The sequence below is a fragment of the Maniola hyperantus genome, chromosome 6, assembly GCF_902806685.2.
Source record: "Maniola hyperantus chromosome 6, iAphHyp1.2, whole genome shotgun sequence".
Classification (NCBI taxonomy): Eukaryota; Metazoa; Arthropoda; class Insecta; order Lepidoptera; family Nymphalidae; genus Maniola; species Maniola hyperantus.
This window is the reverse complement of record NC_048541.1, coordinates 15,728,187-15,872,122: the sequence shown is the minus strand read 5'-3', so window position 1 is coordinate 15,872,122 and position 143,936 is coordinate 15,728,187. Positions and strand designations below refer to the sequence as shown.

The 143,936-nt window shown below is 37.9% G+C and overlaps 1 protein-coding gene and 1 long non-coding RNA gene across 2 annotated transcripts; both read right to left on the bottom strand.

The window, feature by feature from the left end:
• Nucleotides 1-79,073: 79,073 nt before the first annotated feature.
• LOC138402522 (uncharacterized) lies at nucleotides 79,074-79,760 on the bottom strand. Its single transcript, XR_011236899.1, has 2 exons — nucleotides 79,655-79,760; nucleotides 79,074-79,250 (listed from the first exon to the last, which is right to left on the bottom strand). It is a non-coding gene; the product is annotated as an uncharacterized lncRNA (long non-coding RNA).
• Nucleotides 79,761-116,111: 36,351 nt separating this feature from the next.
• Nucleotides 116,112-119,377, bottom strand: LOC138402473 (uncharacterized). The gene is made up of 3 exons (XM_069499166.1): nucleotides 119,182-119,377; nucleotides 116,852-117,591; nucleotides 116,112-116,441 (listed from the first exon to the last, which is right to left on the bottom strand). Exons 1-3 carry the CDS (start codon nucleotides 119,375-119,377, stop codon nucleotides 116,112-116,114), a joined length of 1,266 nt encoding a protein of 421 aa, XP_069355267.1.
• Nucleotides 119,378-143,936: the final 24,559 nt, after the last annotated feature.

Below are 143,936 nucleotides of genomic sequence, written 5' to 3'. Positions count from 1 at the left end.
AACGTTAAATTGTGGTCGTGAACTAATAATTAGTATTTTCAACTTTCGAAGTGAGTGACTATATCAAGTGGGGTATCATATGAAAGGTCTTCACCTGTACATTCTAAAACAGATTTTTATTTATTTTTATGCATCATAGTTTTTGAATTATCGTGCAAAATGTCGAAAAAATACGACTGTAGTACGGAACCCTCATTGCGCGAGCCTGACTCGCATTTGGCCGGTTTTTTTTGATGATATAGGTAGACTAGCGCTGGGCTGCAATCAGACCAAGTGGGCTGGTGGCAAGTGATGATGCAACCTAAGATGGAACGTGCTTGCCGAGAAGATGAATGTAGAAGATGCCTATTCACTCTCGACTTAACTCGGTATATAGGTACCTACCTATTTGAAAAAGTAAGGGTTGTTGAACGTATTACTTGCTAGCTTTTCCTGTATGCTTAGTAGTGGAGGGTGGGCGGTGGATCATACAGATTCATCTGATTTTAGCAAAATAAGCTTGTTGTTCCTTATGTGTTCCTTATTTCGCATTGCATATCGTAGGTCGCATTACCGAACTGCCCTAAAATCTAAATGCATTATATTGTGTGGAGGGGATGCCTACCAGTGGCGTGCTGGTCATAGAGGCATAAATGCACTGCTTACCCCAGTTATAATAGCTCAATACATATTTTTCATTATGACCTGCCAGTAAACAGGTTCTCACCTAACTAATGCCTACCCTGGCTTCAAACCCTGTGCACGCCACTGATGCCTACCAGGTGGGGGCAGCAATTATCCCCTATACGCTTAGTATAAGATTTTACGTCTCACGAACGTTGCTAGAATTCGAAAATCGAAACACAATAACCTAAAATGGACCTAAAGGGCCTTGAATTGAAGTCAAAAATGCAATGCCACTGATTTTAATTTTGAAACGTTTCGGCGTGGAGCACTGACTGTAGATGTATAGACAAATTTGAGCTTTAAAACAAGGTTTTGAAGATCTAGTTTACTATAACGCGAAAGTGTTTCGAGACTCGAATACTATCAACGTTAGGTAAGACATAAAATCTCGTATAGTTCTTGCGTTTCACGAGGGCGAGTGGCTCATGCTTGCGTTTAAGTCGTGTCGGGATATGTAAGGTAAAGTAAATGTGTGCGTTTGCGAGCGCTTTCTCGCGACTGATTCGTCCGACGTTTACGCACCCTTACGCAATGTCCGTATATACATACGACGTAACAACAAATAAAGTTGCCTTCGTGAATTGCAAGAACTGTACTAAGCATACTGATCGTGTCCTAACCAGCCCTGCGGAAGGGTGAACGAATGGAATCGAACCCTTTTGTTTGCCCACACTTGGGTAATTAGTTATCAATTTAATATCTAACTGGAAATTGATTTGTCGTGTTGAGAATCGAGATTTAATTAATTGCTGGTGAATTTTGGTATGTGATGCTTGCTGATTGATTATTGGACATATTAGTGTAAAGTGTTTCGAGACTCTAAGGGCCGGTTGTTTCAAACCATTGGTCTTCGTAAGATACGTTCGTTAAAATTTAACAGACGTAGACGAAACATCTGTTAATTTAAGTGCGTTGCTTCATTGTACAAAAAACTGTTCGTCATTATTATTTTGGTTCCGAAACTAACCCTAAAAATTAACTTACTTCTTCGTATCCTTTTTTTATTTCATTTTAGGTATATTAAATTATATACATAGTTATTAATATTGCTACTTCGCATTTTAAACACTTTTTCTTTCATACAAATTCGCTTTCATCTTCAAAAAGACTACCATTAAAAGCATTGAATTAAATTGATTCCATTATAATTTGTAAATAAAATATTCCGTTTGTAAGAAGTATGAAGTTACGAACTGATTTGACGATCACCAATGGTGCCAGCACCGGTTAACGTAAACGTAACTTTTTAACGAACGTTAGCGCTAATAGATGCTGAATCAACGCTTTTTCTTTACTTACGTTCGTTAGCGCCATATTTAAAGGTTACGTGTCCGTCAAAATTTGTTGAATCAACCGGCCCTAATACTATCAACGTCGGTGAGACATAAAATCTCGTACTAAGCGTATTGAAGACTATAAACTAACTCACTTCAGACTTTATAGTTTGTCTATAAAAGTCCTTCAAAGTGTATAGGTTGTGAGGTGCGCTATAGAATACCTGGTTGCATACAACCTTGAACTTGTTCGTGCCAACCTCGCAGACACTGTCTCAAGTGTCGGGGGATAGAAAATGCAGGTATGAACATAGAAATATGGTGGCAATTGGCTATAATAGACCTTATAACGACAAGTTTTAGAATGGGGTTTAAAAATTTAAACATTTTCTCTTGAAATCACATAATTACCTCTAATAAAAATCTAGATTTTATTAATTAGCTATGTAGAGTGGTAATCACAAGGCATCTTACATTATCGGTTAGTTGGGTAGGTAAGGAACCGTAGCGTAGTGGTTAGAGCGTCGCGTCGGGCGCGATCCCGGGAGACGCGGGTTCAAATCTTTGCCGGTCTGCATTTTTTATATCATCATCATCATGATCATCCCATCGCCGGCTCACTACAGAGCACAGGTCTCCTCTCAGAGTGAGCATTTTTTATATCATCATCATGATCAACCCATCGCCGGCTCACTACAGAGCACAGGTCTCCTCTCAGAGTGAGCATTTTTTATATCATCATCATCATGATCATCCCATCGCCGGCTCACTACAGAGCACAGATCTCCTCTCAAAGTGAGAAGGGTTTTGGCCATAGTCTACCACGCTGGCCATGTGCGGATTGGTAGACTTCACACACCTTTGAGAACATTATGGAGAACCCTCAGGCATGCAGGTTTCCTCACGATGTTTTCCTTCCCCGTTATTTTTTATATGTATTTAAAATAATTTAGTTCTGTCGATTAAGGCATATTTGGGTATCAAACGGACGACCCTGGCAATTGTAAAAAAAAAATTGACAAAATCCACAAGTTTGTAAAATCAAGCTTTTCCGAGCTAGACAGTGCCTAGTAACTACAAGTATAATACCAGTCTCTATGTTGCGTGTTTTCAAATTATTTTCATATGAAACTGAATCCTTTTAGATGTACACATAGCTAGCTAGGTAGATACTTGTACAGTTAGAAAAGCGTCTGGCTCGACTCGCGCTGTGGGGCGTCGAGTGCTGCTCGTGGAGCGTTTACACCGAGTTACATACTCGACTGCTTAGCGCGGGTCTTCTCCGTTTGGCCGGAACGGCCAAGCGGGGGTACGGGCCTCGAGGCATGGCCTCCTTACCCGGGTGGGGCGCAGGGCAACTTTGTGCCCTGGTGACTATTTTTAAGTCGGAATTACACCGACTTGGGCCTGCCAATCTTGGCTTATGGCCCTAGGGGACTCGTTCTGTTTGTTTGTTCTCCGCGCGCGGGCGGCGGCGTTCGCACTGTCGCGCGCGGAGATGTTTTCGGTCCAGGGTCGTCAATCCGAGGTCGGTCTCCGCGCGACGGCGTTAAGTTCGCCGTCGAGCGCGGAGACGAGGTCAAGTCCGGTGGATCTCGCGTCGTCGTAATCGTCGTCGCTTGGATCATTTGCGTTCTGCGACAATGATGGCGATCGCAGGAGCTCGACTGCTTGGCTTGTGACTCTGGAGATCTCCACGTACAGACACTAGATGACGCTATTTGTGCTTGTACGAAAAGGTTCAAACAGCGATCACGCAGTGCAAGCCTGAGACCGCAGTAACTTACACTCAATATGAAACCTGAATCACGCTAACCTTGTTAATCTATACTTACTTCCATACCATTATTTTAAATTAGAAAGTGTGTCTGTCTGCCAGCCTTTCACGGCACATCCGTTCAACCAATTTTAATAAAATATGGTACAGAGATAGCTTGCATACCGGGGAAGGACATAAGCTACTTTTTATCCCGGAAAACCATAGAGTTCCCGCGGGATTTTAAAAACCTAAATCCACGCGGAGGAAGTCGTGGGCTTCATCTAGTACTATATAAATAAAGACAAGTTCTATGATTCAACATTTGGACCAAACGATCACCGAGCCTGACATACCTCGCAGACAAATTTTTCTATTTTTACGGTCGAGTCCACATCATATAGCACCCGAACCTAGAAACTGTGACAGGTTATTTAACTTGAACAAACACGCAGTAGTGATTTTTAGGATTTTTGCTAGACCAAAGTGAGTGCGAGGAGATTCTTATCCTACGGGAGCACGCTACTGGCTGGTCAGCGAATTATTTCCCGCGATGCGCGATTTTCTCCCACACTTTTTGTTCAAGTTGTTTGCCGGTCATTGAAGCTAGAAATGACATCTCATACACGTCTGTATGTATTTAGTGCCTGGTTCCACTGCACTGGCACTTCGGAACAGTCCCCGGCAACGCGTCTCGTCACTCAGCGGCACTCAATAATGCACGCGGCGTGCGGCCTACGACCCGCTTCCGTGCGACAAAAATGCAACACCCAACAACAAGGATTTCAGCTGGTTTTTTCGCGTACCGATGCGAAAATCATTTTCCACAACCATTTCAATGCATTTATTTATGGATGTTAGCGCAAAAAAAATCGAATTCGATTCTAACAGGCCGCTTTTTTTTAATGCGTATAAAAGTGATTTTTGTTGGTCGATATTTCTGTACACCTAATTCAATGAAGTAAGGTAAGTTATGGCAGAATATTGTGAAGTAAGGTAAGTTATGGCAGAATATTGTGAACTAGCTTATGCTCGCGACTTCGTCCACGTGGACTACACATATTTCAAACCCTTATTTCACGCCCTTAGGGGTTGAATTTTCAAAAATCTTTTCTTAGCGGATGCCTACGTCGTAATAGCTATCTACATGCCAAATTTCAGCCCGATCCGTCCAGTAGTTTGAGCTTTGCGTTGATAGATCAGTCAGTCAGTCAGTCAGTCAGTCAGTCAGTCAGTCAGTCAGTCGGTCAGTCAGTCAGTCACCTTTTCCTTTTATATATTTAGAAGTAAGGTAAGTTATGGCAGAATATTGTAAAGGTTCAAGTATTGTTCCGTAATCTTATCAGTTTCATTTTCGATGCCGTATTGACGAAGCGCCATAATTACTAGCCTATTCCCGCGACTTCATCCGCGTGGACTAAACAAATTTTTAATCCCTATTTTACCACCTTATAGGAGTTGAATTTTCAATAATCCTTTCGTAGCAGATGTCTAGGGTCATAATAGCCATTATAGCATGCAGATGCATGCAATAATTCCGGGTTGAGGGTTCCTTTATTCATTTTATAGAATAGAATAGAATAATGTTTATTCGAGGTATATAGGTGGTACATGGTGTAGGCAATATCGTCCTGTACAGCAGTGCAACACCTCGAACAGGTAGGCCACTCAGCTGGTGTTGAGACGTCGGGCCCCTCAGACACAAACCTCTATAGCAAATATCTGAGGTACCAGATGCCCCAACGCTGATTTTCAGTGACCGCCTTTTAAATATTACCTAAACGTCAGTGGCATAGAATATACAAAGTTGGCGAGTAAATGGATAAATAAAATGAAATAAAGTATTTAAAGTTTTTAAATTTAAAGTGATATAGGACATAAAAGAAGAAATAAGAAATAATACATTGAAATAGATGTTGTAAATTGTAAGAATAGGAAAATTGTACGATAGTTTTTTTTTTGTATAATAAAGAAAAAATAAAATAAAATAAAATAGCTAATTTTAAGGTACGGAACCCTAAAAACAAGGTATACGATGACTAACGATATTCATTTTGAGTAAAACATGTTGTTTTGAGCCATTGTCCATAAAACAATGGGTATTTATGCCGTTCCCGACATCAATGCATCCTTAATCTTTGACACGGACGCTCACAGCGCGCGACATGAATGCCTAAGTAATTTTACCAGTACATCAATACATGGTACTATAAGCTATTATATACGTGTTGCACGCGATCTCGTCCGCGTGGATTTAGTTTTTAAAAATCCCGTGGGAACTCTTTGATTTTCCTAATTAAATTAGCGAGCAAACGAGCAGGCGCCGCCTTATGTTAAGTGATGACCGCCGCCCATGAACATTTGCAGGATCAGAGGAACCATCAATGCGTTGCCGGCCTTTCAGGAGTTCACGACGGTTAAGGAACTTCTAACAAAATGTCAAATGTTACTTACCTACCTATATTTTGACGCTAATAGTACGGTATAATAACATTGTAAATTGAAAAATTAAAAAGAGCAACCGCCGAGTTTCTTGCTGGTTCTTCTCGGTAGGAACGGCATTCCGAACCAGTGGTAAATTAAAACTACCTGACTATTCATAAGCACTTGTAAAAAGTTTACATGATGAAAAAAACATTCTATTCTATTCTATTCTATTCTGCTAGGTAGTCAATGAAACGACTAGGTCTCTTTGATTTCACATACTTCCCAACGGTAAGGGAATACGCGAAACCAAAGAGACGTAGTCTGTCAAATATTAGACAGGATGTCGCATAGAGATGTCGATTTCAGCTGCGCGATTGCGTGAGGATGACAGCTACAATGTCACGAAAGCAATCACCTCTGATTGGTTGACGCTCGTTCACTATTAGCTACAATGCATTGTTGCAACAAGAATCGCACAAATTTAGCCAATCAGAACAATTGAGATTGTAATAATGATTGATGCAGGTTTTAGACAATCGCCCTACAGGATCAAACCGAGAGTCACTCCAGTACCCGTAGTACAAGATTTTACGTCTCACCAAACGAAACCAAATTCGAGAGTCGAAATACTTCCGCGTTACAGTAAAATGGACCTAAACAGCCTTGAATTGAAGTCAAATATTCAATGCCACTGATTTTAATTTCGCAATGTTTCCGCTTGGAGCGCTGGCTGTAGAAGTGTAGACAAACTTGACCTTTAAAACAAGGCGTTTAAGATCCAGTTTACTGTAACGCAGAAGTATTTCGACTCTCGAATTTGGTTTCGTTTGGTGAGACGTAAAATCTTGTACTACGGGTACAGTTCACTCCGTCCACACGTGTGTACAGTTGTACCTATGGTAAGCCTACAATGGGTCATATTAGTTGGGAGCCAAGTCGGCGCTGGCAAGGCGCCTATCAGATGAGCTGAGCCGCCCCATTGTGCGGAGATAACCCAATTCCGCTGAAAACGCGCCCTGTACATGACATCTGCCGAGATTGTACTGTGTACTATTTACGCGGAATCAAGATCTGCCCCACATCTCGTTTTGTTGGAAAACATTTGCTAAATATCCCCTCGGAAATTAGAATGGTTGTGACAAAATTATAACATTACTGCCCGCAACTTCATAAATATAAGATAGGAAATAAATCTATATAAATAAAATTCAAAGTCCTGACTGACTGACTGACATAGATATCAACGCACAGCCTAAACCGCTGGTCCTAAAGACATGAAATTTGGAGGGTCTATTTTTTGTACAGAGTAGGTATCTCCTAAGAAAGAATTTTTCGAAATTCCACCTTTAAGTGGGTCAAATGCGAGATGGAAGTTTGTATGAAAGTCAGTCATTTTTCAAGTTATTTGCATGAAAATTGGGTTTTCGGTTACAAATGAAGAAATACGTGTTTCGGGATTTTTGGAAAATTTGCCCATAAGGTTGGTAAAATAGGGGATGAAAGATTGTATGGGAAAGTTTTAATTATTGATATTATTAACTTGAAATTTGGAAAATAGGTTTTTTCTTGAGGTTAGGTGTCAGCTAAGAAACGACTATGAGAAAATCCCCCCCTAAAGGAGTGAAATGGGGGTTGGAAGGTCATATGTGTTATTCGGTGCTGTTCAGGGTGCGCGTCCTGATGTTATAATGTTTGTTTCTGAAAAAAAATGCCATTTGTTTCCTGTAGGCCACGCGGGCGAAGCCGCGGGCAGAAGCTAGTCTAAATATATAAAAGGCAAAAGTGACTGACAGTGATCTAACAACGCACAGCGCAAACTACTGGACGGATCGGGCTGTTTGGCAAGCAGATAGCTATTATGACGTAGAAATCCGCTAAGAAAGGATTTTTGAAAATTAAACCCCTAAGCGAGTAAACTATGGTGTTGAATTTTGCGTAGTCCACGCGGATGAAGTCGCGAGCATAAGCTAGTCCTTAATAAACAGCCCGGGCGACAAAGAGGCCGTGTCTGGCCTGTGTGTCAACTTTGCCGACTGGCGGTCACGGCGCGGCAGACCGTGATAAAGCTGTTAAGGAACACGCTGTATATTCTAGAGGGTGATTTATGTAACTGTCTGATATACGAGTACCTATAGTGTTTTGAGAGAGAGTAGTGTGTTTTGCTTTAGTCGAAATATTATGTGGGGAAGTTGTAACAAAGAACGCTCTGGCTTGGAGTTAATATTGTGTACATGCTCTAAAAATCTGCGCAGTCTCTGTGATAGACCCAAAGTCAAAGTCAAATGATTTGTTCAAAATAGGTAATAAATTACTCTTTTTGATAGTCAGATGTTGGATTTGTAAGATATAGTGGTGATAATCCTTACGCAAACTTAAAACTAAAGCTTTGAGGGTTCCAAACGCGCCCAGGTCTGAAAAGAGCCCACAACAAACTCAGCCGGGTATTCTTTTTACTATCACCACTTTACAAAATTATTTAAACTTATTAGAACTATCACATAGCCGTTAAGCAACTCATTCCCAAGCTTGCTTATTATTTAATATATACCCTTAGATGATTTTGACCGTGGTTGTCAATTGCTCAAGAGCCTCAATAGCTCAACCGGTATAGGAGTGGACTGAAAACCGAAAGGTCGACGGTTCAAACCCCGCCCGTTGCACTATTGTCGTACCTACTCCTAGCACAAGCATGACGCTTAATTGGAGAGGAAAGGGGAATATTAGTCATTTAACATGGCTAATATTCTTTAAAAAAAAATCCAAAGTTCCGGGGCCACAAAGAGGCCGTGTCTGGCCTGTGTATCAACTTTGCCGACTGGCGGCCACGGCGCGGCAGACCGTGATAAAGCTGTTAAGGAACACGCTGTATATTCTACAGAGTGATTTATGTAACTGTTTGATTTTATGTAGGTGCCTACAGTGTGTTTTGTTAATTAAAGTAAATTAGTAGCGTTTTCAAGCAAAAATTTTATTTTATGAGGGTGTTAAAATTAACATGACAAATTCAGTTCAAGTTGTAAGCAAAAATGAATTAGAATTGTTCGTTGTGTTGAAAACATTTAATACATTACTGTCAAACATAATTCTATTACTATGGAAGTTAATAGTTTTATTAGAGTCACCAGACAAAATGACAACAACATTTTCTATTAAACATTTATGAAAACTATCAACCAAGCAACAATAAGCTTTAAGTTGATCGCATAAATTCTATATTTACTTTTTTGTGTTGAATATAGCTAGCTAATCAGATAATAATCCGGACATCTTCGCGTTAATCTGACATAACATTAGACGTAGTGGCTACTGGTGAAGTGCGTACATATAACGTGACATGTAGTGATATGTAAATTTTGTACACGTCGAATTAGACCGATTTGAATAATTGAAATTAAGCTTACTTGTGTAATACACCTAAGCATTTTTTTTTATTTTTTATTCCGATACAAGTTAGCCCTTGACTGCAATCTCACCTGGTGGTAAGTGATGATGCAGTCTAAGATGATAGCGGGCTAACCTGGAAGGGGTATCGCAGTTTTTATTAAACCCATACCCCTTTGGTTTCTACACGGCATCGTACCGGAACGCTAAATCGCTTGGCGGCACGGCTTTGCCGGTAGGGTGGTAACTAGCGACGGCCGAAGCCTCCCACCAGACCAGACCAGAAATTTAGAAATTATAAAATTCCAAACCCCTGCCAGGAATCGAACCCGGGACCTCCCACTTATAAGACCACAGCGCTCACCACTGCGCCAGGGAGGTCGTCAAAGTTTCGTTTATTATTATTTATTTATTATTATTATTTATTATTATTATTATTACATATCAAACAATATACACTAACAGTCTTAACCAAAGCGTGTACATGCAAAGTTATTACAGCTAATTAGTAATTACATTCTAAAAAAATCACTTAACACACAAAAGTACTTAACTATATTATAATCTATTTAAATAGAAAAAAAATTGCTTTTATGAAAGCTGCATCTTTTTGATAAAACACGTTGGCATCTGGGAGTTGATCCAGCATCTCGTTTATCTGTGCCACTACCTTGTGGGTGGGTGCGGCCGACCCGCGCCGCGACCGACGCCGCGGACCAGACGCACCATCAATCAATCAATCAGCCTGTTTGCGTCCACTGCTGGACATAGGCCTTCCCAAGAGCACGCCACCACACACGATTCTCCGCCTTCCTCATCCACCCACTTCCCGGTATCTTCTTCAGTCAGTTGGAGGTCGTCCCACACTGCGCTTGCCGTTACACGGTCTCCACTTCAGAACACGTCTGCACCATCGGGCATCGGTTCTGCGGCAGACGTGGCCTGCCCAATGCCACTTCAGCTGACTAATTTTTTTTTTTTTTTTTTTTCGTTCGTTGGGCTATGTCGGTCACTCTTGTTCTCTTACGGATTTCCTCGTTTCGGATTTTGTCCCACAGAGAGATACCCAACATAGCCCGCTGAGCGACTTTGAACTTGTGGACAAGGCCAACTGTCAGTGTTCACGTTTTAGCGCCATTCGTCATCACAGGTAGGACACACTCATTAAAGACTTTCGTCTTTAAGCTTTGGGGTATCGACGAATCGAATACGTTATTGAATACGTTAATTTACGGTATTACATCAAGCGAGAAAAATCTGAAAATGTATAAACAAGATAGTATTAGCAATAAGCCATCGAAAAATGTTAATTTCAGTTTGTAAAATTACCTAATGAATTTTATAATTCATTTTAAAGATTTCACTTTTATTTAAAATCGTTGCAAATTTATAACCTAACTAGCTTAAGCTCGCGACTTCGTCCTCGTGGACTACACAATTTTCAAATCCCTATTTCACCCCCTTAGGGATTGAATTTTCAAAAATCCTTTCTTAGCAGATGCCTACGTCATAATAGCTATCTGCATGCCAAATTTCAGCCCGATCCGTCCAGTAGTTTGAACTGTGCGTTGATAGATCAGTCAGTCAGTCAGTCAGTCTGTCTGTCACCTTTTCCTTTTATATATTTAGATGTTCATTTTTATGTCGATGGATAAAAATGAGATAAAATTGCAAAAGAGGGTAGATTAGACCGACACGTGAGCTAAGCCGTCAGACGTTTATATTTATAACAGTTTAAAGGTGTTTTACAGTCAGCTTGTAAAACGTGTCATTAAATCATTTAACTGGCCCCGTTAAGTAAACACTCAGTACAGTAATGGAACATTGTTACACTCACGCTGCACTCAATTGTGTCGAGCACGCGATTCGGATAATGACTATAATGACGCGTAATGTCATCATTCGTGTCATCAATTACTGGGAAATAATATGCATTAATTCACTATTTTTATGAAAAGTAGCTAAATATGCTTTTCAGTTATTATAATGTCATTTGATGATACCTACTTCATGATACGTGTTGATAGCTTAGTGGTAAGATGTATATTTGGGATTGAATCCCAAACACGCTATAGTGAATTTATAAGCAGTTGGTCTAACGGTGAAGGGAAATATCGTATGGAAGCTTGTATTGCCTGTAAGTTCACCATAATATTATGTTTTCGCAATTTACGCAGGCGACATAAATGGCGTTACTAGTAGGCGGTTTCTCTTAATTCGATTTTTTGTAGAAATATTTAACGTAACTAAAATAAAATTAACAATTAACCCTGATACAGTAAAGTAGTTTGCTCTCGTTTGAATACTAACCAATCAAACTCAATGAATTTTTTCATTTTTTTCCGATAGATGCTGCAATCCCACTTGGTGGTAAGTGATGATAGAAGCGGGCTAACCGGAAAGTGGTACGGCAGTTTTAGGGTTCCGTACCCAAAGGATAAAAACGGAGGCCTGTTAATGTCACTTTGCTGTCTGTCTGTCTGTGCGCGTGTCTCATTTCTCTAGCTCATAGATAAAATGAGTTAGAAACCAGAAATTATAGTATTTGGTGTAGAACGGTGATCCAAAACCGAATATTGAAATATAAATTATTTTTCAGAGGCTCCCATAATTTTTTTTCTTACTAGTGTAAGAAAAGAAGCATCAGAGATATCACTGTTTAGAGCTCATTGGGTACAGTACATATTTTTTTCTGTTTTTTTTTTGAGAAATAAAGAAATGGGGGGCCCTCAAAGTTGTCAGTTTTAGGCACTTTCTCAAATCTCAAAAACTAAACTAGTTAGAAATTTGTTAGGAATATGTAACTTTGGTATATTACGTACCAACTACCACATTATCCTGATTTTAAACAACATAATATGCTAGTCAAGAATTTGTAGTATAAGTCCCGCAAATTGCTATTGCGCTGGAACCATGTCGCATTATCATCGAAATGACGTCATTTTGACGTTAGCCGAAATAAAAATATACCATCAGCTCGAAACTTCAGTCTTGTGCTGACGTCACTAAAATGGCCGCCACGCGTATTATCAATTTACGGGACTTATAAAATACATAGTAACACAAAATTAGGTCTCTCACATTATACGTCAACAATAAATAAGACGAAGAGCAATAAAACTTTCCGTATAATTCTCTCGTATCGCAAAACAAATTTTTCTCTCAACTAAATACATAATTCATACAAGATTCCTTCGATAATCGGACGCGGGAGCTACTAGCTACCGCTGGCTCTCTTTATAAACGCCTGGAGCCATGCAGATACTCTCTGCAGGATAGAGACGGGCTAGTTCACAGGTAGTATGTGAAAAATCACGTTAAAAGCCTTTCCATAATATAATGCAACACTTTCAACACACACTTGCGCCGATTCTCTGGTCTTTCTCTAAACTTAATTTAGACTATCTGCATCTATTTCATTTTAATATTGCCAAAAAGGGATGGAACATGAATTTTACATTTAAAGACTCTAAATTTTAGTGCACGCTACAATTTTTAACCGACTTCAAAAAAAGGAGGAGGTTCTCAATTCGTCGGAATCTTTTTTTTTTTTTTTTTTATGTATGATTACTCAAAAACGCCTGGACCGATTTTGAAAATTCTTTTTTTGTTTGAAAGGGTATACTTCAAAGTTGGTCCCATTTAAATTTGGTGAAGATCTGATGAACATCTTCGAAGATAGATACTGGAACTCCTCAACGGATAAGAGTAAATTGCTCGCGATCAGTGTAATAGCTTAGTAAACAGTAGATTTTAACCAGTCATAGCATAATTCCATGGGGCCACTAAAAATTGTGAAATAAAAAAATTTTACAAAAAAAATAAAAACCGACTTCGTTACATAAACACTAAAAATTGAAAAATAATTTAATTTATTACCGAATATATTATGTATACAAGAGTTAATATAGTTCCATAATAATATTTTTTGGGGTCGGTGCCATTGTGGAGTCCCATAAAAATATGAAGTCTAGACGATTCGCGCAGCTAAAGCTAATTGGCACCGGCACCAAAAAGTATTATTATGGAACTATAATAACTCTTGTATACATAATATATTCGGTAATAAATTAAATTATTTTTCAATTTTTAGTGTTTATGTAACGAAGTCGGTTTTTATTTTTTTTGTAAAAAATTTTAAACAATACGCTCACGACTGGCAGCTAAAGTCACGAGGTTTGAAAGCTCTAAATTAAATTTAAAACTGTCAAAATGTGTTTGTCCTTTTCATATTGCATCAGTAAGAAGAGGAGAGTAATGGAAAGTGATTACCTACGTGAATTAATTTCGCTTTATTTTTTAAACTAGCTTATGCTCGCGACTTCGTCCGCGTGGACTATACAAATTTCAAACCCCTATTTCACCCCCTTAGAGGTTGAATTTTCAAAAATCCTTTCTTAGCGGATGCCTAGGTACGTCATAATAGCTATCTGCATGCTGAATTTCAGCCCGATCCGACCAGTAGTTTGAGCTGTACGTTGATAGATCAGTCAGTCAGTCACCTTTTCCTTTTATATATTTAGATTTCGCGTGCGTGTGGTCAGCGACCCGATCTAAGACGATAAAGATTAAGCAAGCAAGAAAATTTAGATGGCAAAGTGTTAAAATGAAAAAAAAAGTTAAATTAATGTAGCAAACTATTGTAGCGAAAATTCACTTTTCATGAAAAACCACCGGTGAAATCACTGTAAAATTAATGAAAATGAAAGTAGCAACAATGCCCACCTCTAACTGCAGAAATAATAGTACAAGTTTTATCAGCAAAGACAAGGAAATCGAACGGTTTTATCTAGAAAGTACTCCCTCGAACGGCAGTGGCGCGCGCGTTTTTATCAGCACGCCCGAGGCCCGAGTCCGCTCATAATAATCAATGCTCAGCTACTGTAAAATGTTCTGGCCGTAGAATTACATTACTAAATTTCACTGCTAAAGCATCTATTATTTTCTTTTTTATCTATACTGGCATGGTATGGGCATGTAATGCGGAGGGAAGAAAGCCATTTTACTACAAGAATGTTAATGCATACGCATGGCATGTGGAAGGAAAAAAGTGGAGAGGACGACCAAAGAAAAGGTGGATAGATTGCGTGAAAGAGGATATGCATGAAAAAGGTGTGGATAATACGCTGACGGATGACAGAAGTGAGTGGAAGAAGAAGACAATATGCTGTGCGACCCCACGTAGCGTGGGATAAGGTAAGGAAAAAGAAGATCTATATTCTATACCAATATTATGAAGATAAGTTTGTTTGTAGAGGGTATAATCTCTGGAACTAATGAACCGATTTTGAAAATTCTTTCGCTAGTAGAAAGCTACAGTACATTATTGCTGTGTGACATACTGTATTTTATCTAAAAAATCCGGCCAAGTGCATGTCAGGCTCGCGCAATGAGGGTTCCGTACTACAGTCGTATTTTTTCGACATTTTGCACGATAATTCAAAAACTATGATGCATAAAAATAAATAAAAATCTGTTTCAGAATGTACAGGTGAAGACCTTTCATATGGATACCCCACTTGATATAGTCACTCACTTCGAAAGTTGAAAATACTAATTATTAGTTCATGACCACAATTTAATTTTTTTTGTGTGATCTAACCCTAAATTCACGGTTTTCAGATTTTTCCCCAAATGTCAGCTAAAAGATCTACCTACCTGCCAAATTTCATGATTCTAGGTCAACGGGAAGTACCCTGTAGGTTTTTTGACAGACAGACAGACAGACAACAAAGTGATCCTATAAGGGTTCCGTTTTTCCTTTTGAGGTACGGAACCCTAAAAAATAAGAGATCCATACGAGCATTGTAATAGCTTCTTTTTATTTACGTATGTTCCACCGTAGCGCCTAAACTACTGACCCGAATCTGATCAAACAAACAATAAGTATGGCGGAGAGCATCCTAAAATCCGAAAAAGTAGGAGTATCTGAATTTTATCTGGTATCCTAATGATGCTAAGGTGCTCGAATGCAAATTCGTTCCGAAGTTGCATTCGGGCACCTGGGCACCCTATACCTACTATAAGTAGAAGACAAAACTGTAAGGACAAAGACAAAATCCATAGACTATCTGGTCCGTCAATCTGCGGCCGGCCTTAGACCTCGCAATTAATAAGTTTCGAGGCACCGGACATCCGGCCACCAGCTGGACGAATCTCGAGTTAGAATTCCGTACTACTTGGACTGAAAGGTTTCGCTTTCTCGACTAGAAATAATTTGGTAAAGTAAACTTTGACGATCTTTCTGAACGGTGTAGGTATGTGTAGCTTTGTTTCTAAAAATTTTGGGTTTGATTCCCGGCTAAGTCAGATTTAAAGCTGCTGTTCTGCCAAATTATGGCTATTACATCACCTCACTGCTAATCCGCACTTGGCCTGCGTGGTAGATTACGACTTAAACCATTCTCATTCTAAGAAGAGACCCGTGATCTGTAGTGAGCTGGCGATAGGTTGATCATGATGATCATGATGATGGCTAGACTGCCTAGTTTGGAACTCATCCGGGGTTCTTTTTCACAGGGACTCAGTTCGCGCATGCGTCGCGGTTGAGACTGCAGGCAGTGCGCGAACTGAGCCCCTGTGAAAAAGGATCTCGGATGGGTTTGAAACTAATCGGGCTAGCGTCGACTAAACACGTGAGAAATGCCGGGTGTGAGATATGTATGTGTCCATTGTCATTGTCAATTTAGCTTCGCATTGAATAGTATTGTCTACTGTACGAGTTGCGGAGAAAACATTGACTACAATCCATACTAATCCCTATTATAAATCCAAAAGTGTATCTGTTTATCACTTTATCTGCTAGCTTTGTAGCCCATCTGTTCAACTAATTATTATAAACACACCAGAAGTGAATTTAAATATTAATCACGACGCGGATAGGCTTATCGAGAGTTTTACCTTTCATAATAACCTTACAGCAATATTAACTTGATTAGGGCACAATTGCTATTGAAACCACTCGATCAAAAATGGCGACCTGAACAAAAAAAGTATTTAATAGTCGGTCGAGTCCCGCGTCAGAACGAGACTGGCCTAAAATTCATCAACCACCCGTATTTATACAATCGACTCAAGATGGTTGCCTTGCCAAGCAATAGATCACGCGACTTCATTTAAAAAGGCGCCAAATACGAGTGCGATAACATAATTTTGACGAAATTTGGTAAAAAGATAGCTTGTATCCTGGAAAAGTACATAGGTTACTTTTGATCCCGGAAAATCAAAGAGTTCCGATATGATTTTTTAAAAACATAAATCTACGATGATGCAGTTGACTACCATCTACTTTCTATACTACTTTTTATTCCGAAAAATCAAATAGGTTCTACGGATTTTTTTAACGTATTAGACATCGTCTGGTGGGAGGCTTCGGCCGTGGCTAGTTACCACCCCACCGGCAAAGCCATGCCGCTAAGTAATTTAGCGTTCCGGTACGATGCCGTGTAGAAACCAAGAGGGCATGGGTTTATTAAAAACTGCCTTTCATGTTAGCTCGCTTCCATCTTAGACTGCATCGTCACTTACCACCAGGTGAGATTGCAATCAAGGGCTAACTTGTATCTGAATAAAAAAACCATCACCTAGCAATGTAATCATCATCTCATTACAAAAACGTCTCACCCAATACGAATATAGAACGTAATGTAATAACATAAATGTCTCTTTCCATGAAAAACTCGATCGCATCAAAAACCAACGTTTCATTAAGTTAACGTACAGCCTCATTAATTTAAAACACGACAGCACGAGTTAAAAATTAAACCGCCGCATATAGGTGTCGTGAAATATATCTCTTGCCGACATAAGGCTCGCTACAATCGAGCGGTTTCATAAATTAATTAATAAAAAAAGAGAATCGGAACTAACGTTGCCGTCAAGTGTCCCCTTTGTTCTTGTTTGAAAAATCCAAGCCTTTGTTATCCAACAGCGCCGGCCTGTCAATGTCATTCAAGTGCCAAGAGAGCCTTGTCGCACTGTAGTACCATCAAAATGCTGATGTCAAGACTATTTTTATTTCGCAAAAGAGAGCCATTCGGTCAATTTATAAACTAGGCTCATGCGAAAGCCTTTCGTGAAAAAAATTAAAGATTCACTCTTCCGGGCTATTTTCCGCACTTAGACGTAGCCGTCCATTGTACCTACGTTACTTCGCAGTAGGTATATTTATAACTAATGGAAACCCAACATATGCTAAACTTAAAAAACCGGCCAAGTGCGAGTGAAGCTCGCGCACCGATTGTTCCGCACTATAGTCGTATTTTTTAGACATTTTGCACGATAAATCAAACACAATGATGCATAAAAATAAATAAAAATCTATTTTAGAATCCACAGGTGAAGCCTTTTCATATGATACCCCACTTGATATTGTTATCTTGCTTTGAAAATTGAAAATACTAATTATTAGTTCATGACCACAATTTAATTTTTTTGTGTGATGTAACCGCAAATTCACGGTTGTTGGATTTATTCCTTTACTTGTGCTATAAGACCTACCTACCTACCTAATTTCATGATTATAGGTTAACGGTAAGTACTATAGATTTTTCTTGACAGACACGACAGACAGACTACAAAGTGATCCTATAAGGGTTCCTTTTTTCCTATAGCGGTACGGAAACCTAATAATAAAATAATTCAAAAATAGAATAAATTTCAATAATAAGAAAAATAACTTTATTTAACGCTTTTTACCATAGCGAGTATAACTTAATCATAGCAGGTCCTACACTTAAAGGCAGTTACACGCCACGTTTGCGGTCACCCCAAGACACTTTGATGTATTCTCCGCTCGCGGCGCGGATCAGAAATAGAGTATCCAATTATGATGGCCGCCTCCGCCAAGTGGGTAGGGTTTTAATCATCTCATAAGCGAGTTCACGACGGAGTCGAAAGTTAGACGATGAATTCGCATTTTATTCAAAGTCAAAGTCAAAGTCAAATGATTTATTCAAAATAGGTAATAAATTACTCTTATTGATTGTTTGGTATAGTGTTAGATTTGTAAGATAATATAGTGGTGATAATTATAACGCAAACTTAAAACTAAAGCTATTATCTGTCTTCTTTAATAAAAGGCTTAGTGGAGCTAAGTTGCGACTTGCGATACCTTCTCATCCATGCTAATATTATAGGTAGGTGCGGTGTCAGCCTAATAGTTTAGTCAGAGAACTCCTTTTCGGGACATTTTAGGATAAAAAGTAGCCTATGCCCGTTTCCGGTATTCAAGCTTTCTCTGTATCAAATTTTGTTGGAGTTAATTTTACGGATCGGCCGTGAAATAGAAACAGACAGACACACTTTCGCATATTTATAGTATATGTATGGATGGATATTATATAAACTGTGATAGCATAGTGGTTAGGACGTCCGCCTTCTAATCTGTGGTCAGAGGTTCGATCCCGGGCACGCACCTCTAACATTTTGGAGTTATGTGCGTTTTAAGTAATTATATATCACTTGCTTTAATGGTGAATGAAAACATCGTGAGGAAACCTGCATGCCTGAGAGTTCTCCATAATGTTCTCAAAGGTGTGTGAAGTCTACCAATCCGCACATGGCCAGCGTGGTAGACTATGGCCAAGCCCTTCTCACTCTGAGAGGAGACCCGTTCTCTGTAGTGAGCTGGCGATGGGTCGATCATGATGATGATGATGATGGATGGATTTTTCGAAAGCAAATTAAGCACATTAAATTTCACTGTAAAGTTGAGTAACCTCTTCCTTTTGTAAATATGCTTTAAAAACCACAAAACCAATATGGATAGGTACGCCAAAAGGAAATTGCAGAAATAACTTGAGCCTACTTAAGCGGCCGGTGACTTGTCGTCGAATTTAAAGGCTTTCGAGAGAAATTATAGAGAAATTTCATTGATATACAAAATACAAGATAACGTATGACCTGTTGTTATTGAAATGTTCGTACTTTTGCGCATCGTTAATTAAATTGAGTTGAAACTTTTATAGGAGGTATTGTTGTTGCGTAAGACCCATTACGCACGGTCGACTAGTCGCCCGGCGACTTAGTCGACGCTACGACTAGAATCTTTAATTTAGGTGTATGAAATTCATAGTGTGTATAGTGTGTATACGCAGACAGTCGCGGCGACAACGTGCGCATGACATGAATTGCAGATTCAAACTAGTCGACCATGCTTAATGGGTCTAAAGGTTCATAGTACCATTATTACCATCATCAGAGACCATCGCCAAAATTAAGAAGTGCGTGCCGGGATCGAACCTTGGACCCCCCGACAAGGACACGACACCGCTTTTTCTTACTTCTTCTTTCTTACAAATACCATAACAGTACGCGACAGAAAGTAATGTTTATCGGTCTTTAGAATTACATTTTGGCTTTGTAAAGCGTTGTCTCTGTCACTCATACCTATTATGACATTTTATCGGTCTCAGCGACAGAGACAATGTTGTACAAATCCGCTATCTCCTTCTAAAAGTCGATGTACATTATTTTCTGCCGCGTACCGTACAAATCATTTGGTTGGGTTTGGATGCAAAAAAACTTACCCGTTCCAAGTTAGTCCGCTACCATCTTAGACTGCACCATCACTTATCACCAGGAGAGATCGCAGTCAAGGGCCAACGTGTAGAAGAATCAAAACTAAATAAAAACCTATCTTTGGTTTACGAGATTTAATATCAATGGGGGGTGCTTAAAAAACTGCAGGCGTCATTTTCTGGGAAATGTCCTTGAATCAGGGCCCACGGCGTATTAACATTCGCTCGGCGTCGGCTTGACTCAGTGACTTTAACGTGATGTCTCCTGTATCGCGCTTTAGCACTTTGTAAAGTTTTAAAATGAGTCAACAATATAAGTATTTTGGATTTGGACGAATCAGTACCCTTATGATAAATGCGAAAGTGTGTTTGTTTGTTGGTTTGTCCTTCATTCACGTCGCAACGGAGCAACGTATCGACGTGATTTTTTGCATGATAGTTTAAGCCTTAGAGAGTGACATAGGCTACTTTTTATCCCGGAAAATCAAAGAGTTCCCACCGGATTTTTGAAAACCTAAATCCACGCGGACGAAGTCGCGGGCATTAGCTAGTAACACAATAATAATAAAACTTACTAACAAGCATCAACTTTCGAAAAGAATCGAGTGTTATTAAATTGAGTGTTCCGCCTATTAAAAACTTTTTAATCGAACATAATTAGCGAATAATTTCTAAGTACCTACGTCTTTCAAAATACATACTACTGGCAAACTTTGCTTATGAATAAATAAAGACTTTCGAGCGCGGTGCGATTTAATGGCGACAGTTGACAGACAGACGAACCGTCATTTCTGTGCAGTAGTAATTATTATTAATACTGTAGGTACAACTTGTTACCATGAATTGATAGAAAATTCATACTGTGTTATTGGATAGGAGGGATGATTAGATACTATCAAGAATTTATAATAAAATTGAATGCTTTGTTGAATTGAATATTATAAAATGATTTTTCATGTAATTGTTAGTTCATCATCATCATCATCATGATCAACCCATCGCCGGCTCATTACAGAACACTGGTCTCCTCTCAGAGTGAGAAGGTGAGTCTACCAAGCTGGCCATGTGCGGATTGGTAGACTTCACACACCTTTAAGAACATTATGGAGAACTCTCAGGCATGCTGGTTTCTTCACGATGTTTCCCTTCACCGTTGAAGCAAGTGATATTTAATTTATTAAAAACTTTAAATAATTAACAAATTACTATTCAGTCAGTAGACCATAGCCATATAAAACCCAATCGAATAAACACCAGAGTATTCAACATTCAGCTGAGTTCGGGCCTTTTCGTTGGCACGACACATTATAGACACTGTTCGTTGGATTAGCTTTTAAGGAATGATTTTTTTTTGTAAATGTTTGTGTTTCACGTGTTGGATCAACAAATAAATGTATTTCTATTATATTCTATTCTATTCTAATTCCTCGTTTTGTCACATTTCACGGAACGATTACGAATGTCCGAAATTGTTCTGTTTAGCCAACACAAACAGCGGATGTTTTTACCGGCCTACACCCGCAGGCGACACGTGTTCGTTGCTGTCCGACATAATGTTCCTGGTAGTTACGAGTAGTACAATAATATTGTAACGGATTGGCGTGATTTTTTGCATGGGTATAGATAAAGACCTGAAGAGTGACATAGGCTACTTTTTATCCCGGAAAATCATAGGGTTTCCAAGAGATTTTTAAAAAACCTAATTCCACGCGGACGAAGTTGAAGCCATCAGCTAGTAGGTAATAACTCTTTTTGATAGTCGGTTGTTGGATTTGTAAGATAATATAGTGGTGATAATTATTACTCCTGAATACTTAGCATGAAGCCAAGACAATAATTTCCCGCAGGGTTTGAGTCATTAGTTTTGAGGTCACTCGTTTATCCTTTGACTTTCAAAAATCAGATACTCAGCATTTCAGTCAAGGAGATTTTACTAAGATCATAAATAAATCTATTTCCATTCCAAGCTTCTGAGCTTTAATTTTAACCTCTAATTACTACCAATGTGGTAGCATCTTGATTTCGTATTCATTCATAATAATTTATTCCATTCGTACTCTACGTTTATGTACCCAAAGCATTTAAATGCACAATTGAGTTAAGTAACAGTAAGTAGAATACAACAATTAACTAAGAAGCGTCGTCGCGGCAACAAAACGTTGTTAGTTATTATTGTAACCGTTTCAAGAACGTCTTACACGTGCGCCCGCTTCGTTACCTCGGCTCGCGTTCCCAAATGAAGCGTGAAGATTCATTCATACGAGAGCATTGTTACACGGGATAAGGCAGGCTACAGACGCTGCGATTGTTGCATATCCTATGTAATATTATTACTACACACACGCACACACACACATAACATGGACTTGCACGCACATATTATTTTCTTTAGTTTAGTTTAGTTAGTAGTTTACTTTGTATTCACCGAGCTGGAGGCCCTATTTTCCGAGACACAGTTTTTACTAGTTCGGAGAACAGGTGCACAGTATTGTTTTAGTAAGAATATTATAATAATTAGTTTTAAGGTATGTGTCAATACTAACTAAAATATGATTTTGTATTTGGTCGAAATAAATGATTTTTTTATTTTATTTTTATTATTATTTGACGAATAGTTAAGTACGTATTTTAAGTATTGTGCTTTCGTCTTATCTAAAAAGCGGTGATAGTCTAGGTGTTTCAGTCTCCTATTTGTAGACACGTACGTTCGCTTCGTTGCCTCGGCTCGCGTTTCCAAAAGAAGCGTGAAGATTCATTCATACAAGAGCATTGTTACACGGGCTAAGGCGGGCTACATACCTTGCGATTGTTGCATATTACATTTTTTCCAATGCATGACATGATATCATTTTGATAAGGATTCGCAGTTGTATTCGCGTTGAAAGTTTCTGATTTAATTAGTTTCAGCTGCTTGTGTTACGAAAACGCTTATTTGATGTATTATCTAGCTTATTATCTACTAATCTCTAGCATTTGAAATATATCTTACACCTTATGAATTAGGTTTTCTCAAATATAAAGTAACAATGGGGCCGATTCTCTTGTACACAAATCTCTAAACTAAACTAAATTAACAGGAATAAATCTAGTGCTATCCTTTTTCGCAAGCAACACTATGAAAGGGATAGCAATAGATTTAGACGTGCAATTTTAGTTTAATTTAGAGATTGTGTACAAGAGAATTGGCCACATTGAGATACTAGATCTCTAAAGACCTATATCTTGTTGACGTGCTAAAGCAGGCTACACACGCAGCGATTGTTGCGCAAACTCCTTTAATGATACTGAAGCTATCTTATCAATACACTTAAGCGGGCTACACACGTGGCGATTGCTGCACCAACTCCCTTACCCAGCAATAGGACGCTAGTTATGTGTGGTTGTTTGTAGGAGCGCGCGATGCGAGTCACGTACTAATCTACCGCAGTTTGCTCGTTGTCGGGACCCGCTCTGAATACCCAAATATGCAGCATTCCTGCTGGCACACAACAAATGTACCACAGGGGTATGGCAAGCTGTCAAAAATAATCTTCATCATCATAATCAACCCATCGCCGGCTCACTACAGAGCACGGGTCTCCTCTCAGCGTGAGAAGGGTTTTGGCCATAGTCTACCACGCTGGCCATGATTTCACACACCTTTGAGAACATTATGGAGAACTCTCAGGCATGCAGGTTTCCTCACGATGTTTTCCTTCACCGTTAGAGCAAGTGACATTTAATTAATTAAAACGCACATAAGTCCTAAAAGTTAGAGGTGCGTGCGCCGGATCGAACCCCCGACCTCCGAATAGAAGGCGGACGTCCTAACCACTAGGCTATCACGAAAATAAGCTTAAACGTAGCCAATTGGCTGAAGACAGCCGCTGCGATGTCTTCTGTTGACCCATGAGATGATTTTTAAGGTTCCGTACCCACGGGTAAAACGGGACCATATTATTAACAATCCGCTGTCCGTCCGTCTATCCGTCTATCACCAGGCTGTATCTCATGAACTGTGATAGTTAGAAAGTTAAAATTTTCACAGATGATGTATTTCTATTGGCGCTATAACAGCAAATACAAAAAAAACAGAATAAAATAAATATTTAAGGGGGTCTCCATACAACAGACATGCTTTTTTTGCCGTTTTTATAGAGTTTCCTATCTCAAAAGAAAAATGGAACTCTTATAGGATCACTTCGTCGTCTGTCCGTCTGTCTGTCGTGTCTGTAAAACCTACTTATAAAGGGAAATTCAATCAATTTGCTCATTCGCTGATAATGATAAGTTTCAGAAACATCAATAAGGGCAAGAGGCTATTTGGAAGTAAGAAAGGAGGGTGGCAAGCTCCCATATAGTTTCAGACCCAGACTTGACCCACATTCACGAATCAAACTTGATAAAGAAAGAAAGAAAGAAAGAAAGAAAGAAAACTTTTATTTGATCACAATACTACAATAAACCTTAAAAGCTAATTAAGTCAATCTACATATACACTGATAAGTAAAAAATAATACTAATAAAGATATACTATATAATATACGAGTACGTGGGACCAAATATATACAAATACAAATTTCTTTATTGCGAATATGGGTAAACAGTTGAGATGTTACAAAAACAAAAAGGTACAGCCAAATTCTGCCTATTAGCATGCAATATGTTATGTTATACCTAGCATCGAGTTCTGTATCACACATATATAAAATATATGTGTGATACTAATTGTTCTACTCACTAGACTAACAAGAGGGTAGATCGAAAACTCCTATCAAACGTACGTGTTTTACAACGCTCGTCAAAAATAATTCTTTAAAATAGTAAATAGTTCTTTACGCCATAATTGATTCGTGAAATAGTGTTCGGCAATACATAATACTTACAATAAATAAAGTTGTGATCGTGAATAGCTAAGTTAGTTTAGTGCGTCAAAACAACTTGCTTACTTGTGCGCGCGGCAGCCTACCTACAATCGTTTGAATAAAACAAAGTCAACAATGAAGTGTCTTACTTGTTCTAAGGAATTACATAAAAGCGAACTGATAAAATGCGTGACCTGTACGGGTACGTATCATTTTCAGTGTTTGAACATGACTTCTACACACTATACTGAACATTATGTAAACATAAAGAAATCATGGCGATGTCCGTCCTGTGAAAATGTTACTTCGAGACGTAAAGGTAATGACACACCTGTGCGACAGCAATTTAGCAGCCCCAATACAATATCACAGCTCGATATGTCCTGCGATGATGTGATGGCTCACGAAGCTAGCGCTATTATCAGTGAACCTACTCTCAAAAACAGCGATTCAAATCCTTCGGGAGTTATTACCTATCAGCAGTTCGCAGCTCTTCTGGATTCGAAGCTTGAATATATGAAAGCTTGTTTATCAACGGAGATCCATAGCCAGATAAATAGTGCCCTTGAAAAACTGAAGTCGGAATTCACTACAACAACAGATTTTTTATCAGCCCAAATTTATGATCTCAGTAAAGAAGTCAAAAGCTACAAAAGTAAGTATGAGGACCTAGAAAATGAAAAACTAACTTTGCAAAAGTCCATCAACCAGCTCCAAATTGAGCTAAATATCAGGGAGCAGTCTAATCTGGCTAACGACATTCAAATCACGGGAATACCGGAATGTGAAAATGAATCCTTGGCCCATATCGTCACTACTATTGCATCCAAGATAGGAGTCAAAATTGAGGAACGAGATATTGTCAGTTCGGTCCGCGTCGGGCCTAAGCGAGCCGCCGCTGCCTCATCCAGTGCGGCGACACACTCCTTTCGCTCTCGACCAATTGTCGTGCGACTTATACGTCGCGCTACGCGTGATGAGTTTCTTAAAAACGCGCGAGTCCGTCGCGGCTCAACTACGGGAGACCTCGGCCTGCCATCGCACGAACCCCGCCGTTTCTACATCAACGAGCGGCTTACAAAAATTAACAGACAGATCTTCGTTAAAGCGCGCGACGCCGCACGTACTGCGAGATGGAGATTTGTGTGGACCAAAGAAGGCAAAGTGTATGCCAGGCGCTCTGAGTCCTCCGAAGTACACCTGCTGCAAACAGAAGCGGACGTCGATAAACTATTCCGCTGTACAAATACTTCTCACATTGATGTATAGTTGTACTAGTCCAATTTTTTTTAACTTCAATAACTATGAGTGTATAGGCTATCTTTTGAAAGAATTGTTATTCGGTCTGCGTATAATATATATTATGTCTATTTATGCATACGGATGTTACTATATTATAAGGTTAATTTTCTATGTATATTATTCATGTGAATACGATCTTTTGAAAGAATTGTTATTCGGTCTGCGTATAACATATATGTCTATTTATGCATACGAAGGTTACTATATTATAAGGTTAATTTTCTCTTTATATTATTCATGTAAATACGATAGTCCTCGTCGCCGTTTGCAAGATACCAATACAAACAGTACAATTATTGTTTATATCATTATTCTTTTCCAGTTTGGTTGGGGGTTGAAAGTATTTTTCTGTACTCAAATATTGTTGCATATTACTAAATTGTTAATATTAATTATTGATAAAATTTGTTTTGTTGGCCTACTTTGGAGTGAATATAACATTGTAACTTGTAACAACGTTGCAACTTTTTTTGTCTTCGTATATCTTATGTACACATATTGTTGTTTCGTGTTATTATGTTGCGTGCCAATGAAAAATAGTAATGCAAAACAAATAACAGTGGCATCATTTTTGTTTGTTTACATAGTAATAATTATGAGCTCTTGTTTGGATCAGAAAGCTGAAATATCTTTTATTACAATGTTTTGTAGGGTGTATTATTTGGTTATGTTTAAATTTAAAAGGCAATAAATCTAAATTTTTAAAATTAGGTTTATTCAATGCTGGATCACTCTCTACTAATCACGACGAGTTTGCAATGGCTTTAAATTCTCATTCCCCAGATATTCTGGCTATAAATGAAACTTGGCTGAAAGCTGGCGAAGATGCGCGAGCACCCGTTGTCAAAGGATTTAAACTTATTCATCTACCAAGGTCACCTACAGTTCGTTCTCGAGGGGGCGGTGTAGGCTTTTATGTTAAGCAAGGGCTTAAAGTGCGCAAGTGCTCACACCCGTCTGGGCCTGTTGAAGTTGAGCAGATGTGGATATCACTTACTATAAATTTACACAATATCCTTATTGGTACTGCTTACAGGCCGCCTTGGCTTGATGTGGATAAATTCTTTGATACTCTATCAGAATCCATTTTGTTCTTTGCTAAATTTGATGAAATTATATTGTTAGGGGACTTTAATATTAACCTTTTAAATAATACCAGCAGCAGTTTTCAAAATCTGAATAATTTTTTGCGTTTCACTAATCTTAAAAATTATGTTACAGAGCCCACGCACTTCACGGCTCACAGTGCAACACTTATAGACGTTGTCTGCGCTAACATTCCAATTATTAATCTCAACATCAATCATAACCCTGAACTGGGTGGACACGCGATGATTTTAGCTGAGGTGAAGATAAAAAAGCCTAAAATTCCTTCGAAACGCGTAACCTATCGTCCTATTAAGAACATTAATATGATAGAATTTAATAAAGATCTTGAGAGCGTAAATTGGAATGCGATCATCAATGATAGTAGCGTTGACAATATGGTGGTTTCATTTAATAAATCAATTTTGGACATTTTTGATAAACACGCGCCTTTAAAAACTTTTATAACAAAAGACCAGTTTAGTCCCTGGTTAACTAGTAACGTTCGCTACATTATGAAACTGCGTGATGAGGCACACACAAAATACAAAACGCTCAAGACAGATGCGAGTAAAAGCGAATATAAAGACTTAAAACATCTCTCTCATATCAGCGCCATTTGTGAAAAGTAAGCTTATTATGATCATCATATAAACGCACACTTAAAAAATTCAACTTACCTTTGGAAGAATCTGAAAAAGCATGTTTTACCTAATTTTAAAAGCACTGGTGATTTGCCAGAACAATTCGATAACCCTGATGTAATAAATGACCATTTTCTGAACATACCTGGGAATGATGTAATTGACGATGCTTGTTTGGTGCACTTTGGTTCGCATAAACTTTTAAAAGATAGTAGTTTTCAAATCGAGACTGTAAATGAAAATGTAGTTGCAAAAAACATACTGATGATTAAATCGAATGCACAAGGAATAGACAAAATTAACATGGATATGGTTATTCTTACATTACCTACGACTCTTTCTGTTATCACAGCTATAGTTAACAAATCAATACTATCCTCGAAATTTCCTTCCCTCTGGAAAACAGCCTTAGTTCTGCCTTTGCCAAAAAATAATAATCCTGTAGATGTAAAAGATTTGCGACCGATAAGTATTCTTCCTTATATTTCTAAGATTTTGGAAAAAATAATCTACAACCAGGTCATTAAGTATTGCGAGACCCATAATATTTTACCGTATTTTCAATCGGGATTTAGGAAAAATCATAGTACATCTTCTGCCCTATCTGACGTAATTGATAATATACTCACTTCTCAGGATTCTGGTAAGGGTAGTATTCTTGCATTGCTGGACTTTTCCCGAGCATTTGACTCGATTAATTTAAAACTTATGCTCGCTAAACTCTCATTCTATGGTTTTTCTTCAACTACAGTGCAATGGTTCTCTAGTTACTTACAGGATAGGATGCAGCAAGTGGTTATTCGAAAAAATAATGGAAAGGATTTGCTATCTTCTTTAAAACCTGTTGATAGGGGCGTCCCACAGGGCTCTATACTAGGGCCTCTTTTATTTATATTGTATTCGGCTGATATAATTAACTGTATTGAAAATTGTCAATATCATCTATACGCTGATGACCTTCAATTATATATTCCTGTCAACCATCAAGATGTCAGTAATGCAGTTGACCAGATAAACAAAGTCCTTAATAACATTTCACAGTGGTGTCAGCAAAATGGTCTCATTCTTAACCCCCTGAAGTCTAAATTCATGGTTATGGGTACAAAGAAGCAAGTTAGTACAATTCTTGCCCACCAGCCAAAATTATGCATTGACGGAGTAGATATAAAACATGTCAATGAAACTCGAAATCTTGGCCTACGCATGGATGAAAACCTACGCTTCGAAAACCACGTAGCTGACCTTGCTCGGAACTGTTTCTATGGACTAAAAGTGTTGTACAAGATTCGGCCTTACATTAATATTAACCTTAGAATTAGGCTTTGTGACACACTAATATTGTCGAAATTAAATTACTGTATAACAGTTTACGGTCCTTGCCTTTTCGGTAAAACGTGGCGATTACTTGAACGCATACAAAATGCATGCGCTCGTTTTTGTTTTCCTATTCCACCAAGATCTCACGTCACTCCATTTTTAAATCAAAACAACTTGCTAAAAATGAAGAACAGATATAATCTACTTTTAGGTACTTTATTATTTGGTATTATCAAAACTAAGCAACCTGAGTATCTGTACAAAAAGTTAGTATGGCGCGAGCCAACCTTTGGACTTAGATCGACAGTGCCTCCATTATTGACGCCACGCCACAGGTCTGCAGCATTTCGTGGCAGTTTTAAATACCTTGCCACGAAATGCTGGAATGACATCCCCCCACCCTTCCGTAACGTTGGCTCCAAATTTGCGTTCAAAAGATTATACCGTGCTCACCTACTAAATATTCAAAAGTCGGTAAGCTAGTTTGTGGCAGTCCAAACAACAACATCACCCCTAAATTAACCCCTAGATTTATCTATAATAGCAGTAACATAAAAATAAAGAACACAATTTTGACCTATTTTTATTATTTTATTTTATTTTAAGTACAAATAAATAATGATGCTACTAACCAGGACTTCCCTCGTTTGGGCTCGAACTGAAAACCAGCGTTGTGGTTACATCGTGTAACCACAACATTCAGCTGAGTTCGGGCCTTTTCGTTGGCACGACACATTTTAGATAATAGGTACCTATTAGATTTTAAGGAATGTTTTTTTTGTAAATATTTGTGTTTGTGTTTATTATGTGTCGGATCAACCAATAAATGTACTTCTATTCTATTCTATTCTATAAAAAACCGGCCAAGTGCGAATCAGAGTCGCGCACTGAGGGTTCCGTACTACAATCGCATTTTGTCAACATTTTGCACGATAAATCAAAAACTACTTACTAGATCTCGTTCAAACCAATTTTCAGTGGAAGTTTGCATGGTAATGTACATCATATATTTTTTTAGTTTTATCATTCTCTTATTAAGTACGGGAAACCCCAAAATTTATTGTGTTTTTTCTATTTTTGTGTGGACATCGTAATGCGGTTCACAGAATACATCTACTTACCAAGTTTCAACAGTACAGCTCTTATAGTTTCGTAAAAAAGTGGCTGTGACATACGGACGGACGAACAGACAGACAGACATGACGAATCCATAAGGGTTCCGTTTTTTGCCATTTGCCTACGGAACCCTAAAAATGGTTAACAAAGTCTATCAAATTAAGTTGGGAGAAAAAAGAAAATTCTCGCCGCTCTGCGATGAATCAAAGAAATTTGACCCTAAGCGATAGAAAGAGAAACTTACTAACCGGCCTAGGAGGTCATCCACATTCATCAGCACCTAATAATTATGAGCAAAATCATTGGAAAGCAATTACATACCCTCTCAGTCATTGTAGTAAAGTGTACCAAAGACCCCCTATATTGTTACCGTCTAAGCGAAGGATAACTCAATATAACCCTTCTAATCGATTCAAGATCAGCCAATGGCTTAGCTAAACTGCGCCACCCTTCAGAGGGTAGTTTTAATTAATTTCAAGGACATTCGCTAGTTTGCTAAGGTCTGACAGGTTTAGAGCTCTACCAACTTCCACAAGATTAAGCTATTCATCCGGTAAACTTTTCTTGTAATTGGGTATTTGACTACATCAAAAATAAATTATGGCTCAGTGATTATTAAATAGAGGGTCTTCCAAAATACGTAAAATCCACGTCCTTTGTCAAGTCCATTTCAAATTATTAATTAAACTAAAAAGTACGTCGTTATGATGTGACGTCACAGAATAGAATAGAATAGAATGTTTTTTTATTCATGTAAACTTTTTAAAAGTGCTTATGAATAGTCAGTTTTAATTTACCACTGGTTCGGAATGCCGTTCCTACCGAGAAGAACCAGCAAGAAACTCGGCGGTTGCTCTTTTTAATTTTTTCAATTTACAATGTTATTATACCGTACTATACAAGCCATTGCATGAGCGTGCATTGCTGGAGCGAGTCAAATCCAAGCTTTTTTATCGTTTACATAGTCTGCGACTGTATAATATGCTTTTTTTAGGAGCATACTTTTAACACATTTTTTAAACTAAAACACATTTTTTAAACTTCACATTCCAGTATTTCGTAGAATATCGCATACTAAGTGCACGTTTTGACGTTTAATAAAAAGTTACTGATTTGACTAGTTGTCATTGTCAAATACCGTATTAGAAAGCGACTGGATTTGTTGTACGCAATATTAAGTTACTAATAACACTTTGTTTATACCTACGTAACAAAAACAAATTTATTTGTTTATATTTTACTAGCTTATACCCGCGACTTCGTTCGTCTGCGTGGACTACACAAATTTAAACCCCCTTTTGACCCCCTTAGGGGTCGAAATAACAAAAATCCTTTCTTAGCGGCTGTCTAAGTCATAATAGCTATCTGAAATTTCAGCCCGATCCGCCCAGTTTTTGAGCTGTGCATTGATAGATCAGTCATAAATCCATACGGACAAAGTCGCGGGCATCATATAGTCCATACTAATATTATAAATGCGAAAGTGTGTCCGTCTGTCTGTCTGCTAGCCTTTCACGGCCCATCCGTTCAACCGATTTTGATGAAATTTAGTACAGCGATAGCTTGCATCCCGGGGAAGGACATATGCTACTTTTTATCCCGGAAAATCAAAGAGTTCCCACGGGATTTTAAAAACCTAAATCCACGCGGTTGAAGTCGCGGGCATGAGCTAGTAATAATATAATCTAGATTACTTCAGTGAGCCTCATTCCAACTGCCACGAGTGTACGACATATGGGATGCCGTACGTTCAGACATTCATACAAAAGGGAGAACTATTCGCCGGTCAAATATGTCGGTAACGTATTTACATCGTCCAATATTACGGCCGGCCTTTAGGCTTGGACCAGACGCAAGGCCGGTGGCAACCCGGCCTTGTTTAGTGCAACTGTACTAAACCAGGGCGTGCAAGCGGTCAGAGGCGCGGGGTGTCAGCTGACAACTGTCTTCACGTCGAACGGGATTGCACACGTGGAACACATTGCACACGTCAATCCTGTGTAAATTAAACTAGCTGATTCCTGCGACTTCGTCCGCGTGGATTTACGTTTTTTTAAATCCCGCGGGAACTCTTTGATTTTTCGGGATTGTTGTCGTTGCTTGGTACCTACAATATGAATTCACTATGAACACTTCCTGAATCTTGATAACCCAGGCGGGCAGTAACCCTGCAGCATCAGGATTAAGGAGTTGAATCCAGAATTTTTTATGTGACCACGACGTAAACTTTTTTTGTTGATTTAAAAAAAAAATTTGCAAATCGGTCCAGAAACCTCGAAAAAATCGATGTAGAAAAAAGAACCACCTCCTTTTTGACAGTCGGTTAAAAACCGATGACCTTGAAATATTTACGGAACAATCTTTAAAATGTCCCCTTTCTAACAAAAAAAGAATGAATGAAATCGGACTACGCGTTAATGAATTACAACTCAGTATACATTTTAACTTTCGTCCCCTCTCCTACGGGAACCATGCTGAATTTCGGGATAAAAAGTATCCTATATTCTTCCTCATAGTATGACCTCAAATCGTACCCAGTTTCATTGGAATCCATTCAGTAGTTTCAGCGTGATGCGCGGCCGTGATACAGACAGACAGACAGACAGACAGACAGACAGACAGACAGACAGACAAAAATGAAAAAAATTACAGTTTTGGGTTCAGTATCGATTATAGAGTGCCCTCGAAAAAAAATTTTCAAAATATCTTCAATGTACAGAATTTGACCTGTTACAGTTTTATTATAAGTATATTGATAAACCAGTGCCAGTAATAATTACAGTCTTTTTATAAACACATCACCTGTGGCCCTACCGCGGTTGTTTGACAGCTACAATGTCACGATCGCAATCATCTCTGATTGGTTAATGCTCGCTCACTATTAGCCACAATGCATTGTTGCAACAAGAATCGCACAAATTCAGCCAATCAGAACAATTGAGATTGTAATAAATAAATAAATAAATAAAATGTTTTTATTTCGACCAACAAGGATCATATTGGTGTTAGTAATTACACAAAACTTAAACCTAATTGTTAGTAATTATTAATATTAGTGTTAGTAATTACACGAAACTTAAACCTATTTGTTAGTAAAAAATCTATAACTATTTAAATTAGGACAGGATCGATTTGCCAGCACGTGAATCATACAACAGTGATTCAAGTACTGGCAGTCGATCCTGTCAGAAAATACCTTCAGGAGGCCATTGGGGCTGGACCGGACTCTACGCAACAGGGATGTGCACCGCTTTCGCATAGTAGTATAAAAACAGTCTACATGCGCCTCGGCGAACATCCCTGACGCGCTGCAGAATCTGGGCAGCCCCATCAGCATCCTGAATGCATTATTATATTGTACACGCAGGGCATTGTACTGCTTTTGCGTGTAATCGATCCACAGGCTGCTCGTGTAGAAGGAGGTGCAATATGCTCTGAAAAGAGTGATTTTGACGGCTACAGAACAACGAGCAAACCTGCGGACGATCATGTTCGCCCTAACAGACAACGCCCTGCGTTCTCTCTCTATATATGTAATAATGATTGATGCAGGTTTTAGACAATCGCCCTGCAGGCCTAGTTCCGCGGGGTGATTACGTATCTCGCGACAGGCTTGCGACAGGCGTAAATCTCGCGATCATTGCTGTCAAACGTCCTGCTAGAGAGAGACAGCAATAGCCACAAAGCAAAATAAGAAGAAGAAGAAGAAGAGGGACAGCAAATTAACTGTCAGATTACTATTGCTGTCGCGTTGCTGTCGCTACTGCAACGTTTTACGTAATCACCCCGCCGCGCCGGTTGTATAAATACATACTTAAAACTTTAGAGAGAGAGAGTCTGGCAATGCATGACGTGATTTCTTACACTACCCCGAAGTAAATAGAAAAAAAAATAGACTTTATACTTTGATGTAAGATTTTTTACACCTTTATTACCCGTTATCTCGCAACCACCAACATGATCCAAGCAAACATCCAAACAAACGTTCCTCCCAGTGTTGGGGACAATACGCAGAGAAACTTTTATAAAATAAGGAAGTTCTATCATGCACTGGCTCTTAGGCCATAACCACTTCACCTTATGGAAGATGAGACATGGTAAATACGATTTACTTGCCTAGAAGGTGCCGGTTTATTTTTGGTGAAAAAATATCATCTAGATACCCGCGTTAGGTCAAGAAGTCGCGTAGGAATCAGGAAACACAGCCCTAGGCCCTGTCTGTCTGTCATCTTTTTAAGGCTGAAAAATTTAATGATGTAGAAAAGTTACTATATAAACAGGTTCGTGTTTTATCTACATGAACAAAATATTACACGATATTATTGCTACATGCTCTGAATATTATAGGTAGATTATTACAATTTTCGTAGGGATCCCTATTTTTTTTAAATAATATTGCCTACGTCACTCAGGAATAACGTAGTTTTCTGCAGTTGAAAGAGTTTTCAAAATCAGTTAAGTAGTTCCAGAGATTACCCCCTACAAACAAACTTACAAACTTTACTTCTTTATAATGTGAGTAATATATTATCATCATCATCACCATCATGATCAACCCATCGCCGGCTCACTACAGAGCACGGGTCTCCTCTCAGAGTGAGAAGGGGTTTGGCCATAGTCTACCACGCTGGCCAAGTGCGGATTGGCAGACTTCACACACCTTTGAGAACATTATGGAGAACTCTCAGGCATGCCGGTTTCCTCACGATGTTTTCGTTCACCGTCAAAGCAAGTGATATTTTAATTACTTAAAAACGCACATAACTCCGAAAAGTTAGAGGTGCGTGCCCGGGATCGAACCCCCGACCTCCGATTGGAAGGCGGACGTCCTAACCACTAGGATACCACAGCTTATGTAATATATTATATTATAATAATAATATTGATATTATATAATAATATATTAGTGTAGATTATAGAACTGAACCGGAATGAAACCGGAATCCGTGCAGTCCGAGCCTTACGTTCACCCTTTATAGAGGTTACCCCTAAACTCTAAAACCGGGTATTTCTTAAATTGTTCCATGAATAAAAATGCAGCAATAACTCTTAATAGCGGTCAAAATATGACCGGATGCGTTCTAGGCGTATAAAGGTGGGCCTACATCGTACAATACCTAGCTTTTATTTTTTGCCTCTTAATCTTAATATATAAAAGGAAAAAGTGACTGACTGGCTGACTGACTGATCTATCAACGCACAGCGCAAACTGTTGGACGGATCGGGCTGAAATTTGGCATGCTAGATAGCTGACGTAGGCATCCGCTAAGAAAGGATTTTTGAAAATTCGACCCCAAAGAGAGTGAAATAGTAGTTTGAAATTTGTGTAGTCCACGCGGACGAAGTCGCGAGCATAAGCTAGTTTTCTATAAAATAGTGAATATCAAGATATTTTACGTGTTAATAAATAGTATGAAGTATATTGACATAGGCCTCCTCTCAGAGTGAGAAGGGCTATAGTCCGCCAAGAGCGGGCTTTACAGACCTTTGAGAACATTATCGAGAAATCTGAGGCATGCAGGTTTCCTCACGATGTTTTCCTTCACTGTTAAAGCAAATGATTACTTAAATGTAATTGCTTGTAACGCAATAATGTTCTCAAAGGTGTGTGAAGTCTGCCAATCTGCACTGAGCTAGCGTGGCAGACTATGACTTAACCCTTTTCATTCTGAGAGGAGACCCATGTTTAGTAAATGATAGGGCTTGTTTTACCAATAACCCTAGTACAGGACGCGGCCGAAAGTGATGAACATCGGCCTTTAGAATGACATTTCATCTTTGTAGAGCGTTGTCTCTGTCACTCATACCCATATGACGCTTTGTTGGATTCAACGACCGAGATAGTGCTCTACAAATCTGCTGTCTCCTTCTGCAGATCGATGTTCATCACTTTTGGCACTTATATATCGGCACTATTATTGAAATCCTTTGTAAACCATTGTGCCTGAGTCTTTATTTTATTCGTCCGAGCGATGATCCCTCATACAATATGTATGAGCACGCTTTTTGTACTTAACTCCATAGTATAGGAAATGCTATAAACGCGTTACTGTGATACGCTTAGCATATACTTAGTATACAAGAGAAGCCAAGAACTAAAAATAGAGAAGTTAAAATTATAACAGTGCATCATCACAGCTACTGCATTCAAAAAAAAGCTCTTATCATTTTACGGTGGGTTCATCTCCTAAGTAACTTAATTATTAATTGTTTAGTTAAGTAGTTAGTTAAGTTCTTTTTATTTGTCTAGATATTTTGCAAATGCTGTGTACACATTTTATAGATACATTTATCAGCCTGTGTTTGTCTATAAGTGTCGTAGTTTGTGTTAAATTAATGTATTGTGTGTGTTCCTAATAAATAAAATAAAATAAATAAAATAGTCAATATATTTTTGAAAATTTATTGTGTATCCATAAAAACATAAATAGATTTTTTTTAAAAGTGACTGTCATAATGTAAATACTAGAAATAAAAATAAACTTGTAATGCCCGCCTCTAGGCTAAGTAAAGTTAGCAATTCATTTGTTGCTAACGTTAATAAACGTAATTCTATACGTTTTTATAATAAGCTTCCAGAAGACATATTGGAGATGTCTCTCAATAAGTTGAAAGTTTTCATAAAACGTAAACTTATTGAAAAATCCTATTACAATGTAAAGGATTATTTAAATGATAAGCAAGCTAGGGAATTAGTTGCCTAACGGCTATGTGATAGTTTTAATAAGTTTCAATAATTTTGTAAAGTGGTGGTTATAAAAAGAATACCCGGCTGAGTTTCTTGTTGGCTCTTCTCAGAATTGGGCGCGTTTAGAATCCTCGTAGCTTTAGTTTTAACTTTGCGTAACTGACTATCAAAAATAGTACTTTATTACCTATTTTGAATAAATCATTTGACTTTTTGACTAAGCGACTTACGACAATAGTGCAACGGGTGGGGATTGAACCGTCGACCTTTCGGTTATCAGTCCGCTCCTATACCCGTTGAGCTATTGAGGCTTTTAAAAAAGATACGTAAGTAAGGACAGGAAAACCCGCAAAGTTTCTAGTGTACTCGGTACTCATTGATTATTCATTACAAACCAAAACAATGACTAAACCATGAGTGATCTGTCTTCGCGACGTGTGGTCAGACAGTCAGACAGACACCTATCCATTACATCTATGTTATATGTATATATGTGTCAATACTCAATAGTGAATCATACTTGAGTTGAGTCAATGATTTAAGACTTTTTTGATAACATCTTTGACTATGATTGATGATTTGATCCTAAAAATGACCCTAAAAAGCTTACTCTTTGAGGTTGCTAGTGACCTCCATCCAGTTACAGACAGGTGTCAAAATTGCTGTATACCAAAACAATTTTGTTATTTAAAATCCTAGTCAATTTCAACCGTTAGTTGCACGTAGAGTCAAAATACTATTAACTGCTAGTACATTTAAGTATGATGCTTATAAAATGAGTTTTTATGCACCATTTATGCACCATTTTAACTGTAGGTATGTATCAACTGTCATGTCAAAAGTAAAATTTTAGTCCTTATTTTAGAGGTGAAGCGTACTCTTAACATGACAGTTGACGCATAGAGCTAAAATGGCGCATGATAACTCATTTTGTATGGATTATAGAAGGACGGGTTTTTAAAATACCAATAAACTTTGAATAAAATCAGGCGTTATGTTGCGGAAGAATTTGCAAGGAACAATACGCTTCAAACAATCCGCCTGTTTGGGTCCACTGCTGGACAGTGGACATAGGCCTTCCCGAGAGCGTACCACCAAACACGGTGCACCGCCTTCTTCATCAACCCACTTCCCGCTATCTTCTTAAGGTCGTCACTCATCAGTCCAACGGGATGGAGGGTGTCACACGAAGTCGTCATACCACCTTCGCTTGCTGGTAAGCGTTCTCCAATCCAGAACCGTCTGCCCCCGCGGCCGTCGTAGTTTCGAAGGGTTGATTCGACCACTTACGCTACAAATGGTTAATATTCTGAATTATAAAGTAATATATATTTTTTTTTTTTATTCAGATACAAGTTAGCCCTTGACTGCAATCTCACCTGGTAGTAAGCGATGATGCAGTCTAAGATGATAGCGGGCTAACCTGGATGGGGTATGGCAGTTTTTATTAAACCCATATCCCTTTGGTTTCTACACGGCATCGTACCGGAACGCTAAATCGCTTGGCGGCACGGCTTTGCCGGTAGGGTGGTAACTAGCCACGGCCGAAGCCTCCCACTAGACCAGACCAGAAATTTAGAAATTATAAAATTCCAAACCCCTGCCAGGAATCGAACCCGGGACCTCCCACTATTAAGACCACAGCGCTCACCACTGCGCCAGGGAGGTCGTCAATATTATAATGTAAATATAGAAGAATCCGTCTATACTCAAGTGGTTTATTCCGGCGCTTCTTCTACTTGAGGTCTTTTGACTTTACTACTCAAGTATAAGAGGCGCCGGGATAACCTAACCTAATAATGGTAATGTGTGGTACAGCCTTAAAAAATAAACGTTTTTCTTTCTTTCTTTTCTTTCAAAAAAAAAAAAAAAAAGTGTTTAGTCGACGTAAGCCCGACTAGTTTCGAACTCATCCAGGGTGCTTTTTTAAAAGGACTCAGCTCGCAAACGCGTCGTGGTTGGGACTACATTTTTGAGGGTTAAAGTTACCCCGGATGGGTTCGAAACTAGTCTGGCTTACGTCAACTAAACACGTGAGTGTAGCCGGATACTTCTATATTTATAATGGAAATTACCTAATTCCACATCGCACATATATTAAATTTTTATTTTAAACTGCAATTAAAATTTGTTAGACAATAAATTTATAAACTTAAATCTAAAAAAAACAACATTAAATTAAAACTAAAATAAATTAAATTAAATCTAAAACCTCATCGAGACCACCGCAGCGAGGCATTGTACCCAAGATGCTGGCAGCATTACCCCTTTGGATGGCCAAACTAATTCTTTGACCAAGGTAGCTGCCAGCTCTCGGGTCCCCGGTTGACTCGATAACTCTTTTCGAAATTTCTTCAAAAAGAGCTCGAGCCCCCGGGCCCCACGGCCCCAAGGTCTCCACACCAAAAGGCACGAATACGAAGCTCCCATCGAGGTTTTCATATTTGCGTCTCTTGGCCTGTTCGGCGCTGATGGCCGCTGCACATATTGTAGTTTATTCAAAGTTAACTAGCATTCAAATACAGCTCCAGCACTGCAAACAACTCCCAATCGGATCGAATATTGCTACGACAGATGGTGTATACCGATATAATTAATTTCCCTCTGCATTCGGTCCTAGTGACCCATCGAAGCTATTTACATATTTGGACACCGTTTTGGCACTGACACTGTATTCCATAACCGTTTGTGTGGCACTGAGGACCGGGTATTACTGACCCGCTTCAGTTCGGTTTCGTATTCCAATATTATATGCCATTTGAAGGGTTGAATGGCCCACTTACGCTACAAATGGTTAAGATTCTGGATTATGAAGTGATATTTTATTACCTACTTTATTTTTTATAATTTTTTAGTGTTTTACCTACACTTCAAGGAAATTACTAGATAATTTTAATTTTTAAATACATATCAAAAATTGCGTAACGGGCAGGAATCGAACCTGCATCTTCTGCCCCCAGAAGATGCAGGTTCGATTCCTGCCGGTTACGCAATTTTTGATATATTTAAAAATTAAAAAATTAAAATTATTTATTACCTACTTGTTTTTGTTAACGTACACGAAGTACAGAACCTGCGTACAGTACGCAAATAATGTACATCGGCCTTTAGAATGAGATTTCGGCTTTGTAGAGCGTTGTCTTTATCACTCATACCTATATGTGACGTTTTGTTGGTCTTAACGATAGAGAACCATAAAGTCCCAGATGATGTCCGCGACTTCATCCGCGTGGATTTAGGTTTTTAAAATCCCGTGGGAACTCTTTAATTTTCCGGGATAAAAAGTAGCCTATGTCCTTTCCCGGGATGCAAGCTAGTTCTGCACCAAATTTCGTCAAAATCGGTTGAACGGATGGACCGTGAAAAGCTAGCAGAAAGACAGACACACTTTCGCATTTATAATGTCAGTATGGATTTTAAAACGAAAATATTAATAAAACTAATACATATCAAAAGTAGGTAAGTAACAAATTGTACTAAATTATAAATTTTACTATTACTGCTAGGTTTTTAAATTATTATAATAATTAATCTAAAAAAAATGTTTTGCCGACGGTATATTTTTATTTCGGCTCACGTCACGACGATGTTGATAAGACATGGTTTCAACAGCAATTTGCGGGACTTATATTACAACTAGGGAAAGCAGTGCTTTTTAATATTATGCTTCTATGACCTGCACGCCACAAAGCGTATTCTGACGTAGGTTGTTAGTTATTTTATTTCTGTTGTATGATTGTCAGACAAAATGTCACGGATTAGTAAAAGCACCCCTTTACAGAGTTTCTCATGCCGTCTCGCACTTGACTCCACAAACATGCACTTGGAAGTCGGGATTATATTTAAATAAATATTTATGCAGCCTCGACACACAGATTAAAATATCAGTGCCGCTGCAATTAAAGGGGTATAAGTCAAATTTGAAAAAAAATTAGGTACTACAGTAGATGTTGCTCACGACTTTGGCCGTGTGTATCTATAAAGGTTTTTAAAAATCCCGTGGGAACTCTTTGCTTTTACGGAATAAACAGCAGTCGATGTCCATATCCTGGATGCAAGTAATCTCTGTATACCAAATATTATGTAGACGATACCCGCAACTTCGTCTATGTGATTTTAGGTTTTTATAAATCCCAAGGGAACTTTTTAGTTTTGTATGATCAATGCGATCGTGAAAAGCTAGCAGGTAGCTTTTTGTCCAATCCATTGAGATTTTTAAGAAAACCTAAATCGACGCAGACAAAGAAGCGAGCATCATCACTAGGTACTTACCCATATCATAAAAGCGAAATTGTGCGTTGGTTTATCCTTCAATCACGTCAAAATGGGGCAACAGATTGGCGTAATTTTTGCACGGGTTTTGCAGTTAAAGACCTGGAGAGTGACATAGGCTACTTTTTATGGCGGAAAATCAAAGAGTTCTCACGGGATTTTTAAAACCTAAATCCACGCGGACGAAGCTTCAGCATCAGGCATCAGCTAGTCTAGTAATAAATAGCTAATGTACGAATATCATAAAAAGTGTTGCACGTAATCTAAAAATAAAATAAACGTGCTTAGCTCACTTTAGCCCGTGCTAAGTTACTCACTCACAGATGTCGACGGAGAGTCTAAAACAAATGATAGTGCTGTCATGGCCGCTCCACCAAATCACTTTTTGATGTTAAACACTGTTTTAACGTATTTCGGCAGCCTTTGTTATGTTTTAATGTTTCATAACTGCACTGCGCTCTTCACTGCTCGCTTATTTGTGTTTTTAATAGGCTACTTGACTCATATCTAATTTCGTCCAATAAATGATTATTTATTATAGTATTTTGCTTAAGACAACGAAATATATCAATAACAATTATTAAAAACGCAGGATGGATATATAAATCCAATTAAAAAAAATACAATTTTTATTTTTATTTGAAACGCAGAAAACGCTGTCAGCCATGATGTGACGTCATTAAATATGTAAACAAAGAAATGTCAGCCCTATGTCACGCGAGGACTAACGTAGTATCCAACTATATAAAATTTAAAGTCCGTAAAAGTTTGTCAGGACTTTAAATTATCTGCTTTTTTTACATTCTCGGATGATACAATAACGATAATTACTATATTTTTCATGTAAACTAGTATAGAAGTCATGTTTATTAAACTTTGGGAGGTTATGCTGTTGTTTACAAATGCATGACGTCAGAGCACAGATAATCTATCGGCCAAACATGGCTGACAGTGTTTTCACCTGTCTAAGAAAAATATATTTTTAAATTAAAGTTTTACGGTTTTTAGGGCGCAAAAAAATATAGTGTTAATTTTTTTGATCTAATAGGACAAATATTAACCATTTAAGACCTACTTAAAAAAAGTGTCAACTAGCCTATTGTTTCATTATTCTGATACTAGCCGATGTCCGCGACTTTGTTTGCGTTGATTTTAGGTTTTCAAAATCCTGTGAGAACTTTTTGATTTTTCGAGATGAAAAAATTGGATTCCAACTCCTCAATCCTGATGCTGCACGTAATCTGACCACCCAAACTGATGTGATTTAGAAACTGTAGGTGACAAATTGATATTAGAGGTACCTACCAAGTAAAGACTATAAAGTAGTCACTCTCCAGATCTTCAACTATATCAATGCAAAAAATCGCGTCGATCCGTTGCTTCATTGAATATACTGAGTTCTACCTACCTGCCAAATTTTATGTTTCTAGGTCAACGGGAAGTACCCTCTAGATTTGACAGACAGACAGACAACAAAGTGATTCTATAAGGTTTCTGTCTTTCCTTTTGAGGTACGGAACCCTAAAAAATCAAATATAAATAGCAGTAAAGATAGCAGCAATAACTCCTCACCAAACCGACATCACACGCATCCATTACGGGAATGTTGTTATTAACTCGACGACATTTGTCTCATATCATATCTTATCTTTATCTTTTACCCCCCTTTCACCCCCCACCTACCACGTGATGTACGTAATATAAACCCTTAATCTGTCCACATAATTCATCTTCGTTTACACTGCTGGTTTAATTAGAACGCTATAACGTTTTGTTTTATCGTAAACGCTAATGATTAAAGAGTTTTAGAGAGTCTTTTGGAGAATCTAAGAAATCCTTTCTTAGACATTTTACTCTTTGTTTCTAAAAATTAGAAAAAAAAACGTTTTTCCTACAAATCACATTGGTTGTATTATGATTTATGACCAAGAATTTGTTAGCTGTTAATCTTATACGCAATTTGTTCAAACTGTCTTCAAATTTTATTGCATCAGTAGTACTAAGTACATTTCGTCTAATACGCATTTCGTCCACCACTGGAACGACGACGACGACGACGACGACGACGACGACGACGACGACGACGACGACGACGACGACGACGACGACGACGACGACGACGACGACGACGACGACGACGACGACGACGACGACGACGACGACGACGACGACGACGACGACGACGATTAACCAAGCACCTGTGCTAATTCGGATAGAAGCAAATTCTCTACACTTAACTGCAATTGGTAATGTATTTCATCTATTTCATTACTAAACATAAAAATGTGATTGCAGTTGAGGTCATTTTAAAGTCCTGAAGTAACGTATAACCCCAAAGAAACTTGAAGCACAACCCTCGCTTATGTATTCCATAGATAAGCAATACCTCAGGCCTATATTAAGCCCCCGGAGTACTATTACAGAATTAAAAATTTATCAAACTCCTTGCAGAGGATATCCAACTACTGTAGGGCTGCCATAATTGCTGAAAGGACGACCGGGACATCCATACTGATGCTGTACATTCGAAAGTGTCAGTCTGTTTGTTTGCATTTGGAAACGGCTTTTAATCCCGAAATATTAAGGAGTTCCCACGTCAAGCTCCCGCAACGAGGGTCCCGTACACAGTCGTATTTTTTCAACATTTTGCACGATAATTAAAATTGTAAAAAACTATGATGCATAAAAATAAATTAAAATCTGTTTAAGAATCTACAGGTAAAGAACTTTCATATGAAACCCCACTTCTTCTTCTTCGCTCTGGGCTGGTTTCCGCACTTAAACGTTTCCGTCTGTTGTGCGTATGAATGAATGAAACCCCACTTGATAGATATAGTTATCTTACTTCGATGATTGAAAATACTAATTATTAGTTATGACCACAATTTAATTTTTTTGTGTGATGTAACCACAAATTCACGGTTTTCAGATTTTTCCCCAAATGTCAGCTATAAGAACTACCTACCTGCCAAATTTCATGATTCTAGGTCAACGGGAAGTACCTTGTAGGTTTCTTGACAGACAGACAGACAGACAGACAACAAAGTGATCCTATAAGGGTTCCATTTTTCCTTTTGAGGTACGGAACCCTAAAAATTAAATGCATGTGGACGAAGCTGGAGGCATAACCAATGTAAACAGACATAGGTTTTTTATCCCGGAAAATCAAAAAGTTCCTACGGGACTTCTGAAAACCTAAATCTATGCGGACAAATCTATGCAGTAAGGCAGGCATCACCCAATACAGAAGCGAGAGATTATGATATATAAACAAAATAATTGGTAAATGCAAGAACTGAATAAGAGAGAGATAAAGAATATTATACTGCCGAGTTCGGTCGCGTTGGACACACGCCATTCCGAACTCCGTCAGTCCGTGCAGTGGACAAATGCCCTAACTGCCAAACCGGGACAACTGACTGACCGGGACACAAACCTTTAGACCGGGACCTGTCCCGGTGTATGGCAGCCCTAAACTACTGCAACAACATACGATAAAGCTATTACGAAACATGCAACCTGCATACTTATTAAGGCATTTTCGACGAGACACTGTCCATTGCTTGTCGTGTATTAAACTGCACGTAATTGCACTTATAGAACCACTAATGTACAGTAAACGGATGGGGTATAAGAAAATTTATTTTACACTTTAGTTTCGGTATTAGCTAGCTGTAAAACGGGGGGGTATTTTGGGGTAGGGAAAGATTTAAAGGCTTTCAAGTGCGAACCTAATAGACGTATATTGCATTGAGGTCCAATTTATGGGGGATTTTTCTTTTTGTTTCCTACGATTTATTGTCAGGTGTACAGGATCGACCTTTTTAGTGCCTTTAAGGTGCTATTACGGGGTTTTTATGTCCAGGGGGTCCTCTCGAGATGCATTGGTTTTGCAGTGAGAACGAGATAAAAATAAAGGCTTTACTTTAAAGAGTTCCCAGACTGAAATTGCTGTAGTCTTCAAAAAAAGGAAAAAAAAACTTTATAAATTACTAAATGATGCCCGCAACTTCATTCGCGTGAGTTTCGATTTTTAAAAACCCCGTGAGAACTCTTTGATTTTCCGGCATAAAAAGTAGCCTATGTCCTGCCCCGGGATGTAAGCTATCCTGTACAAATTTCGTCAAAATTGGTTTAACGGATGGGCCGTGAAAGGCTAGCAGACAGACAGACAGACACATTGTCGCATTTATAATAATATTAGTAATTAGTATTAGTATTAGTATGGATGTAGCCTTGCGCTATAACTGCAATCACTTCAAACCTTCGACCTTTACAATGAGATTTCGGCTTTGTAGAGCGTTGTCTCTGTCACTTATACCTATGTTACGTTTTGTCGGTTTCAACGACAGAGGCAACGCTCTACGAAACCGCTATCTCTGTTTAAAGGTCGATGTACAATAATATTGCCTGTCGGGTATTGTAATGATGCAGCTTAAAGTGGAGCGTGCCTGTCTTAAAGTTGCATTCACTCTTTTAATTTGAATGTACCAGTATTTTGATGGCCATGCTCTCTTCTTATGAAGATCTTCTAGACGCCGGAAGGATATGCCATATCCTGGTATAGATTAGAAAGAATTGTTGAGAAAGCAAATCGCTTCGTATGTGTCCATGGAATGTGGGCTATAATGCAAATGGTACTGATTCTGAGCAAAACTAAATTTTAGAGCATTCGCATCCTCTTCTTACTAATTCGAAAGTACTTGTAAAAGTTTATTCGTATAAAAAAGGTTTTTATTTTATTTTTTATTTTAATATAATATGAAATGGACAGACACAGTTTGACAGTTTTAAATTAATTTTTAGAGCCGTCAAACCTCGTGACTTTACAGTCTTTAAATTTAAAATTTATGTTTTAACAATATTTAAAAGAAGAGGATGCAGATACTCTAAATTTAGTTTAGAGAAAGACAACAGAATCGGCGCCATTGCAGACCTTTACGAAGCTTGCGGTCTAATCTACCTATATAAACAAATAAAATTGAAGAGTCTGTCTGTAATTTCGAAATAACTACCTCATATTAAGCTTGTATGGTTATTTGAACTGTACTATAACTAAATCACACGTTTTTTAAATTTTTGTCTGGCTGTCTGTCTGTCTGTCTGGCTAATCTTGGTAAGTAGTAAAAAGATAAGAGAGGATCTAGGTCGAATATCTCTAAAATATATTATGTAAAATATTAACTTATTGCGCCGAAGTTCTTGACTCAATCCGAGGCTCAAATTGCTAATTTCCGATACAGACTTTGCCCAATTTTAGCAGAGCTTAGATAGATAGGTCTGTACTAAAGTTACTAAACAGTAACCCTCTAAAAGGGATTAACGTTTTTTTTTTAATTTTAACCTAAAAATAGAAATGTTAAAATTTTTACACACTATATACAGAGATCTAAGATGGATTGCAAAGAAAACTTTGAATGTTTTTTTAAGTAACATGACTTGCGACCAAATTTTATTTCTCCAGATGTCTCTAACTGTAGATGGAACAATTCTTTTGGATTCTTTATTCTTAGGAGTAAAGTACGGTATTTTACACCAAGCGAAAAAAAAACTAAAAATGTATAAACAAAATAGTATTAGCAATAAGCAATGGAAACATGTTAATTTTAGTTTATAAAATCATATAATGAATTTTATAAATTAATTTAAAGATTCTATTTTTTTATCTGTTCTACAAAATATCCAAAACACATTATACCGTAGCCAGTGGCGTGCAGCTCATAGAGGCATAAACGCACTGCTTACCCTCATTGTAATAAATTAATGCTTATTCATTTATCATTATAAAGGGCCGTAAAATAAGTTCATACCTAAATGCATACCCTGGCTTGAACTCCTGTGCACGCCACTGACCGTAGCCGCCATGTTATTGCACTTATCGATCGAATAAAATTTTTGTAAACTTTTTGCTAGTTTATTATCACTTTAGGGACTTTTCAAAAAAGGGTAAAATACCCTATTGCGTGTAAATTAAATAAAATATGGGTGAAGATATCAAGCAATAGGATCTCGGACTACAAGTAAATGAAATCTATAGCTAATTATAATCCAATGGCTTTACGCCTCCGGTATTCCAGAGTTTATTTTTAACGGCACTGTGTCCGTCACTCGCTCCATACAAACCTACTTTTGTTCTCATTCGAAATTCGAATCTCGATATAATTTTGTAGATACGTTTTAGGATCTATGTTTGTGGTTTGCAAGATTTACGTAAAAACAACTGGTTTTAAAGTAACGAGGGTTTAAACATTTGTAATGTTAATTCATAAGACCGTCTAACTTTGAAACTGAATAATTTAACGGAAATCTGGAAAACCACAGACATATTTATTTATTTATTTATCATCTACTGACTGACTGACTGACATATATATCAACGCACAGCCTAAACCGCTGGTCCTAAAGACATCAAATTTGGAGGGTATATTCTTTGTAAAGAGTTGGTATCCACTAAGAAAGGATTTTTCGAAATTCCACCCCTAAGTGGGTTAAATGGGGGATGGAAGTTTCTATGAAAGTCCGTCATTTTTCAAGTTATTTGCATGAAAATTGGTATTTGTGTTTTTGGTCACAAATGAAGAAATATGTGTTTCAGGATTTCTGAAAAATTTGTCCATAAGGATGGTAAAATAGGGAATGAAAGTTTGTATAGGACAGTTTTAATTATTGATATTATTAACTTGAAATTTGGAAAGTAGGTTTTTTCTTGAGGGTAGATGTCAGTTAAGAAACGACTATGAGAAACCCCATAAAGGGATGATATGAGGGTTTGGGGGTTGGAAGGTTTTGCTGGTGCATGGTCCTGATGTTATAATGTTTCTGTAAAAAAAAATCCATTTGTTTCCTGTAGGCCACGCGGGCGCAGCCGTGGGCAGAAGCTAGTTCAGGTATAAGTTAGCCCTTGACAGCAATCTCACATGGTAACCATGGGCTAACCTAGAAGGGGTATGGTAGTTTGTAAACTCATACTCCTTTGGTTTCTACACGATATCGTACCGGAACGCTAAAGCGCTTGGCGGCACGGTTTGCCGCTAGGGTGGTAACTAGCCACGGCCAAAGCCTCCCACCAGACCATAATATACCTAAGTGTTAGTTCCTAGAACGTACATACAAAATTTCATCGAGTTTTATAATTGGTTTGTCTTTCTAAATATATAAAATGAAAAGCTGACTAACTGACTGCGGTGCTGCGAAAGATGAAGTTCGAGCTATCAAAGGCAAAAGGGCAAGGGGAAAGAGGGTAGTTCGCTACTGCCCTTGACAGCTCGAACTTTATCTCTCGCAGCACCGCAGTCCCGTCGTGACCACGACCCGTGCAATAGGGTTGAAATATCGACAAATAAAAACAAAAATTAACCGTGGTATACGTACCCGTTATATACATTAAAATATACAGTACGTTAATCTACGTTCGTATGGAGCGCGCTACTAATTGGCTCCTCTTATAATAGGTATGCCACACTACCAAATAGTGATTTAATCAGATTGGAGGTTCTTTTGTAACGGGAACCGGGTTTTTTATACCGGGTATTATTCGAGATTAGTCGTTAATATATTAGGCGATAAATTAGTGGATTTAGTGACGTACGGTTCAGTTCTGTCAGTGGATGTTATCTATGGTTGTTTTTCTTTTCTCTCTTTGGTACAAGGAAACGGGACTGATGTGTGGTATAGTTTCGTCTTTTCATAGTTGTTTTGGTGTTTTTTTAACGGTATCATGTGTTTTTTATTTATTATTTAAAGAACACAAGAACAAATTGTCTTCCAATAAGGTATCTTAACTATAAACTTAGCTAAGTCAATTCTTAGGTATAAGTGCGTTTATAAGTTTAGGTTAACATAATATTGCTTATTAGCCTCTCTCATAGGCTAGATTGTAATGGTAGTAAAGTACTGGTGTCAGTAGGTACTTTACGACAAAAAAAATATGTGTTTTTATATTACTTTAGTTAGGACTGGTTGCACATTAGGCGGTTAAAAATATGTTAAACTTTTACATTACCTTTTTGACAAACCTCGATTGACGGTGATATATTGGTTGAAATGTCGGTCTCGAGTAACTACTCGTATGTACGTTTTAAGAAAAACGACAGATTACATAATATAGGGCTGATTTTATTAATAACTAGCTTATGCTCGCGACTTCATTCGCGTAGACTACACAAATTTCAGACCAGTTTTACCCCTTTAGCGATTGAACTTTTACTTTTTCCTTTCTTAGCTGATGTTCACGTCATGATAGCTATCTGCATGCCAAATCTCAGCCCGATCCGTCCAATAGTTTGAGCTGTGCGCTTATATAGATCAGTCAGTCAGCTTTTCCTTTTACATATTTAGAAGATTTTGGTGACCGATTCCAAGTAAGTTTATTTTATTTCATTTTTGCAATCTGTAGGTTTCATGTTAAAGCTTGTTTAAATTATCAAACGTACTGTTATAAATTTATATTTAATATCTATTTAAGTAATCTGTAAAAAAATTTAATCCTATTTGGCCTTATTTTCAGTCTGTTATTATGTAAAATTATATTGTATATATCGCTGTTGATTGCAAAAAACGAATAAAATATAAAAAATAAAATGTTTTGTAACAAAAATCGGTCCCCGATCGTCGAACGTGGGCGGAGCGCCTAAGACACAAACGATATTATTATCTTTACATAAGTACAACATTTTGAAAAGTCCCGTCAATTTGAACTCAGTAGGTATTGTTGGAATAAGACCGTCTAAATTTAGGATCTGGAAGCCGGCTATATTTCTGCGTTCAAGTTAAATTTGAACACTAGGTACTCCGGGCATTCCGATTCGGTTTTGAAAAGGCAAGTGCCTCTTCAAATTTATCGGGCTGTAGCAGTTTGAAACTACAAGGGATTGTCGTGTTTATAAACTTGACAATAGAGGTGTTATTCCTGTGGCAAGTATTACATTCTTCACCCAGGCTATTGTTACTCGTTTATAGAACTAATTTTGATGTTTGACGGCAATGAATTTAACTTTGTAATAGGAAGATTTTGAAGCCGCAATATCCTAGTGGTTAAGATTCTTCTATACCGGGGACGATCGTTGGCACGCAACTTTTAACTTTTCAGAGTTATGTGCGTTTTAAGCAATTAAATATCACATGCTTTAACGATGAAGAAATGCATCCTGAGGAAACCTGTCTGCCTGAGTGTTCTCCATAATGTTCTCTATGGTGTGTGATTTCTGGCAATCAACACGAAGCGATACGTACGAAACATTTTGCCTCCTCATTTCTAATTCGAACCACTAAGGTTTGGAACACCCTCCCAGCATCAGTTTTCCCCTCCAAATAAAATATTATAACAATCATACAGCAACTGATCGATGTAATTACTTAGCTTTTTTTTTATCTGATTGAGTAATGTTTAAATTTTTGATTTTGTCAATGTAATGAACTAGAATAATTTTAATGTTATAATATTCATTTACCATTTGCACACAAGGACCTGTGGTCCTACCGCGGTCGTTTGACAGCTACAATGTCACGATCGCAATCATCTCTGATTGGTTAATGCTCGCTCACTATTGGCCACAATGCATTGTTGCAACAAGAATAGCACAAATTCAGCCAATCAGAACAATTGAGATTGTAATAATGATTGATGCAGGTTTTAGACAATCGCCCTACGGGTAGAATGTGTAACGCAACTCAATTGATGTAAAACATATATGTACCCATATTCCAGCGAATAAACGTATTATTTATTATTATATATTATTATTATAGATGTCTACATTATATGCCGGGAAATTGAAGAATTCCCACGGGATTTTTAAAACCTAAATCGATGCAAGCGACTTCGCGAGCTTCGCGTCAGCTAGAAATCTTTATTCTTAACAATATCACGATTCACCTTAGCAAGCCCGCACGCCTGTCGCGTGTTAATTTCGCGTGATTTACCTACCTGCTTTTATATACGTTTTCATAGCCACCGTCAGTTCTTAACCTACTTTAACAAGTGCCTGGGCCTTGATTGTAATACCTACAGTAATTATATCACCGATTAATGCGATACCTACAGCTTAAAACGCACATAACTCCGAAAAGTTAAAGGCCCTTGCCCGGGATTGAACCCTAGACACCCTCTGGATGGAAGACCGAAGTCTTTCTATAGTGCACTTAAATAAGTACAATAAATTATTATTCAAGCAATATAGTCAATTTTATTCAAACTATAAAATGGTTCTGAATAAATCAAATAATGACATTTACATATTATTATTTTTTAGTTTTTTTTTAATGCGAAAGTGTGCTTGTCTGACTGTTGCATTTTCATCCTAGTGGATCCTAGGGAAATGGTTCCTATGGGATTTTCAAAGGCCACATAAGAAATTTGGTGGGTAAATACAAAGTCAAGAAATTTAAATTCAAGCATACGAAGTAGTAGGCATCATCTAGGTCCATTATAAAAGTCACTCCATTCGAAGATTTCACAATCGAAAGGAGATCGATTCAGAGCAATTCCGCGAATCAAAGGCACAATAGGCTTAAACTTTCCAAATTCAAATCCCTGAATAGAACAACACGGGCCATTTGAATAGTGATGTGAATTGAATCGATTTTTCGTTTCAACTCGATCTGATTGTACTCGACTCAGTCCGAGTCTTGTTTGCCTCATTCGAGTGCTGACTGAAGTGTTTCATCGCGAATGAGCAGTGAATGATACCGTTCTTTTATCTATTTGTACAATTGTTATGAGGCTCTTATGCCTGGAGCGATTGCGAAAAGCCTTTGTAAAGGTAAAAGCCTAGAGCGCTGGCTTTTATCTAGAACTTTGGACGTTTTATAGTCTTGAATCCATTGTCTTGTCTAAAGATTTTTGTACGTGAAATAGAGTTTTCTAGATTTTATCAGTGAGGTCCTTTACCTATTTTAGCTTTAATTAAATTAAGATTTTGACTTTTTAACCGACTTCAAAAAAAGGAGAAGGTTCTCAATTCGTCGGAATCTTTTTTTTATTTTTTTTTTATTTTTATTTTTTATGTATGTTCCCCGATTACTCGAAGACGCCTGGACCGATTTTGAAAATTCTTTTTTTGTTTGAAAGGGTATACTTCAAAGTTGGTCCCATTTAAATTTGGTGAAGATCTGATGAACATCTTCGAAGATAGATACTGGAACTCCTCAACGGATAAGAGTAAATTGCTCGCGATCAGTGTAATAGCTTAGTAAACAGTAGATTTTTAACCAGTCATAGCATAATTCCATGGGGCCACTAAAAATTGTGAAATAAAATTTTTTTACAAAAAAAATAAAAACCGACTTCGATACACAAACACTAAAAATTGAAAAATAATTTAATTTATTACCGAATATATTATGTATACAAGAGTTAATATAGTTCCATAATAATATTTTTTTGGGGTCGGTGCCAATGAGGTGCCATTGTGGAGTCTCATAAAAATATGAAGTCTAGACGATTCGCGCAGCTAAAGCTAATTGGCACCGGCACCAAAAAGTATTATTATGGAACTATATTAACTCTTGTATACATAATATTATATTCGGTAATAAATTAAATTATTTTTCAATTTTTAGTGTTTGTGTATCGAAGTCGGTTTTTATTTTTTTTGTAAAAAAAAATTTATTTAATTGAAAGTCGATGCCTGTGACTTCGTTCACGTGGATTTTAGTTTTTTACACCACTGCTCATTAAAGAGTGTATCTATAGTTTTTAGGGTTCATAAGTACCTAGATATAATATGTACAGAAAGTAACGTACATCGGCCATTAGAATGACATTTCGGCTTTGTAGAGCGTTATCTCCGTCACTCATTCCTATATGACGTTATGTCGGTCTCAACGACAGAGACAATGCTCGACAAGTCTACTATCTCCTTCTAAAGGTCGATGTACATTACTTTCTGTCGCGTATACTGTAAGTAGGTATATAAACTTCTTTATTTCACCATAACATCGAAATGCCTTGTCAATCTGGATGTATGGGGTATCGTTAGAGTCCTTACAATATCATCACAAGTGACAGCAGTGTGAATTGCAGGAATTCAAAAAGTTTTAAATTGAGTAGGTAGGTACTTATTAAAATCCCGTGGATGGATTACTATGGATTATTTTCACAACCATTATAATATTTTTCTCTATTCTTCAGCTTGTGCATTAAAAATAAAAATAAGAAAGACGTGTTTCAGAATCTTTAGAAATTTTATCCCTTCACTGATTTTCAAAAATTCAGTGAAGAGCGATGCCGGGGTGGGTCAGTTAGTACAAAACATATGAATGTGATAAGTTAGGTACCTACTTAAACAAAATTCTCTGCCTACCAAATTATTGGTATCAATCGTCAATTCAAAACGATGGAATAATGACTCGCTTAGATAGTCCCGCTCCTCTGTGTAATTAGTAACAGTAATGTCTCGTCGAACGAGACCGGCCGAACGATTGCAGATCCCATTTAGGATAATGGCCGGCCGTAGTTGACTGATGACCGTGTCCCAGGCTCTTTCATTCACTCGTTCACAGCCATTCAGCTGTTTATAGCTGCAACTAGGGAGCTGGTGGCCAAAACGGTAGCATCTGTATTATTATATTGATCATCAGGAACAGGTGACTGACTGACTGACCTATCAACACACAGCTCAAACCACTAGACGAATAATTGGGCTCGAATTTAGCATACCTACAGGTAGATATTATGCCATAGACATTCACTAAGAAAGGATTTTTTGAAAATTCAGCCTCTAAGGGGCTAAAATAGGGATTTGAAATTTGTGTAGCCGTTGCGGACGAAGTCGCGGGCATTATTTGTATTCAGTATGAGCTAAACAAAATCCTCAGCCTACTAAATTATCCGTATCAGTCGTCAATTCAAAACGATGGAATAATGACTCGCTTAGATAGTCCCGCTCCTCTGTGTAATTAGTAAGAGTAATGTCTCGTCGAACGAGACCGGCCGAACGATTGCAGATCCCATTTAGGATAATGGCCAGCCGTAGTTGACTGATGACCGTGTCCCAGGCTCTTTCATTCACTCGTTCACAACCATTCAGCTGTTTATAGCTGCAACTAGGGAGCTGGTGGCTAAATCGTTAGCTTCTGTATTAGATTGATTATATCGGTAGTCTAAATCTAATCTAAATCAGTACCCATATATTATAAATGTGAAAGTGTGTTCGTTTGTTAGTTTGTTGGTTTGTCCTTCAATGACGTCGCAACGGTGCAACGGATTGACGTGATTTTTTGCATGACCTGGAGAGTGACATAGGCTACTTTTTAACCTGGAAAATCAAAGAGTTCCTTTGAGAGAGAAATGAAAATCTACAAGATATAAAGTTATATCCATGAAAGCTGATATTTAGGCTTTTGTCACATAATGAAGAAAGATATTATATTTAAGGATTTCTGGAAATTCCTGCCTCAAGAGGGTTAGATATTGGATGAAAGTTTGTATAAAAGTCCGTAATTTTTCGAGTTATAAACTCTGCCTATATCTTCCAGTGACGAGCTAAAAATTATTCCACAGACCACCACCTATAGGCACCTAATAGCCGACACCGCCGATCGCCAAGCTTAGGCAGTTGTTTAGCATAAAAGTCGGCCCACGCCCGTTCGGTACCCTCATTCCGCACATTGTGTCGATTACGTGGCTTTTGAATCCACCAATCACAACAAAGCATTCTCCCCTGCCCCCGCCAAGATTTTACGATATTGTTTTCAGGCAAAACCTTGTATAATGCGTACCTACTCTTGAGGTTGAATTCTCTTTGTGAAATTTCCGCTAGCTCCCTGGCTACGTTCGAAATAGACGCTAGTAACTGATTCCGTTGCATGACGCGATGTGAATGCTAGCGCCCGACGCGACGTGGCGCTGGTTTCGTCGTTTTGTACTCATATGTATTACTAAGTGAGATATTTGCTTCTAATTTAGCGTGACGCATAAAGCATTCGCACTAAACTATATCATTGTAAGCTGTGATAGCCTAGTGGTTAGGACGTCCGCCTAATCGGAGGTCGGGGGTTCGATCCCGGGCACGCACCTCTAACTTTTCGGTGTTATGTGCGTTTAAATTAATTAAATATCACTTGCTTTAACGGTGAAGGAAAACATCGTGAGGAAATCTGCATGCCTGAGAGTTCTCCATAATGTTCTCAAAGGTGTGTGAAGTCTACCAATCCGCACATGGCCAGCGTGGTAGACTATGGCCCCGTCTCACTCTGAGAGGAGACCCGTGCTCTGTAGTGAGCCGGTGATGGTTTGATCATGATGTCATGATGATGTATCATTGTAAAGGTACAGACAAACGTAGCGGAATTCCGCACGTGAAAGTTCTCGCCCACAACACACAACACACAGCTCAAACTACTGGACGGATCGGGCTGAAATTTTGCATGCAGATAGCTACATATTATGACGTAGACGTCCGTTAAGAAAGGATTTTTGAAAATTCAGCCCCTGACGGGGTAAAACGGGGGTTTGAAATTTGCGTAGTCCACACGGACGAAGTCGCGAGTATAATATAGTACCTACCTACCTAAATAAAACACAACATTTTTTTTTATTCATTATAGGAATACGCTTGACCACAATCACACCTGATGGAAAGTGATGATACGGACTAAGATGGGACGCGTTTACCTAGAAGATGCCTATTCACTCTTGTTTTAAAGATACCCGGGTTGTAATTGGTAGGAAACACATATCGTGGAAGAGTATTCCAAACCTTAGCCATAATATGCGTATGAGGAATGATGACGCAAAACGTTTCGTGCGTGTAGATGGGATGTCGACGACATAAGGATGGAAACTCGCCCGACGTCTTGCGGTTCGGTGGTAAAGTGGTGAAGGGGGTAGGTACAGCATAAAAGCGTTTCTATAATCCTGTACAATGAAAAAGCATCGATAAAATCGGCGGAGTGCCTACAATAACGAGTACATACGCGGTTTAAACGGCCACTCGTCAATTTGTCCGGCTCATACATGTATGCATGAGGCACCGGGAAAAGGCACGCTAGCCCTCCATACACACGTTCCATACAACTTTGTAAACATTGGTTAGTATTTGAATTCTCATAAATGCTACAGTACGCGCAGAAAATAATGTACATCGGCCTATAGAATGACATTTCGGCTTTGTAGAGCGTTGTATGTCACTCATACCTAAGACGTTTTGTCGGTCTCAGCGACAGAGACAACGCTCTACAAATCTGATATCTCCTTCTAAAAGTTGATGTACAGTACTTTCATGCCGTGTACTGTAACATGACGCGCAGGTGTGGCCGGACCTTAAAAGAATTTTCAATTGAAACCGTTTTATTTGGAAGTGAATGGATAAGTTGACGCCAACCCTTTATTATAACAAATTAAACGGTTGTTCAGTAACAAATTGGTAACAGAACGCTTAGTACGAGATTTTATGTCTCATCAACGTTTATAGTATTCGAGTGTTGGAACAATTCCGCGTTATAGTAAACTGGATCTTAATTGCTCTGCTTCAAAGCTCAAGTTTGTCTACATATCTACAGCCAGCGCTCCAAACGGAAACGTTGCGAAATTAAAATCAGTGACATTGAATTTTTGACTTCAATTGAAGGTTCTTTAGGTCCATTTTACTTTGACGTTATTGTGTTTCGACTCTCGAATTCTAGCAACGTTTGGTGAGACGTAAAATCTTATACTAAGCGTACAGGTGAGTCGTAACGGTTGCGCAGGCGCATCATCTGTTAAAATGGCGGAAGGGACAAAGGAATAATAACAGGCATTAACGTTTCTTGCTATCAACAGGCACACAAGGCGTTACTACTTGCTCTCGAAATTTTAATGTATATAACGGGTACATACCACGATTAATTTGACAAAGCGACAAATAAAAATAAAAATATTAATCGTGGTATGTACCCGTTATATACATAGTTACCTATGTCGTTAAACCACGAAATAAGCTTAAAATAATTAGTTCTCGAAATTGCTCTATTTTTATGATTCTAATAGGGTCTTACTACGCTTGAAGGATCGTTGGTCCTGCTGGGTCTGCCATTTTTGGTACATATTATGTACTTACTAGATGATGCCCGTGACTTCGTCCGCGTGGATTTAGGTTTTCGAAAATCGCGTGGGCATTCTTTGATATTCTGGGATAAAAATCATATTACCTATGTTGTCAAAAGCAAAATGATAATATGTCCAGGTCTTCAACTATATCCAAGCAAAAAAATCAATTCCAGACAATTTAACTACTGATCATGGTTTCTCGAATCAACTTACCAACAGTTGGCCCACCAGTCGCTAGCAAACAGGCAATTTATTCTGTGAAACAGGCCTATCAGTTTGGCCAGCGATAAAATTTAAAAACAATAAAATAGTGCACATTTTTTCGAAAAAATAAAATAAAAAAATAATAATTCGAACAAATCGAATTTCAAGCGGCTAAGACTAAAATAATCTAATGTTTTCTTTCGAGTTCGAGTTCCTTTCGAGAAACAATAGTAGCGTCTGTCTTTGCTATGCACAACAATTTGTTGAATTTCAACCGGCTACCGTAAGATTAAGGTCCGAGAGACCTCTGTAATTATTGTTGGACATTCAAAGAGTATTTTGTCATCATGCACTGTTATGGTCACTGATTACAGAGGCAAAAGGACCCTTTATTATGGATTCGGAGACGTAATAGGAGGTATGTATGTCATCAGTCCTGTGTTAGGTTGCACGGTTGTTGAGTTGAAGTTAACTATAATACTCGACAGGTCGAGATGACAGTGGCGACGCCCAAATGGTAGCCCGTATGGTGTCAAGCGAGGATCAGTGGCACAGATACGGTCAGATGCTGAGGGCTTATGGCCCAGATGCGAAGGGAAGACAGAGAAAAGCAAGAAAAAACCAGCCAAGTGCGAGTCAGACTCGCGCACTGAGGGTTCCGTACTGCAGTCGTATTTTTTCGACATTTTGCAGGATAATTAAAAAACTATGATACATAAAAATAAATAAAAATCTGTCTTACAATGCACAGGTGAAGACCTTTCATATTATGATACCCCGTTTGATATAGTTATCTTACTTCGAAAATTGAAAATACTACCTAATTATTAGTTCATGACCACAATTTAATTTTTTTGTGTGATCTAACACTCAATTCACGGTTTTTTTCCCCTCATGTCTGCTATAAGATCTACCTACCTGCCAAATTTCATGATTCTAGGTCAACGGGAAGTACCCTGTAGGTTTCTTGACAACAAACTGATCCTATAAGGGTTCCGTTTTTCCTTTTGAGGTACGGAACCCTAAAAAAGGAGAGAGAGAGCAACCAGAGGGCCAGCACGAAATATAATGTAATTCGGTTCCGAGCTGATCTCGCAGAGGAGGAGGTCTTTTAGTCCGTGCGAGTCAGACACACCCTGTCGATAGACAGAAGTCCTTAGGGTTTTTTTCTCCTCCTACAAAAAAAAGGTCGAGATGACAATGCTGAGGACGCACAGCCTCCGCGCTAACCCGGTGCGGGGTAATGGGTGACGTGTGGGTGTGCGGGGCACCCCTCCGCCTCATACCCCGACTGCTATCTCGACCTGTGGCGTATTATATGTGGTTAGCGTATACACGATTCGTGATGAGCATTAGGGACAACCCCTAAGAAATACCTATTTGGGTATGTTTGACGTCCCTTGAAACATCAAAGTATTTCAATCTGACACTTGACCTTAGCTCGGAGGCTTTTAAACTTAAACAGGGGTCAGGAAGGCGGTCAAGCGTAAACCGTCCCTCATCAATATTATTGTGTTACAGTCAATAAGCAACGATTAGCCACTTTTAGATTTGGCTAGTTAATTAATCCCCAGGTCTGGCAAGTGCCCGTAGTCAAAAACCAAACCCTTAATCCCTATCTATTTTTAGTAATAAGAAAGATTAAATAGGATACTCATAGATTTTTTCATTTGATATTTTATGGGGATTTAATAAGTGACCAATATAAATTAATATCTCAGCCCATCATTACAAACTGAATTTAAATCAAACTGTTATTAAATCAAAATACTTAAACGAAATATTATATACTTCATCATGATTAACCCATCGCCGCGCCAGCTCCCTACTGAACACGTTACACGGATTTCCTCAGGGATCGGAAGGGTTTGGCCGTAATCTACCACGCTGGCGAAGTGCGGATTGGCAGACTTGGCACACCTTTAAGAATATTATGGAAAATTATTCTCAGACAAGAGAGAGGTTTCCTCAACATGTTTTCCTTCACCGTCAAAGCAATCGATAGGCACCTACTTAATTGCTTGTAACGCACATAACTCCGAAATGTTAGAAGTACGTGCCCGGGATCGAACTCCAGACCCCCCGACTAGAAGACCAACGTTTTAGCCACTAGGCTACCACGGCAAGTATAGCAATCATCGAATCGGTAACTAACAACAGCTGTAAAATTTCGACGCTAGACTCTAGAGTCACAGAGAATTAACTGGGCTAAACTATACGTGACAGAGTTTCGCATATTGACTATAACATGGACGATGTACATGTCGGTTATTATCATTAACATGATTAATGATCATTACTTTAATGATAGGCGAATATGGAATCACGCGGTAGGTATTTCCTGTAGTCGTGCGAAATGTCAATTTTTTTCGCACATTTTGATGAAACACCTAATGGATTAAGCCCGAAGTTGATCGGTAATGGATTTTTTGGTCGAACAAATATTTGCGGTGTTGACTATGTTAATAAAAACCCGTATTTATTCATCGTAGAGTCATACCAACGAAAGGCCGTCTGTTGTTACTCATCCATTTCACCGATTTCACCGATTCTGACAAGACTTGGTAAAAGTCCCGCAAATTGCTATTGCGCTGGAACCATGTCTCATTAACATGGAAATGACGTCAGTTTGACGTCATTTGAAGTAGGTATATTTATGTAAAAATATACGGTATACCATCAGCTCGAAACTTCAGTCTAGTGCTGACGGCACTAAAATGGCGGCCACGCGCATTAGCGATTTGCGGGACTTATATTTGATACAGAGATACGTATAGTCCGCGACAGGTTGAGATGGCAATCCGGGTATGAGGCGGGGGATCGCGCTGCACACTCGCACGTCACCCGCGTTCGCCGCTGTGCGGGTGTGCGGGGCGTTTCCTCCCCGATTGCCTCTCAAACTACCCGTGCGAAGCCAGGGCGGGTAGCTAGTAGTCATAAAGATAAAGGCAGGTATTAAAAAAATCAATTTTAGATAGAGAGTTATTACTTAGTGAAATACATTTTTATGAGTTTTTATACGATTGCATTGTCGGGTCTTAAATGCCATCAAAGAAATTTCATGCAACCTAATATTCCCTTACATACCTATTAATACTTACATCGCCAAGCGAAAATAGAACTTAACTCACAAATTATAAGGTTACATTTAGAATGTAACTGTAAAATGCAGGGCGGTACGAAAACGCGGTTTTAATTCAAGTCGTAATAAAAATTTGCAATAAAAGCGAAAATAAATGGCGATTTAAAAACGCGACCGCTGCACCGGGCAGTGTTACTACTGCGGGTAGGCGAAGAGCTGGCGAACGATTTCTGTGAAGTGTTTATACACATTGTATTTCATAAAAAATGCACACAAAAGATGTTGCAACCAAAACATGATCATCAGATCAGGATTAAAGTTAACTTTAATCCTGTTTAAAAAATTAAAACTTTATAGGAGTTATAACTCCTACTTAATATAATAATTATATTCCATGCATTAGAAAATAAGTACCTTTCTGACAATAAGCAAAAAGAAAAGTCGTTACTCACTCACTAACTGACTCATTAACGCGCAGCTCAAACCCTTGAACCTATAGAATATTATGAAATTTTGCACAGAAGTTTTCTTTATAATGTAAAAAAGGAATAGGGCTAGATTTTTGGAAAAAATAGATAACGAACAGACAGACGAACAGACATAGATACATAATATAAGTATTGATTTTTACCGGATCCCCAAGTAGGAGGTCAATGTCTTAACCACTAGGCTATGACCGCTTTTTACCCGACTACGGCAAAGCCAAAAGGAAAGGTTATGATTTTTGCAGTTTATATATATGTACTTATGTATAAATGTTTGTATCTGTGTGTTCCACTGTAGCAGCTAAACTACTGGGCCGATTTTGATGAATGAGGTATTAATTGATTCGTTGTTATGGTTCAGGCTACATGTCACACGAACAAAATCGATCTGACGGATGTTACATCCAAAAAAGTAGGGATGATTAAATTTTTTTTGCTATTATCGTATTAAATGGGATGTCAAATGAAAGAGAAAAAAATACTGAGTTCATAAATATAAATAAAGTATACTATTAAAATATACCAAGCGACAGAAATGCCATTTTAATATAATATTTCAGCGTTTATTAAGGCGAGTCACCGAGGCTAAGCGGAAAAAACTGGTTTGCTAGATCAAATGTTTTAGGTATTTACTATTAAATAATGACCTTGCTAAAAATGTACAATATACCTAAAGACATTGTCTAAAGAATGTGCTACTTTGATACACAATAGGAAGTACTTCACTCGATCAAATAAAATCTTGAAATAAGCTGAAATAAAAGTCTAAAACGAATTAATTAATACTAAAATTTCTGACTTGGCAAATATTTTTATATGGAAATATTTGTCATTAAGTACTACAGAGAACCTGCTCAATTTTGGTATTCAAGAGGACTTCTATAATTTATTAAATTCAAATTTAACGTTTGAAACACAGAATTTGAACGTTGCCAAGCGGTTTACTTCAAAGCGGCGCTGCCCGCCTCGGTGACTCGCCTTAAGACAATCGTAGTCAGGTTTTGTGTATAGTATGGAATATGGATGTATTGATTAATAATTGTGGACAGCCAAATCAAGACCACTAGTACAATGAACCAAAAGCTTAATTTGCTATAATCCGCTAAAACAGTTCGAATCTGTATGGTGCGACATGCAGCATGCGAAATGACCACCAGTTCTTAGTGTAGGTTGTCGAACGCTGAGCGAGTGTTTTTAGTATTCGATCTTCTGCATTTCCCGGAATATCAGAGGAACAAAGGGATTCTTCCGGGATTTTCTTAAAACACCGCGACGCAGCTTCGCCTCGGCCAATCTCCTTTGCCTGTCAGATTTGCTCGGCTTTGCGCAAAATAAATATTCTGTGTATTTCTTTACAGTTTATTCTAATTCCTAGATATATTTTCTTATAAGACACCAACTATAGTCCGCGACAGGTCGAGATGGCAACCGGGGTGAGAGGCGGGTGATGCCCAGTATGCGTTTTTTTTATTAGCCTTGTCTGCGATCTCACCCGATGGTAAGTGATCATGCAGTCTAAGATGGAAGCGTTGTTGTGTACCTATGTGTGACTTTGATATGGTACTTTTTACTCTTAATAATAATTATTATACTTAGCTATCCGTGGATTAAGTAATTTACATAACTTGTAATTTTAAAATTAAAATTTAACTCTATGGTATGGATTAAATCCACTAGTACCTATTACATACTAAATACTTTTAACACTAATAGCAGCAATATAATTAATTATAATCGATATTTATTGTACATTTATATGCATATAATCACGTTAACAATTAGTAACACTGCATTATTAGGAATACTGTACACTTAATCGCTAAACGACTCTTATATTAAATCCATTCTGTTAAAAATAGTTTTAATTATAATTTTAAGTAATCTCTTTTGGCCTTCTGTTATAACTAGATTTAAATTTAAATAATAATTATGTATTTGCGCTGTTGATTACTTTCAAATAAACAAAATAAAAAAATAAAAAAAAAATCATAGAAAGTACAATCGATCATTTTATCGTAGGTAACATACAGTGCTCTTATTCTAAACTTTTATAGCTACAGCCAAATTTCGCCTTAGGGCTTGCCATATTTTAAACTAAAGTAAGTCTAGTATGGCACGTATGGGCTTTACTAAAACGTGACCATAATATGATTATTATAATCATCATCAACAACAACCGATAGACACAGCTGGACATAGGTAGGTGGTTGTAGAGACTTTCACACGCCACGATCTTGCGCTGCCTGAATCCAGCGGCTCCTTGTGATTCGTCTGATGTCCACCTAGTCTGGTGCGAGGTCGTCGTTTTTGTTGGTGCGAGGTTTTTTGAACTATGTGCCTTGCCCATTGCAAATAATTCAGCTTCGCCACCCACTGAGCTATGTCAGTTACTCATATTATGATACCTTTTTAGCAATATTATCACGTTGGTTAGGTTAACAATATGATAATGTTCAGTGATGGTTTCCTTCCACTTAATTGTATATTATGTTATGATATTTCTTATTATGTAAGCTTAGGGCCTACTTTGTAAATACATGCCTTTACAATATCAAGTATTTTTCACTTGTATTAGATTTTTTCAACCTTTGTAAATTTAAAAATGGATTTTGTAATCAACGATGAGCGTTTAAAAACTAAGGTAAACGGTCTCTTACAGAGCCATAAAGAGTGACTCAGAACTCTGATGAATTTAGCTCTGGATATTAAAATATTTTATAACGGATGATTATGATTGATTCGCCTCGACTCACACTCGGCTCTCGCGCGGGTATTAATTAAGAAACTAATGGGAAAAAGAGAAAAAGTCAAAATGGGAGCGGACAACCGGAGACCTCGGGGAGCGTCTGCAAGGAAATTAGAAAATATTCACTAAAACTTTTTAATTATGCGCTGGCATTGACGAGGGAATTTGATTTTATTTTTCACTTTATTTTTTTTCCTCGTAATCTTCAAATAGGTTATCTGTTTTAGTGACGTGTAATTTACGGATCATCTCTCTCCACTGGCGGTTTAATTTTTGAGCTGTTTTGATGTTTTACATGTCTTTTTTTCAAGAAACTTTTCATTGTTCGTCTCACAATAACATTATATCACTATTTTAGTAGGTACCGATGGCAACCTAAAGGATGCCTTTGTAATTTACATACAAATTTTGAACCAGTGTAACTAAGTTTGAAATTACACATTTTATTTTTTTTTATTTTGTTTATTTGAAAGTAATCAACAGCGCAAATACATAATTATTATTTAAATTTAAATCTAGGTATAACAGAAGGCCAAAAGAGATTACTTAAAATTATAATTAAACTATTTTAACAGAATAGAGTTAGAATAAATGTAGGTATATACAATAATAAAATAAAATTACAACAGTGTGTGTATGATTGTATGTGTGTGTGTATGCGTGTGTGAGTGTGTGCTTATGAGTATGTGTGAGCGTGTGTGCATGTGTGTGTGTGTGTAAATGGGAGTGTATGATTGCATGCATATTTAGATGTTAGCTACTTTTTTTTTGTTTTACGATGATAGTTTCTTAATTCCTTTTTAAATTTATTGTTTGATAGGTAAAATAAGTCAAACTCAGCGAACTGATTGTTATAAGTACGTACCAAGCGTGGAATTATAGAATTTCGCGCATAATTTGAGTTAGATTTGGGAACATTTAGAAGGCGCGTGTGACGCGTTCTTAAAGGTTGAGCATTAAATGAAAAGGCTGAGAGTAAGCTAGGACAATCGATTGAGCCGGTTAAAATTGCTTGCAGTAACAACATATCACATTGTTCCCTTCTATGTTCCAGTGAGCCGATACCTATATACGAAAATTTGACAAACGCAAACATAGATATTTGTTTCTAAAACATGTCTATAAAATTTAATTGAGATTGATTGGTCAGCATTCAAATGAAAATCAAATTACGTTTTAACGCTTTTTGGAAACCTCAGTATGAAAAAGTGAGAACATTTGGAACCTCATAAAAATAAGTGACAGCATTTTACATAAATCATGTTTTACTCTCCTTCTGCTAGTGAGCCTAGCGCTAGTTACTGCATAGCATAAAGCGTCGTTCACATCGGTACGTTACACGGGCGTTATCTTATTAACTATCTGAGCACGTCAAACATATTGGCGCAGAACAACAGGATAGCAACAATGGTACTGTCAAAATAAACGGCTAAGCGATCGCTTTGATTTTTACATTTTACATAATATATAAGCTTAAATCGTTGTCCTAATACAACGCAATTACGCGATCATCGCAAGTTCGCGCGAATTTTATCCGTACGAACGCGCTATCTCGAATAGGTGCCGTAATTGGCATTCGCGTAATAATCGCGTACCTATTATTCACGTTCTATTTGACGCAAGAACGCGATGGTTGCATTGTTTAATCGCGCGACAATCGCGTAATCGCGTTGTATTAGGACAACGCCGCCTCACTGTTATAGTGCAAGTGAGCTTAACGCTTGTTTTGTGAACGGTACTGCATAGCATAAAGCGTCGTTCACATCGGTACGTTATGACACGGGCGTTATCTCAATAACTATCTGAGCACGTCAAACATATCGGCGCGGAACAACAGGATAGTAACAATGGTACTGTCAAAATGAACGGCTAAGCGATCGGTTTATTTTGTAAACTCACTGCATTTTACAGCACTAGTGAGTTACAACTTGTGTCATTTATTTTTAAACTAGCGATCCGCCCCGGCTTCGCACGGGTATTACAATTTTCGTAGGGATCTATAATTTATAATAAGGTTCGGTCTCGGCTACACACCTTGACTTTTCGGAGTTATGTCCGTCTAAGTACCTAATTGAATATCACTTGCTTTAAAGTTTAAACGGTGAAGGATAACATCGTGAGGAAACCTGGATGCCTGAGAGTTCTTCATAATGTTCTCAAAGGTGTGTGAAGTCTGATAATAATTCACACTTGGGTGGCGTGGCACATTTGGCTAAATCCTTCACATTCAGAGAGGAGACCCGCAAGACCCGTGCTCAGTAGTGAGCGAGCGATGGGGCGATAGTGATGATGATGATGAAATTCCCAAAATGCACCTGTCAGGAATTGACCCCGGGATCTACTGCTTGTAAAATCACATCGCTTACCACTGCACCAGCGAGGCTGTCATTTTAGTAAATTCACTATCAACTTCTGACTAATAACTTTGTATTAGTTAAAATTGTTATGCTATGCTTGGAGTTTCTCTACGTGAGCAAATCAGAAATAAGGAGATCCGTAAGAGAACTAGAGTAACCGACATAGCTCAACGGGTTGTGAAGCTGAAGTGGCAATGGGCAGGGCACAAAGTTCGTAAAACCGATAGACGTTGGGGTCTTAAGGTGTTGGAATGGCGGCCTCGCACCGGAAGACGCAGTGTTGGAAGACCCCCCACTAGGTAAACGGACGACATCAGATGAGTCACAGGGAGCCGCTGGATTCGCAAGACCGTGGCGTGTAGAAGTCCCTACAAGAGACCTATGTCCAGCAGTGGACGTCTATCGGTTGCTGATCATGACGATGAGTTAAAATTAGTCTACAATTTCTACAATCTGATATCTTAACAACAGTTTACCAAATAGATATTGCCGGTTAACTTATAACCGGTATCTAACTTGATCTAGGTCTCAGTATTACAATGAACGGTTGTGCCAACATAACAGATAATTTGCGGTACTTTAGCTGCATTACCGCCAACATGGCAGACGTAAACGGTTTTATGGTTTCTCTTATACGGACTGACGGATACGGCCATAATACTTAACAAGTATGCTACATAAATCTAGGATATTGTTGTGATTTTCAGTTATAAGAGGCTTTGAATAGCTATTTGTTTAGGGCTTCTAACATAATAAAAATCTTTCGGATGTATGACATAAAAAATCGGATAATATTAGGTTTTGATTTGTGAATTAAAATATTTGATATTTTTTGTTGCAGGTAAAAATAATCTTCATTTATAACTCTGACATCATTGTGGTAAGTTAATAATAAATATAAATATAATTAATAAAATGTTTATCTTGGGAAAAGATACCTAGGTACCTATTTGAGCTGAAAGTGTTATAAGGACGATTTAGAATTACGAGATATGAGGACATATTTGCATAATTAATCTCCAATGTAATGGGTTTAACATAAAAATATTTTCAGGCAGAAATTACTCTATTTTTAAGTTAAAAAATTTAAAAAAAATGTCTTTTACGGATTGTAAGGTCATTATCCACATTTCATACAGCGTGACGTTTATGTTAAAAATAAATAAAAATCATGATAGTTTTTAATTATCTTTAATAATGAATTCTAGTCACATAAACTACCGCTATACAAAAAAAATCACGTCATTTTATTACTAAAGTCCAAGACCCTATTGTCATGTTCGAACACGCTGTACTATGTACCTTCTGATGATACTATCAGCAATGGACCTCCAACAAAAGTCTAATTGAAACAGATTGAAGCATGAAATCCTCAAAATGGAGGGGAATTTTTTTAAGAAGATGATCGCCTAAAGCCCATCTATTAATGGAGACAATAAAACGGTTGTCGGAACTTCAGGGTTGTCAAAAATCATTATCCACTTTTCTTTCTTTTTCTCTTTGAAATTGTAAATGTTTCTGGTACAAATAAAAAAATAACAATAACATTATTCGATTTTCATGACATCGTAGAAACTCTGAATTTCATGTATTTTACATTTAAAAAAACTTTTATAGAAACTAATGATTATTTATTTCAATTCTTATGTTGTGATAAAAGTGTTAGGTTTATTTTAACTGTAGGTATATATACAGATATGTGGGAACTGGGCAGGGCAGATAGTTCGTAAAACTGATAGACGTTGGGGTCCCAAGGTGCTGGAATGGCGACCTAGCACCGGAAGACGCAGTGTTGGAAGACTCCCCACTAGGTGGACGGACGACATCAGACGAGTCGCAAGTGGCGTGTGGAAGTCCCTACAAGAGACCTATGTCCAGCATTGGACGTCTATCGGTTGATGATGATGATGATGATATAGGTACCATAAAATCTCCTCTGCACGTCTACACAAAGATGGTATGGATAGCCAGTCTTATAGTGTAGATAATAAAAAAAATATTACCAAGATTTTCGGTAGCTTTGATGTATTTATAAAAATCTTTAGGCCAGTTATGGATTATTACGGTATCATAAAAACCCAGCACCATCGGGGTAGCTAGCATGTCCAACACACTACGTGTGGAAATTCACCGTCACAGCGCGATTCGCACACAGCGCCACTAAGGTTTCCACTCGCTCCCGTACGTGACTTTCGTTGCCAACTACCTACAGTATGGTAGAGGGGACACCGTATAAAACCCAGAAATTAAGTTAATAAGCATAGTATTAAGGTAACATTAATTTAGCATAAGTAGTATTGTAACTTAGATAAGACAGTAAAGAATAAAATTAGTTAGCAATAGCCTTCGTTTCCCTTTATCCACCCTGGAACGATGCCGCTTACGTTATTGGCCTTTATAATAAAGGAATAATAAATCTGCAAAAAACAAACAGTAAATATTGTTTGATATCTTACATTACGACATCTTAAAATTCATAGTAAGAATTACGGTTGAAAGTAATAAGAAAGAGTAAATCGAAAAGTCGAGTCGCGAAATGCAATAAAGATTTTAACGATCATATTAGAAATTCAGCTGCGAGTTACGAGTTTACGATCATCGTGGACGAATCGAGGGGGGATTTTAACCTTGCGGTAATTTGAATAAAGTTTAATATTAACACTAGATGATGCCCGTGACCTCGTTCGATTTAGGTTTTTAAGAATCCCATGGGAACTTTTTGATTTTCCGGAATTAAAAGTCAATTCAAGCTAACTCTGTAAAAAATTTCATCAAAATCTGTTATACTATTGGGCCGCGAAAAACTAGCAGACAGACAGACAGAAGAATCGAATTGCGTAATATATTAAGCAACTTCGCCCATGACTTTTACCACTTCAAATTTTGAATCTAGTTATCTTTATTTTGGATTCTGATGCACCGATTTTTATCAAAATTAGAGGGCAAGGATCAAAGATTCAGTAGCCAAGTTTAATTCAGTTTGATAAAATTATTTTTTTATGTAGAAAGTAAATAGAGGCAACCCTACGTCAAGTAAAGTATCGACGTCTACATAAAGCGTTTTGTCTAGAGATTTCTTAAGATCTTAAGGCTCACGACATGTCCTCATCCTTTTGTACTGTCTATTAATGAACTATAAAACTCGTATTTCGTCGTCTTAAAAATCTAAAAAGAACTCCAAAGTATTTACAACCTTATCATAACTTTGTAAGTCTCAGAATCCTTTGTCTGGATTTTTTCATCTTCTTAGTAGGATAATCCGATTAAAGTTGATTACATTGAAAAATTTTGAGCACTTTTTTTGTTTTTTAATTCACAGTTTATAGCTGAATAGCACGTGGGAACAAGTCGCTTAAAACGTTAAGCTTTCTTTCCGTTAGAGCAGCTTAACTGTTTTCCTGAAAATAGCGCTTTTTTATTTTAATCAACGTTCATGTAACAAATTAATACCGGGAATTAAATCAATATGAATTCAGTCTGTGAGTGATCGCCTAGTCTGTTTTTTATTTGGGAGGTCGGGGGTTCGATCCCTGACCATACACTTCTAAATTTTCAGAGTTGAATGAAATATATAACTTGGCAAAGAAAAATATCGTAAGATACACTGCATGCTTGAGAGTTCTCTATAAAGTTCTCAAAGGTGTGTGAAATCTGCCAATCCGCACTGGGCCAGCATGGTGGACTATGGACTATGACCCGTCCTCAGTAGTGAACCAGCGGTGGATTTATCATGACGAGAAGGAGCGCCTTCAAACAGAACGGTACGTTACGGAGTTCCTTTGTAATCTAAATAGGTATATAAAACGAAAAGTTGACTGACTGACTGACTGACTGACTGACTGATCTATCAACGCACAGCTCAAACTACTGGACGGATCGGGCTGAAATTTGGCATGCAGATAGCTATTATGACGTAGGCGTCCGCTAATAAAGGATTTTTGAAAATTCAACCCCTAAGGGGGTGAAATAGGGGTTTGAAATTTGTGTAGTCCTCGCGGACGAAGTCTCAAGCAGACTTCGCATATTTTTGGGAAAATCTAAATATATAAAAGGAAAAGGTGACTGACTGACATACTGACTGATCTATCAACGCACAGCTCAAACTACTGGACGGATCGGGCTGAAATTTGGCATGCAGATAGCTATTATGACGTAGGCATCCGCTAATAAAGGATTTTTGAAAATTAAACCTTTAAATGGGTGAAACGCGAGCATAGCTAGTAATTATGTAAAAGTAAAGAGAAACTAAGGTAAAAACAACGTTAACCGTAAACAACGTAAGTAGTGGCTCAAGCGTTATTGTACATAATTACATTTTTCAAAACAAGAGCACAAAACATAAATTTGTTAAAGCGCCCGCCATAATGAAATTGTTATTCCTATAATTTCCCATCGAGTTGCCGGTATCAAAGCAAAGATGTATGCAGTTTGAGCGAGTTTATAAGGCTGTGTATTTTACGGTTCGCCGACAGCGCCGAGAAAAACCGAGCGCATTTATGATGAGTTATGACGTCACAGGTGTCTGTTATTATAACACTAACTTGATCGCACCTCTAACTTTTCGGAGCTATGTGCGTTCTAAGTAATTAAATATCACTTGCTTTAACGGTGAAGGAAATCATCGTGAGGAAACCTGCATGTCTGAGAGTTCTCTGTTCTCGATAATGTTCTCAAAGGTGTGTGAAGTCTACCAATCCGCACATGGCCAGCGTGGTAGACTATGGCCAAAACCCTTCTCACTCTGAGAGGATACCCGTGCTCTGTAGTGAGCCGGCTATCCCGATACACTGCGCATCACCCTGTATGCTCCCGTAGATATTGTTCAGCGAGCAACATATTTTTCATACTGTTTTGTTTGCACACTGTACTGTGACGTCACCGAGATAGATCACATGTTGTCGTGAACGCTCAGTAAAACGAATAAACAGTGACAAAACGGTAACAAAATTTGAGCAGTTTATGTTTATCAAAGCAAATATTTAAACTCGAGCAAGTTTATAAGGCTGTGTATTTTACGGTTCGCCGACAGCGCCGAGAAAAACCGAGCTCATTTTATGATGAGTTATGACGTCACAGGTGGCGTTTATTATAATAAACGATACGCGGATGTGTTTTGAGGTCGCGTTTTAAAGTTGCTTTGTGTTGTGCTTTCAAATATTAAGTAGGTCATAAAGGTGGACCACGAACATTTCTCGCTGATTTTTTACTGGAAAGGTTTTCCCGAACCAGTGGTAGATTTATTATTTTAGTATATACCATTGACAGATCTCTGTTATCTTTAAGATCTTTGCTTGCATCTTCTCCACTTTAAGTATATTTTTCATAGTTAATTTTCTTGTATTTCTTTTTTCTGTGTTTTTATAAATTGTATCTTTTCAGTTAGTTAGTGCGTGCATATATTGTTGTGTACACATATTAAGGGTTACCGCTTAGATCTCAATCTATTGTTTTTTATTTTTATTTGGATCATTTATAGCTGAAACCTGTTTTGTGTGCCTTTATAATAAAATAAAATAAAAAATAATATGTAGAATAGAAAAGGTTATCACTACCTCACTAGGTACCAATATTATTATGAATGCGAAAGTGTGTTTGTTTGTTGGTTTGTCCTTCAATCACGTCACAACGCAGCAACGGCTCAACGTGATTTTTTGCATGGGTTTAGTTAAAGATCTAGAGAGTGACATAGGCTATATTTTATCCCGGAAAAACTAACAGTTCCCACGGGATTTTCAAAAATTTAAATCCTTTGCGTATAACTTTAAACGTGTCTGGCCGGAGGTTGACACAACATTAAAGTGTCTGCAAATGAATTACGTGATTTTTTATACTATTGCGAAGAAAATATAAATAAATTACACTTTATACTTTTTGTACTAAATAAGTGGCTGGACGAGGAAGGCTGAGGACCGGGTGTGGTGGCGCTCTTAGGGAAGGCCTATGTCCAGCAGTGGACATCCACAGGCTGATGATGATGATGATGATGACTTCTTGTACGTCTTTGTTACCTGTTTTCTGCCAACGCCACTATGATCCAAACTTCATAGTCGCTGATTGTTCCTTTCTATGTTGGGGAAAATACGCAGAGAAACTTTTAGTTATTAACGAAGGTCTGTCACGTGCTGGCTCTCTCTCTATAAGCACAAATGACACTATAAAAGGTTAAGTTGTCAGTAAAACATTACGCCAGCTCGTCGTCTAGTAATCTCGCGACAAGCGTAGGCTCGGCAACATCTTTATTTTCAAGCGACACGCTCAAGATTCGCGCTCGCTTAAATTTACGACCGCACCGTTATCCTGTACTTCTGTACGCTTAGCATAAGATTTTACGTCTCGCCAAACGTTGCTAGAATTCAAGAGGCGAAACACAATAACGTCAAAGTAAAATTTTTATTTTTTTATTTTTATTTAACAGGAAAACTTACAGCTAATATGAAAAAATGAATAGGTAAAAACAGAAAAGATTGAAGCTAATGACAAGTTTTCACAGATAGAATAAACATAAGAAAAACAAAAAAACTCGACTGGTGGAGAGAAAATTCAGGGAAAAGTAGTAAGAAACGAGATCTGGCCACCGAATTATTTAACTAAAGTATGAGCGTTAAAGAATTCATTGGCCATCTTCATCATTCTTCTCGGTAGGAACGGCATTCCGAACCAGTGGTAAATTAAAACTACCTGACTATTCATAAGTACTTGTAAAAAGTTTACATGAATAAAAAAACATTCTATTCTTTTCTATTCATCAAATGGACCTAAAGAGCCTTGAATTGCAGTCAAAAATTCAATGTCACTGATTTTAATTTCGCAACGTTTCCGCTTGGAGTGCTGGCTGTAGATGTGTAGACAAATTTGAGCTTTAAAACAAGGCTGTTAAGATCCAGTTAAGGCTGGGACCCACTCGAATACTATCAACGTTAGTGAAACATAAAATGTCGTACTAAGCGTACTGGTACCTACTTCAACCACGAACAGTTCTGCTCGAGAACATCCATCGTGGAATACACTTACTTTGACATTATCAATGTTTCTGCTTCCAAAACATAATTTTGCATTTCAAATGCCTTTTGAGCCTCAATAGCTCAACCGGTATAGGAGTGGACTGAAACCGAAAGGTCGACGGTTCAAATCCCGCCCGTTGCACTATTGTCGTACCTACTCCTAGCACAAGCCTGACGCTTAATTGGAGAGGAAAGGGGAATATTAGTCATTTAATATGGCTAATATTCTTTAAAAAAAAAAAAATGCCTCAATAGCTCAACGGGTCAAGGAGTGGACTGAAAACCGAAAGATCGACGGTTCAAAACCCGCCCGTTGCACTATCGTACTTACTCCTAGCACAAGCTTGGCGCTTAATTGTCTTTAATTTCCTTTAATTTCTGCTTATCTTTGGTTAACATCACTGTACATATCTACTATTCAGTAAGTTTTTGTTTAACTTTGTTTTTATTAGAGCATTTAGAGCAGAATAAATTCTTTTTCCCATTGTTTTGTAGTACTTGCCAATTCGATTTTCGACTCTGAAGTTATAGTATACTAGCTGACCCGCCCCGGCTTCGCTCGGGTGGAATTTAGAATATAGAGGTGGGGGTTGAATTTCCAAAAATCCTGGAACACGTATTTCTTCATTTGTGTCCGAAAACCCAAATACCAATTTTCATGCAAATAATTTGAAAAATGACGTACTTTCGTACAAACTTTCATCTCCTATTTAACCCACTTAGGGGTAGAATTTTGAAAAATCCTTTCTTAGTGGATACCTACTCTTTACCAAGAACACGCCCTCAAAATTTCATGTCTCTAAGACCAGCGGTTTAGGCTGTACGTTGATATATAATATGTCAGTCAGTCAGTCAGGACTTTGAATTTTATATATACAGATTACTACAAATCTTAATGACATCATATTGAGAGTATCTTGTAAGTACTCGTGCTCACCTCTTGAATCCCCTATCGGTTAGACTCCAGACAATTTTCCACCTCAAGCATTAACCCCCAAGTCTATTACCCCCTAACCAATGCAAGATGCACCACCCCTTGGCCCAAGATCCCGGAGGAATCGTTCTACGTGACGCCTCTTTATTATTACTGCCCACCCTTGAACAGGAGGGTGTGGTAAGTGAGTGGTAATTGTATGGGATAACTTAGATTGGGTTTTTAATTCCGTGGATTTGTTGAAGTGGGGAACTCTAATTTCGCCTGTCAGGCGGTGCTATTTGTTTTGGGTATTTCCACCAATTTAATAGGTAATTCTTAGGGTTCCGTACCTCAAAAGGAAAAAAGAAACCCTTATAGCATCACTTCGTTGTCTGTCTGGATGTCAAGAAAGTCTTTCTCAGCAGAATTTAATTTAATTTTAATTTAATTTAAAATAACTTTATTGTTAATAGATTTACAGAGAGTAAGAATACAGGATACACTTAAAAAACAAAGGGCGACCTTATCACTAAAGTGATCTCTTCCAGGCAACCCATACTTAAGAACTTATAGAACTGTAAGACGGGGAGTCACAATGTAGCTATAAATATAATATATATATAAATATATATAGGTATATATAAACACATACACTCTAATAGGTACATACTATAAAATATAATATAATATATACAATATATATGTATATAAATACTATATAAAATCAATATAGTATAATTAAATAATTAATACATACTACATAGCTAACTGTACATATAGTTATGGCAGAAAAACTACAGTGTTTCTTGACACGGAAATTTACATGCAGTTTCTAATGCAAAGACATCGCACAACATTTTTGACGGCCGATTTATTGGAGCACAGTCCTAAGTTGGGCCCCATGATACCACGGTATCGCCGGGGCACGCACTCGGCGCCCCGGGGCAGCCTGCCTGAAATAGCACCGCATTACAAAGCCCTGATGAATCGGTTCACGCGGTGGGCATAAATTAACTTGTTGCAATAACAGCGGTGCATCGCGTTTTATGACGACTTCATGGAGCGTTCGCAAATTCCGGAATATCTAAATTTAATATTTTATATCATCAATAATTCAGGCATGTCATGAACAGTGCTTGAATGAAGAATAGCATCGTGTAAAGCATGCACCCTTACACGGGGCTTAGAATTTGGATCCCAAACTCTATTATTTTCAAAATAAACCAAACCATATATTTTTATATTTTTTTTAGTGTTTACCTACACTTCAAGGAAATTACTAAATAATTTTAAATACATATCAAAAATTGCGTTACCGGCAGGAATCGAACCTGCATCTTCTGGGTTCGCGCCCGATGCCTTGACCACTCGGCCACGGTCTCGCTTACTGCCAGTGACGAAATTGGTGATATGTATGTTAACTCAGTACTGAAGCGACTGTTTAATGCCATCTAGTAGCGACACTTTGCAGTTATCGAAACTACTTTCAAAGGCCCATATTGCAATGTAGCTCTTTGAACGAGAAATGGCATTATTTGCTTTTTACTATATTTTTTGTAATTTTTTTTTTTAGTGTTTACCTACACTTCAAGGCATCGGGCGCGAACCCAAAAGATGCAGGTTCGATTCCTGCCGGTTACGCAATTTTTGATATGTATTTAAAATTATTTAGTAAACCAAACCAGTTTTAAAGTTTTCCAAACCAGTGTTAAAGTTTTGACAAATAATATGGGCCCATTAATCCATACCAATATTATTAATGCGAAAGTGTGTCTGTCTGCTATATAGCTTTTCACGACTCATCCGTTCAACCGATTTTGACATTTATAACTCCGATTATAGAGATTGAGAGTAATTGGAGGATCTCCCGAACTCCCGAAAATATGGTCGAACGTCTTAACTACTCACTCGATCTTTCCTTATTCCTCTTAAGATATTATGTTAATAAAAGTACCAAGTAGGTAGCAGTTGACTGAGGTCTCGTTGTTTTTCTGCGAGCAGGTAATGTAGCAGAAGGAGTTGGCGGAGCGCATGAGAGAAGATGATTTCAACTCTCATGCCATCGTAGGAGGGTCGGGCGTAGGCGAGTCGCCCACGACCGCCGCCTACCCCCTTGAGAAGGACTTTTGGGAAATAGACACGGGGAGTCTATCGTCCGTAAAGAAACCAGTCCTCGAGTCGGAAGGCGCACTTTTGTGTTCCTGGTGCGCCTCAGACGGTGTGTAGGGACTTCATTGGTCCCCTGAGGTGGGTCCTCAGCAGGCGCCGCTGGCTGGGTTGCGCGAACGTGTTTGGCCCCGTAGCCCAGCCACCAGGCGATGCGTGGAACATCGTGGGGTTTTAGTCGGTAAGAGTCCGACATAACCTCCGCACCTCCCCGGGTGCGGTGGCATCCATGAGGATTTCCCCACGGAAAAAAAAGGTATCGTTGTTTTGACATCAAAATACAAATACGACAAATAACTACTATCTTCTTAAAACGAGACAGAGCTATATCTCTCACATAAATATGTCTTGTTTTAACTCACTCTTAAGTAACGATTAGCAACTCTGAGTGCGGCAGTTAGTCAAGTTGTTAATGCTGACCTTACAATGAAAGCAATCGCACTATCAGGTACCTTGCGGTATATTGACCCGCTGACCCGCGCCCCACCTCACCATATTTCCTTCACTAAAACACTGGAATCAAACGATTATGTGCGCGATTCATACAATTGCCGAATCGAATTCGTTATTTGGAACAGTGGGAACTTAATCGAAAAGTTCCGGGTTTTGATTTGAAAACTTAGGTATTGCTTAAATTGACTTAACTAGAACTAATTCAGAACTTCTTTTTTTAATGAAGATCTAAATATATAAAAGGAAAAGGTGCCTGACTGACTGATCTATCAACGCACAGCTCAAACTACTGGACGTATCGGGCTGTTTGGCATGCAGATAGCTATTATGACGTAGGCATCCGCTAAGAAAGGATTTTTGCAAATTCAATCCTCAAGGGGGTGAAATAGGGGTTTGAAATTTGTGTAGTCCACGCGGATAAAGTCGCGAGCATAAGCTAGTAAAATATATATTCAGAACTTTTTTTTTTGTTTTTTTTTCAAATGAAAATATTGCAATGAAACTTTAAGCTAGCCTTATCTAGTTATTATACAAATCATGCTCGTGAATGGTGCTAAGAATACTTCCTGCATTTCCGCGCTGGACAGCCAGGCTGATCAGTTCCGCAAAAAATGAGCCAGAACTTAGAACGTATTCAGAACATGAATTAAGTGAAAGGTGAAAAATTCAAGTACGTAAACCTGTTCCTAATAAATGGAAGTGACGAAAAAGTGGAAATGTTGAAAGGCCTGCGACTCCCACTTAGCCAATTTCCAAAGTAACAATTACTTATGCAGATGACGGCACTTAGTGCCCTTCCTCCATAACGATGTTATTAGCTTTTGTTTTCGGCGCTTGCAACCAAAGCCTTGTTAAGGTTGTAAAGCTAGCTTTCTACGAGCGCACATGCTCGACGAGCAAGTTTTGTGTAGGTACCTACAGTAATGCTTGACGTTGCGGTGCCCTCCTTCTATAACGGTGTTATTAGTTTTTGTTTTCCTAATCTGGTTTGTAGACCCAATTTGGTTTTACACAATTGTTACAATAGCGTCTCACGCATCAACCCATTTTTAGATCTTTTTGACTTTAAAATTAATTCATTAAAATAAATTAAATGGGCACTCGAATAGCCGGCTCATCGTTTTCGTTGATAGTAATTACTTTTTTTTTTAATATCGGGGTGGACGATCTTCCTTAATGCGTGTGTAGCGTGCAAGTTCGATCGTATATACAAAGCTTAAAAGGTTGGGTTGATATAAATTTTGGCCGTTGGATTTAAGTTGCTATTAAACGTTAAGTGTTACGCCCTTGTTACGGGTAATAAGGCCTTTTCTTTCTACGTCATAATGAAAGTTACCTTTTCCTCGGAACTAATAAAAATGAACGCTGAAGGCAGTCCCGGCTTTATGGAGAGGCTTTGCCGGTGCGTCGCCATTAATTTGTTGGGAACTTTCGGCTTGAATCTTCTGTCACTTACAAACACTTGCTAAATCTTTATGAGAAAATATTATAAGTAAACTCAATTTATATATTTTATTCAGATTAGTTTATTTTATGGCATTGTAACGGACAGCTAATTTGCATGGCGGCCCGGATAAGGCCCGGTTTCCATCTAAGCGGAGCGGAGAGGAGATAATAAAACCGCTAGAATATGGAACGCAATTCCGGCTTCAGTTTTCCCATTCGTTTGTAATATATGATGTTTTAAAGTGCTTTTTTTTTTATTCAGATACAAGTTAGCCCTTGACTGCAATCTCACCTGGTGGTAAGTGATGATGCAGTCTAAGATGATAGCGGGCTAACCTGGAAGGGGTATGGCAGTTTTTATTAAACCCATACCCCTTTGGTTTCTACACGGCATCGTACCGGAACGCTAAATCCCTTGGCGGCACGGCTTTGCCGGTAGGGTGGTAACTAGCCACGGCCGAAGCCTCCCCCCAGACCAGACCAGAAATTTAGAAATTATAAAATTCCAAACCCCTGCCAGGAATCGAACCCGGGACCTCCCACTATTAAGACCACAGCGCTCACCACTGCGCCAGGGAGGTCGTCAGCTTATTTTTATTAGAGTCAAGTGTCGTCGTCGTCCCCCCCCCCCCCCCCCCCCCATCAGCTAAATGGTAGTAAATAGGAACGTGAAAAAATTCACAGCAGTAGTATATATAATCAATTTTAAAGGAAAACTATCATGGCTAAGTAGGGTTCACAGGTTAAGGAGTTATATCTGTTTCTCGAGGATTGTGACTACGGAACCCTACATTGCGCGTGGCCCGCCACGCACTTGACCGGTTTTTATCGTTTACATAGTCTTCGACTGTATAAGCAAGTAGGTATATCACTAGTTCCAAAGGCTTTTCATATAACATTTTATTTTATTTTAAGTTTAATTTTAAGTACATAATAAATAATGTTGCTAATAACTAGGACTTCCCTCGTTTGGGCTCGAACTGAAAACCAGCGTTGTGGTTACATCGTGTAACCACAACATTCAGCTGAGTTCGGGCCTTTTCGTTGGCACGACACATTTTAGACACTAGGTACCTATTTATTTATTTATTTTATTTATTTTATATCTAATTAGAACGGCAGTGCCACTTACACTAACTAGATGATTAATAATAAATTTAAATACAAATAAAGGTACAAGAAAAAAGACATAAAATACAAAACGATAAAAGATCAAAGAATTTTGAATATGTACGCTGAGAACATTGAATGACATATTCATGCAATGCTCTCAGCGTACTTCAGTAACTCCCGAACCAGTATTATAGACCCATCATTAAATGGGTCCCATTGAGCATTATTGTCCAAAAGCGCGTTGAATGATGCTAATGAACGGGGTATAGGTGACATAGATCTAGCAACAGTGCGATGATGTGGGACCACGAAAAGTTTATTTTTTCGTGGACGAAGATTACTGTTGGATTCAGGGACACGTATGCCTATATTTTGCTTGAATTAGATTTTAAGGAATGTTTTTTTGTAAATATTTGTGTTTGTGTTTATAGTGTGTTGGATCAACCAATAAATTGATTTCTATTCTATTCTATTCTATAACCGAAGGTTTGAGCGATACGAAAGGCAGATTCCGATGTTCCGACGCTACGTGTACTCATGTACTCATTGTTCCTTGCAAACAATGACCGATCCGGTCACTCCACGTCGCCCATACTTCCATACATCATACTAACCAAAAGCATTCACACAAATTACATCCATACCATCCTAATAATAAGACGCAATTTCCGATGAAGGACTTATTCCAGGAATCTCATTGTGATGGATTGTACTGAGCGAGTTAAGCGATATCCGAAATATGCGACGTGGCTTTTCATTTATTTGAATTTTCAATTCAGTTCCCAAATAGGATTGAACGTTTTACGTTTGGTGGCCTGTGGTTTAGGTTATTTTCACTTGAATGGAACTTAAGTACAATAAGGTCTGTACAATTTTTAGGGTTCCTTACCTCAAAACACTTATGTATTACATAAACTATACTAGCTTATGCCCGCGACTTCGTACGCTTGGACTACATAAAACCCGTATTTTACCCCACTATTCTTTCCAAATTATGGAAAAAATAGAGATAAGTGCTTTCCTGTCCTCTTTTGCTCTCTTTTTCTATTTACTCCTACCTAAATGTTTTTAGTACAAAAAAAACCAAAACAATGTCAGTCTGCCTCGTTGACTTATACATATACTACGACTTCGTCCGCGTGGACTATAAAATTTCAAACCCCTATTTCACCCCCTTAGGAGTTTAATTTTCAAAAATCCTTTCTTAGCGGATGCCTACGTCATAATAGCTATCTGCATGCCAAATTTCAGCCCGATCCGTCCAGTAGTTTGAGCTGTGCGTTGATAGATCAGTCAGTCAGTCAGTCAGTCACCTTTTCCTTTTATATATATAGAGAAGAAGAAGAAGAAGCTTACTTCGTATGGACAGGGTTATTGAACATACAAAATGGCACCGACTCATTGGTGCTTATGCACCAATGCAACCTCAGTGACGTCTGGATTTCAAACGGGTCGTTCATTAGTATCTAAGAGGTGGCGCTGATTTATTTGGTTTCTAAACCGTGAAAAATTATGTTCGCTTGACCATATCTTGTCATTTGTATCGATGGTCTGCTTTTAATAAATCAATCGAGGATTTTAAACGTTATCGATTGGAGAATTTGCAATCCCACCGCTTTGCCGACCTCGCTCTAATCAAGCTCAAACGATAACGCAGTAAAATCTACTGCTGACATCGATCTCCCTAAAGAATTCAAAAGAATTTTTCAGCTTTCCGCTTTATCAAAGGCAAGGTCGGTAAGGGAAATTCTTAGAATAGACTTTTTACTTAGGAGTCGACATTGATTTCAATACTATCCTTTTACTTTAAATTTTATACTTTTCTTCTTCATCTTCTCACTTCTTTAAAAAATAAACAGAACTTTTTATGTTCACCATCGTCAACTATTCTACATACTCTTCTATGAGCCGGCTATTGCCAGCATTCTGAGTTAAAAATATATAAATATATAAGTATAAAAGAAAAAGGTGACTGACTGATTGACTGATCTATCAACGCACAGCTCAAACTACTGGATAGATCGGGCTGTAATTTGGCATGCCGATAGATAGTTATGACGAAGACATCCGCTAAGAAAAGGTTTTAGGAAATTCAACTAGGTGTAAGGGAGTGAAATAGGGATTTGAAATTTCTGTAGTGCACGCGGACGAAGTCGCGGGCATAAGCTAGTTTGATAACAAGCAAGGAACAGAGAATCAGCTTATTGTGAGGACACGATATGATTAGAATATTATAGGGCAAGGCAAGGGCCTTAATTCAAACAAAGTTGAGTCAAACAAACAAAACTTAATTGAGTAAAGGTGAACCGTCCTCTTAAACTAATTAAGCAAAAGAAATCCACTTCCCATTCCAAGGCCGTAAGAAAAAAAAAAACTTTCTTTTTCCACATTTTTTTTTCTTTCATTTGTCCCCTTATAAAATTCATTCATTAGAAAAAACGGCAAATAAGGTACAGGAATAAGATGTCCGTCATAAAAAGCAACGAGCCAGCTCTAATGAGGGTGAAACGTGTTTTTATAAAACAAAATCAATTTGCTAAAATGTGTAAAACGAAGGTTTTTTGTGTTTACATCGAATTGTTTTATTACGCAAACGGTAAAATGAAATAAAGCTGTCCAAATATTGTTTAAGTGGGATCAAATTTCGACGAATTTTCCGGTTTATTTTAGGTTTACTTCATGAAAATAACGTAATAAAAGGTAACTGTAAACATCAGTTAACATTTTGTGGTCAATTCATTACCGAAATTAAACGACAGAATTAAAACGAAGAAATTTCAATGACAGAAATTAAACTCTCCTGTTTCATATATTAAACTAGCTTATTCTCGCGACTTTGTGCGCGTGGACTACATAAATTTAAACCCCCTATTTTACTCCCCTAGGGGTAGAATTTTTAAAAGTCCCTTCTTAGCGGATGTCTTCGTCATAATATCTATCTGCATGCTGAATTTCAGCTCGATCTATCCAGTAGTTTGAGCTGTGCGTTGATAGATCAGTCGGTCAGTCAGTCAATCAGTCAATCACCTTTACCTTTTATACAGGGTGTAATAAGAATGCTGGCAAAAAAAGACAGGTGATAGCAGTGGCGTGCAGGTCATAGAGGCATAAAATCACTGCTTACCCTAGTAGAACTAGCTCAGTGCTTATTCTTCATTATGACCTGCCAATAAATAAGTACTAACTTAAATGCCTACCCTGGCTTTGTACCCTGTGCACGCCACTGGGTGATAGTAATGATGATTACTGATTTGATACCACAAAAAAAACTGACCAAGTGCGAGTCAGGCTCGCGCACCGGGAGTTCCGTAGTACAGTCGCATTTTTTCGACATTTTGCACGATAAATCAAAAACTATGATTTAAAAAAAAAATCTGTTTAGAATCCACAGGTAAAGTCCTTTCATATGACACCCCACTTGATATAACTATCTTACTTTGATAATTGAAAATACCTACTAGTTATTAGTTCATGACCACAATTTAATTTTTTTTGTGTGATGTAACCACAAATTCACGGTTTTCAGATTTTTCCCCTAATGTCTGTTGTGGGTTTGAAAAAAACTAAATCACTAAAACTACAAAATGAGGCAAATGGATTGTTTTTAACCGACTTCAAAAAAAGGAGGAGGTTCTCAATTAGTCGGAATCTTTTTTTTTTTTTTTTTTTTTTTATTTTTTTTTTATGTATGTTCCCCGATTACTCAAAAACGCCTGGACCGATTTTGAAAATTCTTTTTTTGTTTGAAAGGGTATACTTCAAAGTTGGTCCCATTTCAATTTGATGAAGATCTGATGAACATCTTCGAAGATAGATACTGGAACTCCTCAACGGATAAGAGTAAATTGCTCGCGATCAGTGTAATAGCTTAGTAAACAGTAGATTTTTAACCAGTTATAGCATAATTCCATGGGGCCACTAAAAATTGTGAAATAAAAATTTTTTACAAATAAAATAAAAACCGACTTCGTTACATAAACACTAAAAATTGAAAAATAATTTAATTTATTACCGAATATATTATGTATACAAGAGTTAATATAGTTCCACAATAATATTTTTTGGGGTCGCGTCGGTGCCAATGAGGTGCCATTGTGGAGTCCCATAAAAATATGAAGTCTAGACGATTCGCGCAGCTAAAGCTAATTGGCACCGGCACCAAAAAGTATTATTATGGAACTATATTAACTCTTGTATACATAATATATTCGGTAATAAATTAAATTATTTTTCAATTTTTAGTGTTTATGTAACGAAGTCGGTTTTTATTTTTGTTGTAAATTTTTTTTATTAGGTAGTATAATATAACGCTAAGTTTTTGCTAGCGTTCTGGTTACACCTGTATATTTTGATATAGATTATATTATTTTTGCTTTTTTTTTTCACTGAAAACCATGAGAATTTTCCTGTGTAATGAGAAAAGAAAAAATATGAGCTAATCCAGTCGAAATCTGCAGGAGCAAGAGTATTTTAATGCTTTATTATCTTGTTCTAAATCGGTTAGTAAACTTTGTATGTTGGTAATTTATAGAGAACTGGCTACATAGGGTCGAAGAAATACGACCTTGTTGGAAAACTACACGAGCTATTGAAATTTGATACTACTATGGTTTGAAATTTACCAACTCGCTAAAGGCGTGGGCACACCATTTTGTATTACCTACTCAATAATTCAGTTAACTATAAATGTAAATCATGCTTTTTGTCAAAATGTGCTGTATTTAATATGAATTACGACATCAAAAAGTCAGACTGTATAAATATCCATCATAGTAGCATTCGTGAAACTGCCAGTGGGAACTCTTTATATTCCAGAATAAAAATATTTACAGGATGCAAGCTATCTCTGGCCGAACATCAGGATCCCTTTGTCAATAGGGTCTTGGACTGTAGGAATAAAGTGATGTGATTTTTTGTATAGCAGTAGTTTATGGGGCTAGAATTCATTATCCACGAGAATAATTTAAAAAAATCTTCAAAAATCAGACGGACAGATAGACAGACAGACAACGAAGTGATAAGAGTTCCTTTTAATCTTTTGAGGTACGGAACCCTAAATACTACGAAAAATAAGTAATCATCATCATGATCTACCCATCGCCAGCTCACTACAGAGCACGGGTCTCCTCTCAGAGTGAGAAGGGTTTTGGCCATAGTCTACCACGCTGGCCATGTGTGGATTGGTAGACTTTACTCACCTTTGAGAACATTATAGAAAACTCTCAGGCATGCAGGTTTCCTCACGATGTTTTCCTTCACTGTTAAAGCAAGTGATATTTAATTAATTAAAACGCACCTAACTCCGAAAAGATAGGGGTGTGTGCCCGGGATCGAACCCTCGACCTCTGATTTGAAGGCAGACGTACTAACCACTAGGCTATCACAGCTTTTAAGCATTCGTCGAAAAATAAGTACCTTATATTAAGCTTATTTTTACACCTACCTACCTGTAAAAGGAAAAGTAAATCCAACATTAATAATGTAGTAGCCCCTTTAATTTAAACTCGAAGTCATAAACTGGCAACACCGAGTTAAAGTAAAAAGGAAAAACTATAAAAGCGCTGCAAGTTTGGTAGATCGTGTGATACGTCAATTAGTTTAATGACAGTCAATAAAGCAGTTACACTAATAGTGCAGTGGTTGCGGCACTCACCGGGTAATATGCAGTAAACATGAAAATGTACCGACAGCATAACAGTTCACTCTGCTAAATGAATACTACATGAAACACGAGAAAAAATAATATTATCACAAAATTCTAAAATTTGCAAATCCGTTCTGATACCTCAGAGAAATTGATGTAGGTACGTACATTCATAGAATAAATTAAAAATTTATAAAACCCCTTACACAAAAACCTCTAAAAAGTTAAAAATATTATAATATATTGTATTGACCCTTTAAGTATAATATAAATATTCAAGTTTTAATCTAAATGTTCGTTGTGTCGAGGGACCTATTCTAATATTCTATATAATAATATTCTATAACAGGAATTATTCTTTCCATTTACAAATTCAACTTAATTTTTCATGTTAACAGTACATTTTTTCGAAGATTTATTTCATATACTAAATATTAATCACATTTAAGTTTAACTTCCTTGTGCTCGTTAGTGTTTACCTCGGATTGATTCTATAATTTATATTCTTCACTGATCTCTTAATTCGTGGCATTGAGTTAAATAGACCATGGAGGAGAAAACCCTGTACAATAAGCGTCAATAAAACGCTACTGAATAATGATTACAAAGTCGTTACGTGTTTTTTTTACTCCTGGGATATTACCGTGAGATCCATAAGAAGATGCGGTTTGCCATCAGTTTTGACATGAATTGACATAACATGAACTGCTGTGACATGAATAACCTACCGTCCAAAGCGATGCCTCTAATTTGCTGTTACCTTTTATTGTAATCTGTTCCGTAACTCATTTATTACATCACCCACGATTATTGGAATTAACTGATGCCTAATGGATGTAGAGTTGCGCTATATTATGATAAAGATAGCAATATTATTGACAAACAGTAAGAGCTTAGCATCGGCAGACACTTCACTAAGTGAGCAGACAATATTAAACGAGTCGCAGGGAGCCGCTGGATCCAGGCGGGCGTAGAACCACGGCCTGTGGAAATCCTCACAAGAGACCTATGTCGAGCAGTAGACATCAGTTATCGGTTGACGATGACGAAAAGCAGGTCTGGCGCCAATTAACTGAATGACAACAATTCGACTGGTTGCCTTGTGTTCTAGTCAGGTTAAGGCTATTTTGTTAGACATTTCTGGCTCTAGTAAAATGACAACTCTCTGCTTCGTGGGTAACTTTGATGGGTTGAGTGGCTGAATACTTTTAGTGATCACTGCTTGTTTAAATTAATCCGACATTTTATGTTTACGATTATGTCTTTTACTTTATTTTTACGACTTAAAATGGTAATTCGTTCCTATTTAGTTTTGGAAGTTTTTACATTTTTGGAACTTTGAATATACATACCTAGTTGGCACTAGTCATCTTTTGCTACCGTTAGACGACATTTTTTTAAATAAACAATGAAAATTAAAACTCCTTTCTTTTAATTTTCTGAGAAAATTAGTTCTTATTCATTTTTTACGTTCATAAAAAACCAAAAAAAAAAAAAAAAACCTTTCGGTGAAAAATGAAAAAGTACCTAAGTAGCTACGTGTTTCCGGATTTTTGGAAATTCCTCGATTTTCAAAAATTCCACTCGAGTGAAGCCATGGTGGCACAGCTAGTTTTTTATATCACTAGGTAAGTACCCTTATCATAAATGTGAAACTGTGTTTTTTGTTGGTTTATTGGTTTGTCCTTTAATCACGTCGCAACGGAGCAACGGATTGACGCAATATTTTGCATGGGTATACCCATGCAAAAACACACTTTTACTTACATACTTATGCATACTTTTCAGGTCTTTAACTATAGTTAAAGACCTGAAAAGTGACAAAGGTTACTTTTTATCCTGAAAAAGCAAAGAGCTGCCACGGGATTTTTAAAAATCTAAATCCACGCGGACAAAGTCGCGGGCATCACCTAGTATATAATATTATAATGTGAATATGAACAGATACTCGTAGTAGGCATCTACTTCATTAATAAACTTTGAAAGTCTAAAAATGTTTTGCGTAGGTACCTATTCCTTTAGAAATTAGAAAAATATACTTTTTTAACAACAAAGAGGGTCAAATTATTCTCGGCAAAATATTACCGATTACCGGGTAATAACTTTTGGTTGTCGCTATAGTTATGAGTATGCATTGGTATATTGGACAAACATAATTAATACATATTTGCCCAACTTACGACGTATTGAATTACCAATTGTGTTCAATTTGTCCAATTATACGACATAATGGCGTCACATATCAGCTCCCATCGAATATTACAAGCATTATCTCTTACAATATTCAATTTCATTGAGCACAACCGATATTAAATCGTTAATAATTAAGTAATAACCGGACCAACGCTTACACGAGTTCATAGAGCCCATTGAGTTATAGGTCATATAGATGTAGCGTTCATATTTTTATCTATATCCGGCGTCTTAAATACGCTTCAACCTACTAATTATAATTATTTTTATAATACAAATATATACCATTAGAGTTTCAAAGTATGTAGGTGTAGGCACCTGCGATTTATTAATAAACTAGCTTATGCTCGCGATTTCGTCCAGGTAGACTACACAGTTTTCAAACCCTTATTTTACCCCTTTAGGGGTTGAATTTTAAAAATTCCTTTCTTAGTATTGTCTACGTCATAATAGCTATCTGCATTCTGCATGCCTCAGCCCAGTTTATCCAGTAGTTTGAACTTGCGTTGATAGATTAGTCAGTCAGTCACCTTTTCCTATTATATGTTTAGAAAAATAGCTTTTCTCAGGTATAGTAATAATTTACAGATTGTGACTCTAGTGTCTGTTTAACATTTCAACCTCTAGTATATTATGGCAACTCTCTTGAGTCCATATACGTTAATACAGATTCAGGTTTGTTTGCGGTAGCAGCCATTTTAATATAAAAACAATTAATATTTAATATTATTATAGGCTCGGGGATTTGTGAGCCGTGTAGTTCGATCGTTGAATTATAGGCGGTGTTTTAATCCGTTCTGTTTAAATTCTGTGGCAGAAAACCACTGATCGACATACATAACATTATAGAAAATTATGATACCTGTAAGTGGTACAAGTATGAAGACAAAGCGATTACGCTGTTGTATAACTGTACTATTTTTGTTTAAATGTTGACAAACAAGCGTGCGCTCTGATGGCGAGATATTTCTCAGAGTCACAGTTTACGACAGCTTTAGGTACCTTATAACAAAACGTTGAGGTTTCGACGTCACTGGCAGGCGTCGAATATTCGAACATTTGACGCTAGGTAGCCTATTTTTGTTTGATTTCACGTCACCCATATTATTTGACATAATATCGTCGACTCAATCAATATCAAGCCGTGAGTTCCCTCATCTCTCTTCTCTCTGACAGAGTTGTGACTCTGTCAGAGTCTACTGTGGCAGACTTGCAACCCACAAATAAACTGCACTTCCAAATGCCTGCTACGAGTATATATAGTTATTATCAATCATCAACCTATACGCATAAAAAAATTGTCATAACTGACGAAACTTAAAATTTTGACAGTAGGTTCCTTTTATAACGTACGCACTCACTAAAGAAGGATTTTTTGAAATTCTATCCCTAAGTGGGTTAAATAGGGAATGAAAATTTGTATGTAAGTCAATAGTCAGTTACTAAAGACGTGGATATATTATATCAAACATTATTTAATTATTTGAATACAAATTAATCATAGCGGGGAAAGGAACACCTTTTCCCGCTTAAGCTTGTAAGTTAAATGCGCATTCGTGTCTACTTATAAATAGGCTTTTCGGTCAGTGGGGAGAATGAAACTTTATATTGGCGCATTATTTGCGGATTTTACGTTATTACAATTACGGACGAGAGTAGAGACTATATAAGAGTATGATTTTATACCACAGAAAATTAAACCTCAAGAGTACGCATAGACAAGATTTTGCATGAAAACAAAATCGTAAAATGTTGGCGGGGGACAGGGAGAATGCTTTGTTGTGATTGGCGGACTCAAAAGTTACGTAATCAAGACAATGTGCGGAATGAGGGTACCGAACGGGCGTGGGCCGACTTTTATGCTAAGCAACTGCCTAAGCTTGGCGATCGGGGGTGTCCGGCTATTAGGCGTCTATAGGTGGTGGTCTGTGTTTTATACAATAGGTAACATAATAAAATATAATTTGATGCAGTCGTGATAGCCTAGAGGTCAAGGTGTCAGCCTCCTATTTAGGAGGTCAGGGGTTCAATCCCCAGCATGCACCTCAAACTTTTTGGGCGTCTTAAGCAGTTAAAATATATCGCTTAAGACGCCTAAAAAGTTAGAGGAAACCTACTTACCTGAGAGTTTTTATAACGTTTTGAAAGGCCTGTGAAGTCTGCCAATCCATCATGGCTGATTATGGCCTAAACCCTTAACAATTCATCTAAGCCCTTAACATTCTGAGAGGAGACCTGTATTCAATAGTGGGCGGGCGATGAGTTTATTATGACGATGATGATGGTGAATAATTTGACAACCTAATTCGTTACTCTACCAAGACATACAAGTACATAGGTAAACGCAAGAAAGCGCCTCTATGTTTTTTTTTGTTTAAAGAATATTAGCCATTTTTTAAATGACTAATATTCCCCTTTCCTCTCCAATTAAGCGTCAAGCTTGTGCTAGGAGTAGGTACGACAATAGTGCAACGGGCGGGGTTTGAACCGTCGACCTTTCGGTTTTCAGTCCACTCCTTTACCGGTTGAGCTATTGAGGCTCAATTGAATAAAAATCTCAGAAACATGTTTGACAAATTAATTTATCACCGTAAGTGACACTCTTCACACTTCGGAAAGTACCAACAATACACGGTAATTAAGTGATTACCGACCCTAACGACGCGTCCCATAATATAAAGGCTCACCCACACTTTGTCCAAACACGAAATAAATCAGCCGCTTTTTGTTTCAATTCTTTTTGTTATTTAATTATCTGTGACTCGGGCGATTCCCGTAAATTGGTGCGTAGGTTACCCACAAAATCAGTTCCCTGCAATCAAATTTCAACTTTATTCACATAACGTTATAGTTGATTTTCCAATGATATTATGTAATGTGTGATAGGGTTGTCGCGATAAGATCTCTTTTCGATATTTTTCGATGTATCCTTTTAATTGTTGGTCCTCTTTGATCAATTTGAGGCTTGAAAATTTAATAACACCCTTTTTTGGAGATACTTTGATCCCTAATGGGTGTTAACTTTTTTTCATAATGTTCGCTTTCATTACAATATTAATTGGTTTTTAAATAATATAATCAGTAAATAGGTACAGATTATTTTGATTTGGAAGTAATAAGTATATGTATCTATTTATTTCTAAATATATAATATGTTTTCTTGACAAACACGACAGACAGACACGACAGAAAGACAGACAGACAACAAAGTGATCATAAAGAATCCTTTTTTCTTTTTGAGATACAGAACCCTAAAAAGCAAAAAAAAAATCATACACGATACTACGTAATTTTTTTTTCGTGATCTCCATAGTATAAAAACAGTCACGTTGAAATAAAGCGTAAGTAATTAATTTTAATTGCACGCATTACGCTCTCGATAAAGTGTTGTAACTGCAATCTGTGATCTCCGATGCATCTGATATTGGGGACATGTGGCCTCAATTAAGGAACGTTACAACGAAAAATTCTCGGCCCTAGGCAGTGGCCCTTGACTCGTTTGGCTCGTGTGAAGAAGGTTTTATGTTAAGGGGCAGTTGCACTGCATTTTTTTTAAATAGAGATAGCGAGCAAACGAGCTGGCGAGTCATCTGATGTTAAGGGATTACCGCTGCCCATGAACATTTGCAGCACCAGAGGAAGCCGATGCGTTGCCGGCCTTTTAGGAATTTGTTGTTGTTGATGTTGTTGTTTGTTTGTTGTTTTATCATCATCATAATCAACCCTTTACCGGCCTGCATGAAAATTGTTTAGGCCATAGTCCGTGACTTTGGCCAACTGTGGATTGGCATATTTCACACACCTTTGAGAACATTATGGAGAACTCTCAGGCATGTAGGTTGTTTTCCTTTACCGTTAAAGCTAGTGATATTTAATAGCTTCAAATGCACATAACTAAAGTTAGAGGTGCATACACGGGATCGAGCCCCTGACCTTTAGAATAGGAGGTGGACGTGTTAACCACTAGGCTATGACAGCCTATAGGTAATGCATACAAAAATGCATCTTTGACCTAGAGAGCTAAATCTTCGCAAAGAGTTTCCTTTATAATATAAACAAGGAATAAAGCTAGATTCAGGAATAAACTCTTACGGGATAGGATATTAGGATATTAAGAATTATTACTACTACTATATTAAGCATTTGATGTGACTAATTTTATCAAAACTATGTACACGTTGCTAGGTATATCATAACATTTTGCATGCTAATAGGCAGAATTTGGCTGTACTTTTTTCTTTTATTAACATCTCAACTGTTAACCCAGATTCGCAATAAAGAAATTTGTATTTGTAATGTTTATAATGGGGCTCTACGCAATTTTTTTGGAACTCTGTTTAGCTTTAAGTTTTGGAGGTGGGCGTAGCGACTGTAACTCAGTTTATAACTTTTTCAGTCGTTATCGTTCATAGATTCTCAAAGTCATATTGTAAATCTGGTCAAATTGTAAATCTAAACTGACACAAAAATAAATTTCAATTTCAGTATCTGGCCTTTATTTCCGAAATTTTAAAGTTCACTAAATTATTTATTTTAATCAGTGGTAGCTTCTAAAGCTATTCAAAGGCTTTGTTATTCTTTGAATTTACTTTTTAGTCCTGCTCTAATTCAAATAAATAAAAAAAAACCGACTTACCTCATTTGAGTTTGGGTATAACTTACCCTTAACACAAGTTGATGCTAATTAACTATGACGTGCTCATTACTCAGGAATCTGTCTCTATCCCGCATCTTGGAGAAGAGAGAGAAAAAGCATACTCTAAATAAATCGCTTCCTCTTAACTACACCGTTTTTGGGTTAACATCACACTTATGATATTGTTTTAATTCGGTCAATTCTAGGGTTCCGTAATTATGTCCAGTTATTAAATGTAATAAAACTTTTAAAATTACAAGGCCTAAAAAATGGAAACGGTGAAAGAGGTCACGTCAGCCTTTAATTCGGGAGGTCCAAGGTTCGGTCTGGGCACGCACTTCTAACTTTTCAGAGTTAGGTAATATATGCGTTATATGTAATTAAATATTATATTATGATTTACTATAACAAGGAAGGAAAACATCATTAGGAAAACTGTCTGCTTTTATTTATTGTCTGCCAGAAACTAAGAACCTATTTATTTATTTATTTTTGAGATACAAGTTAGCCATTAATCTGAAAAAGAAACAGATATAAAATACTACATTATTAGTCCATATGAATAATATAATAATAATTCAATGCTATGAAATGCTTTCGACATGACGTGGGTGACGTTAGAAACACACAAAATTTGCTGAATAATCAGTCGTGTAACCACTGAAATTTAACTACCAAGGACACTTTTAAAATTTAAATGAACCAATACTTATCCATACCAATATTATAAATGCAAAACTGTCAGTCTATTTGTCTGTCTGTCTGCTAGATTTTCATGACCCACCCGTGTAACCGATTTCGATGAAATTTGGTACAGAGATAGCTTGCATTCCGCGGAAGGAAATATTATGCTACTTTTTATTCCAGAAAATCAAAGTGTTCCCACGGGATTTTTAAAAACTATATCTACGTGGATGAAGTCACGGACATCTCGTTAGGAATATATACGGAACATTTATACTTTTTGTCGCTTCTGAACTGACCACTTATTTAGCGTGTGAAAGATCTTAACGCATTGTAATAAGATACGTAATTGGGTGTGAAGGATTACATTTAATTTAATTATCAAAATAGAAAGCGTAAAGATGCCTGACGGTAGCCATCTCTGATAAGAGGGAAGTGATATTTAAAAGCTTCGTATTGAAGAACAGGACAGTTTCGTTTTGGTTTCCGATTTCTGTCTATTTTTGTCTTCTTTAAGGCTGTCTGTGCTCGAAAGTGGGAAAAAATCGATAAAGATCCCTTTATTTAATCGATTTTATTTTCCAGCTCACTTTTTTCCATGTAAAAATATTGAAAAATAGATGTTTGATCAATATCATCATCATCATTAACAACTGATAGACGTTCACTGCTGGATATAGGTCTATTTGTAAGAACTTTGAATTTGAATTTGAATATCATATTATCGTTAATAACGAATCAGCATCATCCTTACTAACCCATTGCGGGATGACTACTGAGCACGGGTCTACTCTCAGATTAAAAAGATTTCGGCCACAGTCTATCACACTGGCCAATAGCGGATTGGCAGACTTCACATACTTTTGGAAAAATCTAAATATATAAAAGGAAAAGGTGACTGACAGACTGACTGACTGATCTATCGACGCGCAGCTCAAACTACTGGACGGATCGGGCTGAAATTTCGCATGCAGATAGCTATTATGACGTAGGCATCCGCTAAGAAAGAGTTTTTAAAAATTCTACCCGTAAGGGGGTGAAATAGGGGTTTGAAATTTGTGTAGTCCACGCGGACGAAATAAATAAGAAAAACACGTTAAATCATTTTATGTGAGAACGTGATTCATAAAAAAATAAGCGTTGTTAATGTGGAATTCCAGTTTAAATGTATCAAAATGCAAATTGGGAATTTCCACCGTTCCACGGCAGCGGCGAGCCTCTGAAATGCAGCCTCCGAAATGTCAGGGAGGTGCCGAAAACGAATAATTTCGCCGCCGCCGGCTCCGTTGTTCCAACTTCCGATTCGAACATTTAAATAGTTCTAGTGCGGTACTGATATTGTTATTAGGTGCATGTGCATTGAATAATATAAATCACTACTCATATTATTAATGCGAAAGTGTGTATGTTTCAGTTTATCGGTTGATGCCACAGACACATATATTATCATCATCATTATCAACCGATAGACGTCCACTACTGGACATAGGTTTCTTGTAGGGGCTTCCGCACGCCATGATCTTGCACCCGCCTGAATCCAGCGGCTTCCACTCGTTTGATGTCGTCTGTCTACCAAGCAATTTTAGAGATTCATTCTACTGATTCTGAGCATAACTAAATTTTAGACTATTCTCATCCTCTCTTGCTAATGTAATACGGAAAGGAAAGCCACGGCTTGACAGTTTTAAATTTAATTCAGAGCTATCAAAGCTCGTGACTTTAGCTGCCAGTCGCGAGCCTATTGTTTAAAGTAGCGTGCACTAAAATGTAGTCTTTAAATGTAAAACTCATGATATGTCTTTTTTATCAATATTAAAAAGAAAAAGATGCAGATGTTCTAAATTTAGTTTAAAGAAAGACAACAGAATCGGCGCCATTGTGTTCCTACGTACAACAGAATTAGCCACACTGTGCTATGTCTCAGTATTTAAGAAGCTCTTAAATAAAACGAATAAGTGCATTATAAAACAATGACTGTCTAAAAACGGTCTCTTGACTTTCATTAGAAAGCAAAACACGTAAGACGTGAAACATAAACAGTATCAGTTTCACTATCAAGTGAGAGGCGACCTCGACTTACATGCCAGACTGATGGTCAAGTCAAAACCAATCCAAATAGAAAGGCCTTCAAGTTGGGACAAAAAATAAATCCGCCTAAGTACGAGTTAGGCTTATATGAGTGGGATTCCGTAGATTTGATTTAGATTTGTTCAAATGGTCAATAAAAAATAAAATTTCATTCGAAATTTAAAATTTACGTAGAAATCCCTCCAAATACCTTTGTCTAGCTGTGGAAATCCATAAGTTAAGACGCTAACTTTGTATGTCACAATTAGCCGTAGCCCAATCTGTCTAGTAGACCAATACTTATTTTCACACTGTCTTATCAAATAATGAAATTATTTTAATTATTATGATGAATAAAAGGACATCTTGTTAGTTTCGTATGAAGAATTTCTTAGGTTTAAAACACACACGCGTTCAACGTTTAAGCTTTTTTGTGGTAAGGCCGTAAAATTCAAAAACGATGATGGCCAAAATTTGCCCCAGGCTGAACCATGCCTATCACAAACTTAATGACACGACTGCAAGACAACATGCGACTTTTTGTTTCTTAAAATAAAAGATTTTTACTATTAAATGGCACATATATCATTTCTGTACATTCTGGGGCACGCGTCCTTACAATTTTTGTCCATCTCCTTTCGAAACAGAATTTATTTATGTTCGGGGGGAATCTTTAAATTACATGTCACAGTCCATTATGGCCAAGCGTGGCGTGACCCTTAATATAAGAATATTAGGCGTTTTTCTTTTAAGAATATGGAACCCTAAAAGCAGAGTATCATATTGCAGTCTTTACGATTCTATTCACATAAACCGTGTAAGTGATACTTGTCAAATCGTGCTAGAAAAGGACAGCGCAGTTTTAAAGCGAGACGACACCATCACTTCCTATTATTTCCTCCATAAGTTAGATTGAAATAAGATATTATTATTAGGTATACTATAAAATCCGTGATGAGATCCTCTGCTTTCCTCATCCACCCACTTCCCGCTACCTTCTTAAGGTCGTCAGTCCAGCGGGAGGTCGTCCCACACTGCGCTTGCCGATACGCGGTCTCCACTCCAGAACACGTCTGCCCCAGTGGCCATCGGTTCTGCGGCAGACGTGGCCGCCCACTGCCACTTCAGCTGGCTATATGGACAACCCTCTACCTCCCATGGCCCCACCAACCTCTCGGTTTTATGGTCCGAATCGCGGGAGGGCGCCCGTTCGGTACTTGCTCTTGGCATTTTCCCGGGCGCCTTCTTGACTCCCTACAAATTGTTTTTGTCTCTTCCTTGTCTCTTATGCTCACTCTCCCCCCTTGGGAGCTAGACGTCACTAACAACTTCAGCTGGCTAATTCGTTGAGCTATGTCAGTCACTTTGGTTCTCCGACGGATTTCTAACGACCATATAGCATTTTTTTTAATCATAGAAGCTAACGGTCATATAGCTTCTACGATAAAAATGTCCACATCAAAATGAGCCCATTGCCACTTTAACTTGCTGATGGTTTGGGCTATGTCAATGATACCTACCTTCATTCTCCAGCTGGTGCGCGATTGCCGTAGAATGACAGCTACAATGTCACGATCGCAATCACCTCGGATTGGTTGACGCTCGCTCACTATTGGCTACAATGCATTGTTGCAACAAGAATTGCACAAATTCAGCCAATCACAACAATTGAGATTGTAATAATGATTGATGCAGGTTTCCCGCAATCGAGGTGCAGGTCCTTCATTTTAAATTTTACCTTCAGGGACACTCCTGACTTAACATAGCCTATTTCATAGCTCGCTGAGCGACTCGATTAGGTATTACACAAATCAATTTTCAGCAATATTTAATCGAAAAAACAAACATTTCGATCACGCTGATGTACAATCAGCCAAACAAAAGTGTAGAAAAGCATAAACACTGTCAATTCATCCGTTAAATCATAAAGGTAGCTTCTCACTATTCATTATAATATTATCACGATTAGAAGCACGGACTTGAACTAGCTAGATCCCGCACACTTTAATTGTCTAGGAGTGTCCTAGTTAGTTATTTTATTTTCATTCCTCTGTCTTTTTCCATTCCATTGGCTTAAATACTTTATTTCAGAAAAATTACATAAATTCAGCCAATCACACAGATGAGATTCTTCAGTAGGATATGTCAGGCCCTAGTTGTAAACTGTATATTGTATTTTAGATAATTAAACTTAGTATTCATTTCATTATAATATTCTTTTAGTATTTATTAAATTAGGTATAATTTTTACATTCTTTAGATTAGGTATAATATTTTATTGTACGACTTTTGTTTTCAATGCACTTTGTGACAGCCGAGCTTCAAGACCAGTCGCCATCTCTATGTCACTTGCTCGCTAGAATCAAAACGTGAAATCGAAACGGAGCACAGCTCGTGCTTAGACCTACCGTGAGAAGCCACCCTAACATCATACCGGAAATACACTGACGCATTCTAACCCAATTTTTTATCCCAAAATACCCTTATAATGTAGCAGATGCATTTTATTTATCTCCCGGCAAATAAATCGAAAATGCCGGATAAACATTCTCGAGACATCCTGAGATTTTTGACTTTTTATTTTCTCTTTGGCATTTTTGCGTTTGACTATAATAATTATCTTTTCGTCATCATGACATCAGACGAGTCGCGGGGAGCCGCTGGATTCAGGCGGCGCAAGACCGTGGCGTGTGGAAGTCCCTACAAGAGACCTATGTCCAGCAGTGGACGCGCGTCTATCGGTTGATGATGATGATGATGATGATGATGATGATGATAATTATTTTTTCGTTGCTTTTTCTAAGTCAAGCCAAGACACACAAGAAGCGTAGCCGGAGCGAAGGCAAATGAAGGCGATTGTTCACCACTAAGCACACACGCACAAAATAATATACAAGAGGCCCATGTGCATGTGCACGCAATGCATTTTTCAATACTTACTACAAGACATGATAATTAAAAAAAAATTAAAAACAGTCAAGTGCGAGTCGGACTTGCACATGAGGGTTCTGTGCAAAGGGGTTTATAAAAAACTGGCATACCCCTTCCAGGTTAGCCCGCTTCCATCTTAGAATGCATCGTCATTTACCACCAGGTCAAATTGCAGTCAAGGGCTAACTTGTATCTGAATAAATAAAAAAAAAGAAATTGCTAAGAAACGAGATAAAATTAAAACAATTCAAGCAATAAGTAAAATAATTTGCGTTGGATCATAAATTTTTTTTTTTTTTTTTTTTTTCTACCATAAAGCACCATTATAAAATGGTAGCTTTATTGCTACTACCATCTAGCCTATGGGCTAATAAGTAATATTATTCTAGCTTAAACTTCTACTTATGATTAATTTTTAAATCTAATTTACAGTCCAGTAACTGTCCTTAGTTTATTCTAACACGTACTTACAGTTCACTATGTTCTTGTGACCTAGAAACATAAAAATAAAATCATCATCATAAAAATATCATAAAATGGTTATCTACTTTCGAAATTGTAACTGTAGGCCCAGCGATACATAAAGCCTGTACTAAAACTTTACAGCCGAGATTTTGTTATGGTTATCTTAAGAATCAATCTTGTGACCTTGACGGTATGAGTCAATAGTAAAACTGGATTACTCCGAGAGCCAGTTACAAAATAATTTAAGTAATTCATACTATAAACTGTATGTTTGGTTTGTAAAAAGCTGTGATAGCCTAGTGCTTAGGACTTCCACCTTCTAATCGGAGGTCGGGGGTTCGATCCCGGGCACGCACCTCTAACTTTTCGGAGTTATGTGCGTTTTAATTAATTAAATATCACTTGCTTTAACGGTGAAGGAAAACATCGTGAGGAAACCTGCATGCCTGAGAGTTCTCCATAATGATCTCAAAGGTATGTGAAGTCTACCAATCCGCATATGGCCAGCGTGGTAGACTATATGGCCAAACCCTTCTCACTCTGAGAGGAAACCCGTGCTCTGTAGTGAGCCGGCGATGGGTTGATCATGATGATGATGATACTAAAAACATCACAAAATTACAACCGGCTACGGGAATTCGTGCACGATTGGCATAAGAGGCAAAGCAGCTCGGAGTGTACATATGCCAGGCCGGCACCTCGAAGAAGCAGCAGCGGGGATCTCAGCTGTCCTAGTGATTTCTAGCCCCGAGCATGGGACATGGAGGAGACATAAAATAATTTGTAGCGAGTCAAGAAGGCGCTCCAGGAAAACGCCAAGAGCAAGTACCGTAGTACGGGCGCCCTCCCGCGACTCGGCCAATATAACCGAGTGGTTGGTGGGGCTATGGGAGGTAGAGGGTTGCCCACCTAGTGGGAGTCGTCTAACACTGCGCTTGCAATACTCCGTTTCATAGTGATAACTTGCAATATACGTATTATAGTTTTTGCATTTCACGAGAGCGAGTAGCTCATGCTTGTGCGGTAGGTATAAGTAAGGTACACTAAATGTGTGCGTTTGCGAGCGCTTGCTCGCGACTGATTGGTCTGACATGCACGCACACTTACGCAATGCCCATGTATACGACGTAACTACATGTAAAGTTCACTCGCCTTCGTGAAATGCAAGAACTGTAGCTAAGAATTTGAATTGTTTTATCGAGCCTAGAGTTTTGCCGCCGTCTCCTGGACTACATACTAACATGTGGTTAGCAAGCGGGTGGGGGATAAACAAACAAGAATCTATTTCTTCGTTTGGTGAGGTTAGCAACTCGTCGCCGATTGAGACGGCTGCGAAAACATACTGTGCACTTATAGCCGCCAGAAAATATTGCACATCGACCTTTAAAAAGAAGTTTCGGCTTCGTAGAGCTTTGAGTCGTTTGGTCGGTCTCAACGACAGAGACAACGCTCTACGAAACCGCTATCTCTTTCTAAAGGCCGATGTGCAATATTTTCTGCCGGCTACAACTTCTAACCTACGGCTACACCGAGTCTTTTCTAGAATCTAGACAACTTATTTATTTCTACAACAAATATTCTTGTAGTTGGAAACATATCATTACGAACAACTTTATCCCTTTATCCAGTGGTGTGATAATAAGTCTATGCCTTTATCAGTTTTATTTAGCTACACTTTCGTATAATTTTTATACTTAAACTAGGTTATCCCCGCGACTTCGTCCGCGTGGACTACACAAGTTTCAAACCCCTATTTCACCCCTTAGGAGTTGAATTTTCAAAAATCCTTTCTTAGCGGATGCCTATGTCATAATGGCTATCTGCATGCCAAATTTCAGCCCAATCCGTCCAGTAGTTTGAGCTGTGCGTTGATAGATCAGTCAGTCACCTTTTATACTACATATATTTAGAAAAATACCTATTGAAACGCATTTTGTTTATACTCACGAAATAATAGTTAGCCCTGTCCTCCCACTTTGATGCCGTATTTGTTTTAAACATCTGTTCGACGTCAAGTGGGAGTCGTAAAAACTGTAAGGGGGTTGGACGACAAAGGGCTCTTTGTGATTTTAATCCATATACACACTTATATCCATACTAATATTATAAATGCGAAAGTGTCTGTCTGTCTGTCTCTGTCTGTCTGTCTGCTAGCTTTTCACGGCTCAACCGTTCAACCGATTTTGACGAAATTTGGTACAGAGATAGCTTGCATCCCAGGGAAGAACATAGGTAGGCTACTTTTTATCCCTGGAAAATCAAATAGTTCCCACAGGAGTTTTAAAAACCTAAATCCACGCGAAAAAAGTCGCGAGCATCAGCTAGTTACAAATGAAATAGTTTGTCTGTCTGTTGGTACGTTTCATCATTGTCAGCTTACTGGATGGGCTCCCACGACAAGACAAAAGTATTCTTCTTTCTTGTTTCTTCTCTCTGCGCAGGTTTCCGGACTTAAACGTTTCCATCTATTGTACGCGCATTACTTCTCCCCGCAGTTTTCAGTCCAACCACTCAAGCTCGCTCCAGAAGCCTAATAGATCACCCTGGTTGCCAGGGGCTTTCTGGAGTGAGGCTGGGGATCTCAAGATTGCTCGCGTTGGTTCGCCACGCTCGCCACGCTCGTGTACTCTAGCAGCAAGTGGACAAAGTTACGGTATTGTGCTTCTATGGATAGAACTCATTTGATGTCACATCAGTAACATCATTGAGCCAAACTTGATTAAATTTTCCACCAATATTGTACCCATTATGATTCATACAAAATTTTACAAACTTTTTAATATGGGAAATATGAATTTAATTTCCACTGCCAAAAACGCAATCCCACGCGGACAAAGTCGCGGGTAACATCCAGTCTATGATATTGTAGGAATAGGAAATCGTTGAAGTATTTTTTTATATTATTTTATTTTAGTAAGAGTAAACCACTTAAAGTCAACAATGGAGAGGAAACGGGTGAATCGTTTGGGTAATTTCCTATTGTTTTACGAGTATGATTGACAAAGACATCTCGTCGTTCTGTCAAAGTGAACTATAGTGAGGGAATTCTCGGTTTGATCCTGAATTGACGTAACGTAAAATGTTCATGGGCGGCGGTAAAAGTGGCCATGTACACGTTAGCGAAATGCATTGACCGTGTGGTTTGGGCCATTGTGTTAAAGGGTCTTAAGGTAATAAACAAATTGTCATAATATTTCATACCTTGTAAGTCCCCTCACAATGCGCAGGCGCCATGCAACTACCTTTTATGAACCGTTCGCCATTTTGACCGCAATGTTGTGATTGCGCGAGCAATAAATCGCAAGCGTTTAAAGGGTTGGACACACTAAGCGCGATGTAAACTGCATAGACGTCCACTGCTGGACATAGGTCCCTTGTAGAAACTTCCACACGCAGCCTGAATCCAGCGGTTTTCTGTGACACGTTTGATGTCGTGTCTACCTAGCGAAGGGTCTTCCAACGCTGCGCTTTCCGGTGCAACGTCGACATTCCAAGGTTTGTCTGGTGGGAGGCTTCGGCCGTGGCTAGTTACCACCCTATCGGAAGAGCCGTGCCGCCAAGCGATTTAGCCTTCCGGTACGATGCCGTGTAGAAACCCAAGGCATATGTGTTTATTTAAAACTGCCATACCCCTTCAAGGTTAGCCCGCTTCCATCTTAGACTGCATCGTCACTTACCACCAGGTGAGATTGCAGTCAAGGGCTAACTTGTATCTGAATAAAAAAAAACCTTGGGACCCCAACATCTATTAAGTTCCCGAACTATGTGCCTTGCCCTACCAGAACTCTGAGAACTCTCAGATATAGTAAGATTATACTTCTCACCAACGTTGATAGTATTTGAGAACCGATACACTTTAGCGTTAAAGTAAAACGACCCTTAACAGCCTTGTTTTAATGCTCAAGTTTGTACATATATTAACAGCCACCGCTCCAAGCGAAAACGTTGCGAAATTAAATCAAATACCGAATTTTTGACTTTACATCAAGAATCTAATGTTTCACTAATGCAGTTCTATGGATTGTGTTGTTTTTGTTTACACATATTATTATTTTACTGATTATTAATTATTATAGTGGTTTTGTAAATTAATTGATTGTGTACCAAGTGATTAATAAACAAATTCTAATTCTAATTCTAATCTTTAGGTCCATTTTTCTTTGACGTTATTTTGTTTGGACTCTCGAAGTGTCTCGAATACTATCAAAATTGGTGAGAAGTAAAATCACTATCTAATCTGTGGCGCCATTTTGAACACAATTCGACACACGTTGTGTTCCCATAGCCTTGTGTGCCCATAGCCTTACAAAGTCTTTGGCCACACATGAATGCATGTGGGCGGGGGCTATTTATACCTAAGTGAATAGTGAAATTTCATGCGAATAGATCTCCGTTCAAGCAAAATTGTAAAACGCATTACTTCATTGTATTCATGTTAGGTTAAAATGTCAGGGCTAAAAAGTCAGGCCTAGTACAATTAGAGCCTCAATAGCTCAACCGGTAAAGGAGTTGACTGAAAACCGAAAGGTTCGAACCCCGCCCGTTGCACTAATAATTGTCGTACCTACTCCTAGCACAAGCCTGACGCTTAGTTGGAGAGGAAAGGGGAATGTTAGTCATTTAACATGGCTAATATTCTTTAAAAAAAAAATTAACAGGTGCAGAAAGTGTGTCTGTCTGTCTGTTAGCTTTTCACGGCCTAACAGTTCAACCGATTTCCATGAAATTTGGTACGGAGTTAGCTTACATCCCGAGGAAGGACATATGCTACTTTTTATCCCGGAAAAGTAAAAAATTCCCACGGGATTTTTAAAATACCTAAATCCACGCGGACGAAGTCGCGGGCATCATAAAGTTTGGTATATTTATGTATTTTCTTGCTTAAGCTGTAAAAATTTAATGCGCAAATTGATGCTCTTACGTCGGATGGTCATTTACCCGCTTTATATTTACACGATTAATGATGTTAACAATCGATATTAAAAGTTGAAGCCAATTGTTTATCATGCAAGAGCAATCATCATCATCATCATGATCAACCCATCGCCGGCTCACTGCAAAGCACGGGTCTCCTCTCAGAGTGAGAAAGGATTTGGCCATAGTCTACCACGCTGGTCATGTGCGAATTGGTAGACTTCACACACCTTTGAGAACATTATGGAGAACTCTCAGGCATGGAGGTTTCCTCTCGATGTTTTATTCACCGTTAAAGCAAGTGATATTTAATTAATTAAAACGCACATAACTCTGAAAAGTTAGAGGCCGGGATCGAACCTCCGACCTCCGATTAGAAGGCGGACGTCCTAACCACTAGGCTATCACAGCTATCAAATAGCAAGAGCACAATAATTACCCTTTATTAATTGTAAAATGTTTCCTTTATTTTGTTAATGAAGAATTCTCGCGGCTGGTTCGCATTACGGAATTCTGCGAAGGAATGTTAATTATGAATCATCAAAGTCAAGGTTCCTGCTCGTGATATCGGTACCATAAAGTCTCGATTTTATTGACTTCTTTTATGTGTATAAAATTAGCTCCTTTTATATCCACAATGATTATAATATTTTGTTACTAGACTAGCTTATACCCGCGACTTCGTCCGTGTGGACTTCCAAACCCCTATTTCACCCCCTTAGAGGTTGAAATTTCAAAAAAATAATATTACGAAGAATTCTATGTTGAAATACTATCACAAAATTTCTATAAAAGGAGCGAAATAAGTAAAAAATAATAATAATTTAAAATAAAAACCAAGGCGATTGCCACAAAAGTATATTTATTATTTCTTGTTACTCCTTCTCGGGAGTAAATATTTTGTGTTCCGAGTGGCGACATTCATCGTTGAGCGGATATTGTACAGTCGGTAAAAGGACAGTGCTGTTGTGCTGATCCTGGCGAGTGACGGAACAATCGCCCTCGCACGCAAAATATCATTCTGAATAAGAAAGGAAGCTCTTTGGATACCAAAGTATATGAAAATATTGTAGAGGGAACACTTTCATCGTACTAGCTGACATTTTTACAATATATGCTTTACGTTCAATGAAGACGAGAGCAGTGTTACAGTAGAATCGCTTAAGATTCGGAAAGAGTCATGACAGTTTTGTGTAATCATAATATAACAAACTTATGATGCATTAAAAAAAACGCACCCTCAACTTGTTACATACTTACATACCAGATCATAGTCAAACTTAAGCAACTTAAGCAAGCAACTTATTTTACTATAATATATAATACTAGCTTATGCTCGCGACTACGTCCGCGTTGACTACATAAATATCAAATCTCTATTTTACCCCCATCAGGGGTTTAATTTTCAAAATTCTTACCTAGTGGATGTCTACATCATAATAGCTATCTGCATTCCAAATTTCAGCCCGATCAGCGCAGTAGTTTGAGCTGTGTGTTGAACTGAACATTCTCTTCAATTTTAGTAATTCGTTTTCTTGTGATGTATAAGTATTAATTAAGTACAGCTGTACTGCACTGTCTGCGCGGTACATAAAGCTTCCGACCCTCTATCTTGGCATATTGCGGCGTGCAGTCGCAAATAATTAGTGCATAACCTGAGCCGTGTTATTTATTTCTTCTATTCATAATACTTCATCAAACAACTAGTTATTAATCACAAACACAATAAATAAAAAACAACAGAAAATATTCCTTTAACTTTCTTGAATAAATCTCACTTAAAACTCTGAGAGCTAATAGGCATAAATAGCTACAAAAAAGCACTGTCTACGCGTTACCTCATCTCTATCATGTCGCCACATAAAGCTGTCGGACCCGCTATCTTGGCATATTGCGGCGTGCAGTCGCATATGATAAGTGCATAACCTGAGCCGTGTTTCGCCGCAAAAACATATTTCCAGTGGAAACGGAGTCCCGCAGACACAGTTCACGTTCTGTTTGTGGAATTACAAGATGTATCGTGTTGTGGAATACGCTTTCAACCGAGATTTCTATGCGATTTTTCTTGGCGTGAACTTTTATTTACGGATGTTTAGATTTTTGTAACAGATGTATACCTACCTAACCAATGGTGTTTAATACATTTTATTTTATACTAGATTTACAAGCTCAATGATTTTATGAAAACACGGTGAAGGAAAACATCGTGACAAAACCTGCATTTATGAGACTGAGAGTTTTCCATAATGTTATTAAAGGTGTGTAAAGTCTGCCTATCTACACTTGGCCAGCGTTATGGACTATGCCAAACCCTTATCATATTGAGCGGAAACCCGCGGAGCCGGCTGTGAGTTGATCGTGATGATGATAATGAATGATTTTATTGAAAACGGGTTGGGCTTGGACCGAATCCGATTTATATACCAGTTGACGGACAATAGACATAGAAACATAACTCATCGTCCAAGAAACAACACTTTTATTATTTTGTACGGAACCCAAAAAAAGACTACCTTACCTCTACTCTCTCGGGACATAGTTATTATCTTAGTCCCGCAGTATGTTAAAAACACTAATCGCAAAATATTCCTTGCAAAAGAACTTACAAACTCCGAAAAAAGTTTAAAAAAAAAATTGCTCTACTTGCAAACTTCAACTTCCGATTAGGAAAATCTCGTCCCTAATTCCCATTCCGATTGTCCGACCAAGACAAACGGACGATTCAGTGGGAAATGGGGATATAGTTCAGGAGTAGGTATACGCGATCTGTACGCTTAGTATAAGATTTTACGTCTGACAAAACGTTGCTAGAATTCGAGACTCGAAACACAATACCGTCAAAGTAAAATGTACCTAAAGAGCCTTGAACTGAAGTTGAAAATTCAATGCCACTGATTTTAATTTCGCAAGGTTTCCGCTTGGAGCGCTGGCTGTAGATGTGCAGACTTTGAGCTTTAGAACAAGGCAGTTAAGATTGAGTTTACTAAAATGCGGAAGTGTTTCGACACTCGAATACTATCAACATTGACGAGACATAAAATCTTGTACTAAGCGTACTGTACCCGTAGTATAAGATTTTACGTCTCACCAAACGTTGCTAGAATTCGAGAATCGAAACACAATAACATCAAAGTAAAATGGACCTAAAGAGCCTTGAATTGAAGTCGAAAATTCAATGCCACTGATTTTAATTTCGCAAGGTTTCCGCTTGGAGCGCTGGCTGTAGATGTGCAGACAAATTTGAGCTTTAGAACAAGGTCGTTAAGATTGAGTTTACTATAATGCGAAAGTGTTTCGAGACTCGAATACTATCAACGTTGACGAGTCATAAAATCTTGTACTAAGCGTACTGGGCTCCCATTTCGCCTCCTCTCATTTCACGCCTATTAGTTAAACTTGTTACGTACGCGTGGATCTCCATTAAAATGCAAATTGGACGCCCCTGAAAATGTTTGTATAATATATTTTTTTCATTTATTTTTCCGCTCGCGGCTGTTTTCACTACTTTTTTATGTTAGGCTATTGTCTTTTTTTTTGTAACATGTAAGAGTATTTCGAGGGAAACTGTGTCAGTTAGTTATTTGTCTGTTATAGAAAACCTTAACTTCTACCTCTTATTCGAAGGACATAGGCTACTTCTGATCCCGGAAAATCAAAGAATTCCCACGGGATTTTTAAACATCTAAATCCACGCGGACGAACTCGCGGGCGTCATCTAGTTGTAAAATATAGTAACTTAGTGTCGCTATACCCGCAGGCGCATTTGTTATTTTGCTTTTATTATATATTTTTTTTCATACTATATTTGTTAAATAAATGTTTTCTATTCTAAGAATAAAATAGAATTCCTAGGTACAATATTATTCTTATGTTTATTGTAATAAATAAAAATAAGTAATAAACACTAGTTGGGTGGCGACACTAAGTTAGTGAACAGAATTTACCATTGAAAGGTCAAAGGTCACAATCTTCAGCAATGAGGAACGGGATACAGAGAGAGGGATAATTATTTCCTTTGAAAATCTACAAATGTGCCACCATACAGTTGAATGACAGTAGTAAAAATAGTCCGTTGCATTGGATTCCTCAAGTCCATCAAAGCTTATTATAGTCCACATTATAGTCCACAGCGCGCCAAATATAGATACGTCCGGCTTGTTATCGGTTGGGCCGTGAAGAGCTAGCAGACAGACAGACAGACAGACAGGCAGACACACTTTCGCATTTATAATATTAGTATGGATTAAAACTAATGAATCTAGATATTGGAAAAGTTTTTAATTTTTTTTATTGCATAGAAGTTGTATTCAACCGTGTTTTGATTTCATGGCAAATTTAGGTTAAAAATAAAATTGAAATATTTAGTTTTTAAATAAAAAGCTTCCAAATATATCAATTTTTAGGGTTCCGTATCTCAAAAGGAAAAACGGAACCCTTATAGGATCACTTTGTTGTCTGTCTGTCTGTCTGTCTGTCTGTCAAGAAACCTACAGGGTACTTCCCGTTGACCTAGAATTATGAAATTTGGCAGGTAGGTAGATCTTATAACTGACATTTGGGGAAAAATCTGAAAACCGTGAATTTAGGGTTAGATCACACAAAATCAATCCCATGGCTACTGTCGCCGTGGCACATAGACAGCGGTACAGTGCTGGCCCATATGCGTGGCCCAGTTAAGCTGAGTGATGTGTTTTATGGTGTGCTCAGCGCCGCTAGTTGCAAGCTTCGTCCATTTAGTAATCAGAAAACTTGTTCTATGTTAGGTACTCGTGGAATCTATTCTATGTTACTCTTTTACAATCATTATTATAGTCATGTGGAGTGAATAAACTGTTTAGTGTAGACTGTGGCAATCCCATGGCTACTGTCGCCGTGGCACATAGGCAGCGGTACAGTGCTGGCCCATATGCGTGGCCCAGTTAAGCTGAGTAATGTGTTTTATGGTGTACTCAGCGCCGCTAGTTGGAAGCTTCGTCCATTTAGTAATCAGAAAACTTGTTCTATGTTAGGTACTCGTGGAATCTATGCTATGTTACTCTTTTACAATCATTATTATAGTCATGTGGAGTGAATAAACTGTTTAGTGTAGACTGTGGCAATCCCATGGCAACTGTCGCCGTGGCACATAGACAGCGGTACAGTGCTGGCCCATATGCGTGGCCCAGTTAAGCCGAGTAATGTGTTTTATGGTGTGCTCAGCGCCGCTAGTTGAAAGCTTCGTCCATTTAGTAATCAGCAAACTTGTACTATGTTAGGTACTCGTGGAATCTATTCTATGTTACTCTTTAACAATCATTATTATAGTCACGTGGAGTGGATAAACTGTTTAGTGTAGACTGTGGCAATCCCATGGCTACTGTCGCCGTGGCACATAGGCAGCGGTACAGTGCTGGCCCATATGCGTGGCCCAGTTAAGCTGAGTAATGTGTTTTATGGTGTACTCAGCGCCGCTAGTTGGAAGCTTCGTCCATTTAGTAATCAGAAAACTTGTTCTATGTTAGGTACTCGTGGAATCTATGCTATGTTACTCTTTTACAATCATTATTATAGTCATGTGGAGTGAATAAACTGTTTAGTGTAGACTGTGGCAATCCCATGGCAACTGTCGCCGTGGCACATAGACAGCGGTACAGTGCTGGCCCATATGCGTGGCCCAGTTAAGCCGAGTAATGTGTTTTATGGTGTGCTCAGCGCCGCTAGTTGAAAGCTTCGTCCATTTAGTAATCAGCAAACTTGTACTATGTTAGGTACTCGTGGAATCTATTCTATGTTACTCTTTAACAATCATTATTATAGTCACGTGGAGTGGATAAACTGTTTAGTGTAGACTGTGGCAATCCCATGGCTACTGCCGACGTGGCACACAGGCCACCGTACAGTGCTGGCCCATATGCGTGGCCCAGTTAAGCTGAGTAATGTGTTTTATGGTGTGCTCAGCGCTGCTAGTTGGAAGCTTCGTCCATTTAGTAATTAGGAAGCTTAATGTTTATTTGTGAATTATATTATGCTAATTTTTGTGGGCGTCCAAGTTAAATAGAAACCTTATTAAACGGTTTATTAAAATCAAAAGAAACTCTGAACAAAGAGAATCTGAACAGAGACCATCTATAATAATATCATCTGGCTATTTCAATGATATCACTTATATTGGAGACTAGAGATCCGAGCTCATAGATAATTTAGAAATCAATCACTTTGGTGCTAGTTTTTTTGCAATATATACAGTATTTTTGTAGCTATTTTATCTGGTCCTACGGCATTAGTATTGTTTAGTGACGCTATAATTTTAGCGTTTAAACTACCGTGAGTGATTTCCATTATAAATACTATCTGTCCCTTTTTTGGACTCCCTTGAAAAAGGACCCCGGATGGGTTCGAAACTAGTCGGGCTAACGTCGACTACACACGTGAGTAAGCCGGGACAGATAGTATTTATAACGCTATAATTTGTTCAACTTCTTTCACCGCGCTTTCACCTAATTTGATCCAGGTAAGAATCGAACCTGGGACCTCTCTTATACGGCTACAGAGCCAAGGTTCGAATTATTTTAAACAAATGTTTATGTGTTTTAAACTCTAAATTATACTAATAATTGTTTTTTGAAAGAAAGCTTCTGGGAAGTTATCACAAAATGTACGCGTTACAGAATTTTCTATTTTTTGAAGAAAAAATAGGAAAATCATAGTACATGAAACTCGTTACCACAAACACATACAGAGGTGCAAATGGAAATGGAAAACCATCTGACAACAAGCAACACGGCTAAGAGATGATATAGCTCTCTTTTGTGATACAAAATTGTAGACTAACTACAGTTTTGTATGTGCCCAAGGAAAATGCAAGTGTTAGTAAATTACAAACAAATTAATAGTTTTCGCTGAAAGCGAACAGCTTATCAAACCTGCTGGCTATCATGATATCTGGTAGCTCATTTTCATCTAAGAATGTTCAGGAATTCACTGAAAAATGAGATTGCAGTTAAGCGCTTTTGACCCTATCCATGTTATTATGTTTTATATTAGGCAATGTTTAGATCTGTTGCTGTGTAAATACTATCTAGCGTAAGACAATGTTTTGTAGTAACTCCATATTATGTAGATATGGTTACTCAACACTAAGCCAGCGGCCTAGGCGGTCATGAGTGCGTCCTGCGGGGCGGCCACCATGTAGAACAAACTCTTAATATTTACAAGAAATTGTAAGAAAAACGCGCGGACGTGACCCAATCGAGAACGGGTGCCGAGGGGCATAGAATGTATGACATCAAGACGCACCCGTTCCTACCTGAGCCGCAGGCTAACATTAAAATGACACCTCAAAAGTCTTTATTGGACCCAGTGGTCTGCAACTTTGACAGAAGGAACGTCGAGTATATCACCTCCCCACTTCAGAAGTAAATCCGCGATACTTTTTGCCATCTGATGTGAACGGCACAGGTGTGGATTATTCCCGGAATAAATATGGCGGCAGTTGAAACGCAGGAAATGCAAATTAGTTGCGAGAGTTAGAGGCGACGGATAGAAACGTGATCCTGGTGAAAAATGAAGATCGCAAGGTTTTACCGAATGAGTGTTCTACTTACCTACTACTGTATATTGTTACCACAGTATAAAGAGAGATACAGTAGCCCGACTCCTTTGATCTCATGGTAAGTGACGACCATGAGAATCTTTCAACATAGACTCCTAGTTAGGTATGTAGGCCAGTTCAAGTCGCTCCTTCGTTCCGCTCTTACTTTTGTGAAAATTTGAACTCTTTACATTCATAAGTACATGAGATAGCCTGGAGAGATGGATGTTTAGATGGACGGAACGACAGACGTACAGACAGATGGACAGCGGAGGCTTAGTAATAGGGTCGTTTTAAGTATAAGTGATTTTGTTAAGTGGTGGTAATCAAAAGTCAAAAGTCAAAAGTCAAATGATTTATTCAAAATAGGTAATAAATTACTCTTATTGATGGTCTGGTATGGTGTTAGATTTGTAAGATATAGTGGTGATAATTATTACGCATACTTAAAACTAAAGCTACGAGGGTTCCAAACGCGCCCAGGTCTGAGAAGAGCCCCCAACAAACTCAGCCGGATAATAAAATGGAAAACCCGGCAGAGTTTGTTGTGGGCTCTTCTCAGACCTGAGCGCGTTTGGAACCCTCGTGGCTTTAGTTTTAAGTATTATCACCACTGCATGATGCATCATTGTATTGCAAATTCAGCAAGTGACAAACGAAACGAAACGAAACGAAAAAGTGTGTAATAATAGTAACTATACTATTATTATACACTTTCTCGTTTCGTTTCGTCACAAGGGTACCTACTAAGGTACCCTAGTGAGTATAATAGGTACCCAATCTGAATTAATTATTTGATTTTGAGTTTGAATTTGAGGTCCCGTTATCGCCCTTCAGGTACAGCATCCTAGGAATGGTATTCTAGTAGTAAAAATATGATGCGAGTTAAAAGAGAAAGATTAAAACATGATGAGTAGTACAGTGGGGCCGATTCTCAGGAACACAATCTCTAAACTAAATTAACAGGTCTAAATCTAGTGCTATCCTTTTCCGCAAGCAACAATTTGACAGGGATAGCAATAGGTGACGTGTTATTTTAGTTTAGTTTAAAGATTGTGTACAAGAGAATCGGCCCCAGTACCGCTCGCCCACGCTTAAACGGGAACACAGCACAAACAGAATGGGAATAAAAGCAAAAATAGCATAGGGACGGACGGACAGGACGAATTTATCGGGCCATTATGCCGCCATGTCATACCGAGGTGGCGGCTATAACGTCTCACAAATACGATAAATTTGTCTGTCTGTTTGTACGTTTTGTGCTCTTGCTAAGTTTAGAAATTACATATTTGGTGGCATTTTAGCTGTTCCCGGTGTAATTTTTCTTGTTTTTTTTCTTGGTAGGTTTTAGTGGTCAAAACCAAAAAAAAATTTCTAACATCATCGTCATTATCAACCAATAGACGCCCACAGCTGGACATAGGTTTCTTGTAGCAGAGATAATGTAAAAACTAATCTCTATTTGTAGGGACTTCCACACGCCATTTTCTTGCGCCGCCGCCTGGCGTGAATCCTGTGGCTCCCTGCAGCTCGTTCGACTCATTCGTACTAGTGAGGGGTCTTCCAGCGCTGTACTTTCCGGTACAAGGTCACCATTCTACTCTCTCGGTGGGACTCCCTCGGTTTTTTTTTTAAATTGAGATAGCGAGCAAACGAGCAGGCGGGTCTTCTTCTTCAAGTGCCATCTCCTACCGAAGGTTGGCAATCATTAAGGCTAACTGGATCTTGTTTACTGCTGCCCTAAACAGTGATCTTGTACTCATGTTAAACCACTGGCGAAGGTTCTTGAGCCAGGATATTCGTCTACGGCCAGGTCTACGTCTGCCTTTTATCTTGCCCTGTATTATAAGCTGCAGTAGATCGTATTTTGGGTTGCGCATAACATGGCCCAGATATTCGAGCTTTCTCCTTTGCACACATTTGAGTCGTGCAGGCGGGTCACCTGATGTTAATTGATTACCGCCGCCCATGAACATTTGCAGCACCAGAGGAACCGCCGATGCGTTGCCGGCCTTTTAGGAATTTGTTGGTCCGTCCCTTGAATAACCCCATGTTGTAATCTAGTGGGAACACCGCCGATGGGAGTTGGTTCCACAGTTTGCATGTGCGTGGAAAGAAGGATCTGGCGCAGCGGACGGTCGAAGTGCACCAGACACCCAGGTGGTGAGGGTGAAATTCCTTACGGTGGTGCGCGGTGCAGTTTTCGAACTATGTGCCCTGCCCATTGCCACTTAGGCTTGATAATTAACCGACTTCAAAAACAGGAGGAGGTTCTCAATTCGTCGGAATCTTTTTTTTTTTCTTTTTTTTTTTTTTTTTTATTATTATTGAACTATATTAACTCTTGTATACATAATATATTCGGTAATAAATTAAATTATTTTTCAATTTTTAGTGTTTGTGTATCGAAGTCGGTTTTTATTTTTTTTGTAAAATTTTTTTATTCCAATTTAAAGAAAGATTTATTACAATAATTTCGTTGTAATATTGAATTTCAAAATAAAATTTATTTATGCGATGCTAAAAATATATTACAGAATCTAGTTCGCGTAGGCGCTATTATTGTTATTGATGGACAAAAATAAACTTTAACGCTTTGGAATACAGTTGGAAATGCATTAAGGTGGAACACATCGGATTAAGTTACGTGTGTAATGCAGTTGTGAATAGCTCGCGATATTCTATGTAGTGTAGGAGCTGATGGATGGTTTGTTCTAAGTGTTTAAACTGTGTTTTCATTTACAAAAGTTGTAAACCACCCAAAAGAATCTGTTAAATGATATGCGAAGCTTGAACAATGCGATCACATTGTTAAAACATCGTAACTGGATGGGTGAAATAATGAGAAAAAAATGTGTTAATTTTTGTACTATTGTACGGATATGCTACGGTGCGCTGCGGTTCGATGCGGTGCGCTGCGGTGCGATGCGGTGCACTGCAGTGCGGTGCGGTGCGCTGTGGTGCGCTGCGGTGCGGTTCAGTGCGCTGTGGTGCGCTGCGGTGCGGTTCAGTGCACTGCAGTGCAGTTCGGTGCGCTGTGGTGCGCTGTGGTGCAGTGCGGTGCGCTGTGGTGCGCTGCGGTGCGGTTCAGTGCGGTGCGCTGCCCTGAGTACCCTGTTATCTACATATCTAAAATGCAAAGAGCGCCGGGTCTGACTGGGGTCGCATTGCTTTGTATCTTGTCACTACCATTTAGATTTCATATAAAACCTTGAAACAAATGACGCTTGGCTCTTAAGCTGAAATCTATAGAGCGTGATTTGACTTTGCTTAGACTTAAGTCACTGTTAAAATGAGACAGATTTATGCCAGCTATATAACGCTGTCTCATTTTAACAGAGTCTTAAGTCTGAGCAAAGTCAGAGTGCGCTCTATAGATCTCACTCTTAGACTAGAAACGTGGTCAATACAACCTTAAATGGCTATTGAAAACAAGATATGGGATTACATCTGTAAACTTTGCGGCAGATGACACTTTTTATCTTGGACTTTATTTAAGGATTACAATATAAATTTATTGCATCTCATATATTATTATTACGCAGATTTTATCATTGATACTTCCATTGATAGCGTATTTATATCTTCTTATAATATCTTTCTAGTATCTAAGTACCCTGTGTGATAGCCTAGTGGTTAGGACGACTTCTAATCGAGATCGGGGGTTCGATCCCGGGTACGCACTTCTATCTTTTCGGAGTTATTAAATATAACTTGATTTGGCGGTGAAGGAAAATATCGCATGCCTGAGAAATGTCCATAGAATAGAATAGAATAGAATATAATGTTTTTTTATTCATGTAAACTTTTTACAAGTATTTATGAATAGTCAGGTAGTTTTAATTTACCACTGGTTCGGAATGCCGTTCCTACCGAGAAGAACCAGCAAGAAAGTCGGCGGTTGCTCTTTTTAAATTTTCAATTTACAATGTTATTATACCGTACTATACAAGCCATTGCAGCCCCGTGCATTGCTGGAGCGAGTCAAGTCCAAGCTTTTTTATCGTTTACATAGTCTGCGACTGTATAATATGCTTTTTTTAGGAGCATACTTTTAACACATTTTTTAAACTTGTGTAAAGGCAAATCTTAAATTGTTTGTGGAATTTTATTATAAAATATTACACTCATTCCCACAAATGACTTTCCCACCTTCCAGAGGCGGAGCGCAGGAGTAGCTAGCTTATTTCGGTTTCTAGTTTGCCTATCGTAAAAATCACCGATTTTTTGTAACTGTGAATGTTTTGTCGTACAAAAATAATATTATTGTAAATATATTGGGAAGCTACTGTAAGAATACCTATTTCCTTATAACTTTTTCTCGGGTGTGTAACGTCTGCCAATCCGCACTAAGCAACTGGCGGACTACGACTTAACCCTAAACTCTTCTCATTCTAAGAGGACATCAGTGTGCAATAATGAACAGGCGATGGGTTGATCATGATGATGATAGGTAATATTATTTTCTTATAATTATTAATTAGGGTTCCGTACCTCAAAAGGAAAAAAGGAACCCTTGTAGGATCACTTTGTTGTCTGTCTGTCGTGTCTGTCAAGAAAACCTATAGGGCAGTGGCGTGCACAGAGTTTGAAGTCAGGGTATGCATTAGTTAGGTAGGAACCCGTTTACTAGCAGGTCATAATGAAAATATTCATTGATCTGTTACAACTGGGGTAAGCATTGCATGTATGGCTCTATGACCTGCACGCCACTGCTATAGGGTTACTTCCCTTTGACCTAGAATCATAAAATTTGGTAGATAGGTCTTATAGCACAAGTAAAGAAATAAATCCGAAAACCGTGAATTTGTGGTGACATCACATAAAAAAATTTAAAATGCGTTCATGAAAAAATAATTCAATTTTCAAAGTAAGATAACCATACCAAGTGGGGTATTATATGAAAAGGCTTTTCCTGTACATTCTAAATCTGATTTTATTTATTTAAGTGCATAATACTTTTTGATTTATCGTGTAGAAAAAATACGACTGTATCTACTCTGTGGTATTCTCGGTGCGCGAGCCTGACTCGCACTTGGCCGGTTTTTTTGTGATAGTCAAAGGTTCAAGATGTTTATCTCTCTCGGTATCTCTGATAAACCCGTATTCGCAATCATAACCAATCAGACTACTATCATAATTGGTATCATCATCAGTAGGTATATCACGTCAATCTTCAATGATCTGATTGGTGGAATCCACACCATACTGTGCGTTCGAGTGCATTGTGAGACCTCATAGTAATGATAGTGAATAGGGGTGTTAGTTTGTCAATAAACTGTGCCATCATTAGAGCAATAAACGCATTACCCGTGGCCATTACGACGTTATCCGTTTCCATACATCGACGGGCGCTGCTGCGTTTGTTCGTTGTACACTGATTCCCGCCTTTGTTGACTTCAATCCACTAGCTGGTAATGGGATGCCCGGACCTCGTTTACACTTTATCTGTTCGATGTCTTAAATTGAATTGCTATACCTCTTTACTTCTGATAATATTTACTTACTAACTAAATATTTCACTCAGCTCAGGGACTCATCTTAGTCTTCGATATAAGAACTTCCTCACATAAACTTCTACAGTTTCAACTTCTACAATTTGTTTTTACTTATTTTTTTTCTAAGCTATTAGATGAAGTAAGTAAAATTTAAGAGTAAACAAAATTGCATTTATAAAGGGTTTTATTACAAGTACAATTTAGATAAACATTTTTAACATCACTCATGTTTTAAAATTTTAATTTTTCGTTGCAGCGCATTTTTTGATGCTTCTGCAGCAAACATTCTGTTTTTTAATGTGCAGAATCTCTTTATACATATTGCTGAAACACAATTTACAATATCATCAATATTTTCAGTTTTATGCTTCTGGCATCCATCCAACCAATTGAAAGCTATGGTTTCATTTAATTTTGTCCAAAGTTTTTTTTTTTTAATTTCTAAATTATGTGAATATTTTTGTAAATATTCGTTAATTACAGTTGCAGATGTCTCCACACACTGGACGAACTCAATATTTACATAATTTAGACTATTTTTTTTGTCATTCAATTTCAATTTCAATTTATTTATTAAATCGGACAACAATTGATCCATTATGTGTTAGTAACAATAAATACTTAATAACTATGTTAATACTTAAACACTAAGGAGTTAGTAACAAAATACTTAATCACTATGTTAGTACTTAATAACTAAAAGGGATTTAGTCCTCTGCACGAGTTTCCCCATCAGAGGACTATCCATTTTGCCCGCTATCATGCGCAGGATCCCGTTGCTGCTTCCTCGGACTCTGGACAACAGTGATGCTGTTTTCTTGCGCCAGATGGCATCGAAGCCATCTGTCCGCGCCTCAGCAAACATACCTGATGCACTACAGAACCGAGGTTGCCGCAACAAAATCCTGAACGCATTATTATATTGGACTCGCAGCGCATTGTAAGCCCTTTGCGTGTATTATATTCTTTGAAACTGTTAAACAAATGTACAGGTTCAATATTATGTGACACCATTATTGTTTTACAAAAGTCGCAGGAATTATTTTTTATTTTCTTGAAAACAAACCCACACACATATGCGCATGCCTGCATTTCGTCAGATTCTATGTCTGACACAATAGTATTATCATCAGGCATGGCATACGACATATTGGTAGATGTGGATATGTGTGGGTCTGTTTTTAAATATGTGATCATATTTGTCAAAAGTGTGTTGGTGTCATCTTCACAGTTTTTTGCCCCACATTTATATTTCAAATTATTAATAATACTAGTTTTTAAAGCTGCGGTAAATTGTGGGACATTTGGGTTTGGATTAGAACCACAATGACTTCTTATGCAACCAAATAAATTTTCCAAAGGATCTTGATTTATTCTTCGGGTGGCTAGTGCATTTATATTCAATTTCTGTAAATTATGCCAAAGCCTTTCCACAGCCCTTATGGTTCTAATCCAACCATTGATCGAAGGAGGAGTGCAGCGAGCCCCAATAAAATTAATGTTTTGAAAAAATATTTTCATTTCCTTAAATAAATTCATATGTTTACTTTGTTTAGTTAGGTTTGTGGAAAATGGTTTTCCTCGTTTTACGTACGGTTCTACAGTACCGGGCCACCGGTTCGAGCGTACACGCCGAAATATGCCCGTATACGCGAGTCCGGTTTTTGAACGCGTATGTAGCGCGCGTGTAAGCGCGTATGCTGAAACGACCGTATACGCGCAAAAAATACGCTAGTCTGAAACCGCCCTTAGTCTGTACTCTCCTGCCGGCATGTTTTAGTGTTTACAATATAAAGAGTACAAAAATTTATTAGTTTGTAGTTAGTTGTAAGGCAAACATCATGAGTAAATCTGCATGCCTCAAAGTTCTCCATATTATTCTCCAAGGTGTTTGAAGTCTGCCAATCCACTTGATCAACGTGAACCCTAAATCCTTTTCATTCAGACATGGGTTGAGATGGTGATAATTTTATGAAATTCTCGCGTTTTTATAAGTTTTAGGTGTATAAGTATTTCCCGTCAAAAATTTTTACATAAGTAATATTTTGAAAAGTTATTTGGATGATTTGGTTGTTTAATACTATTGTACCCAACTTTTAAATCTATATATATAAAAGGAAAAGGTGACTGACTGACTGACTGACTGACTGACTGACTGACTGACTGATCTATCAACGCACAGCTCAAACTACTGGACGGATCGGGCTGAAATTTGGCATGCAGATAGCTATTATGACGAAGGCAGCCGCTAAGAAAGGATTTTTGAAAATTCAACTCCTAAGGGGGTGAAATAGGGTTTTGAAACTTTGTAGTCCACGCGGACGAAGTCGCGAGCATAAGCTAGTTATGCCATAAAAATATGTATCTCAAGTTAAATGAGAACAAAATATCTCGTACGGATACAATGAAAACGGTGCAAATCCTACTTCCTATATGGATGACTTGCAAGTCAGGGCCCCGTTTCCTGTGGTCAGTGCAAGTCAGCAAAGGGGTGAGATTAATTACGGCCATACTTAATACCTATTAGTGATCTTTTGTAGCTCTGCGAGCTAAGTGCGGGGGCGCTACGTGTGAATCATCCACTAAATGGATATGTAATAGGTTACTAGAACTGTATCGTGAATATAAATCTGGGTAAATTATTTGTATGAGTGTGCTTTGGGGGATTTGTGTGGTGTTGGTGCGTATTTCTTGTTTGGTGGCTAGCTTTTCCTGCATGTTTAGCAGTGGGAGGGCAGGTGATGCATATCGCACATTGCATGCGTTTTATAGCTGTAAACGAGCAGTTGCCCGCGTCTTCGTCCGCGAAAATTTTCTGGCTGCTAATGAGATTAGAAAGTTGCCCGCTGTAAAAGGCCTCATTTACTTACTCATTTAGCCTCACCTTAAGATACGGAACCCAGAATAGTACTATGGCCGAAATTCATACAGTTTTCCTACCTAAGTAGGAAGATAGGTAGGTTTTCTTACTTACGAATTTCATACAATCTTCCAACTCCTATTTCACCTTAAAGAACCTACCTTCCAAATTTCAAGTTAATAATAATTAAAATTTTCCATAAAAACTTTCATCCGAATTTCAGGCGGATGAAAAGCTAATATATAAAAGGAAAAGGTGAACTGACTGATCTATCAACACAGCTTAAAACACTGGATGGTTCGTGCTGAAAGGCTTGCAAATAGTTATTATAACTTAGACATCCGCTAAAAAAGGGTTTCTGAAGATTTTATCCCTATAAGGGGGTAAAATAGGGGTTTGAAATTTATGTAATTCACACCGATGAAGTCACGGTCACAGTCAGTGATGAATGCTCGTGACTTCATCAGACGTCCACAGCTGGACACAGGTCTCATGTGGGGATATCCACATCCAGTGGCTTCCTGCGACTCGTCTGATGTCGTCCCTCCACCTAGTGGGGGGTCTTCCAACGCTGCTCTTTCCGGCGCATACTTAATGGCGACCTCGCACCGGAAAGTCTCGGGCATTACCTAGTTTATAATATAACTAACTGCAAGTTCGCACAAATCTCGTTGTCAGTGTCCATTGAACAATTAAAGTGCCTCGCTCACGGACCACAATTTGATTACCGCTCAGTCGCGTTATAAAGTAATCTAAGTGGACTTAGCTACACTGGTAATAGTGTTAGTAGTTTTTAGAAATTACGGATTTTCGCACTAAAGTGATATAATAATTGCAAAAATATTTTGTCTGTTGTTCCTATCACCGCCTATTCACTTAACCGATTTTGATGTTAAGTTATACTTAAGTTATACAGATATTTGCTTCACGAAGAGTGACATTAGGCTACTTTTTATTCCGGAAAATCAAAGAGTAAGAATCAAAATACGAAAAACCAAACAAATCAACAAAAAAGGTCAATAAGCTCAAAGCTCTAAGTATAGGTAGGTACATAATATAACATTTTTATGAGAAAAAAATTCAAATGAATACCAACTCCGTTCTCCCAAATTACTAGTTAGAATTTCATAAATCATTGCAATATTATTATATTTTTTAATTTGCTTTTTTGTCCTTAATAAAGTTAAGAGGTGGGAAGTATTCGTAAATCCAGCGTCATGTCAATCTAGCAGGGCAGTGAAGTACAGTCAACAATTAAAGTGCTTTGCTCTAGGTCGGTAATTTCATTACCGTCTCGAGTTGCGTTGGAAAGTAATCTGTGTGAACTTTACTCCGTCCTCAGTAGGTATCGTAATAAAATTTGCAACTAACTAGCTTATGCTCGACTTCGTCCACGTGGGCTACACTTTCAAACCCCTATTCACCCCCTTAGGGGTTGAATTAAAAAAAATCCTTTCTTACCGGATGCCTACGTCATAATAGCTGTTTGCATGTCAAATTTCTGCCCGATCCATCCAGTAGTTTGAGCTGAGCGTTGAAAGCTCTGTCAGTCAGTCAGTCGGTCAGTCAATCAGTCACCTTTTCCTTTTATGTATTTAGATTGCAATATTATTATGTTTTTAATTTGCTTTTTTTTGTAATAAAGTTAAGATGTGGGAAGTACTCGTAAATCCAGCGTCATGTAAATTCTAGCACGGCAGTGAAGTACAGTCAACAATTAAAGTGCTTTGCTCTAGGTCGGTAATTTCATTACCGTCTCGGGTTGCGTTGGAAAGTAATCTGTGTGAATCTTACTCCGTCCTCAGTAGGTATCGTAATAAAATTTGCAACTAACTAGCTTATGCTCGACTTCGTCCACGTGGGCTACACGTTCAAACCCCTATTTCACCCTCTTAGGGGTTGAATTAAAAAAAATCCTTTCTTAGCGGATGCCTACGTCATAATAGCTCTCTGCATGCCAAATTTCAGCCCGACCCATCCAGTAGTTTGAGCTGAGCGTTGATAGCTCTGTCAGTCAGTCAGTCTGTCGGTCAGGAAGTACTCGTAAATCCAGCGTCATGTAAATTCTAGCAGGGCATAGTGAAGTACAGTCAACAATTAAAGTGCTTTGCTCTAGGTCGGTAATTTCATTACCGTCTCGGGTTGCGTTGGAAAGTAATCTGTGTGAACTTTACTCCGTCCTCAGTATCGTAAACAGTTCTTGCAATTCACGAAGGCTAGTGAACTTTACTTGTGGTAACGTCGATTATATTATGGTCATTGCGTAAGTGTGCGTGCATGTCGGACCAATCAGTCGCGAGCAAGCGCTCGCAAACGCACACATTTAGTGTACCTTACGTATACCGATACGACTTAAACACAAGCATGAGTCAGTGGCCTTCGTGAAATGCAAGAACTATAACTAATTAATTCAATTGGTAAACAAATGTACAGAGAAGTAGGTTAATAGGTATATTCTATGAAATAAAAGTTAACCGGTAATAATTTCAACAGAGTGACTTTTTTCTAAGGAGCTACCAATATCCTAGTGAATATGACGTTGTTCTCTTATTTGAGGGGTCGGGGGTTTGATTCCAGGTACGTAACTCGTACAAGGAAACCTGCCTGAGAGTTCTCCTTCTCCATAATGTTCACAAAGGTGTGTGAAGTCTGCCAATCTGCACTTGCACCAGCGTAGCGTGATGGACTATGGGCAAACCCTTCTTGTTCAGAGAAAGAGACCCGTTCTCAATAGTAAGCGATGGGTTGATGATGATGATGATGACTTTTTCTAAAATTTTACTATAGAAAGTAGGTAAAATAGAGTACACATCACCCACTATGAATAAACTAACATTTTAAACTTTCTAAATAAAATTACTATTTATAACTTTTATAATTTTTAGGAAATTTTTAAATAAATTTTAAAGCATAGTACTAATTTTATCGTACTTAAAAATATTTTCTTGCTTTAACTTTTCTGTAAATAGGCATAGCAATGAAAATAAATTATATATTTTATATAATATAATAAGGTAATCCAACGTTTATAAGGTTTCTAATGTAAATTCATGTACTTAAAACGTAAAATTAAAATTATTATATTACATATTTTATGAAAATGTATTCATAAACTTTTAACTGTCCGAGTGTAAATTGGATCCAAAAAAATATTTTACCTATGCATTTGAATAAAAAACATGAAATAAACCATAGTTATACAATAAATCGATGCCCATTGAAAAATAAAATGAAATATACCATAGATAAACGTTCATAGTTGTTGACATAAGAGCCACTAGACCAAGTTTTAAACTTATGCCCTTATTCATTCAGCCGGATATTTTAATCCGTTTCTATTTACGAGTTTGAAAAAAGCAATAAACAAACAGATAAACATTCACAAAGTAACTCGATAGCTCTATTCCGAGCGTGACTGGTGGTCGATTTGGACGGATATGGGTAAAGGCATGTTTACATGTAGCCAGTGCTCGACTTAGCTAACGCACTTGGTCTTGGTGGAATTTTTTGATCTTGTCACCTTTTTACCACCGTCCCACAAATAACGTTGGGCGAGTGTCCATCCTTATGTCGTCGACATTCCATCTACTGGTAGACGGATAAAAACTAGTTGATTGTATAGAATAGAATAGAATAGAAATTTTTTTTATTCATGTAAACTTTTTAAAAGTGCTTATGAATAGTCAGGTAGTTTTAATTTACCACGGGTTCGGAATGCCGTTCCTACCGAGAAGAACCAGTAAGAAACTCGGCGGTTGCTCTTTTTAATTTTTCAATTTACAATGTTATTATACCGTACTATACAAGCCATTGCAGCCCCGTGCATTGCTGGAGCGAGTCAAATCCAAGCTTTTTTATCGTTTACATAGTCTGCGACTGTATAATATGCTTTTTTTAGGAGCATACTTTTAACTTTTAACATTATCTATGGCGTGCTCTGCGAAGTAGCGAATCTATGGGAAACGTCACTCAAAAATGGCGCGTAAGAAGAGGTGTTTGCTCTTGTGTTGATATAAATAATAATTACTATGTGAACAGTGAATAAAAGCCAACTAAAGTATATCAAAGTGGTTTTTCATTCTAATACTACATGCATGAAACGTTTTGCGTCACCATTCCTTATACGCATGGCTTAACTTTGAAATACTCTTCCGGAATCTGTGTGTCTGTGTTTCCTACCAGTTACAAAACTCGGGTATCTTGCTTTTAATGAATAAAGAAAATGATATGCAGTAAAACTACAGAACTCAGCATAGGTGGAGTAAAACTAGAATGAAAAAGGTAAGTAGATATAGTTTTATAGAAAGAGTAAAAATGCGGTCATGCAAGATGACTAGAGAAACATTGTAAAAGCAAACTTATTTGCATAATGCTATAATTTAATTTACTTTGCTTTGTCTGCTAGAGAAATGTGTAGCTGCAATTATTTATCCATGTGTGAGTCGAGGAGAAGGTTGTGATTTTTTTGCCTAATTTATCAGTATTTATTTCAAATTTGAAAGTAAGTTTGAATACTGAATAAGAGCTCGAGCGTGGCGAGCTTGTATTTTTTTTGTAGTACAGTATAAATTATTTTTATACCAAAACGGAAACGTAGACCATCGCAAAATTATATATTCCTAAAGAACCTTTAAATAAGAAAACTCTGGTTTGGAAAACTCACACCCTAGATAATAAAACAAACTTTTTACGTAGACACAAAAAAAAATTAAAAAGATTAGAACTTCTTTTACCGTAGACTTTACTCTCAACGCATCAAAAATAAATCATTAAAATGAAATAGCCTCAATTCAAAACGAGTCAAATATGTTACAAACACAGTAATATCTTTTGTCCTGCCTACACTGAAAGGGCATGAATAAATAATACCTCCAACTTCTATACCTGGTTAATTATTCGGCCCCGTCGATATCTTAGTGGTATTTGAGTGGTCCGGTAATAAGAGCGTAGGCGTCAAGACACAGTGTGCGGTCTTTATACCGGCCAACCGAGAAATTGACCTCCCAACTATTCAAAACTAAACTTTACGAACATTAAAATAAGACTCAAAATTAAAGAACACCCAAAAAGTTGTCACTGCAGAAATTCAACTCAAATTACTGAACTAAATTGCGACTTTGGCGCGTTTGTATTAAAGTTTAATTTTGCTTGTTAGTGTTTAATATACACTATTAAAATAATGAGGACTCATAAGGGTAACCCAGTAATTTCTCATGTGTTTCGTCCTTTATTTATTGTGTAGCAAATAAGGCTACTGTTTCTCATTGTTGAGTTCTGAGACGCTCGGAGATGAAGTTTGCTCCTTTACTGAACTAGCCTTAATACGAGCTTACGTCTCGGCAACGTTAATAGCTTTCGAATATAGAAACAACTGTAATGTCAAAGCAAATTTTTAAAGCTTCACGATAATATCAACAGTCAGCGCCGATAGCGAAATAAAAATCGATAGAAATCAATGCACGATTTTAATAAAACAAGGAACCTTCGGTTAAAGTCAAGTCAAGTGCGTAAACTATACACTTTTTGAATGTCAATACTTATAGAATTTCATAAATCATAACCCAACTATATGTAAATGCCAGGTTATGGTGGTAATTATTAACAACATTAGCTACGAAGGTTCTAAACAAGTCCACAAAAAATACAGCCGGGTATTTTTTTTTACCACCAATGTAAAAGTGTTTGTATGTCTGTCTATCTTATGTAAAACTAATTAAAACTATAAGAACTATTAGAGCAATTCATTCATATTATGCTGTCTTGTCATTTAAATAATAATTAATAATCATTTACAGTACGCGACAGAAAGTAAAGTTCATCGGCCTATCGGCAATAGAATGACATTTTGCCTTTGTAAAGCGTTGTCTCTGACACCTAATATAACGTTTTGTCGGTCTCAAAGCAGATACAATGCTCTACAAATCTGCTATCTCCTACTAAAGGTCGATGTAAATTACTTTCTGCCACGTACTGTAAACATTGACGTTAGTGTTTCGATGCCCAAAATCTACCAACGTGTGCGAGATGGAAACTTGTACTAAGGGAACCTACTGATATAAAGCGTTTACGCTTGGCAAAGGTTTATTTGAATTACAGCACCGAAATGTGATTGTTCCTTTAGAATAGAGTTTTGTAGTTTCCCTCCCGAGTAGTTTGAAACTCTTATAGATTGTTGTCTGTTGGAACTTATCAAACTAGCTGATGCCCGCGACTTCGTACGCGTGGATTTAGGATTATGAAAATCCCGTGGGAACTCTTCAATTTTCCGGGATAAAAGTAGCCTATGTCACTCTTCAGGACTTTATGTATATCCATGCAAAAATCACGTGATTAAAGGACAAACCAACAAACAAACACACTTTAGCATTTATAATAAGGGTAGGTACTGATAGGAAATAGTAGTGTTCTGTTGGTATATGTTTTTCAAATATTTATTTAGATAATAAAATTAGTGCTTGCAAGTTGAGAACAAATGTAACAGGGAAGGCACTAGCTCCCATTTTTTAAAATAAAGATAGCGAGCAAACGAGCAGGCGGGTCACCTGATGTTAAGTGATTACCGCCGCCCATGAACATTTGCAGCACCAGAGGAACTGCCAAAGCGTTGCCGACCTGACAGTTCTTACTTCTTTGGGAGCTAGTGGTCAAAAAAATATTTGTGACCATTATTTTTTCAAATATACAGATTGGCAGACTTCACAGTTCACACACCTTTGACAACCAAGATTTTCTTTTTATGTACCAGAATTGTAGATACATGGTAGTAATAAATTAAGTTACATTGGAAATGCTTATCTCTAAACAGTGATTTCTTCCAGCTTCCCATTCAAGTTTGTGAGTAAGGCGTATTAAGAAGTGGAATAGGTTTTACGGTACTAAAATGCGGTAGTATGCATTTGTACTAAAATATTATACCCGACTATTTTTAATTTAAGTCGAAATAACATTAAAATAAGTAACGAAAAAGCTCATTTCAATAACAAAATTATAAATGCTGATAAACGTAAAAAGGGAGCGGAATCGACGAGCCCTTTAATTCCAAATTATTTCATAAAGATGAAATAGGAGCCGTGAAATTGGACGGGTCCAAACAAATAGTACAAGAGCTGTTGTCTAAATATATATAAGGAAAAGGTGGCTGACTGACTGACTGACTGACTGACTGACTGATCTAACAACGCACAGCTCAAACTACTGAAGGAGAACCAATACTTTAGCAATATTTTATGATAAAAATTTAGAGCTATCATTTTAGATTAGAAGGTTAGAGAATATTGTGTATTAAAAAACAGGCAAAGTGCGAGTCAGGCTCGCGCACCGAGGGTTCCGTACTACAGTCGTAGTTTTTCGACATATCTAAATATATAAAAGGAAAAGGTGACTGACCGACTGACTGACTAACTGATCTATTAACGCACAGCTCAAACTATTGAACGGAACGGGCTGAAATTTGGCATGCAGATAGCTATTATGACGTAGGCATCCGCTGGACAGTAGTTTGAGCGGTGCGTTGATAGATCAGTCAGTTAGTCACCTTTTCCTTTTATAATATTTAAATTGTTGCAAATAAACTCATTAGGCGTACCTTTCACCAGCTCTTAGCCTATAAGCCTTCTTAGGTTATCGCATAGATCTGACGAGTCGTAATTCTAACAAGAGGCGGGCGATCTGAAAACCACAAATATTCCAAAAAAGTCGTATCAATTACTTACGGTGTTTTATAACTCGGTTAAGGGGAAGTCTGTTCAAGATTTTTACTGTTTTAATTTCGCCGCAATTTCTTAGGTGCAGGATAAGAGGAGCACAGCAATATAATACTCTCTCTTTCTCTGCGGAGTATTCTTCATTGCTGAGGGTAGTCATTAATACCTTACTTGATTAATAATCACTTTTGGCAGAGGTTTAACACAGAATATTAAAGGACAGATTTCAATGAGTTTAGCTGTAACTTAAATCATTTGTCATCATGATGAACCCATCACCGGCTCTCTACAGAACACACTCACACACACTTCACACTCCTCTCAGAGTGAGAAGGGTTTGGCCATAGCCCACCACGCTGGCCAAGTGCGCATTGGTAGACTTCACTCACCTTTGAGAACATTATGGAGAACTCTCAGGCATGCAGGTTTCCTCACGATGTTTTCCTTCACCGTTAAAGCGAGTATAACAATACGCACCACCACCACGCAGCACCACACTAATCCCAAAACACACTTGTGAATTGTAAGTCGTATTGCTTGCTTTGTGGCTGGTTTTCCCTGCATGTTTAGCAGTGGGAGGGCGGGCGGTGTATATCGCATGCTGTATGGTGCACCATACAGATTCGACCTGTCTCAACGGATTATAGTAAATTAAGATTTTGGTTCATTGTATAGTATCATGGATAAGCTGTGATATTTTTTTTTTTTTTTTATTAGGACGTTCGCCTTCTAATTGGACGTCGGGGGTTCGATCTCGGGCACGCACCTTTTCGGAGTTATGTGCGTTTTAATTAATTAAATATCACAAGTGCTTTAACGGTGAAGGAAAACATCGTGAGGAAACCTGCATGCCTGAGAGTTCTCCATAATGTTCTCAAATGTGTGTGAAATCATGGCCAGCGTGGTAGATTATGGCCAAAACCTTTCTCACTCTAAGAGGAGACCCGTGCTCTGTAGTGAGCCGGTGATGGGTTGATCATGATGATGATATCATGGATTTCCGGAAAGTAGGTACCTAACTTCTATACAACATTTTATTTTATTTTATTTTTATTTTTTTATATCTTATTAGAACGGCAGTGCCACTTACACTAACTAGATAATAAAATTAATAATAAATTTAAATACAAATAAAGGTACAAGAAAAAAGACATCAAATACAAAACGATAAAAAATCAAAAACATGACTGGCCCTTAACAAAATTTGACATAGGTTTATTGGAACTCAATCTACCACAAGTCAAACATGGGTCCCACTTCTCACGGACCGTCTTGCCTACTTACTATGTTGTATGTCACATGGTATAACAAATATTAGTTAAATATACGAGTACATTGTCCGATGTGATTAAGAATGAGTTAACTCAATGGTTGTTAGGTCTACACTCTACACCATTCAACGGATCGTGGTAGTAGAAAACATTAAGTATAAATTAAAAGAATATTTTTTAGCAAAGTTAGATGGCTGAGTCTTTTGTGTCTATGTAGATTATATAATTATTTATATTAGTGCTAATCCTATTCACCTAATAAACCTTAAATTTAATAAACCTACTCACGATTAAAATATGTTACATACTTACGTGATTCTTCGCGTTATATACCTACTGTAGATTATTTCTTTTAAGTAATTAGTTAATAGGTATCTTCGTTGCAGATAGGCACCGAGGACAAACCTCTGTGGTTTTTTCGGTGTTTTTAGTTTAAGCTTTTATTTGTATGTATTTTTATTTGATAATAAATTAAAAAAAAAAAAAATCACTTGAGTGTTATGAAGTGTACCAAATCAATAGCTAACTAGCTGACCTTCCCCAGTTTCATCACCATGATCAACCAATCGCCGCGCCGGCTCACTAACAGAGCACGGGTCTCCTCTCAGAGTGAGAAAAGAGGTTTGGCCATAGTCTAGCACGCTGGCCAAGTGCGGATTGGTAGACTTCACACACCTTTGTGAACAGGCATGCAGGTTTCCTCACGATGTTTTCCTTCACCGTTAAAGCAGGTTCGCGACAGGTCGACATGGCAATCGGGGTATGAGACAGGGAGACGCCCTGCACACCCGCACGTCACCGCACCGGGTTAGCGGGGGGACTGTGTCGGTATGCAGGGCGTCCCCACTACTTTTGCCATCTCGACCTGTCGCCAGTCGCGTACTATACACCATTTAATAGAGTATAATGAGTTTGGTTGTAGAATCACTTGAGTGTTATGAAGTGTACCAAATTAATAGCTAACTAGCTGATCCATCCCAGCTTTGCTCGGGTGGAATTTTTGGAAATCGGTGAGGGAGTAATTTCTAAAAATTCTAAAACACGTACCTACCTACTTGGCAAATTTTTTTATGCCTGAAAGCTCCAATGCGAATGTTCATAATGTAGGTATTTAATTATGTAGGTATTTAAATTGAGAAAAAAACGGTCAAGTGCTAATTAGTTGTTCATGAACACACAACGGTTGGGCAGCGTTCAGGAAGCTTCGAGATGTCTTCTTGTCCGAAATTCCTCAGTGCTTGAAGACCAAAGTCTTCGAACAGTGCGTATTGCCAGTGATGACATATGGATCCGAGACATGGTCGCTAACTATGGGCCTCATAAGAAAGCTCAGAGTCACTCAGCGGGCGATGGAGAGAGCTATGTGCGGAGTTTCTCTACGTGATCAAATCATAAATGAGGAGATCCGTAGGAGAACTAGAGTAACCGACATAGCTCAACGGGTTGCGAAGCTGAAGTGGCAATGGGCAGGGCACATAGTTCGTACAACCGATAGACGTTAGGGTCCCAAGGTGCTAGAATGGCGACCTCGCACCGGAAGACGCAGCGTTGGAAGACCCCCCACTAGGTGGACGGACGACATCAGACGAGTCGCACGGAGCCGCTGGATCCAGGCGGCGCAAGACCGTGGCGTGTGGAAGTCCCTACAAGAGACCAATGTCCAGCAGTGGACGTCCATTGGTTGACGATGATGATGATGATGAACACACATCAATATTTTTTTTGTGTTGTATCCACAAATCACTGTTTTCAGATTTATTCCTTTACTTGTGCTATTTCTACCTACCTAGATGATTCTAGGTCAACGGGAAGTACTCTATAGGTTTTTTTGACAGACACGATGGACAGACGGACAGACACAGATAACAAAGTGATTTTATAAGGTTTTCTTTTTCCTTTTGAGGTACGAAACCCTAAAAATTAGAGATCCCTTCGAAAATTGTAATAAGCCGGGGCGGGTCGCTAGTAATTGATAAGTCTGGTCGGCTTCAATTTTGACAAGGTGCCAGACTATAGGTACCTACTTAGGGAGGTACGTATAGCCTGGCATTTATTACTACTACTAACATACAAGTTACAACCCAAAAATATATATTCTGATCGATTCGAAAAGCGCATGTCGTAAAACCGAATGCGAGGGTTAATCTCATTACTTTATGGCGATGGCGGAATTTATGGCGGTACGGAAGAGCCGCGGGCGATATTTCGCTAAATTCCGATAATTTCGCCATTTTAATGCAGTAACTGGATCCTTGATAGCCCTTTTGCTAGAATATTCTTTTACTCATCTCTTTGAGAGATAATTATTTGCTGATTAGTGTGTGCTCAGGATCAGTTAGTGCAAAATAAGAAGAAAAGAGCAGTTATTAATTTGATCTTAAATATTACATATTTTTTGCTATTTTATATTAAATTCGTGAGTATAATTTTTTTTTTCATTTAAGAGGAATTTATATTTGCAAATAAATAACCATAAACAACAATTAAATTTCCTCGAACAACAAATCATGTTGTTGGTCTCGGAAACAGTGGATTATTCGTATTGCGAATGCGTGTACATATGTTAATCACTTACTTGTGACAAATTAGTCAATACACCAATAACTTTCGCATTTACTTACAATATTATGGTATATATGAGTGCTGGGTAGTGATTTCTGCATATTATTTTTCAGTAAGTGAAATTTACCATTGCAAATAAGTAACCATAAACAACAATAGGCTACTTGACAATTTTTTTAAGTTGGTCTTAAATGGTTAATATTTGTCCTATTATATCAAAAAACCCTGTGGTTATACTGTTGTTTACAAATGCATGACGTCAGAGCACAGATAATCTATCGGCCAAACATGGCCGACAGTGTTTTCACCTGTCTAAGAAAAATATTTTTTTAAATTAAAGTTTTACGGTTTTTAGGGCGCAAAAAAATATAGTGTTAATTTTTTTGATATAATAGGACAAATATTAACCATTTAAGACCAACTTAAAAAAATTGTCAAGTAGCCTATTACATTTCTTCCAACAACAAATCATGTTGTTGGTCTCGGAAACAGTGGATTATCACTTATTCGTATTCCGAATGCGTATACAGATGTTAATCACCTCCCGAGCTCCGGAACTGAGTTTCAGTGCAATAAAAACTGTCACTACTCTTATTTATGGAGTAATAAAATAGATGGGAACAGAAATGAAATAAGGCGCCTGTATTGTACAGTTTGATCTGCTTTGTTCTGAAGTGGAAAGTTAACTCTTTTCTTTTGTTCTTGTGTTGTTATTATATAAACTAGCTATTTTATTATCTAAATCTAAATATTATATAAAAAGAAAAGGTGACTGACTGCCTGACTGACTGACTCATCTATCAACGAACAGCTTAAACTATTGGACGGATCGGGCTGAAATTTGGCATGCAGATATTTATTATGACGTAGGCATCCGCTAAGGATTTCTGAAAATTCAACCCCTAAGAAGTAAAATAAGGGTTTGTTTGCGTAGTCCACTCGGATGAAGTTGCGGGCATAAGCTAGTATTATATAAAATATTAAAATAAGTCGCATGTTTTGTCACCCCCAACTGTAAAGAAATCATAAAGCGCAATATGTCTCCGGGCGGGCGGCGCAGGCGGGCGCGGGGCGGCGCAGGCGGGCGGTATGCAAAATTGCACAACGCCATGCGTGCAATTCTTATCCGCATCTGGGTTGAAACAACACGTGGCGCCTGGGGAAACCGCAGACGAGCGTTTTATAAACACTCTAATTAATTTACTTTTCAACATGGACAAAAACAGTGATAATTTGAAAGTATTAATTTATATCGCTACTTACTAGTTAATTTATATCGATGCTCACAACTTCATCTGCATAAGTTTTGGTTTTTCTAAAATGATGTGGGAACGTAAAAGTAGCCTATCTTTTTTCCGGGATGCAAGCTATCTCTATACCAAATAAATAATGATTCCCGCTACTTCTTTGACGTAGATTTAGGTTTTTAGGTGGCGCAAAAACTTACTTTGTATTGTGGACTATTGCATCTTACTGATTTTTTGGTTTATATTTACGCGATGCTTAGCTTACGACGTGTTTAGCTGATGCCTGCGACTTCACTCGCATGGATTTAGATTTTTTTAAACTCCTATAGGAACTTTTTGACGATCCTGCCGCTTTTGACATAATCTGCTGTGTTTTTGGGTCTGCAGTGACCAGTTTCAGATCTAATCATTAGGTGCAGATTATTGCGTACCTCATACTAAGAGCTATTTTTATATTAACCGACTGCCAAAACAAGGAGGAAATCCTCAAATCCTGTCAAGATTGCATAATAGTAATAATTTAATATTAAAAACGGTAAAACATTACCACCTTAATTTACCATCCCCATATAATATTGTTAACTACGTAATTTAATTATTTTATTTTATTTAATAATGAATGCTACCTACTTTAATTTAATTTAAAATTGGTTATGGAAGGTTACTGTCTGAAATAAAATATTTTTATTTTTATTATTTTTTATTTTATTTTATTCGATGCGTTTTTTTGGTGAATTCCAACCGCTCGTCTGCGTAAACAGTGTGTTTAGCAAAGCATTCGGCGGCACAGTCTTTAATTAAATGTAAAACTTCAGCGTGACGTACCTACCTACCGTCTGCTGCACAACAACTCTTCCGGAACTGGTGGCGCAAAAACTTACGAACTTTTTACTGATTTGATTTACATTTTCGTAAGAACATCTCTCTCGCTTTTTAACCGACTTCAAAAAAAGGAGGAGGTTCTCAATTCGTCGTAATCTTTTTTTTTTTTTTTTTTTTTTTTTTTAATGTATGTTCCCCGATTACTCGAAGACGCCTGGACCGATTTTGAAAATTCTTTTTTTGTTTGAAAGGGTATACTTCAAAGTTGGTCCCATTTCAATTTGGTGAAGATCTGATGAACATCTTCGAAGATAGATACTGGAACTCCTCAACGGATAAGAGTAAATTGCTCGCGATCAGTGTAATAGCTTAGTAAACAGTAGATTTTTAACCAGTCATAGCATAATTCCATGGAGCCACTAAAAATTGTGAAATAAAATTTTTTTACAAAAAAATAAAAACCGACTTCGTTACATAAACACTAAAAATTGAAAAATAATTTAATTTATTACCGAATATATTATGTATACAAGAGTTAATATAGTTCCATAATAATATTTTTTGGGGTCGGTGCCAATGAGGTGCCATTGTGGAGTCCCATAAAAATATGAAGTCTAAACGATTCGCGCAGCTAAAGCTAATTGGCACCGGCACCAAAAAGTATTATTAGGGAACTATAGTATACATAATATATTCGGTAATAAATTAAATTATTTTTCAATTTTTAGTGTTTATGTAACGAAGTCGGTTTTTATTTTTTAGGGCTCTTTTCTGGAGACGCGTTGCGCGTCGTACCATGCCATGTACCAAACAAACGCTTCTTCATAAATGCTCTCATACCTGCAGGGTGATTTGCTAACTCTGTTTCGAACACTGAATGATAGGCACGGAGCTCATTTTTTAATACGTTGAAGGTTTTCAACGAAAAAATATTTTAATATCACCCAGTGAAGCAGCAATGTAGAACTACCCAACCTCGGTGGCTATCATTTAGTGTTAGACACTGAGTTAGAGACTCACCTATATAGCAGGCCATATGTTTGAGTTGACAGCGTGACGCGACACACCACGTCTCCAGAAAAGAGCCCTCAGGGTTCCGTACCTAAAAAGGAAAAAAGGGAACCATTATAGCATCACTTCGTTGTCTGTCTGTCTGCCTGTCAAAACCCGTTAAGGGAATCAAAACCTATAAGATACTTCCTGTTGACCTATAGAATCATGAAATTTGGCAGGTAGCAACGTCTTAAAGCACAAATAAAGGGGAAAAGCCAAAAACCACATTTATGATTTACACAATCTCTAAACCTTCTAATATAAACTGACATGATAGCTCTAAATTATTTTCATAAAATGTTGCTAAAGTATTGGTTTTCCTTTCATAATGCTCCCTACAGAAAAGGATAGCACTAGATTTGTAGGTTAGAGTGTACCTACAACAGAATTAACCACATTAACGACTTTTACGAAATATTACCTCTGCTTTATAAAAGTTACTAAGTTACAAACTTACTTAAAAAGTAAGTAAGTCAGCGGCCAACCAAGTTACCGTTTTATTATTAACAATACAAAAGCGGTAATTACGTTAGTTTCAACCTAACAACTCAGCTACTTTGACTTAGTTCACTATTGTTCGAGAAAATTTGCGAGTGAAATTATTTTATCAGACGCGAGCGCCAAAACGTACTAAGCTTCAAAAATCTTTCGCAACTTACAGGCGAATTTAAACTAATTGAAAAAGTTTTCTAATTATAGGCTTAGCGGGTACTTGGGAGTAAATCGCCTTAAGGGTAAACAACACCTCGGGAATTCGCACGAAGGTGTTTACAGGCTTAAACGACGAGAGACGAGCGTTTGACGTTTTATACAGGCGATGTTGACATAAACTTTTTAATAGTAAAATCGATCAAGTACGAGTCGGATTCGCGCATGAAGGGTTCCGTACCGTCGTAAAAAAATAACACTTTTTATTTTATTTTAATTTGCATGGGGGCTATTTTGAAATTTTTAATATTTGTTGCTATAGCGGCAATAGAAATACGCACTTTGTGAATATTTCAACTCTCTAACTATTAGATTCATGAGATACAGCCCGCCTCCCCCAGGGTAGACCCTTCTCATTCGGAGAGGAGACTCGAGCTCTGTATTGAGCTGGCGATGAGTTGATCATGATGATGACTCGAACTTTAGCAAAATCCTCTAGAGATTGGTCTCTATCATGGTGGTGTTTCTACCTTATTTTTGGTATGATTAAGAATTAATTTATGCCCCCCTAAGTGCATGGAAAATTTGATGATGTCTAAACATTATACTTCAATTTGGATAATGGTTTGACATTATCATATACCAAATCGACTAAGAGCCCGTGCGGGCCAGATCTTCGTTATTTTATAAAAGCTGAAAGTTTCTATGCGTATTGTCCCCAACACAGTTAGGAACGATCAGTGACTATGAAGTTTGTTTGGATCATCGTGACTTTATCGTGTCTGGCAGGGGCCGGTTACCACGATACTAAGTGTCTGGCAATGCATGTCGTGATTTTTAATACTAATATGAAGAAAATATAAAAAACTAGCTTATGCTCGCGACTTCGTCCGCGTGGACTACACAAATTTCAAACCCCTATTTCATCCCCTTAGGGGTTGAATTTTTAAAAATCCTTTCTTAGCGGATGCCTACGACATAATAGCTATCTGCATGCTAAATTTCAGCCTGATCCGTCCAGTAGTTTGAGCTGTGCGTTGATAGATCAGTCAGTTAGTCAGTCAGTCAGTCACCTTTTCCTTTTATATATTTAGATTAGACTATATACTTTGACGAAAGATTTTATGCACGTTTGTTACCTGTTATCTGCCAAACCCACCATAATTTAAAATTCATAGTCTCTGATCGTTCCTCCTTGTGTTTGTGACAATGCGTAGAGAAACTTTCAGCTTCTACAAAACAACGAAGGCCTGGCCCTCACAGGCTCTTACTTTATAATTTATTCTGAAGTTTAGCAAAACGATGATTGCACTTTAGGCGCCCTTCACAATAGCGTAGTTTGCATCCAAATCGCAGTATTAAAGTATAAAATGTACATACCATCCATACAACAACTTTGGAAATTAACTTTTAGTGTATTCTGAAGCACCCTTTATTAAAGTTTTTTCAATAAAATTTTACTACTTAGGTAATCTCAATGTACTATAATGGGTACCTAAAGTATATCAATAAAGATTTAAATACTTATACAATGACATTTTATATAGCTTGGGTTTTTAAGTTTTTTCTTAGTGAAAATTTTAAATAATACGAAAAGTCGAAAATATTTTTCTTTTTTAGATAATGCCTACGCTAAAATGAAATAAATAAAAATTAAGGGTCGCTTTAACTTTTTCCATTTCATAAAGTATTATTTTTACATAAAAGTTTGCCGTCAATATTTTTTTTGTGAAAATTGAATACTTTTAACACCAGGCACCCTTTTAGAAAAGTACATTATAATATGTACATTATGATTCAATGATACTTAGGTCTAGACCTTAGATTAAGGAACCTATAGACACTAGACAATTATTCGCGTTGCGATTTCGTCCGCATGGATTTAGAATTTAATTTTTTTATACCCAGTTCGTACAACCGATAGACGTTGGGGTCCCAAGGTGCTAGAATGGCGACCTCGCACCGGAAGACGCAGCGTTCGAAGACCCCCCACTAGGTGGACGGACGACATCAAACGAGTCGCAGGGAGCCGCTGGATCCAGGCGGCGCAAGACCGTGGCGCGTGGAAGTCCCTACAAGATACCTATGTCCAGCCGTGGACGTCTATTGGTTGATAATGATGATGATGATGATACCCAGATGGAGTTCTGGTAGAACCTGTCTCTGGAATTCTGGTGCAACCTATCTCTAAAGACTGACAGATAGACAGACATGTGTCCATATTGATAATATTAGTAGCGATATAAATGAAAAATATAAATTTTAAAATGAGTTTCAAAATAATTTTTAGCCGTCGTCTGTGCTCACTTTTGCCTCGACAAATCCGCATCCAAATGGAGGTGTTACTTATCCTCGGGTAAAGTTCATACCTTCTCATCTGTGGCGATATGAAGTCAAAATAAAATCACCTTTCATTCCTTTAATCTTAGCCTTTAATTTTAAATTTATTACTGAAACATTAGGCAAACAGGTTTTTTTTTTACTTACAATTATTTTCGTAATGTTTATTTTTTCTCTTATTTCAAAACTAGTTTATGCTCGCGACTTCGTCCGCGTGGACTACACGAATTTCAAACCCCTATTTCACCCCCTTAGGGGTTGAATTTTCAAAAATCCTTTCTTAGCGGATGCCTACGCCATAATAGCTATCTGTATGCCAAATTTCAGCCCGATCCGTCTAGTAGTTTGAGCTGTGCGTTGATAGATCAGTCAGTCAGTCAGTCAGTCAGTCACCTTTTTCTTTTATATATTTAGATTAAAGAAATAAAGGGTTATTATGCTTTCCATCTTTTGTTTGAATAAGACTTTTCAACCTAAACAAGTAGAAGGTATTTGGGACATAAATACTGACGGACCACTACAATCAGCACAGGTTTCCTCTTAGAATGAGAAGGGTTTGGCCATAGTCTACCATACTGGCCAAGTGCGGATTGTCAGATTTCACACACCTTTGAGAACATTATGGAAAACTCTAAGGCATGCATGTTTTCCTTCGCCGCGTCGTTAAAGCAGATGATATTTAATTGCTCAAAACGCACATAACTCTGAAAAGTTAGAGGTGCATGCCTGGGATCGAATATTGGGCCCCCGGCGACGTAGGCTGACGTCTAAGCCACTAGGCTATTACCGATTCATATTTCCTGTGGCAGTGATTTCCCAAGGCGACAGCATTTTCGTAACTTCAACGTACCTAATAATATATTATGAGTTATGACAGCATATTTCGACAGCTAGATGGAGAGGTGTGATAGCCAAGTGGTTAGGACGTCCGCCTTCTAATCTGAGGTCGGGGGTTCGACCCCGGGCACGCACCTCTAACTTTTCGGAGTTATGTGCGTTTTAAGTAATTAAATATCAATTGCTTTAACGGTGAAGGAAACATCGTGAGGAAACCTGCATGCCTGAGAGTTCTCCATAATGTTCTCAAAGGTATGTGAAGTCTACCAATCCGCATATGGCCAGCGTGGTAGCTATATGGCCAAACCCTTCTCACTCTGAGAGGAGACCCGTGCTCTGTAGTGAGCCGGCGATGGGTTGATCACGATGATGATGATGATATTTCGACACGGTCATGCTTTTGGATGATTTATTATCATACACCAACAATCACACGACGCGACTGCCGTAATGCGATCACGACGCATAACCGAGCAGACAATTTCATAATCACAAGTGATTTTCTAAATGATCAGTTTTCAAAACAAGCCGGACCCTGCGGCTCATTCCTTATTCATCGAAATACGCGGCGGGGCATTCAAAAAAACCTCCCGACTAAGATCCTCGTTAAGTAAATTAATACGGGTATAAAACATGATTAAAAAAATTACGTCGACAACCTGCGAGGGGAGTAAAATAAGGGAGCATCCCTCGTCTATGAATGAACGCTTTCTTCATCGAAAAACAAACTTAACTTTACCACTAACCAACTAAAATCTAGAGCAACTATATACCTTATCTTCTAAGTACTAAGAGTGAGAAAGTATTTTGGGATGTGATACATTGAGATAGTAATTTGTATACGCCAAGTTTACCTTTAAGTACTGTAACTTATAATATTCCTGGCTTCAATGCATTCGCCGGAGGGCAAAACAATGAAAATGTTAATACCGGGCCCCCACTTGAATTTATTTTTAACTTCCTGGTAATATAGTTCTGTGCGCATCTAAAGACGTCCCGTCCTTTATTTGTGAGGATATCTATCAAAAGAGCAAGTTTAAACTGACCTCTTCTGAATTTTGATATTACTTTGCCTACAAGACTACATTCAATAAATTTCAGGTTTCAAGCATTTGAGCCACCAAGCATCAAGTGAATTTAGTTTTGTAGGTATTCAGATCACCACCTCAACACATTGTCGGCTTACTACTGAGCATGAATCTAAATCAGTAGCCTTACCCCTATAATGTGAAAGTGTGTTTGTTTGTTGGTTTGTCCTTCAATCACCTCGGAATGGAGCAACGGATCGACATGATTTTTTGCATGGGTATAGTTAAAGATCTGGAGAGTGACATAGGCTACTTTTTATTCCGGAAAATCAAAGAGTTCCCACGGGATTTCTAAAATCCTAATTCCACGCGGACGAAGTCGCGGGCATCAGCTAGTCTAAATATATAAAAGAAAAAAGTGGTACTGACTGACTGACTGATCTATCAACGCATAGCTCAAATCAAACCACTGGACGGATTGGGCTGAAAGGCATGCAGATAGCTATTATGACGTAGACATCCACTAAGAAAGGATTTTTAAAATTCAATCCCTTAAATTAGGGGTTAAATAGGGGTTTGAAATTTGTGTAGTCCACGTGGACGAAGATGCAAGTATGAAATAGTAATATATAAAAAGAGCAACCTTGTCAATGATTAAATAACAAAAAGACAATCATGATTAATGGCTGATTTGATAAAAGGGTTATGACGAACCTGCCACGACTCTACAGTCACGATTTGAAATCGTGCAAACCTAAAGAGGTATTCCGATGATTCCCTCCATACTGGAGTACAGTTTAGCGTGGTTTCTGCAAAACTACAAGTCTCAAAACTGGTTCGAATCTTGACATTTGTGCTGGCAATAACTCACCTTGAAATGTTCTGTGTATAAAAATATCTACATACCACCAGTCATACAGTACCAACTCCTTCCATTTGATCGGATCCAAAGGCGGGCTGTTCGACTTGTGGACGATCCCAAACTAACCGGCTTGTTGGAAGGCCTGGAGCACCGCAGATCTAGATGATTGAGGATTTTTCAAAAAAAAAAAAAAAAACAACCTTTTTACGAACACAACAAAAAATCGGCTAAATCGTTCGATTTGTTCTCGAGTGATGATCTTCCATACATGCGATAATTGATTTTTATATATACCTATGTAATGTACAATATTTAAAGTTATCATTTTTGTGGGAAATGTTTTATTTCTGGTAACACAGAATTCCACCGAATTAAAAATCAGAGTATATTTGCTAAAAACTTTATCAGTCACTAGCTGATGCCCGCGACTTCGTCCGCGTGGAATTAGGTTTTTGAAAATCCCGTGGGAGCTCTTTGATTTTCCGGGATAAAAAGTAGCCTATGTCACTCTCCAGGTCTTTATCTATACTCATGCAAAAAATCACGTCAATCTGTTGCACCGTTGCAACGTGATTGAAGGACAAACCAACAAACCAACAAACCAATAAACCAACAAACAAACACACTTTCGCATTTATAATAAGGGTACTGATTATTCCTTAAACGATATTTATGTCATGGCGAAACACCTAATAACGATTTTAAAACGCAATATATTTAACGAGGCAAGCTCTCTCAATTTCCATATTCAGGAGGTATACAATATACATACTTACTCTGAAAAATCTTTTTTTTTAAATAATAACATGTTACTGTGTAGCGGTAACAGTTTTCTGTCACTGCCAAAACACTTTACAGCTCTTATAGTTTATTAACTCTATAGATACAGACAGAGGGACAGACTGGACCACTGACGAAACTATAAAAATTCCTTTGGCCTTAAAAAGTCTCATGGGAAAAACTGAAAAAAAAGAAACAAAAACTGTGAAAACCGAACAACGCGTGTTCGACTGATTACCACTTTTGCTACAGAATTGCGAAAAAATATTCATGCCACATAAAAGCTAGATAAATCCGACATCTATAAACAGGCCCGGGGGAGCCGGCCCGGGATAGTCGTAAAACACCTGCTTTTTAAGGGCGCAAAGTGTACTAACGTATGCGTAAAAATTTTCACGAGCGTAAAATTTCAATCAGCCTCTTATTCATATGCAAAAGTTTGCTCCCTTGAGTGCTCCGTATGCGATACCAGGGGTGCTACCTAAATTTAAATTCTATATCTTTATGAATAGAGGCTATTGTTGCACTGGCACGTGTACACATATGAGTATACTGTACGAATTACTCGACCTATTTCGTATTGTAAAGCGCGTGGCGCTGGATTGTGTGCGTATGATAATCACCATAGACATATGAACGTGTAGACTAGGAATTTAAATGATTGCTGTATTTACATACAAGAAATAATAGGATGAAAAACCTATATGTACGTATTTTATAATATGTAGTCAATCAAACTATAGAATGTTTTAGCAATGTCTACAAATATTATTAGGTACGTTTTTACAAACTACGATTTTTGGGTTATAAATTTTCAAATTTTACATCTCTGCAATTTTTTTGCGGGTGAAATCAGAATGTTATCTGTAATATCATCTGTGCATCAAAAGAATAGCATGTTTTGCTTTAACGGCAAAGAAAAACATCGTGAGCAAGTTGTCCTTCATGTTTTCAAAAGTGTGTTTTGTCTGTCAATCAGCACTTTGCTTGCGTGGTGACTAATGGTTACCATCTCATTCTGAGAGAAAACCGATGCACAGTATAGGCTTTTTTATTCAGATATAAGTTAGCCCTTAACTGCAATCTCACCTGATGGTAAGTGATGATGCAGTCTAAGATGGAAGCGGGCTAGGCTGGAAAGGGTACGACAGTTTTTATTAAACCCACACCCCTTTCGTTTCTACACGGCATCGTACCGGAACGCTAATTCGCTTGGCAGTGTCGGTAAACCAGAGAAATTATAAAATTCCAAACTCCGGCCGAGAATCGAACACGGGACCTTCCCACAATAATAGGACACGCTTACCACTGCGCCAGGGACGTCGTCAGAGACTTGTAGAGTTCCGATGATGATGAGTGCGCAGCATAGATAAGAGATAATACTCCGTGGTATAAGTCCCGCAAATTGCTGTTGCGCTGGAACCATGTCTCATTAACATCGAAATGACGTCATTTCGACGTCAGCCGAAATAAATCAGCTCGAAATTTCAGTCTAGTGCTGACGTCACTAAAATGGCGGCCACGTGCATTAGCTATTTGCGGGACTAGTATACAGTCTATATGTTTCTCTGTCTACGACAATTACATACACTAACAAAAAAGCGCGTATTCTTTTCATACTTTCGCATATTTACAGCCTTTTGTACGCTTGATTAAATTTCTATTTTTCCCAGAATTGACAATAATATGGAACGTCTCTAAATTGTACCCTTATTAAGTTATCGAAGGTAAACGCTTACACATTTTTGTTTGTGCATTTTGTAGGGGTCCGTACCTTAAAAGGAAAAAAAGGAACCCTTATAGGATCGCTTCGTTGTCTGTCACATGTCGTGTCATGCATGCATACATGAAGAAAAGCTAATCAAAACCTATGGGATACTTCCCGTTGACCTAGAATCATGAAATTTGGCAGGTAGGTAGGTAGTTAATAAAGGGAAAAATCCAAAAACCGTGAATTTGTGGATACATCACAAAAAAATTAAAATGTGTTCATGAACAAATAATTACTATTTTCAACTTTCAAAGGAAGATTACTATACCAAGTGGGATATCGTATGAAAGGGCTTGACCAATACACTCAATACATTCAAAAACACATTTTTTTTAATCCATAATAGTTTCTGATATTTTATCGAGCTAAATGTCGAAAAAATACAACTGTAGTAGGTACGGAACCCTCGGTACGCGAGTCTGACTCACACTTGGCCGGATTTTTTGATTAAATCCAACGCTATATTTGGCATTCTAGTCTACTACATTGTTTCTAATATTTCATCTTATATTATTCGCCAAAGGATATTGATAATAATATTTTATACTAAGTCCTGTCTGTCACGGGATAATATTGGTTTTTTATTATGAAGTTTTCCGTAGAAATTTTTCTTATCAGCATTTTTATGATCATTGGCAAAATTTGATTAAAGTCTTTAGATATTTTGTTTATTTTGGGATAGGAGATAAGACGTTGGCTTACAAGCATTTAAATACAACCTATGCTAAAATATATTCGATTTTTAACAGATAACGAGGAGTATTCCGAGGTATTCTTTCGGCACCTTTATAATTCTTCTTCTATTAATTACATTTATTATTGACGAAACGGTAGAAAACATCAAAATATGTCTACATCGGTATAGAATTTAGTACGATGTTTATGCAATTATTAATATAACCACTACTTAGAATCTAAAAGATTAAAAAAAACTTTTTAGTATAAATGGCAGAAGTATAAGTCCCGCAAATTGCTATTGCGCTAGAACCATGTCTCATTAACATTGAAGCTGTGCATCGAAGTGACGTCATTTTGACGTCATTTGACGTATATTTAAGAAAAATATATCATCAGCTCGAAACTTCAGTCTAGTGCTAACGTCACTAAAATGGCGGCCACACGTATTAGCAATTTGCGGGACTTATAACTAAAGTATTCCCTATGATTAATTGTTTAAAAAGTTGTCGAGTTACTTTTGCCAAGATATAAAATTCACAAAAAAAAGATCACCACATATGCAAATTTTCTTACGGAGCCACGCCAAACATACATGATTAATTATTTTTCACCCGCGTTAAAAGCGCCGCCATTTTTTCACCCACCTATAAGACCTTGTGATAAATTGAAATTTTTATGCTTAAATGTTCGTACGCTCCTTTAAAAAATTAAGGCTCTCAAAAATATGATACTCATTCCATCAAAAAGGCTTTGATGCTGTAAAATACGATGATAGGACTAGCATAAGTTTTTTCTATATCAAAAAATTCCTTATAGTCCGTACAAAATGACTCCTCACGCGCCATTTTAACTCTACGGATCAACTGCCATGTCAAAAGTATGGCTCGCCTTTACAATAAGGACTAACATCGTACTTTTGACATGAAATTTGACACAAAAACTTAAAATGGCGCTTCAGGAGTTAATATTTACGCGTTACACACGGATTTAATAGGGTTGTATTCTATCACCACTACTCTACTGAATATATAATGCGAATTGTGCTCGATGAATGGACTAAATGCATTTCAATAGGGGGACAAGTGATTACAAACCTTCGATACGCTGATGATACCACTCTTCTCGCATCATCTGAGAAGGATATAGGGGAATTCCTCAAGCGCCTTGAGGATGTGAGCCTTGATTTTAGACTTGCAATCAATCGTGACAAAACAAAGTTTATGATAGTCGATAGCAAAACTAATAACCGACCTGATATGGTTCCGCTATCGCCAATAACGGGAGTTGCGAGACCGAAATCAAAAGACGCTGAGTACCTAGTTATTGAACAATTCATAGCCATGACTCTGTCAAGAGTGAACAATTGAGAAGAAGAAGAATCTAGACTTTAGTATTATCAAAGAGACGCAAGGCACGCATCATATTGAGCTCGGGTAGTAGTAATGCATTAACTGCATCGCATATGAAAGTTTAATATGGAATTGAGTTTTTGCATTCCCGCCTCGCTCCTGACTCCCGATGCATGATGGAATAGGGCTGGGTTACTTTAAATGTAAATTCTCAGGTTGTGAGCATATTTTCTT

Bases quoted from the DNA above. Each gene is read 5' to 3' on its own strand.
- LOC138402473 (XM_069499166.1), bottom strand. From the start codon at position 119,377: ATGCCCGAGACTTTCCGGTGCGAGGTCGCCATTAAGTATGCGCCGGAA. The intron at 117,592-119,181 runs GTGACTTCATCG...CGGTCGTTTCAG, and splicing joins ATTCATCACTGACTGTGACC to CATACGCGCTTACACGCGCG. The intron at 116,442-116,851 runs AATACACGCAAA...AAATTGAAATTG, and splicing joins TTAACAGTTTCAAAGAATAT to AATGACAAAAAAAATAGTCT.